Genomic DNA, 109441 nt, shown 5'->3' on the forward strand with positions numbered 1-109441 from the left:
TGAAGAGAATTAAGTGAAGTCTAGAAAACCTACACAAGAAATAAAACGCAGAAAAAGATTAAGCAGATATAAACAATAAACATTTAACAAGCATAAAGAAATTATTTATAAATTTTATCTTGAGACAAATGTAAGAAATTTATGAGGGTTAAGGAAAGGTGGGATACTAGGGCGCTTCTTTTCCACAGCGTATTGGCATATGAATAGAAAGGACAAGACAAGCTAAAATAATTGCACAATCACACGCACATAAACAATAACATTAAATAAAATTCTGTCAAGTACTCTGCAAATCAGGCTGCGAACCTGGAGAAAGTTAACCTTGTTTCGAAGGAGGGAATGCTGACGGGAGTGGAGGTAGCGTTACCCACGTCTACGCAGTGAGGGACTGTTGAAGGTAGGCTACGCCGGGAGGACGGGCGGTGCAGCTCCTCCTCCGTCCGAGAGGCACCGCGGCTGGATCGCTCCGGAGTCTGTGATTCCTGGTATGGCGTTTCGGGAGCGCGGCCCGGAGTCCATCACCACAGCTCTCGAAGCAGCGGCCGCAGCTAAGCCAGACGCCCGCCCTGAGGAGGCCTTACGGCCGGATGGAAACCTGCGGCTAAACGCTTCCCGCCTCTGTTTGGTTACCGGGCGGCATGGAGGCATTAAGCGGCACGAAGGAGATGAGGTGGAGCAGCGAGGCGCGACCCCTTGACCTGTTGGTCAGCTCGTACCGTTTACCACAGCTGGTCAAGCTGGAGGACGGTAAGGAGGGCGCCGTCCGAGGGACGCGGGTCGCAGCGGTAGGGACGGGGAGGGGTCTCAGCCTTAGGGCCTTAGCCTCCCGGCAACAGAGCCCGCACTGGGAGTGGGGGCTGCGGCGCACGTCGTAAGGTGTTGGGCTGCCGGAGCGAACTTTGAACCGACATCGACTCCGGCTTAGTGCTGGTTCTCCAGCCTACGCGCAGGAGGGAGGTTCTTTCTGGTGCATTTTAGGCGTGTATGTATAATTTATGATCTATGTAGTAAAATTATCGTGAACTTAGACTGATTTTGTTTACCTGTGGGATTTCAGAGATCAGTCGTGTTTATTGCTCAAAATGAGAAAGTTTTGCTGTGTGTATTGTTAACCTGTAGAAGTATATTCAATCTGCACTATATTAAACTGGATCGTCTGAGTAAGCTGTAAGCCTTATGCTGTCTGGTAACCGAATCAACCACCGGTTAACTAATGAATCACTGTTTTGCAGTCCAAAGGTGTAGTCTGTTCGGTGCAGGAAATGTGCGGTTTTCAATTGGCCTGTGTTATAGTATAGTATGTAATAAGTCTCATTTCTCTCTGGAATTCGAATAACTTCTCTCTGTGTTTCTGCTGTGCAGCCAAACTGACAGCCTTTTCTCCAGCCGATGCCTCTTGAAAGTACTCAGGTCTATCTTAATATTGCCTTTTTAAATTTAGTAATGCCAGTACAAATATAAATTATTTTGTATAGATATTGCTTTATTGTATAGTACTTAATATAATTATGACTTGTTCTCTGGGTTCTGAAATGGCTGAAGCCAATTTGGGGTGTACAGGCTGACAGGCAACAACCTGACATTGTCATATTCAGGATTTAATACCTTACAATCAAAATCTCAGGAACAACAGTCAAAATGCTGGAGGAACTCTGTAGGTCAGACAGTATCTATGGAAATGAACTAACAGTCAAAGTTTAAGGGCTTTCTTCGGGACTGGAAAAGAAAGGTGAAGACACCAGAATAAATAGGTAGGGGGAGGGGAAGAAGGATAGTTAGTAGGTGATAGGTGAAGCCCAGTGGGTAGGAAAGCTAAAGAGCTGGAGAAGAAATCTGATAGGAGAGGAAAATGGACCATAGGAGAAAGGGGAGAAAGAGGGGGCCCAAGAATAGGTGATAGGCAGGTGAAAAAATGCAAGGGGCCAGAGTGGGGAATAAAGAGGGAAGGGGAGGGGAAAATGGCCTTTACCAGAAGAACAGATCGATATTCATGCCATCAGGTTGGAGTTGGAGGTTATCCAGACGGAATATAAGGTGTTGGCTCCTCCACCTTGAGGGTGGGCTTTATCATGCACAAGAAGAGGCCATGGACTGACATGCCAGAACGAGAATGGGAATCAAAATGGTTGGCCACCGGGAAGTTCCCCTTTTGGCAAATGGTACGGAGGTGCTGGATGAAGTGTGGACCCCCAACTTACGGTGGCTCTCACCAATGCATAGGAGGCTGCATTGGGAGTACCAGGCACAATTGACAACTCCAGCAGATTCGTAGGTGAAATGTTGCCTCATCTGGAAGGACTGAATGGAGGTGACGGAGGAGGTGAATGGGCAGCTGTAGCACTTTGCCACTTGCAGGGATAAATGCCGGAGGGAGATTAGTGGGCAGAGACAAATAGACAAGGGAACCAAGGCTGGAGCAATCCCTGCAGAAAGTGGAAAGGGGGAAGAGGTAAAGATCTGTTTAGTAATAGGACACTTTGGGAAATGGCGGAAGTTGTGGAGAATGATGTGTTGTAGTCTTTCCATCCTTGAGTCTGTCCTTCCCATCAGCAGGACAGACCCAGCAGAAATACCACAGTGGTATAAAGCAGAGTATGAACTGCCCTGGCAAACTAATGTTGATCCCATGAAATCTCATCAAATCAAGTTAAATTTGGGCAAGGAGTCCTTCTGTTAATTATTACTTACTGAATGCTCTAACGAATCTATACCACTCCAGGTGGACTACCGTGTCAGGAAAATACTGAGAATGGCAAAGGTGCAGAATGTACTCTGGGTGGGGGACTTCAACTTCAGTTACTGAGAGTGGCTTGGAAACTTCACTATGGTTAAAGGATATTGCTGTTAGATTGGGTTTGTGTAGTGATTAGGGAACCAACAAGAGGGAAAACCTTTTTGATCTCATCCTATGTGTCATAGATGCATCTGTCTATGACAGTGTCATTGAGAGTAACCACCATGCAGTCCTTCTGGGATAAAATTGTGTCTTAACAGTGAGAATAACTTCATATTTTGTGGCAATAATGCTGTTGGGTACCACTACTGTGCTAAATAGGCAGACTGCAAGCAGATCTAGCAACATCCATGAAGCACTGCAAGCCACCAGTGACAGCAGAATTGTACTCAACCACAATCTTACACCTCATGGGGCAGCATAACGCCCCCCCCCCCGCTTCCCGTTGGTATCAAACTAGGGAATCGATCCACCTTCTATGCAGAACGGAGAAGGGCATGCCAGGAACTACATCAGACATGCCTCAGAACGAGGAATCAACCTGGATAAGCTACTGGACAAGACTACTTGCATGCCATACCTCAAACAGCATAAAGCAGTCTCACAAACTAACAGATCAGATCTGCAGTCCTGCCACATCCAGTTGTGAATCTTGAAGGATAAACAGCTCCTTGGAGGTGAAGGCTCTACAAGTACACCCATTCTTGATGAAAAGTAAGCTTAGCGCATCATATTTTTTGTTTGCAATTATTAAAATTCAGCTAGAATGCTGAGTGGATACATTTTGGCCTCCTTCCCTTAAGACTGATGCCAGCCTTCAGCCAATTCGCGACACTCCGTGTGCTGTTAGGAACAGATAAAGGCATTGGGCACAGCAAAGTTTGAGCCCAGGTAACATTTAGGCAATAGTATCGACGAATTGTGCTTGAGAATTTGCCACACCCTTAGCCGGGCAGTTCCAGTTCAGCTACCACCTGATAGTGTGCAAAATTGCGGGGTAGGTGCTGTCTACCATAAAAGGACAAATCCAAGCCAGCCAGTTACCTCCCCATTAGTCTTCTCTTGATTATCAGAAAAGTGATGGAAGTGCTGTTGGACAGTACTATCAAGCTGCACTTGCTTAATAACGACCTGCTTACAGAAACTCAGTTTGTGTTCACCAAAGTCACTTGATCCCTGACCTCATTATAGCCTTGGTCTGAAAATGAGCAAAAAAGCTGAACTCTGGAATTGGATAACTGCTCATGGCATTGAGGCATCATTTGATTGAACATAATGTCAAATAGTCCAAGCTAAACTGCACCCGATGCACCCGATGGAAACTGGGGGGCAAAACCTTTGTTGGTTGAAATCATTAATACTTAGCATGAAGGAAGATAGATGTAGGCTTTTTTTTTTTGCAGGAGTTCCTCGGGGTAATGCCCTGTGCTCAGTCATCTTCAGCTGCTTCAATCAGCGACCTTCCTTCAGCTAGGATGTTTGCTGATGATTGCACAATATTCAGTATCATTAATGACTCCTCAGAAAATGAGGCAGTCCAGAACCAAATGAAACAAGACCTGAGCAGTATTAAGGCCTGGGTTGATACGTGGTACAAATATTACTTGCTGCCTAACTGCCAAGCAATGATGATAACCAACAGGAGAAAATCCAGTTAACATCCGCTGACATTCAGTGGCATTACCATTACTGAGTTTCCCACTATCAATATTCTGGCGGTTACTGTTGAGCAGAAAGTGAATCAGAGTAGTCGTGTACAGAATATAGCTACAAGGTAATGTCGAAGTCTAGAAAACCTGTGACAAATAATTTACCTCCTGTCCATTCTCTACAAGGCTTAATTCTGCAATATGCCCATCAAAACTGACTGAGTGTAATTAGTACCTTTAGTACTGGGATATTGAGAGAGAACAGTAATATTGGTTCACTTAAACCTACCAGTGGATTTGGAAGGTTTTTAAGAGGTACTGGTGTTTTGAGGTGCCTGTTGCAGGTGGTAGCTATTTTGGAGCCATACACGAGGTGTTTCATTGTTGCCCAGTGAACATAAATTTCATCAGAATTGAGGACTAAGTCTTCAATCAGACAATTTTTCTGTTTGCCTGTGCTTGGAAAGCAGTGGTGAATTTTGTCATTGTCTATTAGGGGTTGCCAACCCATCGATCGCGATCGACCAGTCGATCTTTGAGACTTTCCCAGTAGATCCTGAAAAAAAATCAAAAATAAATACTCAAATGTTGTTGTAATGTGAGCATTATAAAAGTAAGCAATAATAATTAGGCTAATGGTAATATAGCAATACTTTTGCTGCTGAACACTTTATAAAGAGCGATTGTTTCCAGGTTGCGGGGGTTTAGTTCTGTTCTTTCTGCCCAGTGCGCATGTGTATAGTTCCCCCGCCATGCACCGTGTTTTCAGCGTAGCTTGTGCTGCATCAAAGTGACCAGTTAGATTAGATAAGAGTGCAAACTGTCGCAAACATGAATACACGGCAGTGGTCCCTAACCTCCGGGCTGCGAAGCATGCAGTGGTGCAGCGGTAGTCAGAACGTACCCAGCAAATCTTAAAGAAAAAAACAGCTGAAATAAACCAGCTAATTAATTAGGTGCCACCTGGCACGTAAATGTTGGCCCAGATCAGAGGCGACGCAATCGGCAATCACTCGTGATATCCTGAAAGCATAGCAGAGGCTCCACGAAAGAAGGCGAAAACATACAAATTCCATCCAGAATGGGAAGAGGAATTTCTATTTACCTTGGTGAAAGACAAGTGTGTATGTATGTTGTGCCACCAAACACAAGCACTGACTAAAAGAAGGAATCTGGAGCGGCACCGCAACACCAACCACCAGAAATTTAAAGACACCTACCCCCCAAAGTGCGCAATTCATGCCAGGAAAGTTGAGGAGCTGAAATCAAGTTTGAAGGCCCTGCATTCGTTTTTCACAAAATATGCTGCTCAAAATAAGGCTGCTATTGAAGCATTATTTTGTGTATAGCCAAAAGTCACCTTTTGGCTATACACAAGAAGCCTTTACAGATAGCGATTTATTCAAGGAAGCAATGGCCATTACTGCAGAGACTGTTTTTAATGACTTTGAAAACAAAAATGACATCACAACTGCAATACATAATATACCACTTGGTCCTGCAACAGTAACAAGGAAGGTAGAGTCACTGTCAGAGGACGTGAATATTTTTCACTACAGTTCGATGAATCCCTGGATGTAATGTAAACAGCTCAGCTTGTATTTGTCAGAATAGCTTTCCAGGATTTTACGACAAAGGAGGACTTCGTCACTGTTTTGCAATTAAAGGAGAGAATGAGAGGTGATATTTACAATGAGTCTAAAAAATGTCAGTGAAAATGACATCCCCATTCATAAACTGGTGGCAATTACTAGTGATGGGGCCCCAGCAATGCGCGGTGTGCGCGTTGGTTTTATAGCACTAAAAGTCAGTGCCTACTTTGGGTCAACTTACCTATGTGAAATTGCATTTTCACAGATGAAAATTATTATATCTAAGTACAGGAGCTGACTAACTGACAGACACCTCACTAGGGTTGCCAACTACCTCACTCCCAAATAAGGGACAAAAGTAGCAGTCAAATCCCGGGGCACTTGTGTTTACCCCACAAAAGACTACAGTGACCTTGAAGCCTTGCGCGGGCACCTGTTTGTGCATGCGCGTACGTGCCGACTCTCTCCCCCCCCCCCCCCCACGAATTGGCTTAATCTTCATTATTTCTACTTTATATAGGCTATGTATTTATTGTATCATTCCTGCTTATACTATATGTTAGTGTTATTTTAGGTTTTATGTGTTATTTGGTATGATTTAGTGTGGGTACGTAGCCAAGTGGTTAAGGCATTGGTCTAGCGACCTGAAGGTCGTGAGTTCAAGCCCCAGCCGAGGGAACGTGTTGTGTCCTTGAGCAAGGTACTTAATCACACATTGGCTCTGCGACGATACTGGTGCCAAGCTGTATGGGTCCTAAGGCCCTGCCCTTGGACAACATTGGTGTCGTGGAGAGGGGAGACTTTTAGCATGGGCAACTGCTGGTCAGCCTTGCCCAGGCCTACGCCCTGGAGAGTGAAGACTTTCCAGGCGCAGATCCATGGTCTCGCAAGACACGGTATGATTTAGTAGGTTTTTTTTTGGGTCTGGGAATGCTCAAAAATTTTTCCCATATAAATTAATAGTAATTGCTTCTTCGCTTCACACCATTTCGGCACGAAAGGTTTCATAGGAACGCTCTACCTTAGCAGGGGAAGTACGGGGACAAGGGCGGTCCCGTATGGGACAAACCAATTTATCCCAATATACGGGATGTCCTGGCAAATATGGGACAGTTGGCAACCCTATACCTCACAGACTGCCTCAGACTGGCTGTCTGTAGTTATGAGCCGGATTTCAGGAACTAGCAGAAAGTATTCAGCCCCAATCATCACACTGTGTGCAACAGTTAATTTTTATTCATTTATTTTTCGTGTTGAAATAAAATTAAATAATGAAACTTAGAGGTAAAGGTGTGAAGTATTGTAATATTCTTAAAGACAGCTATGGCCTGTTTGATTTGATAGTTACAGTGTTTTCTTGTTTGAATTAATTTGAAAGTTTGACAAAAGTATTTTGTGTAATTCAAATACAATTAGCCCAAATAAAAGGCCTCAATTTGGAAGTACAATCTGAGCTGTTTTCCCTCTAAACGATTTAGTAGGTAGATCTTGCCTTTCACTGAGGCTGAGATATGGGATCTTGGGCTTAAAAAGGCTAGTGACCATGAGCCTACATCAAGAGATTGTTCCTAAGGTGCAGTGTTGTACAACAGGGGTAAATTTGTTGAAACCTTTAGTTTGCAGAAGTTGCTTATAAGTGCTATTCTCTAATATATTGCAGTGAATAAAACAAAACAGATGGAAGAACTCAGCTGGTCAATCCACACCTGTTGAAAGAGAAACCAGACAGTTGGTGAAGTTCCATCAGTTCAAAGTACATTTATGATCAAAATGTGCACACTTTATACATCCTTGATTTTGGTCTTCTTGCAGACAGACACAAAACAAAGACATTACAGAACTCATTTTTGAAAATGCCACACAATAAAGTTTGTCAGACCCCCAATGTGTATTTTTTTTAAAAAAAAAGATAAATAGTGTGAACAATTTTAAAAAAGTGAACAACCACACAGAACATTAACTGCAGAGTGAAATCATGAGTCAGAGTGAAATCAGAGTGCAGCCATGAAATCAGTTCAGCACTAGGGTTGCAGGCCACAGGTGCAGAGCCAGGTCAGTACTGAAATGAGTAAACCTTGTGGAGTAGTGAGCTTGAACACCAGTTCATCCTTCACCCTTGGCCTTGAAGCCATGATAAAATCATGCAAATAAGTAAACCAGTAAAACAGGACAAGACAAGCTAATAAGTAAACAAAAACAATGGAACATGAACTAGAGTCCCTGAACCTGAGTCCACAGTTGCGGAACACTTTCAACACTGAGGCAAGTGAAGCCCGTCCAGGAAACCGATGGCTGCAGAGCAACAACTGCTCCTGAACCTGCTGGTGTGGGCCCAGGACTCCTGCACCTTCCGCCCAATGGTTGTAGCAAGAACCATTGTAGGGAGACTGGTCAAACACAGGCAGACCGTGCTGAACACCTGTTTGTTTTCTGCTCTTGTCCTCAACAGCTTTAATCTTGTTTGATGCTTTAGCCCTTGTGAAGTAACGTGGAGCCGGCCACATCCTGATGCAGCATTCACCCCAAGCAATGACTGCCCATCCATACTTGCATTCTTAAGCATCTAGTTTACTGAATCCCCCAGGCCGTCGCAAAACTGCCAGATCATTTAGTGGGTTCAAAAGAATCTACTTAAAAGGGAAAATGCAGACTGCATCAATCACAGTTCAGAAGAAGTATAACTACTGGGGTACCTAGTAGTTTTGTGAGCTATCTGCAAAATGCCGTTGGTCATTGGAGCCATCTTGCAATACAGTTCTGTACTGTTTGGCAATGATTCTAACGCTTGAAACTCGACACTTGGGCGATACCTTGGGCTATTGCTCAGACCAGGATCTGCAGACCCTTATACATGTTACAGCACTTAGGGGAGGAGGCTCTGCAAGTGGGTTCAGAAAGTGTACTAGAATTTGTGATAGGTTAAAAGACTAACTCCTGCAGGCCAGCTCACCTGTCAGTGCTGCCCTCCAGTTCCACTCCCTGGAAAACAAACTGGATTATTTTTGGTTGCATCTGACCCGCATGAGATGAGAAACTGCTGCATACAATTCTTACAGAAATATGGCTCCAGGACATCAATCTTCAGGCCATGCCACTCAGAAATATGTACAATATTACTTTGTGACTGTATTGTGATTTGTCATAATGGTGTGACTGTGTAACATGTTTTGCACTGTGGCTCCAGAGAAACGATGTCTTGTTTAGCTGTATACACGTGTATGGCTGAATGACACTAAACTTGAATTAATGTATCTAATACTTCAAATGATATTTCATTTGATGTATCAATATGTTTGCCTAGGCATTCCTGGTGGCCAGAATGTACACTCTCACTTCTGTGAGATAAATGCAGCTTCATCAGAAGGTATAAATGAATAGCCCTTTACTGTTCTATGCTCTATACAGCTCCTTAGACCATAAGATGTAGGAGCAGAATTAGGCCATTTGGCTCATTGAGTCTGCTCTGTCATTTCATCATTTCGTGAACCACCTTTGAATCATCTTCAGTTTCAATACCTCCTCTCTAAGATAAGGGGCCCAAAAGTGCTCACAGTATTCCAAATGAGGCTTTATAAGGTTTCAACACTACATCTTTGTTTTTATACTCTAGTCCCCTTGAAATGAATGTTAATATCAAATTTGCCTTCCTCACCACAGATTCACTGCAAATTAACCTTTGGGTAATCCTGCACAAGGACTCCCAAGTCCCTTTATGCCTCAGTTTTTGTATTTTCTCTCTATTTAGAAAATAGTCAACCCTTTCATTTCTTCTACTGAAGTGCATGACCATACAGTTCCCAACACTGTATTCCATCTGCTATTTCTTTGTCCATTCTCCTAATCTAAGTCCTTCTGTAGCCTCTGTACTTCTTCAAAACTACTGGCCCCACATATCTTAATATCATCTGCAAACTTCGCAATAAAGCCATCAATTGCATCATTCAAATCATTGACCTATAACGTAAAAAAGAATTGGTCCCAACACAGATCTGTGTGGAACACCATTAGTCAATGGCAGCCAGTCAAGGTTGCCTTTATTCCCACTCTTTGCCTCCTGCCAATCGGCCACTGCTTTATCCATGCCAGAAACTTTCCTGTAATACCATGGTCTTGTAGCTTGTTAAGCAGTCTCATGTGTGACACCTTGTCAAAGCCTTTCTGAAGATCTAAGTACACAATATCAACTGATTTCTCCTTTGTCCTGCTTGTTACTACTTCAAAGAATTCCAACAGATTTGTCAGATTTTCCCTTGAAGAAACCATGCTGACTACGTCCTATCTTATGTGCCTCCAATACCCTGTGACCTCGTCCTTGATAATCGACTCCAACATCTTCCCAACCACTGAAGTCAGACTAACTGGCCTATAATTTCCTTTCTACTGCCTCTGTCCCTTCTTTAAGAATGGAGTGGCATTAGTGATTTTCCAGTCTTCTGGAACCGTTGCAGAATCTAGTGATTCTTGAGAGATCATTACTAATGCCTCCACAATCTCTTCAGCCACCTCCTTCAGAACTCTGGGGTGTAGACCATCTGGTCCAGGTGACTTATCTACCTTCAGACCTTTTAGTTTCTCAAGAACCTTCTCCCTAATTATGGGAACTTCACACTTCATACTCCCTGACACCTGGAATGTCCACCATCTTGCTAATGTCTTCCATATTGACAACTGATGCAAAATATTTATTTAGTTTGTCAGCTATTTTGTAGTCCCCCATTACTGCCTCTCCAGCATTGTTTTCCAGTGGTCTGATATCCCCTCTTTTACGCATTATGTATCTGAGGAAACTTTGGTATCATCTTTAATATTATTCACTAGCTTACTTTCGTATTCCATCCTAGCCTCCTTAAAAACTCTCTTTTTAGTTGCTTAGCCCACGATGTTTGCATCTACTGTGGTGGCAGACTAAACTCATCACATCTGCATGCACAAGATCCATATACTTGTATTCTCTGTAAATATCACTTGCCTCATAAATCTCTTTTAAGCTTTCCCACTCTCATCTTAAAGCTGTGGAGTCTATTTGACATTTTTATCTTGGGAAATAGACTCTGGCCGTCTGCCCTGACTGTGCCTGTCGTAGTTTTACATATTTCTATGAGGCTGCCCCTCACCCTCTGACATTTCAACTTTGGCCATTTCTTTCCTTATTGTTAATACTCTCCACTCTAGGCAACATTCTGATGGATGACTTCTGCACCCTTTCCAAAACATAGTGTAGTGTCCACAACTGCACACAGTACTCCGTATGTGAGCGTATCAAAGCTTTATGCTGATGCATCATGACCTCTGAACTTTTATACTCGATGCCCTGACCAATGAAGGCAAGTGTAATGTGTGTTCTTTGACACCCTGTCAGCCTGTGTTGCCACTTTCAAGCAACTGTGGATTTGCACCCCAAGCTCCTTCAGTTCATCAGTGCTTCTGAGGGTCCTATCATTTACTATATTCTTTCCCCCTTTAACTTACCAGAATCTTTGTGTTGTGCTTTACAAGGAAATTGACTGTCCATGGTTTTACGATGCAATTAATGTATTAAATGTACTGCAGAGATTAGTATGTGATACTGTGCAGCATTTCCCACAATCATAAAGCTTATATTTCCAAACTTAAATGCATTAGAAGTTGAAAGATGCACTATTGTTCTTGTAAAGTCAACAATTGTTTACTTGTTCATTTGCATTTGACAATACAGTGAACTGGGAGAGCAGAGTATTGCTTATTGTCAAATCTGTTGAGCGGTGGAGCCTATCATTTAGATTGGAAACACAGGTTTTTGTACATTAGCTGGATGCTGGCCTTCTGTCAGAAGGTTGAGCCTGCTACCATGCTGGGAGAAATCGGTCATAGGCAGTTAGCTGATGTAGGCTGATTAGGGTAATAGATTAATTTTATAGCATTACGATTTGAATCACATGCTTCCAGTATGAATCCTGATTTCAGTTCTATAATGTGAAGCAAAGTTCTATTCTTTCTCAACTTGAGCAAATCCAGAGTAATTTATAGTATTACAGGTTTACAGTAGAAACTTGGTTCCTTTAGAGTACCTTTTTCCAACATCATAACCTAGGATAGGATCTTGGTTGTCTGTGTAAGACCATAACTCTTATAAAATCATTTGTAACGGAATGATAAGCAAGAAAATCTGCAGATGCTGGAAGTCCAAGCAACACACACAAAGTGCTGGAGGAACTCAGCAGGCCAGGCAGCATCTATGGAAAAGAGTATAATCAATGTTTTGGGCCAACCTTTCTTCAGGTCCTGATGATGGGTGTCGGCCTGAAACGTCACTACTACTACTACTACTACGTCGACTCAGGCCTAGGGGGCCGGCGTCAGGCACGATGATGGACTCTCCACTTCTCCCTCTCCCTCATCAGTGTGTTCAGTTCATCTACATTAGCCACGCCGCTGTCTTCTAGGAGCATGTTGACCATAGCCTTGGGCGGGCGCCCAGGGTTCATCCTCCCATGCTTGGGCTCCCATATGGTGACTAGGCTGGCAGTTAGCTCGGGGTGACGTAGACAGTGCCCCACTAGTTGCAGTCTTCTCACCTCGATTTTAGTGGAGAGCATCGGTAGGTTGTTAAAAGAGCTCAACGTTCGTCATGTGCTGTTGCCAACTCACATCAAGAGCCATCCGGAGCATTCATGTATAGCAACCATCTAGGGACTTTCGTATTGTCTTGGTGAGTGTCCACGTCTCGCATCCGTACGTGAGAATGGACTCTATGACTGCTATGAAAATCCTCTTTTTAAGCCCTCTGGTCAGGTTCGATTTCCAGTTTTCCTTCATGTCGTTCATAGCGCTCCACGCCAGCGCCTTCCGTATCTTTATGTCCTTCTCCGAACTCATCATTCTTGACCCGAGGTGCTTGTAGTCAAAGACTTTCTTAATGGTATCATTCTCTATGGTCTTGAGAGTACCTTGGTCACAGTTAAACGCCATGTACTCTGTCTTTTTAGCGCTTAGGTGAAGTCTAACTTTATTGCATCCTATTTCCACTTTTCTTAGTAGCTGCTGTGCTTCCTCCATCTGGTCAGAGAGCAGGACTGTGTCATCTGCAAAATTGAGATCTGTGAGTGTAACTGGTCTGACCCTTTTGGTTCGCCAGGTTTTATGGTAAAACCAAGCTTGTCATGATCTTTGGTAGCTTGGCGCAGAACGTACTCAAGGACGATTATAAAGATGTAGGGTGCCACCTTGCAGCACACCAGCTCGGAGCTCGAACACTGCTGTTTCTCCGTCTGGCGATACAACTTTCGCCATGGTTTAGGTATAGCTGGACTCTATTGTTCTCAGTAGATGGTCTGGCACTCCGTAAACTTTCAGGATCTTCAGCATTTTAACTCAGTGAATGGAGTCAAAAGCTTTGCGAAAATTGATGTAAGTAAGCACGGCTGGTAGGTTGTTCTTCTTGACTTCCTCGATGATCCTACGGAGAGCAAGTATTCGCATTACTGTTGTGCGCTTCTGCCGAAAACCATTCTGATTGATTCTTAGCTTAGGGTCAATAGCGGTGCGAATCCTGTTCAAGATCATCTGATTGTATAACTTTGCTAAGATGCAGGTCAAGCTGATTCCGCGGTAGTTAACTGTCTTTGTGAGGGATCCAGACTTGGGGACTGGGATAATGTTTGAGAGTGACCACTGTTCTGGTTTGTCGCCTTTCATCAGTGCCGTATTACATCTGTCCAGCAAGATGTCGTCCAGGTCACAGTTCTTCAGGACATCTGGTCCAGCATCAACTATACTCTTTTCCGTTGATGCTGCCTGGCCTGTTGAGTTCCTCCAGCATTTTGTGTGTTAAAATGGAATAATATAAAGGCTTGTAGGAAATCCATATGAAACTAGGATTAGAATGGCGTGCATTTGGCATGAACATACTGAGGGCTACGGAATTCCTGCATAGCACACATTTTCTTTAAACCTGGAGTAATATTTCATAAGATAAATGATCAAGGATTCATTGCCAATTTAGCACAAAGTTGGAATAGTTTGAATAGTTCTATAATTGTATTTATTTTTTTAAATTGCATGCTCAGCCATGTATGGCGGTCCATACAGTTTTCTTGCCTGATTTATCATTTCTCTCACTCATACCGTTGTCTCTCTATATACATATTACAGTCAGAACTCAACAACTTTCAAGATAAATATAGCATTGGTTGCTTTTGATGCCAAATGGAATTTTTGGACCAGTAGGAGATGTAGAGGTTTTGTCATGGGTAGTTCGATTGGCTGGTAACTAACAACATGGATAATACTTGGGGTATTGGTCACTATGATGCAGAAATAATAATAATGTGGCAAGAGCTTAGATGGCAACTGTATTTATCAATTTCAAAATTAATTGAAATCTGTGTGTTATTCTACAATGTTGTTCAATGCTATTAGAAGTTAATTTTTGTTTAAGCTGCTTGTAATACTGCAAATTTGGACAAGTGTTCTTTTTTGAGTCTCCTTAAATTTAGATACCAGCATTTATTTCAATTTTATTCTATGTTCAAAGGGACAAATTTGTAATGTTGCCTTACAGTTGATGTGATCAGGAAGGCGAGTAATCCTGTAATAATCCTCTAAGCATTTTGAATTCTAACCAGGTTGCTTGTGGAGCGTATTTGCTATGAAATCTGTTTTTAGTATATGGAGATGCTTTGTAATTTCTGTGCAATGGTTGCTCTAAGATTCTGCCTGAGGCATAAAAAGGTGCAGCAATCTCATCGATCAGTTTTGAGTCTATAGCTGAAAGTATTTAGTTTTGCAGATCTTACTCTTCTATTTAAAAACTAGTTAATACAAAGATCTTCATTTGAGGTTTTCAAACTTGCTTTTTAATTTTTAAACCTTTAACTGCTTGGTTTGCCTACTCCTGGAGTAGATTTAATGTGTAGTTCTCAATTTAGCTTTTATTTGTCATCTCATGGTAATGCTGCTTGTTACAGAAAATCAGAAATAGCTATTTCTCTCCAGAATCTGTTTTCTAGTAAATGGCTGAATATGACTCAATCAGGTTTATTATTACTGGCATGTGCCATGAATTTCGTTCTGCAACAGCAGTACAGTACAATACATAATTAAAAATACTGTTACATGAGGAAATATAAAAATAAATAGTGAAAAAGGGCAAAATAGTGATTTAGTGTTCATGGGTTTATGGACTGTTCAGAAATCTGATGGAGGGAAACAAACTGTTCTTAAACATTGAGTGTGTGCCTTCAAGCTCCTGTATATCCTCCCTATTGCCAGTAATAAAAAGAGGGCATGCACTGAGTATTAAGGTCCTTAATCATGGATCTCACCTTTTTTTTGAGGCATCATGTTTTGACTGTGCCCTCAATGCTTTCTGCAGCTCTTTCCGATCCTATGCAGTGGCTTCTCCATGCCTGATGGTAATTCAACCAGTTAGAAAGTTTTCTACAGTACTTCTGTAGAAATTTGCTACAATCTTTGGTTACATGACAAATCTCACCAAGCATAATTCCTTCAATATGTTGAGTTCAGGATAGATCTTCAGAGATGTTGACATCAGGAACTTGAAACTGCTTCTCTTTCCACTGCTAATCCCTTGATGAGGACTGGTGGACAAATTGAACAGTTAAAGTTTATTCTGTAATTAAAAGATCAATGTGGCTAATTTGAGGTAGCTGAATCAAATCTCCACTATGGAAATTATTATTTCATTTTTGGTTTTCCTAGCTTGAGGTAGATCTGGTGAAGACTTATTGTAATACAAACATACTGTATATAGAATTAATATGGTTACTGTTAGAGTTTTTTTCCTAGCTGCCAATTAATCTGCATTAATGAGTCCAGTGTTTTTTTTAAAGTAAATTTACTGCATGTGTTATCTTTTTGGGGGAAAACCCAAAGCAAAATGAAGAAAATACTCAGCAAGTCAGGCAGCATCAGTGGAGAAAGGAATGGTTAGTGTTTCCGTTTCTTTTCATCTGAACTGACCAAAATTTGGAAATCAGAGTCAAAGTTGCAGAGAAGTGGAAGGGTTGGAAAGAACAGTGGGTGTATCGGTGAAAGGGTGAAAACCAAGAGAGGGACTGGCTGATACAAATGATAATTCAGCGACTGAAAGAAACTGAAGTTTGGGGGTGGGGTGGGGAAGAGGAGGAGGAAAAGGTGCTAGAATGCAAAATATGAATTAGCAAAGCAATTGTGGGAATGTTCAAAATGATGCCTGTTTCCATATTTATGCAGACATATACCATTCCTATCTGACTACACAAACATCTCTCTTCATAGTTACTGAATTGTCACGCTGTCTGATCTCCATTATGTGATGTCAGGATAATTCCTCTAACATTGAGGACAATAAATGTCATCTTTTCAATTTTCTCCTATACACCAATTGCATATTTACTACTAGTCTACTGTCCTTACTGGCCCCCACTCGCCCCGGCTGTCTCTTTTCCACACATGTACTCTGGCTCACCTGTTTCCCTCCTTTTCCTGTAGTTCAACACTCAACTCCTCACTTATTCACTAGTGTTAACTTGTAAAGTGTCTTGAGTGCGTGCCAGCTGATCTAGTCATGCTTGCCTGCTAGAACTTGTCACAAGGAAACTTAAATTTCCAGAGATTTTACTATAATATATTCCTGTGACTTCTGGAAGGTTTGATATTGCTTAAAAGGGAAATTTTGTGCTTAAGCATAAGCTAATGTTTTGGTATAAGTTGATACATCACTTATTTTGAAGTTGAATTATTTTGATTAGAATTGAGCTTATATGATGTATTTTGTTACTTCGGAAAACTCGTAGTTTTGTTAAAGGATTTGTAAGAAGAATTTTTAAGAAGATGCTTCAAAAAAGGTTAATGACCACTGAACTACAATGTATATAACCTGGTCAGTGTGACTGTATAAGGCATTAGATTGTAGTGCTGTAACTATTATGCAACTGAACCTATCTTTGATAGTGTCAGTAAAGTTTCAAAATACAGTTTCATTTATAATCACCTTATCTTTATTTAAATAGTTCAGTCAAAATAAAATTTGTGTAGGCAATGTTATAATGAATTAAACCTGTTAACTTTCCCTTCTTTATGAAGGCATGGATCACTAATATAAACCATTGGTTATGTGAGCTTGTGATTATCTTGCAACATTATGCTCGTTCTCACGTTTGAAATGGTGGAGAATTCAGTAGTCCTCCATGAGCCTGAGTATTTCTATATTATCAGCAGTGGAAATAATTAGCTTAATTTTATGAAGTAGCCACTCAATTTACAAGCACGCATTCCCAGAAAGTGCTTCTGAAAATCGAAACTGCTGGGTGAAATTGTTTATGGGCACTTCATACTTGAAACTCAAATAAGATTTTCGTTAATGAAAGACATTTTCCTAAAGAGTCAGTTGAAATGCAGGTATAATTTATGTAAATATAAACTGATTTTTATTGAGAAGTATAACAAATGAGAGTAAACCACTAGCTATCTGAGCATTCATTATTACCAGTATGTACCTCAGCTGCTTTTACTACTAGCTTTGATCCATATGCCCTGAAAAATCTGCAAATCATAGAACTAGAAATCTCAGTTGAGCCTGTATCCACAACAATTTGAAAATGTGCTGTAGATTTCTTCCAGCTTGTAGTGAGCAACTCCTTCCGGACTTCAGTACTGAATGATAGAGTTCCATCTGTGTATGACAAAACATTTTCAGTCTGTTCTGTTAATTGGGTCACTCAATCTTCTAAACTCAAGGAAAGGCACTAGCAATTGTGCACATTTCCATGTAGTATATTTTTTTTTAAATGTTGCTTGTATCTTTTAAGTAGATATTTATAGGTGCTTAAACTGGTAAGCTATCAAATAGTTGCCCTCGAATCCTGCAGGTTGGAAATTCCAACTCCAGAATTTATTGAATATGTCAACATGTTAATTATTGAGCTAATTAAGGCTATTTTTTAAAATATAGAATTGAGGGACTATAGTAACAAGTATTGGTATCCTTTAAGAATGTTAGTGGGGGGGTGGATAGACTCTTAAAAAAGGCACAATTCAAAAAGTTTCGAGTTTGTAAACTGAATTGTATATTTGTGAGGTTGTACAGTGTTTCTCTTGAGAATGATAGGAATGTGTAGCTAATTACCATGAGAGCTATTTAGAAGACAGAGGAATACATTTCGAGAGAAGCTTGTGAAGCAGAACTTGGAAAAAGGAATAGAAGATGTAATGAGGAAAAGTAATAAATGGGAGGAAGGTTTAGTTATGTATAAACTCATTCATAAACTAGTTCAACTAAGTGACCAATTTTGTGCTATATTCTTAGTGTTGTTTTATTTGTATTACCAGATAGTTCATTTTACTTAAACATGCATAGACTACCCATGCATGATAATCTTTTAAACTGGAGTAGCAAACAACCTGCTGGAGGAAACCAGTCCTATACTGTTGCAGAGTTTTGGCCCAAAATATCAGCAATTCTTCCCACCCCACACAGATGCTGCTTGCCCCACTGAGTTCCTCTAGCAGTTTGGAATCTGGAGCAACAAACAACATCTATCATTTAAAATGCCTTGCTAAATTTAACCAATGACTCTATTTGATGCCTTTACTAATCAGAAGATTTCTTTTGTAGGGGAAACAGTGGAAGGGATTCGTGAAAATGATTTAGTTTTGCTTCACTCCTGTCGACAATGGACTACAATTACTGCCCATAGCTTGGAAGAAGGTCATTATGTGATTGGGCCAAAAATAGAGATTCCTGTTCACTATGGAGGTAAGACTTGAATAAACAGCGTTCTTCCACTAGTTCAGTCTAACAGGTTAGAGGCAATTGTTAACTGTTGTTATCCCCATAAACACATCAGGAATATTTCTTTTACAAAGAGATCTGGAATAGAGATTATTACTTTATTGTGTGGGCTGTCAGGGGGCAACTCAGATGGTGTCTAATGTTTTTTTAAAGGAATAGAATTAAGTTCAAAGTACATTTATTATCAACATATGCCTACCATGTGCAACCTTGAGATTCATCTTGTAAGCACCCACAAAACAAAGAAACCCAATAGAATCCATGGGAAAAAAACCCCACACCACAACAACTGTCAAACATTCAGTGCACATAAAAATAACATTGTGCTAAAATTAAAAAAAAGTTATCAATAATATACACAATATGAACAACAGAGCCCATGAAAGTGAGTACACAGTATGGAGCCAGTTTTGTGCTGTAGCCAGTCCAGGAGCCTGATTGCTACAGGCTGCAGCCATGGAGTCTGTTCAGTGCTGAGGCATGTAAAGACTCACAGAGTAGTGAGCTGAACACCGATTCAACCATCACCCTCAGCCTTGACGCCTTAATCTAGTGTTTCCCAACCTTCTTTTTAAGCCCAACTCATCCCTAAAGAACTCTAATACTTGCCAACTTCTTTAATACTTAAAGCACCTTCATGTTTGCCAACGCCCCTATTAGGCACAATATACTTTCTTACACCCCAGAGTGTAAAAGCATGTCTGCAATATGCTAACATGAGAAAAATGATTCTGCTTTAAATTTTTATTTGTCTCTAAACCTAGCTTGCACAGTAGCTGTGCGCTGTGCAGCAGCTTTCATATAAATGTGATCCTTGAGCATGATGGCTTTTAGCAAGAGTTGGAAAATCTGGTTCAAGTTGTGACAGTAAAAGCCTTAAGTCCCCATGCGTAACAATGTCCAATCAGTTTCTATTTTTGAGTATGTGGTTCACTGCACTGAAGCCTCTTTCAACAAGGTAGGAGGATGGAAATACAATGAAGAGCAGTTTGGCTCTTCTCCAAAGACAAGGAAACTACTTATGACAGTGTAGCCACATACCACAAAAGCCGACATTTTTTGAAAAGCATTTTTCTGCTTCATCTTTCTGAATTTTGATAATTTCTTCTTGCAAGCTCTCTTCCTGTTCTTTCTCCTTGCTAGGAAATGGGTTGATTACCCAGTCCGTAATTTCCAGATCGTTCAAATCCTTGAATCGATTCTGAAAATCCTTCAGTGCCTGCAAGTGCAAGCAGTACTCTTGCAAATCACTGCCTGTGAAAGAGAGTGCCATACTTTCCATGCAGTGAAACAATGAGAACATTTTTCTCCCAATGTTTTGCTTATATATTTCCAATCTCCTCATAAAAGTGGACACTGCACTTTTTACCTGGATTAAGTTCAAATCCTCACCCTGCAGTTTCATATTCGGAGTGTTTATTTTGTCATGCAGATTAACTAGGCATGCCACATAGAAGTTCAATCTTGTTTCCCAAGCTCTTGTTGACTTTGATGAAAAATTCAACCAGTGTCAAAAAAGATCAAAGAAACATTTTAAACAGCAGCCTTTGCACTTCAGTGTGAAGAAGTAAGTGTTTAAACCCTTCAATGTTATCTTGGCATAACTGGCGAAATATTCTATTACATGGATGAGCTTTAATTTTGTTGATATCAGATATTTCAAGGGTCATGCTTGAAAAAAGTCATTGGCTGAGGTTTTAGGCTGCGAGATGTTGACGATAAATTACACAATGGATTGCAAACAGATTTGGAATTTCTTTTTTTCATAAATGCCACTAAACCAGCATGGCGGTCTGTCATACATGTTGCCCAAGAAATCACGTTCCTAATCAGAATACTTTCGTCAGTGTACATTTTGAGCTTCTCGTAGATTGATTCTCAGTTGATAGGTTTTTCTCTTTTTACCAAATAGAATCTCCTGATACACTTTTCCATTTTTCATAAACTGTACATGTGCCATTAGCAATGCCTCATTGTCTCGCACAGTTGACTCATCCGGTTGTATCTCAAATTCTGCTTTTTGTAGCTCTGTCCATAGTTGAAACTCAATGTCTTCACTCATTTTGTCAATACGGTGAGCTACAGTGTTATTATTCAGTGGAATCGATTTTAAAATACCTGTATAATTTTGAGCACGTCTGATACAGCAGGCATTGTTAATCTTTCACCAATTGTATGAGATTTTACACACTTTATTATCATCTTGGAAATGTTATAAGAAGCAATGAGACCACTATCCAGGTAATTTCAAAGGTCTCAAAAGTACATTTAATGTCAGAGAATACAGTATACATCCTGAAATGCTTTTTCTTTGTGACCATCCACGAAGACAGAGGAGTGCCCCGAAGACTGAATGACAGTCATTCTAATGACAGTTAGGACCCCAAAGCACACCCCCCCCCCCCCCAGCTCCCCCATCCCGCGCATAAGTGGCAGCAAGCAACAATTCCCCCTCCCCGGCCAAAAATGCAACGGCACCCGCCATGAAGCACTCATGTGAGCAAAGCAACAGTAAAGACACAGACTTAAAGTTACCCCAAAGGTTACATTGTTCACCAGGCATTCGACATATCACAGGTTCTCTCTCTCTCTCTCCCTAATAATGGAGAGAGAGGTTTCTCTGTTTTCACAGACAGCAGGGAGACATAACAAAGAACTCACTGGATTACGATGTTAAAAGTCTGCCACGTTGCTTTTTATTGAGCATTGTGCCCAAAGATCACGAGTCTCTGGGCACACAGCCGCAGATAGTCCGACCCACCCCCCCCCCCGCCCCAATGACACATGGGTCTCTTGACGTGACACCGACCTTTGATCCACCTGTCTCCAGAGGCCTGAGATCCAAGACTTCCAAAGCCAAGCTGAATACTCAGGCTGAGCCCTTGACATGCCAAACAGCAGGCAGTCCTGAAACCCCAAGAGCGGGTCCCATTCCCGCAAGGAACAGTAATCAGCGTGTAACACCAGGTCAGAGTCTTCAAAAAAAAACCTGAAAGGGAAAAAAAGATACTAAAGATGGAATTTTTAGCTTTCTTGGTGAATGACTCGTGTGCAACGCTTTTCATATGCTTTTTATCTGGAGCTGAGGAACACCATAAGTAACCTTTTTAGGGTGCCTTCTATGGAAGTAAGTAGCCTTTTCAGGGTATCTTTTCCTGCAGTCTTGACGGCTTCATTACAGTACGGTATTACAAATAAGACACATGGAGTGTCGCTGATCTGACAGGAATGGAATTAAACCGTACTCTAGGTATGTGACATTGTATTGTCGCGATTTCTATAGTTCCTGTTTCTCAGCAGGATTAGAGGTCAAGGCTTCACCATGTTCAGAGTCGTATTTATCTATCGTTAACGAGGCTAAATTAAAATCACTAGCAGTTTGTTTTTCGCTGTCGGGTCCAAGCCAGAAGCTACATTCTTGAAAGTCCAGTCCACCGAATCCTTCGGGATAGTGCAAAAACGTCAGATAATTCAGAATGTTCAAAGGCATAACTCCAAAGGGAAATTACAGGCTGCATATTGCTGTGATTGTAGTTCAGAAAATGTATATTTAATAGAACAGTTAGTAGAATAGCAAGTAGTTTAGTTCACTGCCTGCAAAGCATTGCCATGTCCTGCCAGCCCCATCTTAGCAAAGATTTGATTCAGTGATTTTCATTTACATTCCATTCTGCAGTGTTCACTTTTGAGGTTTGTCACAGGAAGAGATTGCTCAGCAGTCAAAGGTAAATGTTAGGAAATTGTTTGATGCCTTTACAAAAAAAGACTGCAGTATAGCAGTGGACTCTTGTGAATCTCTGTGGCCCTTGACAGTTCAAAATGGAGAACTACCTGGAGGCTACACCTCAGAAGCGTACAGAAGAAATCCTGTGTAAATGGCAACCTGCCTGCCTAGACAGGCACCTCCTGCCCAATTTAATGAGTCATACAACATGGAAATAGGCTCTTTAGCCAAGCTTGTTCACACAGGCCATCAAGTAGCTATTTATACAATAACACGCACTTGGCCCATAGCCCTTTATGCCATGGTATTTCAGGCGCTCATCTAAATATTGAAATACTGTGAAAGTAGACTCAGTTATACAGCACTGACACATACCAAATTTGTCCATGCTGACCAAAGTGCCTAACCACTGGATGAAAAAAAATTCTTCCTCAAATTCCCTCTATATATCTTACCTCAGACAAACTTGCCCTTCTGGTTGTAGACACCTCCTTTAGGGAGAAAGGACTTTCGTTATCTACCCTATGTATGCTCCGTGTAATTTTGTATACCATGCTGGGATCACATCTGCTCTGCTTCAGCGTAAGCAATTCCAGCCAAGTCTGTCTCCCCTTGTTGAAATACTCCATCCCAGGCAAAGTCTTAGTAGGCGTCCTCTGCACTGTAATTTCTTTGCCCACTTTTCTAACCGATCAATATTCTTGATAGCCGAAAAGAATACTGTTCATTATCCACAGCACTGTCATTCTTTGCACCATCTGTGAATTCACTAATCATCCCCACCCCCATATTTGCAACAGCTTGTTAATGTTTATACTGAAAAAGGAGTTCCAGTACTGATTTCTGCATTATGCTGCTGATTACAGGCTTCCAATTGCAAAAGTAATCACTGACCTCAGCAACCTCCCCCCCGCCCCCCCCATGAACAATTGCCCTGGGTTTCACGGACAATTGGTCATTTTGAAGTATGTGGGACTTCATAAAAAGCCTTACAGATTTCTGATTGATGTGAGAATGTTGTTCTTGGTCTACAGTTCAGCATTCAACAGTTCAGAATTCCCTCCAGGCTTGACAAGAAGCTCAGAGACTTCAACCTTCACCCTGCCTTATGCTGCTGGGTTCTGGACTTCCTGTCAGATTGCTGGCAGGTGGTAAGAGTGGGCTCCCTCACCTCTGCCCCTTTGTCCCTCAACACAGGAACCCTTCAAGGCTGTGTCCTAAGCCACTTCCTTTACTCTCTGTATACCCATGACTATGTGGCCACACACAGCTCCATTCTGCTAATTAAATTTGCTGCCGATACTACATTGATTGGCCTAATCTCAAATAATAATGAGGCAGCCTATAGAGAGGAAGTCATCGCCTTGACACAGTGGTGTCAAGAGAATTACCTCTCCCTCAGTCACAAGAACAAAGGAGCTGGTTGTGGACCACAGGAAGAATGGGGATAGGCTAACCCCTATTGACATCATTGAGAGGGTGAACAGTTTTAAGTTCCTTGGCATACACATCAGCGAGGATCTCACATGGTCTGTATGTACTGGCTGTATGGTGAGAAAAGCACAACAGCGACTCTTTCACGTCAGACGGTTGCATAAGTTTGGCATGAGTCCCCAAGTCCTAAGGACCTTCTTTTTGTGTGCCATACTCTCCCAGAGCCTCGATGACTGCTTTTCAAGTGGTTGTCTTGCAAAGGTTCTGTGAGTGGCCCCCATGTCCTTTTCACAGCGCAGTCTTTTTTTTTACGAGGCCGAGTTGCAAGCTCGACACTCAACCCAACATGGATGGAAAGCGTGCCCGGGAGCGGCCCGACTGGGTTTGAACTCGGGAACCTTCGCTCCGGAGTCCAGCGCTGATGTCACTGTGTCACCAGCCAGCCTACAGGGGCTCGTGGCGCAGTGGTGGACCTTCTACAGAGGCACAATTGAGAGCATCCTGACTGGCTGCATCACTGCCTGGTATGGGAACTGTAATTCCCTCTATTGCAAGACTGCAGAGAATGGTGCAGGCAGCCCAGCGCATCTGTAGATGTGAACTTCCCACTATTCAGGACGTTTACAAAGACAGGTGCATAAAAAGGGAACAAAGGATCATTGGGGACACAAGTCACCCCAGCCACAAACTGTGCCAGCTGCCACCATCTGGGAAATGGTGCTGCAGCATTAAAGCCAGGACCAGCAAGCTCTGGGACAGGTTGCCTCCAAGGTGCTAGTGTCTATGATGTATTAGAGTGGCTGCAGAAGATTCTGAAGACAGAGGGTGAGCAGCCCGAGCTCATGGTGCACATTAGCTCTAGTGACATGGGTAGAAAAGGGGAAGAGGTCCTGTGTAGTGAGTATAGGGAATTATGGAAAAGGCTGAAGAGCAGGACAACCAAGGTAGTAATCTTTCTATTACACCCAGTATCACGTAAGCTGCAAAGTTCCAATAAAAACCACTTGGAGTATTGTGCTTAGTTCTGGTCACCTCACTACAGGAAGGATGTGGAATCTATAGAAAGGGTGTAGAGGAGATTTACAAGAACGTTGTCTGGATTGGGGAACATGCCTTAATAGAATAGGTTGAGTGAATTTAGCCTTTTCTCCTTGGAGAACGATGGAGGATGAGAGGTGACCTGATAGAGGTGTATAAGATGATGAGAGGTATTGATCGTGTGGATAGTCAGAGGATTCTTCTCAGGGCTGAAATGGCTAACATGAGAGCACACAGCTTTGAGGTGCTTGGAAGTGGGTACAGAGGAGATGTCAGGGGTAAGTTTTTTCTTATGCAGAGAATGATGAGTGCATGGAATGGGTTGCGAGCGACAATGGTGGAGGCGGATACAATAGGGTCTTTTAAGAGACTCTTGGATAGGTACACAGACCTTAGAAAAATAGAGGGCTATGGGTAACCCTAGGTAATTTCTAAAGTAAGAACATGTTTGGCACAGCATTGTGGGCTGAAGAGCCTGTATTGTGCTGTAGGTTTTCTGTGTTTCTATGTCTGAAGATCATAAATCAACTAGACCAGATGGTCTGCAGCCCAGGGTTCTATAACAAGTTGCTGAAGTGATTGTTGAGACATAAGTAATCATCTCACAAGAATCTAAAAATGCAAACACAAGGAAATCTGCAGATGCTGGAATTTCAAGCAACACACTTAAAAGTTGGTGAATGCAGCAGGCCAGGCGGCATCTCTAGGAAGAGGTACAGTTGATGTTTCGGGCAGAGACCCTGACTGTACCTCTTCCTAGAGATGTTGCCTGGCCTGCTGCGTTCACCAGCAACTTTTAGGTATCTCACAAGAATCAGTGGACTTGGGCATGGCTCTGGAGGACAGGAAAATTGCAAATGTCACTTTACTCTTTAAGAAGGGAGAGAAACAGAAGAAAGGAATAACAAGTTAATCTGACCTCAGTGGTTGGGAAGAAGTTGGAGCTGATTGTTAAGGATGTGGTTTTGGGGTACATGGAGGCACATCATAAACTAATCTGAAGTCAGCATGGTTTCCTCAAGGGAAAATTTTGCCTGACAAATCTGTTGGAATTCTTTAGACCTTAAGACATAGGAGCAGAATTAGGCCATTCAGCCTATCGAGTCTGCTCCGCCATTCCATTATAGCTGGTCCCATATCCCACTCAACCCATACACCTGCCTTCTCACCATATTTTTCAATGCCCTGACTGATCAGGAAATGATTAATTTCCACCTTAAATATATGCATAGACTTGGCCTCTACTGCAGTCTGTGGCAGAGCGTTCCACAGATTTACTACTCTCTGGCTAAAACAAATCCACCTTACCTCTGTTATAAAGGGGCACTCCTCAATTTTGAGACTGTGCCCTCTCGTTCTGGATACTCCATCATAGGCTGGATGTGGAGAGGATGTTTCCTATCTAGTCCCTTCGACATTCAGTAGGTAATAAATAATACTGAGAATATGATTTGTGGATTCCTTGAAAGCAAATCTGTATGTTGTTGTAGCTCAGTGGTGAGTGAAATTGTCCACGGTGGTTCAGGAGACTGATTTCAGAATTTTGCTTATAAATGTCATATCTTGTATTTTAAAATTGGTGTATTTAATTGACACCTTCACCATGGTGTGTTCCAACCCTGGCTGTGAAAGGAGGAGGGTGGGACACGGGGCCAGCAACCCTATCCTGTAAAAACTCAGAGCAACAGAAACTCCAAAGACTTCATCCCTGGGAAAGAAAGGATCTTTGATGAGTTATACCTGGGACAACCTGAAAAACTAGCCCAGCATAGAGGACTCTGGCAAGATGCTGTCAGCAGCCAATGCCACAGTAGGGGTGATGGCTATAAGAACAAACCAAAACCAAGGAGAACTTGTGCTGTTAGCTAATCAGTGATCAGATCAGAATACAACCAGCTCCACAGATGACGTTGTACTTACTGAAAAGCATATGAAGAAGGCTGCGAGTGAATGGCTGATTTTTGGAGCCAAGGCAGTTTTACCACTCGGGGTATAAGAGAGGCAAGACTGCGCAGGCATGTGATGTCAGCCAGTAGTGTGCGAACAGTTTTAGAAGGCAAGGAATCTTCAATGCTTTTTGATTCAGAGCAAGAAGGCTGCGAGTGAACGACTGATTTTCGGAGCAGGCGTGTGACGTCAGCCAGTAGAGCGCGAAAGGTTTAATAAAGAGACCGCCATATGCAGCGGGCAGCTTTTGGAGTGGCAGCAGAGTGATAGGGCTTTGGCTCAACGGGCTTAGGTGGTAACGGGACGAGGCGAGGTAGGTTTACCGGTGTTAGTTGTGGAAAGGAGGAAGCATGTGTTAGGCCAGTTTTCTGTGCTCAGTGTCAGATGTGGGAGGCCCTGGAGTCTCCCAGCCTCCTGGATGGCCATATCTGCACTAAGTGTGTCGAGCTGCAGCTCCTAAGGGACCGAGTTAGGGAACTGGAGATGCAGCTCGATGACCTTCACCTGGTCAGGGAGAGCGACGAGGTGATAAAAAGGAGTTATAGGCAGGTGGTCACATGGGGGCCACGGGAGACAGACAAGTAGGTCACAGTCAGGAGGGGGAAGGGGAAGAGTCAGGTACTAGAGAGTACCCCTGTGGCTGTATCCCTTGACAATAAGGACTCCTGTTTGAGTACTGTTGGGTGGGGGGAACAGCCTTCCTGGGGGAAGCGACAGTGGCCATACCTCTGGCACAGAGTCTGACCTTGTGGCTGAAAAGGGTAGGGAAAGGAAGAGGAAGGCAGTAGTGATAGGGGACTCTATAGTTAGGGGATCAGACAGGTGATTCTGTGGACGCAGGAAAGAAACTCGAATGGTAGTTTGCCTCCCAGATGCCAGAGTCTGGGATGTTTCAGATCGCATCCAAAATATCTTGAAGTGGGAGAGAGAACAGCCAGAGGACATGGTACATATTGGTACCAATGACATAGGTAGGAAAAGGGAAGAGGCCCTGAAAAAAGAGTACAAGGAGTTAGGGAGGAAGTTGAGAAACAGGACACAAAGGTAGTAATCTCTGGATTACTGCCTGTGCCACGTGACAGTGAGAATAGGAATAGAATGAGGTGGAGGATAAATGCGTGGCTGAGGGATTGGAGCAGGGGGCAGGGATTCAGATTTCTGGATCATTGAGACTTCTTTTGGGGCAAGTGTGACCTGTAAAAAAAGGACGGGTTGCACTTGAATCCCAGGGGGATCAATATCCTGGCGGGGAGGTTTGCTAAGGCTACAGGGGAGAGTTTAAACTAGAATTGTTGGGGGGTGGGAACCGAACTGAAGAGACTGGGGAAGAGGAGGCTGGCTCACAAATAGAGAAAGCTTGTAGATAGTGCGTAAGGGAGAATAGGCAAGTGATAGAGAAGGGACTCGCTCAGACCGAAGGATTGAGATTCGTCTATTTTAATGCAAGGAGTGTTGTGAACAAAGCAGATGAGCTTAGACCGTGGATCAGTACTTGGAGATATGATGTGGTGGCCATTACAGAGACTTGGATGGCTCAGGGACAGGATTGGTTACTTCAAATGCCGCGTTTTAGATGTTTCAGAAAGGACAGAGAGGGAGGCAAAAGAGGTGGGGGCGTGGCACTGTTGATCATAGGTAGTGTCACGGCTGCAGAAAAGGTGGACGCCATGGAGAATTGTCTATGGAGTCTCTATGGGTGGAGGTTAGGAACAGGAAGGGGTCAATAACTTTACTGGGTATTTTTTATAGGCCGCCCAATAGTAACAGGGATATCGAGGAGCAGATAGGGAAACAGATCCTGGAAAGGTGTAATAATAACAGAGTTGTTGTGATGGGAGATTTTAATTTCCCAAGTATCGATTGGCATCTCCCTAGAGCAAGGGGTTTAAATGGGGTGGAGTTTGTTAGGTGTGTTCAGGAAGGTTTCTTGACACAATATGTAGATAAGCCTACAAGAGGAGAGGCTGTACTTGATTTGGTATTGGGAAATGAACGTGGTCAGGTGTCAGAACTCTCAGTGGGAGAGCATTTTGGAGATAGAATTATGATCACTATCTCCTTTACAATAGCATTGGAGAGAGATAGGAACAGACAAGTTAGAAAAGCGTTCAGTTGGAGTAAGGGGAATTATGAGGCTATCAGGCAGGAAATTGGAAGCTTAAATTGGGAACAGATGTTCTCAGGGAAAAGTACTGAAGAAATGTGGCAAATGTTCAGGGGATATTTGTGTGGAGTTCTGCATAGGTACTTTCCAATGAGACAGGGAAGTTATGGTAGGGTACAGGAACTGTGGTGTATAGGAAGGCTAATAGGAAGGAGCTTGAGAAGGAAATTAGGAGAGCCAGAAGAGGCCATGAGAAGGCCTTGGCGGGCAGAATTAAGGAAAACCCCAAGGCATTCTACAAGTATGTGAAGAGCAAGAGGATAAGACATGAAAGAATAGGACCTATCAAGTGTGACAGTGGGAAAGTATGTGTGGAACCGGAGGAAATACCAGAGGTACTTAATGAATACTTTACTTCAGTTTTCACTGTGGAAAAGGATCTTGGTGATTGTAGTGATGACTTGCAGCAGACTGAAAAGCTTGAGCATGTAGATATTAAGAAAGAGGATGTGCTGGAGCTTTTGGAAAGCATCAAGTTGGATAAGTCGCCGGGACCGGATGAGATGTACCCAAGGATACTGTGGGAGGCGACGGAGGAAATTGCTGAGCCTCTGGCGATGATCTTTGCGTCATCAATGGGAACGGGAGAGGTTCCGGAGGATTGGAGGATTGCGGATGTTGTTCCTTTATTCAAGAAAGGGAGTAGAGATAGCCTAGGAAATTATAGACCAGTGGTTGTTAAGTTGATGGAGAAGATCCTGTGAGGCAGGATTTATGAACATTTGGAGAGGTATAATATGATTAGTAATAGTCAGCATGGCTTTGTCAAGGGCAGGTCGTGCCTTACGAGCCTGATTGAATTTTTTGAGGATGTGACTAAACATATTGATGAAGGAAGAGCAGTAGATGTAGTGTATATGGATTTCAGCAAGGCATTTCATAAGGTACCTCATGCAAGGCTTATTGAGAAATTAAGGAGGCATAGGATCCAAGGGGACATTGCTTTGTGTATCTAGAACTGACTTGCCCACAGAAGGCAAAGAGTGGTTGTAGACAGGTCATATTCTGCATGGAGGTCGGTGACCAGTGTTGTGCCTCAGGGATCTGTTCTGGGATCCTTATTCGTCGTGGTTTTTATAAATGACCTGGATGAGGAAGTGGAGGGATGGTTTAGTAAGTTTGCTGATGACACAAAGGTTGAAGGTATTGTGGATACTGTGGAGGGCTCTCAGAGGTTACAGCGGGACATTGATTGGATACAAAACTGGGCTGAGAAGTGGCTGTGATCAGTTCTGGTTGCCTCACTATAGGAAGGATATGGAAGCCATAGAAAGGGTGCAGAGGAGACTTACAAGGATGTTGCGTGTATTGGGGAGCATGCTTTATGAGAATAGGTTGAGGGAACTTGGCCTTTTCTCCTTGGAGTGATGGAGGATGAGAGGTGACCTGACAGAGGTGTATAAGATGATGAGAGGCATTGATCATGTGGATAGTCAGAGGCTTTTTCCCAGGGCTGAAATGGTTGCCACAAGAGGACACTTGTTTAAGGTGCTGGGGAGTAGGTACAGAGGAGATGTCAGGGTAACTTTTTTACTCAGAGAGTAGTGAGTGCGTGGAATGGGCTGCTGGCAACGGTGGTGGAGGTGGATACGATAGGGTCTTAAGAGACTTTTGGATAGGTGCAAGGAGCTTAGAAAAATAGAGGGCTATAGGTAAGGCTAAGGTAGGGACATGTTCGGCACAACTTTGTGGGCCGAAGGGCCTGTATTGTGCTGTAGGTTTTTTATGTTTCTATGAAGCATAAGTTCATTTAAAAACTGATTTACCTTCAACAGTTCTATAGTAATAGGTTGGTGGGGAGGGTTATTTCTATAGACATCTTCAATTAGTTGCCCCAAATCTGTATCCTTATTAGCCCATTGTTCTCTGGCACACAACTTTTTGCACCTGAGCCAACTCCACATTTGAAGAATTAACAAGTGGGATAGACAATGGAGAATTGGTGGATGGTGTGTTTTTGGATTTTCAGAAAGCCCTTAACAAGGTGTCACACATGAGGCTGCTTAACAAGCTTCAAGCCCAAGGTAGTACAGGAAAGATTCTAGCATGGATAAAGCAGTAGCTGATTGGCAGGAGGCAGAGGGAGGGAATATAGAGGGGCCTTTTCTGGCTGGCTACTGGTGACTAATGGTGTTCCTCAGGGGTCTGTGTAGGGACTGATTCTTTTTACGTTGTATGCCAGTGATTTGGATGATGGAATTGATGGTTTTGTGGCCAAGTTTGCAGACAATGCAAACTTAGGTGGAGAGGCAGGTAGTGTTGAGGAAGCAGAGGGGATACAGAAGGACTCAGACAGGTTAGGAGAGTGGGTAAAGAAGTGGCAGATGGAATACAGTATCGGGAAGTATATGCACTTTGGTAGAAGAAATGAAAGCATAAACTATTTTCTAAATGGTGAGAAAATTCAAAAACCTGGGTGCAAAGGGTCATGGAAGACTCGTGTTGGATTCCCTGTCGGTTAATTTTCAGGTTGAATAGGTGTTGAGGAAGGCAAATACATGTTAGCATTCATTTTGTGAGGACTAGAATATAAAAGCAAGGATGTAATATTGAGGCTTCTTGAGTTTCCCAAGAATAATTCCGGGAATGAAAGCCTTATCGTAGGAGAAGTGTTTGGTGGCTTTGTGCCCGTAATAATGGGTGATGTACTGGAAACCTGTTGAAAGGCTTTGATAGAGTGGATGTGGAGAGGATGTTTCCTATGGTGGGGGAGTCTAACACCAGAAGACACAGCCTCAGAATAGAGGGATATCAACTTAGAGCGGAGATGAGGAATTTCTTTAGCCAAAGAGTGGTGAATCTGTTGAATTTGATGCTACAGGTGGTTGGGGAGGCCCATTTATTGGATATATTTTAAGGCAGAGGTTGATAGGTTCTTGATTAGTCAAGACATGAAGGGATATGGGAGATGGCTGGAGACTGGGGCTGAGAGTGGAGTGGATCAGCAATGATGAAATGGCTGCACAGTCTCGATGGGCCAAATGGCCTAATTCGGCTGCTATGTCTAATGATTTTATGAGACTGGAGCTGGCCGAGGTTGATTGGAAGGGGACACTAATGGGGATGACAGCAAAACAAATAGCTGGAGTTTCTGGGGGTAATCTAGAAGGTTCAGGGTAGATATATTGCAAAAGTGAAGTATTCTAAAGGGAGGATGTGGCAGTCGTGGGTGGCAAGAGGAGTCAAAGACAAAAGACGTAAAAGCAAAAGTGAGGACATGTAATATAGCAGAGGATTAGAAAGTTTTAAAAACCAATAGAAGGTACACTAAAAATGCCATAAGGAGAGGAAAGATGAAGTATAAAGGTAATTATAGCCAATGATAGTTAAAGAGGATACCAACATTTGAGCTGAGCATTTTAAATTTAATCTGCAATTTGTATTCAAATCTGAAAGCTAGTTACTTGCTACAAGTGCTAACCCCAAAAATCGCTCTAACATGATAAGAAAGGCCAAAGTCAGCATGGCTTTCTAAGGGGTAAATCTTGTCGTACAAATCTGTTGGATTTCTTTGTGGAAATAACGAGCAGGATAGACAAAAGAGAATCAGTGGATTTTCAGAAGGCTTTTGACAACATGCTGCACGTGAGGCTGCTTATCAAAATGAGAGAACATGGTATTACAGAAAAGATACTAGAATGGATAGAAAATTTGCTGACTGGTAGAGGGCAAAGAATGGGAATAAAAAGGGCCTAATCTGGTTGGCTGCTGGTGGCTAGTGGTGTTTCTTAGGGTTCAGTTTTGGGACTGCTTTCCACATTACATGTCAATGATTTTGATGATGGAATTGATGACTTTGTGGAAGACACGAAGATAGGTGGAGGGGCAGCTAGTGTAGAGGAATTGGAGAGCCTGTAAAAGGACTTGGAGAGATTGGGGGAATGGGCAAAGAAGTGGCAGATAGAATTGATGGAATATAGTGTAGGGAAGTGCATGGTTATGCACTTTGATAAAGGGAATAAAGGCATAGACTATTTTCTAAATAGGAAGAAAATTCAGACATCTTGAGTACTGAGGGAATTGGAATCCTTGTGCAGGATTTCCTGAAGGTTAACTTGCAGGTGGAGTCAGAGGTAATGAAGGCAAATGCAATGTTAATATTCATTTTGAGAGGACTACAATATAAGAGTAACGGTTTAATGCTGATGCTTTGTAAGGCATTGATCAGACAGCACTTAGAGTATTGTGATAGTTTTGTGCCTCTTGTCTAAGAAAAGATATGTTGGTCTTGGAGAGTGTTTAGAGGAGGTTCACAAGAATGATTCAGAAAATGAAAGGGTTGATGTATGAGGAGCATTTGCTGGCTCTGTGCCTGTACTTGCTGAAGTTCAGATGGAAGAGGGAATTCTTATTGAAACCTATTAAATATTGAAATGCGTGGATAGTGGATGTGTAGAGGAAGTTTCCTATAATGGGTGAATCTAGGACCAGAGGGTACAGCCTTAGAATAGCGGAATGCCTGTTTAGAGCAGAGATGAGAAGGAATCTCTTTAGCCACTGGGTGGTGAATCTTTGGAATTGTGACAACAGACAGCAGTGGAAGCAGTCATTGGACACATTTAAAGCAGAAGTTGATAAGTTCTTGATCAGGGTGTCAAAGTTTACGGGGAGAAGGCAGGAGATTGGGTTTGGGAGGGATAATAAATCACCCATGATGGAATAGTGGAGTAGACTCAATGGGCTGAATGGCCTAATTCTGCTCCTTTGTCTTATGGGATAACGCTGGGAATTATAGACCAGTGAGTCTTACTTCAGTAGTGAGCAAATTATTGGAGAGGATTCTTAGTGATAAGATTTACGAGTATTTGGATAGTCTGATTAGCATTAGTATGTCTTTGTGAGGGGCAGGTCATACCTCATGAATTTGAATGATTTCTGTGGGGATGTGACAAAGCACGCTGATGAAGGTAGAGCAGTGAATGTGTATATAAACTTTAGTAAGGTGTTTGATGAAGTTCCCCATGGTTCGTTCAGAAAGTCAGGAGGCTTGGATCCAGGGAATTTGGCTATGTGGATACAGAATGGGCTTGCCCATAGAAGGCAGAGTGTAGCTGTATACGGAGAGTTTTCTGCCTGGAGTTTAACGACCAGTGGTGTTCCATAGGGATCTGTTCTGGGACCCCTGCTCTTTATGATTTTTATAAATGACATAGATGAGGAAGTGCAAGGGTGGGTTTGTAAGTTTGTAGATGACATGAAAGAGTTGTGGATAGTGTGGATGGTTGTTGTAGGTTACAAAGGAACATTGATAGGATTCAGGGCTGGGGTGAAAAGTAACAAATGGAGTTCAACCAAGAAAAAATGTGAAATAATTCCTGTGCATGATATGTCCAACACTCTAGAGTTACATTTTAACCAAGGTCTCAAATCTGGCTCAATTAGTTGATGAGAGGATACTGGTAGAGGAGAGCAGGATCAAGTGTACCTAAAAATGAGGTGTTAACCATATGAAGTTGAAACGCAAGATTGAATTTGATAAAACGTATAGACAAAATATGCCTGTCAACCATGCAATGCCACAACTAATAAATCAGATCAAAATTCCAGGGCCCTGCTGCATCCTTTCATGAATGGTAGAGGCCAATAAAACAGACCACAGAAGGAATAGGCGCCACCCCATTTTCAGTAATGGGTTTACCAGCATGTGTGCAAAAGACAAGGCCTAAAGATTTTGTAGCTCTGTTCAGTCAGAGATGTTGGATCCATCCCTGCCGTTACCTCTTTTCTGTGAGATACCCACTATGCACAAACCAGTTTTCAGCTAATTGAATTCACTTGGTATTAGATAATATCAGAAAATTTGCCTCTATCCAAATTGCACAGTTTGGGTGCAAGGATGAAATCCATCTAATAATTTTGAAAGCAGAATATGTCATGTTCACAAGAAAAAAATAGTTTTGGGTTGTTAAGTGGCCAGAAACATTCATACTTCAATCTCATCTGTAGCCACTAACTCTCGCTGTTCAGTGGCATTCTGTCATTGCTCAGTCACCTGGGTGACCTCCATTGTTCAAAAACTTAACTGAAGCAGTTACAGTTGTAAGAAAATGTTTTGAACCCTTTGAAATTTCTGTATTAATTACTCATAAAATGTGGTCTGATATTCATCTAAGTCACAATGATGGACAAACACAATCTGCCTAAGCTAATAACACACAAACAGTTGTACTTCTCATCAATCCTGAGCACAGCATTTTAAAAATCGGAGTCTAGGTTCAAACAAGTGTGTGAAACTCTGGGGTAATGCCTTCTGCAAAAGCTGTTTGGCGTCAGAGTTCCAATCAATGGGATGCGATTGGAGATGTGGATTTGTAGAGGTGCCCTACCTTATTTTTTAAAAAAAAGACAAATCAGGTTACTGACAGAACCTGCTCTTCTCAAGAAAGACTTGTTTACGTGCACCATGCTGCGATCTAAACAACTTTCGGAGGACATTAGAAAAATTGTATAGATGCATGAAGCTGGAAAACGCCACAACAACATTTCTAAAGACTGTGTTCATCAAGTCCACAATAAGGGAAGTTCTCTACAAATGAAGGAAATTCAATACTGCTGCGACTCTCCCGAGGAGTAGGTGTCCTGCAAAGATCACACCAAGAGCACGTGTGCAATGCAGAAGGAGATGAAAAAGAACTCGAGGGTGACAGCAAAAATACTGCCAAAATCTCTAGAACTTGTGTCTAAAAATACTGCCAAAATCTCTAGAACTGTTCATGTGTCTACTATAAGAAAAATACTGAATAAGAGTGGGAGGGATGCCACAAAGGAAACCACAACTCTTCAAAAGAAACATTGCTGCGTGTTTCCAGTTTGCAAAAGACCACCTGGATATTCCACAATGCTTCTTGAGCAAAGTTCTGTGGACAGATGAGACAGTTGCATTTTTTGGCAGGAATTCACACTGCTAGGTTTGGAGGAAAAAAGGTACTGCACACCAACACCTCATCCCAACATGAAGTATGGTGGAAGGAACATCATGGTTTGGGGCTGCTTTGCTACCTCAGGGACTGGGCAGCTTGCAATTGTTGAGGGAACAATGAATTTAAAATTGTATCAAGACATTTTACAGGAGAATGTCAGGGTAGCGATCCATCACCTAAAGCTTAGAAGTTGGATGATGCAACAAGACAATGATCTAAAACACGAGTAAATGAACAACAAACTGGTTTAAAAAAGAAGAAAATAGTTGTTTTGGAATGGCCAAGTCAGAGTCTAGACCTTAACCCAATTGAGATGTTGTGACATTATCTGAAGAGGGCTGTTCATACAAGGTATCCCAGAAATATTGATGAGCTGCAACAAATTTGTATGGAGGAATGGTCTACAATTCCTCACTGTTGTGCGTGTGTGATGAGCAGCTGCAAGACACTTTTGGTGGAGGTTCTTGCTGCTAAAGGAGGTTCTACCAATTATTAAATACAATGGTTCATACACTTTTACCAGTTTGGACTGTGAATAATTGAACAATGTGTTCAATAAAGACATGAAAAGTACAATTGTTTTTATTTAAATTTAAGCAGATTGTGTTTGTCTATTAGTGTGACTTGGATGAAGGTCAGACTACATTTTATGAGTAATTTGCAGAAATCCAGGTAATTGCAAAGGGTTCACAAACTTTTTCTTGCAACTTTATGTAAATACTGGTGTTGCAATGCAAGTTATGCAACTTGTACATGGTTCTGCTTACTTGGACTGAAGGAACTATCATCTGCATCTTGGAGATTTCTTGCATGTGGAGATGCATTACCAACAGCATTAATTTTTATAGGATAAATGAGAACTTTGAGGATACACATATGGTGTTACAGTTTTATTTATTATAGATTATGTTCAACAGTTTTGTATTACCCTAGTTTGGGAGACCAAATCTGTACTTTTTTTCTCCTCCAGACTGTATCCCAGCAAGTTAACAAAGAACACTAAGCAGGGAATTTGAACAAAAGTCTTTAGTGAATATAATTAGGTCAAATCTATCATGGATATTTAATATGAGTTGTTCAAGGTGTCTCTGAACTCTGTGCTAATTTTCAGAAAGAGATTTTAATTCTTCCACCCCATCTTGATCATTTTATGCTAGCACCATGCCATCAATGAGCAATTTACTGAGAGGAAGAGAGCTCTTGGGTTTCAAAAGTATATTTCAGTGTCATGAATGAAATAACAACTAAACATAAGATTAGTTCCACAAGCCTATTATATTCATGGTAGTTAGTGTTAAAGCAACCATAACGGAGAGAAGAATGGACGATGTGTGGAGCTTTAACAGACATCTGGAGGACTACACATTGGTGGTTGGTGATCTGCTGAGTTATCTACGAATGTTAAGGAAGTGTAACTTGGAGTGGCTCTTCAGGATTGACTGATCAATCAAGTCAAGTCAAGTCAAATTTATTTATAAAGCATATTTAAAAACAACCCATATTGACCAAAGTGCTGTATGAACCATAACATGTAGCTAAAATCACAAATACAAGAAATACAGATATAAACAACAAGGTACACAGCTTATAGGCACAAAATAAACAACACATGAGCCTAGGCACAAGCCAAAAATCAGCCACATCAGGAAGATTCAAACGTTAGTGAATAAAGTTAAGATTTGAGCCTGGACTTCAAAGAGTCAATGGAGGGGGCAGGTCTGATAAGGAGGGAAATGCTGTTCCACAGTCGAGGGGCTACAACAGCAAAGGCGTGGTCACCCCTGAACTTAAATTTAGATCGCGGGACACCCAGGAGCCCCAAGTCAGCCCCAGTCAGCCAAACTGTGGGACCCGGAAGTAGAATAAGGGGTTAGGAGGTCTGCGATATAGGAGGGGGCCAGCCCATTTAGGTCTTTATAAGCAAACAGGAGAACCTTAAAATCAATTCTAAACCGTACTAGTAGCCAGTGGAGAGAGGCCAGGATAGAGGTAATATGGTCCCTCTTACAGGCATCTGTCAGGAGCCTGGCTGCGGCGTTCTGGACCAGTTGCAGGCGGGACAGGGATGACTGACTAATCCCAGTATACAGGGAGTTGGAGTAGTCCAAGTGGGAGGATATAAGGGGGAGGATGACTTTCTCGAGATCTTTGAAAGAGAGAACCAACTTGATTTTGGCAATAGTACGAAGCTGGAAAAAATTGGGTTTTACTACTGCTTAGGATTTTAGATTTGAGAGTGTTTTTTAGAAGCCATATATAGCAATTAACTATCATATATGCCTTCACCAGATTGGAATGGGAGAAGAGACAAAACTGCTCAGTGAAATCTTGGCTTCACTAAGCAGCAACTTTAAGTCTCGAAACTAGCTCAGTAAATTAAGACTATAGATTTCAGACCTAGTAAATTGGAAGTAACTAGACTAACTGCTTATAGTAGTGCATTAAGAAATGATCGATCCCTTCTCAGACACCTCCAACAACGTCTAGCACTTCATTGTCAGGTAGAAGAGCTGTCCATTGCTATGGTAATAAATATAACTAAAGACCCAGGTTAATACACCTGTAAAATGCAGGAGAACTTGGCAAGTCGGGCAGCATCTATTGAGGGGAGTAAACAAATGTGTTATGCCAAAATTGCACTAATATTAAGAATACACAATTTTCAGCCAATACCCTTCATCAGGACTCATGAGAAACATTGACTCCTTATTTCTCTCCATAGATGCTGACAGACTTGCTGAGTTTCTCGAGCATTTTGTGTTTATTGCTCAAGATTCCAGCATCAACAGTATCTCTTGTGTTTGTAAGACCCTGACATATCCAAGTAATGAAATTGTTTTGGAAGCAAGGTCTTTGTATGAACTGTCACGGGCATTCCGTTCCATAATACTCTGTGCCTGATTGATGAATGCACATAACTAAAATGACGCATGTTGAGGGAGTGATAAATGGAAGAGGATGGTATGGCAACCTTTAATCCAGCTGGAATGGAGAAGAAATGGCTGAGATGAGAGAGACTTATTCTGGACTAACAAGGTGGTACCATTTAATTGGACAAAATCTAAAGGGGAAGGAAGATATGAGAGTCCTGGAAATAGCATTTCCTACTGAATTCTATATCAGCACAAAAACTTGAACTATTTGAAAACAGATTTAAGAATCTAGGGTACACATGTCGGAGATGAATCACCTCATTTCTTGATTTGTAGAGCACTGGGCAGGTTGAGAATTATTTGCATTTTGTCATTGCAATTAAATGTTTGAATAAAGCTCAATACAGGTTTCCCCCGCTGTCTGAAGGTAGAGCATTCCTATGAAACGGTTCGTAAGCTGGAATGTCGTAAAGTGAATACACAATTACCATTTATTAATATGGGAAAAATTTTTGAGCGTTCCCAGACCCAAAAAATAACCTACAAAATCATGCCAAATAACACACAAAACCTAAAATAACAGTAACATATAGTAAAAGCAGGAATGATATGATATGATAATACACAGCCTATATACTTTTCTGCACTGTCTAGCGCGGCGAAAATCTCACGGCAGCACTCTTGGAAGCGCTGTCGGCAGAAACACTCTCTCCAGTAACCTTTAAGCAATGAAGCTGCCAAATCATATCAAATAACACATAAAAATACACAGCCTATATAAAGTAGAAATAATGTACGTACAGTAGCCAAACTCACTATTGCCGTATTTATTGTTGATGGTTCGAAGCCTTTAAAGTCGTTCAGTGCTTCGGGACACAGTTTCCTCTAAATGTCATTTCTCATCGAGACGGTTAGCCTATCGAGAGCATCTCCAATGTTGGCGATTGCCAATTTTATATTGTATTCTTTCCAGATCTCTCTCAAAGACGCTTTGGAGTTGCCCTCTCTGTCAATGGTACTTACAATAAAACGCATCACATTTTGTGTATAGTAAGCCTTAATTGTGGTTATTAGGCCTTGGTCGCACGGCTGCAGCAACGATGTTGTATTTGGCGGTAAGGACGCAACGCGAATGTTACTGCCATACTCGGTAATGCCAGGTGGATGAGCAGCACAATTATCGGTAATCACAAGACACCTATTATCGAGGTTATTTTCTCTACAGTATTTTTCAACAAAAGGACTAACATATCCACTCCTGTACTCAAGAGAAAAGCACTTGGATATTCCAACCACTTGGATGTGAACAGAACACAACGGGAAGTGTTTTCTTATCAATACCTTTAAGTGCCCTCAGATTTTCTGAATGGTACACTAGTAGAGGCTTAAGGACAGCATCATCAGTGGTGTTAATAATAGGCATTAGGGTAAACCTGTCCTTCAATGCCTTGTGTCCCTTAGCCTGCTTTCCTTCTATCGAAATAAATGTCTTGCTCGGCAATTTTTTCCAATAAATTGCAGTTTCGTCACAGTTAAACACATACGAATAACCACCTTCTGTAATTATTTTCTTCAGTTCTGCTGGGAATTTTTCAGCAGCTCAGTATCAGCCAAAGCACTCTCTCTCTGGTAAACGTTAAACTATGCAGCTGCCCTCGCCTTAGAAACCGATCAAACCACCCATGACTACCTTTAAATTCTACTTTCGCAACACCTTCATCACTATCGTCCAGTACTTTCTGTTTCAGATTAAAAAGGCTGACTGATATAAGAAAACTTAACGGAACATCATGCTTTGTACACCCATCAATCCACTCAAGCAATAGACTTTCCATTTTATCCATTATTGGATGCCGACTAAGAGACACCACTTTGCTACGAGCAGAACCAACAGTAATATCGGCAGCTTTCAAAATTCTTTCTGTCTGCGTATAAGTAGTGTGAATGGTGGACGCAGGCAAGTTCAATGCGCGGACAGTGTCCTTACTTTGTTCACCATGATTGAAACGCTTAATTATGTCTAGTTTTACGCTAAGTGTAACACCCTTACCAGCTCTTTTAGGCTTTTCCGATACCTTAGAACTCATCTTGCTAATGGATGCACAATAAATCGAGATAAAGCACGTGTTTAAGCAATGCCGGCTAGAATACAGTTCCGGGGGAGGAGCTTGGCTGTTTGGGCGCGTGCTGCCTTTTTTTGTAACAGTGAAAACACCTTCTGTTAGCGAAAACAGATAACTAATGTAGGTCTTTGGTAACAGCGAGGTGTTGTAAAGCGAACGTTCGGAAAACGGGGGCCATCTGTATATCTTTCATCAGTTGTCTATTTTATGTTCTTAATATTAGTGCAAATTTAGCATAACATATTTGCCTGTACCTGGTCCTTTTGATTTTTATTAATATCCATACTCAATATATGTCAGTTGATGTTGACTTAATTTTTAATTGACCTGCTTTCCAAAGCCTTCAGGTCAGTGGGAAAAGACATTTCTTGTATGGCCAAACTTCAACTTCAGACTTAAGATCCATGAGGATAATAGCTTGTCTACCCTCTAAGATCTCTTAATCATTTCATAATGAGAGAATACAAGCCATGTTCATGTAATCAGTACTAATCGGTTAGTGCTTTTAGCCCTCTGGAGAATCTTTGTAGCTTTTCCAAAAGTAGTACTGCTTTGCAAATATTTAGAGATCAATAATAAAGACATTATTCTACATGTGGATTTAGCTAAAATTCTGTACAATTGAAGCACAATTTGTGAGTTCAAGCCTTTGAAAGGTCAACATTCCATGATTCTTTGTATCTTTGCACTAGCTTTTAATAACTTGTCTACATTGATTTATCAGTCTTTGCTTCTTCCCTATCTAGTTTAAGAGAATGTTTCATTTTGTCATTTTTAATGACAGTGAATAGCTTTATACTTCCCAACCTGACACTCCATAAGTCACACACACAAAAATTGCTGGTGAACGCAGCAGGCCAGGTGGCATCTATAGGAAGAGGTACAGTTGACGTTTCGGACCAAGACCCTTCGTCAGGAGCTCTGCCCACCTATTTATTCCGTCTGTAGATTTCTTACATAATATTCCCATCTATATAACCTGTTTCCATATTCTGTGTCATTTACAAGTGAGGATGTACAGTCCCTTTTATCCAAGTTGGTATATGTGGTGGAATACATAGACATTATGAACCTCTGAATCCATTTAAACCTATGCTAACTTTGAGTGGCTTTTCCTTGTTCTCAGTAGTTAATTCCTCTCAATTAATAATAAGCTGTTAGGTTTTGAATGGCATGATATTTACTCTCCCTCATGTTACAAAGTGAAATTTACTCTGTGTGCTTGTGAATTGCAACTCATTCTTATATTTTGTATTTTCTTATGGGTTATATATTGTTAAAATTTGACACCCTGCTTTTATTTTTGCATCATGTCAGCATAATTAGTAGATATTAATACTTTCTCTCTGATTAGATGTAGTTCTGGACACCTTAACAGTACTGATGAGCAAAATATTTCTTTTGTCAGTGTATTTATTGCTTAAGTTGTCCTGCATCTAATAGTGTACAAGTATAAAATAAGATGCAAATTAAGCGTAGATCTACTTTGCTTTATTCATTCACGAGATGTGGACATAAGTAGAAATTCTTCCATTTCCTGTCCCTTTCTAATTATCCCTGAGGAAGCAGTTAAGAATCAATCACATACTGTAATGCTTTATGATTCTATGGTGGAGTCTGGAAATTAAAATAAACTTGAGAATGCTGAAAATCTAAAATAAAAATGCTGGAAAAACTCAGCTGATTAGGTCCCATCTGTATGAAGAGAAGCAGTGTTAACATGTCAAGTCAAATACCTTTCATGCTGGCCTCTTGAGTACTTCCAACATTTCCTGTTTATATTGTTCAGTCTATAGGCCAGACTAGGTGAGGCTGACCATTTTTCTTGCATTCTTAAAATTCCAGGTATATTTATTTGAATTAATTATGTTAGCTACTCTAGTGAATTCAGACTTATTAGGATCAATGCTCCTGGAATTCTGATTGCTAGCAACTGTAACTGAAGCATGCTTTCGTGGAATCTGTTTGTTAAATAACTTATAACTATGATTTATTTGATGTAACCATTATTATTGTATCACTTCCTGTTTCTCAACTCTCTCCACAGAGGTTGCAATGTCTTGTTTCTTGTTATAGTCTCATCATTGAAAAGTGTTCCTTTTCAATATTGCACCTTACAAATGCTTCACATTTCCTGCTGTTTGTGAAGATCCTATTTAGTTCCTCCATGTTTGCTAGTTGACTACACAATTTTCATGCGGTCGCCTTTATGTTGGAAGAACAAACACTTCCATCCAAAATCATGCCCCTGAGCTTCCAGTTCCCAGTTCCCAGTTCCCATTGCTGTCAGTTTCTAACCCACTTCAATTCTACTTAATGTAACCTTTTCCAGGTAGATGCATCACAGGCTTGTGGATTCAACATTGAGTTTATGGTTTTCACTTAATGAACGGTTCCATCATTTTGTGCTTTTACTTACAATTTTCAGCCTCTGCAGTTTTTTTTGATAATTTCAGAATTTTGATTTATTTCACCTGTTCTCATTTACACCTCCTCCAGACCAGTACTCATTTTATTGCCATCCTCTTTTTGCATAGAAGTACCGTTTATTTTTCATTTAAACTTACCTCATTTCTTCTGTCCCATAGATTTCTGCTCACTCCTCTCCACCAGATGGGAGTTAGTGATAGACGTCTGGAAGCTCAGGGTTATGTTTGTGGATGAAAGGCATTGTCCTGAAATGCTGATGTTGTTTCTTTTGCAGTAGTGTTGCTTGTCCCTTTTGAGCATCATTGCCAGCAATTTCTGTTATTTTGAACCAATTAAGTCAGTGCCATCACTGTAGGCCTAATAGAGGTTATTGTCTAAACAAAATGTACCAGGTCCACTTGAGTAAAGCCACAGAAGAGGAAAGATCAGATCAGCTTTGCCTGATCAAGGATGTGTTGTTTGGACTGTCTTTTGTATTTAATTCATTGGGATAATGATGGACAGAGATCTTTTGACCAATTTCTTGAAATAAGTTAATGCACTGAAAGTTACGTGCATCAGCCAACTGAGAACTCCTTGAGGTAGATGTAGTCATGATTGGTCTTGACTGATTGCCTTGAGCAGTGTAAGAAAAAATTATGCCAGGGTAATTTGCTATTTACTGTTTGACCAGTTTAAGTGAGGGCATCCTCACATCAGTTACATCTGTTTTACATTATTATATTTGTAATGGTTTTAGTAATTGTTATTAAGCAGCAATAAAATTACTTAACACAAGATTTTGCAGATGCTGGAAATCTAAAGAAACCCACAAAATGCTGATGGAATGCAGTAGCATGGGCAGCATCAATGGAAGTGAATCAACAGTCGACACTTAGCCAGAATAAGGTGGGGGCAGAACGGGAGGGGAAGGAGGACAAACTAGAAGGTGAAAGGTGATGCTAACTTGTTTGGGTAAGTTAAAACTATTGGTCTTGTTCACTGGAATATATACTGTGGGTAATCGGTAAATATACTCAGGAGAGTGGGGAATTGCTTCCAGGTGGGCAAATGAGCTTTGTGCTATAATTGAGGTCTTCATCTTTGAATACATTTCACCTGAAATGGCCACAAGAGCTGCTTGCATTTTATCATCATTGTCTAAATTTCATTATTATTGTTTGCCTTTCTAGCAAGTGGCTTTCTAAGGAAAAAAGATTATGCTAAGAAGTGTTTTTCTCTCTACACAGAAACTGCAATAGCTGATTATTTACATTTTTCAGATCTCTAGCATTCACATGTTTTACTCTGTTGTATTGTTGTAATCAATTACCTATTGATAACAGCTGCATAAGGCAGGGCATTTGGTGCAAATTTATTCAAAGCACTGGTCATCATCTTTGTTGAACTTCCTATCATCATCTGTATTGTCCTATTAATAGCCGCAAATAAATCTCTGAATAAAAGGAAAAATCCGTAGTTCAAATCCAGATTTCCATGGATTATTAGTAAAGGTTATCTGGAACTTGCAAAATTATTAATAAATACAAAGCTGTCATATAGAAGAGAATCTCAATGTGCTTGCACTTTTTAGAAATAAAATTTTTTACTAGGATTTAGGAATGGTTCTCAAAGCCTGTTCAAATGCATTTTTAAAAGTAGAGGGTGATTATGCTGGGGAATAGAGTAAGAAGATGGTTTAGTGAATGAATTGACATGAAACAAAGGAAAGAATGAAAAATGAGATTAGTTTTTTTTTTTGAGGAAGAGAAAGCTAACAGTTTTTAAAAACAGAAATACCTGATTTTGGTGGGGGGCTTGGAGGCAATGAGCAGAATAAACATGCAAGTTAATTTCAGTGACAAGGGAATCAGATGGTCAGGAATTAAGTGAGAAAACAGGATGTGATTGTCATAAACACAAGAAGGTTTGAAGATGCTGGAAGTCCGAGGCAACACACACAAAATGCTGGAGGAACTCAGCAGGTCAGGCAGCGTCCATGGAAATGAATAAACATCAACGGTTTACTCCTTTCCATAGATGCTGCCCAGCCTGCTGAGCTCCCCGGCATTTAGGATGTGATTGTTATGAATGAAGTGGTAGAGAAACTGGAATTGTTTCAGAGTTGGGGTGGAGAAAAGAGGTGTATTTACCTAATGAAAATCAGGTAGTACAAGGATTTTTTAAATTATGAAATCTGTGATTTGCTTGCATTTGTATGACAGAGAGCCAGTCAAGTAGTGGGGGTGGGAGGAGAGGAAAATGGTTAAAAAGGTAGTTGATATTGGAGGGGAAAGGATTTGTATTTCTTTTTGTCCTTTCCAGAATGATCCTTCTGATTGATTTCAACTAGAAATGAAAGTTTGAAAATTTTCCCTACAAGAAAAAAATCAGAAATTTGTACATTTTTAAATTTTGGTTGGTTGTCATTGCCAACAATAACACAAAACCTGTGCGGGAGAGTTTCTAAAGTGGAAAAGTTGTTGCACTGGGGCATTTCTACTCCTGTGACCTCTGAATACCAACAGGGTCCTGTGGTCCAAGTAGTCGGAAACTGGGGTTTTCCTTGGTTGCAGTAGATGACCAGGATTTCTTCCGTGCCTTGTCTCAACGATGCATTGCAGAGCCATTAGATCTCACTATTGATCTCGTCAACCAGGGCTAACTTAACATGCTAGATCAGGCATATCCCTATCTCACTAGGATGAGGCCTAGTATTGGGGTGTGGCCCCTGTCATATGTAAACAGCTACTTTAGAGCCGCAGTTGAGAGCTGACTGAACATAGTCATAGTCATACTTTATTGATCCCAAGGAAAATTGGTTTTCATTACAGTTGCACCATAAATAATTAAATAGTAATATGTCAATTATGCCAGGAAATAAGTCCAGGACCAGCCTATTGGCTCGGGGTGTCTGACCCTCCAAGGGAGGAGTTGTAAAGTTTGATGGCCACAGGAAGGAAGTGAGCTGCCCCAGAATGCTCATGACAAGCCTCTTCACCAGAGGTACTACCCCTCCTTTGACACCCCATTCACCCCAGTTTTAAAGGTTAACGATGAATAAAGTGTGAATTTGATAATGAAGTAAAGTACATAAATTAGTTTCAAAGGTTAGATATTTCTTAAAACAGTAAAGTGGGATTGAATTAGCTGATTTTTGTGAATGTGCATACTGTTACAAATCAGATAGTCCATTTAGCCTGCTTTACACAGAATTTGTGTTATCCATTTTTTGACATCCTTAATGTGTGTTCTTAATAAATGTTGTACAAGTGTAGTATGTCTTCTGAATTGTGGCATGATCTGAGAATATCATACATTGTATAAAGCAGAGTTTGGTATGGAATATTGCTTGTTGGTAAGGGTTCATTGTTTTCTTTACACGTTGCTCTTCAGAGCCAATAAATAGAAAACGTGGCCCTTTCCTTTAAAAGGCAGATGCATAATTTCAATGGTTTGCTTTTTGCTAATCCTTTTCTACAAATGCAGAGGCTGCTTCAGCTCTGTTTCTTGTGTCTTCTGTTGATTTGAACAGTGAATGGCTTTATACACCCATACACTGCGTACTGTTTTATGTAATTCTGGATTTCTTCTGTTGTCAATGTCTTGATTGGTAGCTAAAGATTAGTGTTCTCTCCACAGCATTTACTTCAGTTAATTCCTTCTGGTTCAAAGGATCAATTCAAATGAATAAAGTTATTCACTGTACTGCATATAGTGTTGTAGATAGGCTTTTGTTTCAAAAAGGTTAACTGATCCAGGGAAATTTTCTTTCTTTCTTTCGTTCTTCCCATTCATGTCCTTAATTGTATGTATGATTCCTTTGTTTTGTAGGGATGCTGTCATACTTCTGATGAATGCTAAAAAGATTTTAATCAATTTACAACTATTCAATTTTGTCAATATGGAGAACCTTTGGTCCATATTAGCTTTGCAACAGTCAACTTTCTGCAGATGTAAATAAATGTATTGGGCTATCTAATATGGAAATATATTGTAGACATCTATTGTAAGTAAATATTTATAAGTAAGTGTTTTGATGTGTGTGTGTATAAATATATATATATTTATATTTCAGCTTCTGGTCACTTTCACCTTAGTTGGAGAATATACACTTCACATAAATATAAGTTGAAGCCTTTATTTGCTCCATATTTGTATTGATGAGGATCTTGAGGATCACCTGTGCAATATATGTGCCAAAGGGAAAATACAGTTCCCCAACAAGATCAATTAGATTTTTTTATTTGTCATTCTAACAAGCTAATTTGTATAACCTCCCATATGATCATGAATGAAAACACATTTGCAAGAAAAAAGTTTGTGAACCCTTTGCAATTACCTGATTTTTGCATTAATTGCTCATAAAAATGTGGTCTGATCTTCATTCAAGTCACAATAGTAGACAAACACAGTCTGCCTAAACTAATAACACATGAACAATTGTACTACTTCTCATTAATACTGAGAACACCATTTAAACATTCACAGTCTAGGTTCAAAAAAATTATGTGAACCTTTAAGGTAATGCGTTCTACAAAAGCTATTTGGAGTCGGGAGTTCCAGTCAATGAGATGAGATTGCAGGTGTGGGTTTTAAGGCTGTCTTGCCCTATAAAAAAGACACACAAAATCAGGTTACTGACAGAGCCTGCTCTTCTCAAGAAGATCTGTTTATGTGCACCATGCATCAATCAAAACAACTTTAAGAGAACCTTGAGGAAGAAGAATTATGGAGATGCATGAAGCTAGAAAAGGCTGTGAATCTATTTCTGAAGACCCTAATGTTCATCAGTCCACAGTAAGAGAAATTGACCACAAATGAAGGAAATTCAGTACTGTTGCTACTCTCCCTAGGAGTGGGCATCCTGCAATGATCACACCAAAGGCACAACGTGCATTGCTGAAGGAGGTGAAAAAGAACTCAAGGGTAACAGCAAAAATCCTGCAGAAATCTCTAGAACATGCTAAAATCTCTGTTCATGTGTCCATTATAAGAAAAACACTGAACAAGAATGGTGTTCATGGAATGACACCACAGAACTGCTGCTCTCCAAAAAAAAAAACAACATTGCTGCATGTCTCAAGTTCGGAAAAGACCACTTGAATGTTCCACAACACTTCTGGGAAAATGTTCTGTGGACAGATGAGACAAAAGATAAACTTTTTAATAGAAATGCACATTGCTATATTTGGAGGAAAAAGGGCTCTGCACACCAACACCAAAGCCTCATCCCAACTGTGAAGCATGGTGGAAGAAGCATCATGGTTTAGGTCTGCTTTGCTGCCTCAGGGCCTGGACACTTGCAATTGTTGAGGGAACAGTGAATTCAAAATTGTATCAAGACATTTTACAGGAGAATGTTAGGGTAATGGTCAGTCACCTGAAGCTTATTAGAAGTTGGATAATGCAGCAAGATAACGATCTGAAACACAAGTAAATCAACAACAGAATGGTTTTTTTAAAAAAAAGAAAATTGTTGGTTTGGAATGGCCAAGTCAGAGTCCAGACCGTAGCACAATTGAGATGCTGTGACATGACCTGAAGAAGGTTGTTCATGCAAGGTATCTTATAAATATTGATAAGCTGGAACAGTTGTATGGAGGAATGGTTAGAATTCCTCCTCGACGTTGTGCGAATCTGACCATCACCTGCAGGAAATATGTGGTGGGGGTTATTGCTGCTAAAGGACATTCTACCAGTTATTAAATACAAGGGTTTACATACTTTTTCCAACATGGAATGTGAATGATTAAACAATGTGTTCAATGAAGACATGGAAAGTACAATTATTTGTGTTATTAATTTAGGCAGATTGTGTTTGTATATTATTGTGACTTAGATGAAGATCTGACTTCATTTTAAGAGTATTTAATGCAGAAAACCAGGTAATTGCGAAGGGTTCACAAACTTTTTGCAACTGTATATCCCTTTGTGTGTGTATATGTAGATGAGAGCATGGAAAATGAAGAATATGGCAAGGAACTCCAGAGTGAGCCTGCAACCTCATTTCACTAATGATTGGATCTTTAAATAGATCACTTTCATGTACTATTGCCTGCATTTTTTTCAGTGGAAATAGTAGCATTAGGTGGCTGTTCGATGAGGTGATGAGAAATTACTGTTTTGCTAAGAATCATGTGGAGAATTTCTACACTGAAATGGTGAATTTCATTTGTAGGTTGACAAAGGGAGTCCCAGTGGTTTCCTCCATTCTCTATACTTTTGTTGCACCCAAGACCTCAAAGGCAACTGACATTATGTATATCTTTCAAAGTAAATGTGTGAAAACACGTGTACGTGACACAGGTATAGAATGAGATGAGAGAAGAAGCGAAGAATATGATGTATGGTTAGAAAGCTGTGTTTAATGAAATTAATTTTGATTACCTGAAAAGGAGAAAATGTAGCAGAATGAATATAGAATTAGACACCGGAAAAAAAATGTAGATGCTTCTTCTGAAGAGCTTGTGCCAAAGATGGTTTTAAAATGAGATATTTTTGAAACTACACAAGCAAGAGTGAATTTAAAAATAAAAAAGGCAACATTTTCTGTTCACACTTTCAAGGAAGTTGTGGTGCTGTGCAGTATTCCAGTTATGCATGTTACACAATGCCTAGCTTTTTCTCCCTTTTTGTCCACTTCCACCTGTGGTGGTTGCCCTGAGAACAATAGCATTAGTACCTATCTAGCAGTATTGAAAAGAGCCCAGCTATGTCAAATCACCAAAACCTGAATACTTTAAACCATTCAGATCTTACTTTTACATATCATTGGTCTTTAACAATATTGAAATATTGTACCAGGTCTGTGAATTTGTCAATAACATTAAAAGTTGTAAATGATATGGTGGATTTTACCTTTAGCTCTCTAAGCTTTTTCAATATCATAATGAATTCAAGGAGTGTTTAACGAAAAATCTTTCAGCAAATGGTGATGTGCTTAAGAATAAGGTAGATTGGTCATCCTTCAGAAGCCAATGTCACAGATCTTGATGACATTGTAAGAACTACATAGAAAAACATTCTTCGCCTACTCATACAAAATGCTGGAGGAACTCGGTAGGCCAAGCAGCATCTATGGAAAAGATTACAGTCAACGTTGACCCACTCTACATTTAGCTACCTTGTCAAGGTAACCTAATGAAGATCAATTCTCATGAAAAAGGAATTTTTCAGTAGCCTTCACAAGAATCTGAACAAATTCTTGGCTGGGGTTGGCATAATGGTTCAAAGTATATTTATTATCAAAGTATGTTTAAATTGTACAATGTTGAGATTTGTCTGCTTACAGGTAGTCACAAAACAAACCTAAAAAAACTCAAGTCTTTTTTAAACAAAAAAAGACCAGCACACAATGCACATAGAGAGGGGGAAGAAAAAAACATATTACACAAATACTAAAAGCAAACAACAGCATTCAGAATGAAATTGAGTCCATAGACTTGAAGCCTGGGGCTTTCCCATTGCCTCAGCCTCAGTTCATCACAAAGCGGGGGAAAACGTCACGAAGCCTGCAGCAGCTTCAGTGCCGAGGGAACTGGAGTAAACATAAACATCACAAAGCAGAATCGGCCCTGGGCCTTCGCCTCCGGTCCCAACACCCTGCTTTTTCAGTCCGTCTGGTCCAGTGTTTAAATTGTCCAAATACCGGGTCATCCCCTTGCACTCGGACCTGAGCCTCACCGTAGCGATACACTCTAGGCTGGTTCTGGCCCATAATTAACCTTTCCAAATCGGTCTGTTGCTCCTGCAACCTTGCTCTTGATTTTGGTGGATGGTCTCTGAATCTTCTCCCCCTTCACTCTTGACACTTCTTCGCTTCACTCGCCTCCAACTCTGACTTCGTCTTGAACATACAGGTTTCCCCCGCCATCCGAAGGTAGAGCGTTCCTATGAAACGGTTCGTAAGCTGGAATGTGGTAAAGCGAAGAAGCAATTACCATTTATGTGTACGGGAAAAATCTGTGAGCGTTCGCAGACCCAAAAATAACCTACTAAATCATGCCAAATAATACATAAAACCTAAAATAATAGTAACATTTAGTAAAAGCAGGAATGATATGATAAATACACAGCCTATATAAAGTAGAAATACTTCTCTACAATCATTGCTGAACTGTTCTCCGTAGCGAAAATCTCATGCAAGCGCTGTCGGCAGAAACACTCTCTCCAGTAACCTTTAAGCTATGAAGCTGCCAAATCATACCAAATAACGCATAAAAATATATAGCCTATATAAAGTAGAAATAATGTATGTACAGTGTCGTATCACTTACTGGAATCTGGAAGACAGCGCCAAAGATGTGCTGGGTTCATCCCGGCTACCGCTGCATTCTCTGTGGCAATGTATCAGTCCGCGGCCCGGAGGTTGGGGTGGTGGGACACTGGGGTGTCATCTCATCAATCAGGGCAGGCAGGTCATCTTCTTCCACGTCTGCCTACCTCGATGTCGAAGGTCGAGGTTCGTCGTCTGCTGTGGCTAATGTGGAAGGCTTGAAAAATGACAGTATGCTTGACTGCTTAGCCTTGTGCGTTTTTCTATCATACAGTTCTTTGTAAGCACTCAAACCATCTTGCAAATATGCCCTAAACTGACGTACCCTTTCAAAATTAAAGGCATACTTTTCTGCAAACATTGCAGCGAAAATCTCACACAGTTGCTTCACGTTCAGTTCCTGGACGACTTCACTTTCGGTCCGTTCGCTACTGCATTCGGTTTCGATTGTTATCCTTTCCTCTTCCAATTGCATCAGCTCTTCATCTGTCAGTTCTTGGTCATGGGATGCCAAAACCTCTTCAACATCATCTTCGTCAACTTCCACAAGCCAAACTCACCTTGTTCTTACTTCGTTCACCACGATCGAAACGCTTAATTATGTCTAGTTTTATGCTAAGTGTAACACCCTTACGAGCTCTTTTAGGCTTTTCGGATACCTTAGAACTCATCTTGCTAACGGCTGCTCACAGGCATGTGTTTAAGCAATGCCGGCCAGAATGCAGTTCCAAATCCGGGGGAGGAGTGGCTGCTCAGGGCGCGCACTGCTTTTTTCTCGCGCACTGTCTTTTCGTAACACCTTCTGTTAGTGAAAACAGGTAACTAATGTAGGTCTTCCGTAACAGCGAGGTTTCGTAAAGCGAACATTCGAAAAGCGGGGGGCACCTGTACCTCTATCTTGCTCCGGCCACTCGAACATGCCTTGACCTCGCTGCAGCTGTGTCTTGCACCCGCATGCCTTGACCCTCGGATCAGCCTCACCTTTGCTCACCTCTTCATTGTTTGCTGTGATCATTTACCACAATTTTCCACAGGAAAAATGTTATTAATAGAGTATTTAGTTGTATTTCTTGTTTGAAAACCACCAGTAAGCTGTCACCCATCTTCAGGAGTGCCCTTAAACCAGAACACATGGTAGTTATGTAAATTAATGTCAGTCATCAAAATTTGGACCCTCATCTCTCATAAGCCTTATTGCCAAATTTCTTAACCAATTGCATTTCAGTACAAGTGGAAAACCTGAATTTGAATTTATTTAAATCTTGCATCTGTCTCACAACACGAGGGAATAGAAATTTTTGCGTTATGATTCCATTGCTTGTAGAAAGAGCCTGTTAGCCTTGGCTTTAATGCTACGTTACTGTTTGCCAGATGGAAGCAGCTTAAACAGTTGGGGTGACTGGTGTCCCTGATGATCTTCCAGGCCTTCATTACTTGCCTGCTGCTGTAAATATCCTCAGTGGAGGGAATTTCACATCCACAGATGTGCTGGGTTGTCCGTACCACTCTCTGCAGTGTCCAGCGATCAAGGTTGGTGCAGTTTCCGTACCAGGTGATGATACAGCCAGTCAGGGTGCTCTGTAATGCCTAGTTGAAGGTCTTGAGGATTTGGGAGCTTATGCTGAACAACTTCAGTTGCCTGAGGTGGAAGAGACGCTGTTGTGCTTTTTTTTTTGCCACACAGCTGGTGTGTACAGTCCAGGTGAGATCTTTGGTGATGTGTATACCGAGGAACTTGAAACTACTCACTCTCTCAACTGCAGACCCATTGATGTTGATCAGGGCAAGCCTGTCTGTGTTCCTCCTGTAATCCATGATGAGCTCTTGTTTTTTTGGACTTTTGGGGAGAGATTGTTATCTTGGCACCACTGTGTCAGGGTGTTGACCTCTCCTCTATAGGCTTCCTCAGTCACCACAAGAAATAAAGCCAACCAGTGTTGTGTCATCTGCAAATTTGATCAGCAGATTGGAGCTTCAGCAGCTGTATTCACAGCATGGAAATAAGAGTAGAACGGAACTGGATTACATCCTCTAGATCCCTTAAAGCACCAGCTAGAAAAACGTAGAGCAGAGGTCCGTACAGCACAGTACAGGCCCATTCATTCCACAGCGCACACATTGCATTCACCTCTTTCTAAGATCAATCTAACCCTTCCCTCCCACATAGTCCTCCATCTTTCTTTCATCCATGTGCCTATCTAAGAATCCGTTAAGTGTCTTAGTGTATCTGCCTCTACCGCTACCCCGGCAGCATGGTTCATGCACCTACTACCTTCTCTGTGTTTTTAAAAAAAACAACTACATCTGATGTTCCTCCTATCTTTTCCTCCAATCACCTTAAAATTATGTCCCTTTGCATTAGCCATTTCTGCCCTGGGAAGACCCTCAAATGGATCTAAGGGATTGTTCTGTTCACCTGTGTCTCTATGTAGATTGATAGCTATTTGAGTAGCCTGGGCATCAAAGGTTATGGTGAGAAGGCAGGGAAGTGGGTCTAAATGGGAGAATGGATCAGCTCATGATAAAATGGCGGAGCAGACTCGAAAGGCCGAATGGCTGACTTCTGCTCCTTTGTCTTATGGTCTTATGGTCTATGTAGTCAATAAGTGTTCATCTTGGAACAGGATATGTGGATTATGAGTGTAGTTTTGTCATCGTCTGCTCCCGTAAGAAAATCTTAAAGTTGGATAAGTGTCTTATTTTTTGATTCTTACTGCCCGTTACGTTGCTGGTGTTTAGGGCAGCAGTGAAGGTTGTCCACCTCTGTTGATGTTCTGGGCTTCCTTTATCATGCCAGGCACTTCCTCTGTTTTCACTACTGTCAGCCATGCAAGTGCTGGGTGGAGACTCGGCAATACTGTCACACTCAGATGCAGAAGAAATCTTCATTGCTCTTTTCATAACAGTTTTATCTTACCCATCAAGCCCTGAGCTGAACCGCTGAACCTGGAGGACTGGTGGGCCACTCTTAGCTTGGCTTCTACTTTTTAACTTGTTTGGCATGTGTGACCCCATGTAAAGCTTTGACTCCAGCCAACATAACGCTCCGGGTCCTTGAGACGCTCAAGCCTCCAAACTACAGCAAGTTATGCTCCTCTTGGAGGCTTTTATTTTTATTTTGATGCACACAGTAAAATACCACTCTACTGCAACCAAAATTAATGTTTTGTGAGGCTGTTAGAAGAAGAATTTTAATTGCTATGATCATTTGTACAAATGGCTTTATTAATAATGTTGTAACTGGTTAGCTTGTGTGGAAGGAAAGTTTAATATTTAGTGCAATCCTGAATTGATTTGAGTGGTCATTTTTTCAGTTACTTAAGTTGCATTTCAAATTAAGGCTCTGTGAAGTTTTTATTGTGTTAAATTTGCTAGATAAAACTGATTCAATTGTCTTCGATATTATTTGTTTTTTTTAGTTCTAGTGATATGGAGTAATGCTCATGTCCAGTGTTCATACAGTGACAAGTCCATTGTACTTTACTATAATCGTGTTTTATTAAATTATGAATACAAGAACAGAATGTAAGTTGTTCCTGGTACCACATCACAAAGTACATCTATGAAACTGCGCAATGAAAGGGTTCTCAGCAACGTCTAATAGATTTTTTTCCCCCTCTAGTCATGGGGTCATTTCCTGCCAGAGTCCTTTAATCTGTGCTAACTATGCTGCTTTGTATGAGAGTAGATCTGGAAGGTTCTGCTGTGTTCGCTGATCTCACCCGTATTACCAGCCTTGATACAATTAGTCTCTGTTTAAGTGACATAAAGAAGAAAAATTACTTTCCATTGGCCATACACAATCTGCTGCAACTGCACACACAGAAATATCCAGCGAACACAGTTTACTGCTGTGATGCACTCTGGTTGCCAGCCCTGCCTTTCACACATGACATGAAGTTAGAGTGAATTATGTGGGTGCAGTTTCTGAAAATATTTAATGTTTGATATGCTGTAGGCAACGTTATAGGCCATTGATTATAGGAGCATAATTATGCCATTTGGCCCATTGAGTCTGCTGTGCCGTTTAATTATGGTAGATTTATTTTTTTAACCCCATTCTCCTACCCACTCCCTGTAACTTTTAACCCTTTTATCAATGAAGAACCTATCAATCTCTGTTCTAAATAGACCTATCTGAGTTTCTACAGCACTGTGGCAAAGAATTCTACAAATTCACCAACCTCTGGCTGGGACAGCCCTCCTTATCTCAGTAAAGGGAACACCCCTTGATTTCTGAGGCTGTTGCCTTCAATCCTGTACTATTGTAAAGCATCCAGTAAGAAACTCAGTATTACTAATATGTATTTTTACAGAATCACTTGTCAGAAACAGTGCTCACCTGGTAAGCATTTTCATGAAATCGTAAGTGTTTTGCTGGACTTTTAATTTGATTTACATTCTTTCTTCAAACTTTTCAATTTACTCTTTTTGACATTCTTGCTTTCAAATCAGTTTCAAATGCAACAATTTTGATTTCTTTATAATTAAGGGAATTTCCATTTTCTCTCTTTCCTGTAAATGCTAATGGCAATTATTTCTACATCTCTTTGCAGTGTAGGCGGTCATTCAGCCCATTATATCTTTTCCAGCTCTCAGAGCACTCCAATTGCCACATTCTCATCCATTCTGCAAACCATTTACACGAGGGTAATTTGCAACTTGCACATCTTCATATGGGAGGATACCAATATACCTGCAGGTAACTTCAGGCAGACATGAGGAGGGCATGCAAACTCCACATGCGCATCACCTAACCTTGCTTATTACTGCATTAGGTGCTCCTGATGTGGCCTCCTTGACCAACCACAGACTGTGATCATTTTGCAGAGCAACACACACACAGTGCTTGCAAAACTCAGCAGGTCAGTTAGCATCTATGCAAATGAATAAACAGTCAATGTTTCAGGCTGAGATCTTTCATCAGGTCTGGAAAGGAAGGGGGAAGATGTTAGAATAAGAAGGTGTGAGGCTGGTTGCACCTTATAACATTCCTATCTTTCCTACAGGTGGAGCTAATAAATTAACACCGGTGAAATGTAGGACATCCCTGACATGTGCTAGTATACGATATCATTTGTTAATTAAGTTTGGTGAAGAGGGAGTTCTGCGTTTTCTATCTTGTACTTGGATCATAATTTAAATGCTTGAAAACATATATAACTAGATAGTGTACATTCTTTTTTGATCTAATAATGTATTAGTTAATCTAAGCAGAGTTCAGGTCACTGTGTGCTTGTATGGGGCTTAGTAACAAAAAATACTCGATCTAAAATATTTTACTAGATTTAAAAAGTTAATTTTCTTTCTTAAATTAAGCGCTATAATAGTTCAGAGTGCATTCTGTAAAACAAAATAGTTGTGAAATACTTAATATAGACTGAAACAAACACTTCAGAACAGATTGGATTTTTAAGGTACCCAAGGATGTAAAGCAACAAAATGTGAGAAGAGCAAAGCCGATTTTGGAAAAATGCTGAAGCTATTTTTGCTGAACAGTAGGTGGCTTAAGACTGACTAAAATATTTTTAATCATTTGTTTTGGTTAATCTGAACACAGGGCAGTACTTAGCATAAGCAGACCAAAGAAAAGATAGGTTCTTGAGGTTTGGCTGGGCAAGTTGATGCACCGGGAACCTGCCTTTGCCCCTTCTCCTTCCAGTAAAAATGGTTTCGCCAGGTTTCGTAGCTAAGCCACATGTGAAGGCCAGGAGCTAGGCTTTGTAGTTAGAGGCTGCTTAAGACAGAGGCCATTGGGAGCATTTAAAAGGAGCTTATCCCCACTACCACTCCTGGCTATAACAACTTTAGGGAACTGTGGATTCATTGAGCTGAGATTAAAGGATTTGTATATTGTATTTGCTATCATTGACTCTCAGCTTTCCTATTCTTGCATACAGTTATTATCTCTTATTAGGACAGCATTTGCATTTTTATGCTCAACCAAGCTATTTAAAACATGTGGAAGCCAGAAAGATTGGTAGGACCTGGTTGATGTGCCATTTTTTGAAATGTTTATTGTCTTTTGCAGGACAATTTAAGTTACTGGAACAGGACAGAGATATCAAGGAACCCGTGCAATACTTCAACAGTGTGGAGGAGGTGGCAAAAGCCTTCCCAGAACGAGTGTATGTCATGGAGGAAATAACGTTTAATGTTAAGGTCAGAGCTTGAATAAATGTTAATGAATGTTTGTGTGTTTAAGGAAAGTAAACTTCCACAGAAATTATTGGGATAGCCAATGGCTAAGGATCTAAAGGAGTAATATTCTCATGCTATTTTATAAAATGCGAGAAGAATCTTAATCCTTTATCATGACTAGTAAAATACTGGTTAACACTTTGATACACTGAAGCTTGTGAACAGAACATGAGGATTAAATAAAATTTTGGTTTTAAATATAGTAATTTCGGTATTTAGTGTAATAAAGCAATAGTAGAAATTCATAATGGAGGTTCTGATCTTTAGTAACATTTATATAAAATCGATTTGTGAAGGATTACTTTTTTTCTATAGAATGATCACTGGATAGGAGAGTGTGCCTGGATATTTTAATCAGAAAATAATCTGCCCTTTTTCTGTTATCAAATGTGAGAGCATACAGTATTTGAGTTAATTAGACCTTGGAACTAGGAGTGAGAAAAAAATGGGGCAAAAAGGAATGTTCTGGTGGACTGCAGCAAGGAATGTTTTGCCAAAATTTTTGTTAAGCTCAGATGTTCGCTAATTATTAATGAGGTAACAGAGTTGGATTGAGGAGACCCAACTTTAAATGGATTTGAGCATTATATTTTTTAAATGAAGCAAACTGAGTGGACAAAAACAAGGCAAGTTTACAATTCAATTTGTGGCAATCTTAAGAAAAGCACAAGGCATTTTTGTTTTTTGGAAATATGAATTAGAGGAACAAACAGATACTTCTGTTTTTATGCAAAACTAAGAGACCATTTACAGATTGAAAAATAATCAAATTGACTATGAAATATTGGCCTTGATAGTTTTTCAATTCAAAGGTGAGGAATTGGACTCTTGTTGCATAGAGATTACTCTTGGAATATAATATCCAAATAATATTTGAACCACAGGGACATCAAAAACTGAGAACAAAGTACTGGTACAGTGGTGCTAGAAAGTTTGTGAACCCGGTAGAATTTGCTCTATTTCTGCAAAAATATGACCCAAGACCATAATACACAGCAGCAGAATTAGGCTATTTAGGCCATCGAGTCTGCTCCACCATTCCATCATGACCGATCTCGGATCCCACTCAACCCCATAAACCTGCCTTCTTGCCATATCCTTTGATGCCCTGACCGATAAGGAAATGATCAACTTCTGCCTTAAATATACGCATGAACTTGGCCTTCACCACAGTCTGTGGCAGAGCATTCCACAGATTTTCTATTCACTGGCCAAAAGGAATTCCTCCTTACCACTGTTCTAAAGGGTCACCCCTCAATTTTGAGGCTGTGTCCTGGATACCCCCACCATAGGAAACATCCTCTTCCTATCCACCCTATCTATTCCTTTCAATATTTGGTAGGTTTCAATGAGATCCCCCCTGCATTCTTCTAAATTCCAGTGAGTACAGGCCAAAAGCTGCCAAACAGTCTTCATACGTTAACTCCTTCATTCCCAGAATCATCCTTGTGAACCTCCTCTGAACTCTCCAATGACAATACATCCTTTCTGAGATATGTGGCTCAAAACTGTTGGCAATACTCCAAGTGTGTCCCGACTAGTGTCTTATAAAGGCCCAGCATTATCTCCTTGCTTTTATGTCCTATCCCCCTTGAAAGAAGTGCCAACATTGCATTTGACTTCTTTACCACTGACTCAACCTGTAAATTAATCTTCTGGGAGTCTTGCATGAGGACGCCTAAAGGCTGATTTATACTTGCGCGTACTAGCTTACACCGCAGCCTATACAAGTGGGCTACGCCGTTGTGAGCATTTATACTTGTGCGTTAGTGTGGCTGCATCGCTCTGCAATTCACCTCCAAAACGCTAGTTGGCAGTGGGGTTTCTATGCCACTGTATTGAGTTTCTTCATGTTGAAGCTCAACATGAAGAAACTCAAACTTCAAACAATGGTGACTGAAACTGAAGGAGGGTGAATTTTCTGTGCTTCTCCGGCCACTGAGAGACATGGATGAGGAAATGCATTTCAAATATTTTTGGATGTCGGCAGGTAGATTTGATGATTTGCTTCATCGTCTCCAACCATTTATTTCGCATCAGTGTATGCACAGTATACTCAGAGACTGGCAATCACCATTTGAGTTTTAGCTTCAGGTGGATGTCGAAACAGGCTGTAGCAGCTAGCTACAAACTGGCGTCAGGCACAGTATCCTCCATAATTTCGGAGGTCTGTAAAGCTTTATGAAAAGCATTGCAGCTAGAGTTCCTTCCCTGCCCTCCAGTCGCCCAATGGCAAGCTATTACAGCGTAGGAGGAAATGCGATGCTACCAAGCGGACCAATCAGAGTTGTTGCGGTCTGTGACACCGCGACGCGTAGTTACATTTTGGGGGAGGTGCGTGTTAGGCTATGGTGTAGGGTTCAGCATAGATACTGCGTAGGGTTTGTGGCTACGGCATACATTTAACGCACAAGTATAAATCAACCTTAAGTCCCTGTGCACCTCTAATCTTTGAACCTTATCCCCATTTAGATACTAGTTCTCACTATTGTTCCCTTTTCAAAATTGCATTATCATACATTTCCCAACACTGTATTCTGTCTGCCGTTTTTTATTCCCATTCTTCCAGTTTGTCTAAGGCCTGCTTCCTCAACACTATCTACCCTTCCACCTATCTTTGTATCATCTGCAAACTTTATCACAAAGCCATCAATTCCATTATCTGAATCATTGACAAACAATGTGAAAAGTAGCAGTCCCAATACTGACTCCTTAGGAACACCACTAGTCACCGGCAGCCAACCAGATAAGGCCCCTGTTATTCCCACTCGCCTCCTGCCTTTCAGCCATTCTGCAATCCATGCCAGTATCTTGCCTGTAACACCGTAGGAGTTTATCTTGTTAATCAGTCTCATGTGCGGCACCTTATCAAACACCTTCTGAAAATCCACGTGAATGAAATCCACTGCTTTCCGTTGTCCACCCTGCTTGTTACTTCCTCAAAGAACTCTTAACAGATTTGTCAGGCAAGATTTTACAGCAACCATGCTGACTGTGACTCGTTTTGACATTAGTCTCCAAGTACCTCGAAACCTCATCCTTAAAAATAGACTCCAACACTTTCCCAACCACTGAGGTTAAGCTACCTGGCCTAAAACTATCTTTCTTTTGCCTTCCTCCCTTCTTAAAGAGTGGAGTGACATTTGCAATCTTCTGGGACCATGCCAAAATCAAGTGATTCTTGAACAGTTGTAACCAATGCTTCCATTATCTCTTCAGCAACCTCTCTCAGGACCTGGGCTGTAGTCCATCTGGTCCAGGTGATTTATCCACCTCAAGACCTTTCAGTTTGCCTAGCACCTTTCCTTTGTAGTAGCAATGGCTCCCTGACACCTGGGGACCTCTGGCACACTGCTAGTGTCTTCCATAGTGAAGACAGATGCAAAGTACCCATTAAGTTCTGCTATTTCTTTGTCCCCCATTACTACCTCACTAACATCATTCTCTGAGCAACATACATCAAAGTTGCTGGTGAACACAGCAGGCCAGGCAGCATCTCTAGGAAGAGGTGCAGTCGACGTTTCAGGCCAAGACCTTTTGTCAGGACTAACTGAAGGAAGAGTGAGTAAGGGATTTGAAAGTTGGAGGGGGAGGGGAGATCCAAAATGATAGGAGAAGACAGGAGGGGGAGGGATAGAGCCAAGAGCTGGACAGGTGATAGGCAAAAGGGGATACGAGAGGATCATGGGACAGGAGGTCCGGGAAGAAAGACAAGGAGGGGGGAGGGACCCAGAGGATGGGCAAGAGGTATATTCAGGGGGACAGAGGGAGAAAAAGGAGAGTGAGAGAAACATCATTCTCTAGTGGTTCAATATCAAATCTCACCTCCCTTTTTTACTCTATATAACTAAGAAAGAAAGATGGCGCCAGTAACTGGTGACTCTGCGCGTGCTCTCCCAAGCAAACTGCCCTCTCCACTATCCTAGACCCGAGAAACCCTTCTAAACCTTAAATCTGCTACATCTAGCAAGATCAACAACACCCTGGCGAAGCTACTGACTCAGCTGGAGACCACCGCACCAGAATTGCTTCTTAAACTCCAGACCGCACCTGGACCCGACCAGCGAGGCCCACCACGTTCCCGGAGACCTGCGGTCTGCTACTGTGCAGGAGCGCTTGCAGACACGGCCCATTCCGACCAGCACCTCTCCGGAGCAGACAACCACACAGAAGTGATGGCGGAGACCTCAAGATGCTCCAGACTCTTCCTCTGAGCGACCACCATAAAGCCCTGTGGGTGGCCTTCTACAGCTGCCGGAAGTGAGGCCTCTGCCGCCGACCTTGGAAATCGAGCCCAAGGCTCCGCTGGAGCGGAGGCCTCCGCAACTGTGACTCAGTTTACAGACTTGTTTCAGCCAGGAGCCTGGCCATCCGGGATTAAGTGTTGGCTTCGGGGCCCGACCCAGTCATCAGCCCGGGCCCCCGGCAGCTGGAAGTGGCAGTGGAGCCTCCCCCGTCACTCGGCCTGACCCAGAGCGCCCAACAACGCGACCGGCTGATCGATCCCCATGGGATGCGTCAACCAACCTCAAAGAGCTGACAACAACACACTGCATCGATGGAAACCTGGAAAGATGCACTATTTACCGAGGAAATGTGGGAAAAGAGCTGGTCTGCTAGTCAGATTGAAGCTGAGGGGCTTCAGGGTCCCTATGCCCACCATCCTACTAGCGAATGTGCAAGCCATAGAGAACAAGGTGGATGATCTTAAAGGGAGATTCACCTACGGCAGGGAGATGCAGAACTGTTGTGTATTCTGTTTCACCGATACCTGGCTCTCCCCTGCCACCCCCGACTGTGCCATCTGACTGGAGGGATTTTCGATCCATCGGATGGACCGCGCAACGTCTTTGGGCAAGACAAGGGGAGGTGGTGTCTGCCTACTGATCAACACTGCGTGGTGCTGGGACACAGTGGCACTGACAAGCTCCTGCAGCCCAGACCTGGAATACCTGTCGGTGAAGTGTTGTCCCTACTATCTGCCATGGGAATTCACCTCGGTCATACTGACAGCGGTCTACATTCCGCCCCCAGGCGGACGTGGAGTGTGCTCTGAACATACTGTGTGCCAACATCAGTGAACTTGAGACCACGTGTCCGGAGGCTTTGCTCATTACAGCCGGGGACTTTAACCAGTCCAACCTCAGAAAGGCGCTGCCAGAGTTATACCAACATGTCTCCTGCCCCACGAGAGGCCTGAATATACTTGACCACTGCTACACAGCAGTCAAGGATGCCTACAGTTCTGTCCCATGACCTCACTTCGGAAAATCGGACCATCAGGCCGTACTCCTCCTCCCGGTTTACAAACAGAAACTGAAGTGGGAGGTCACGGTGTCAAAAGTAGTGTCGCGTTGGACGGAGGAAACGGATGAGGTCCTCCGTGACTGCTTTGAATCGGTGGACTGGTTAGTATTCAAGGACTCGGCAGCTAACCCTGATGAGTATGCCTCAGCTATCAAGTCCCTTTTAAAGGCTAGAGCTGCGTCTTTTAGGTCCGGGGATACCGGTCACTACGCGGAATCCAGGCGTGAACTCCGGAAAGCCATTAAGGGCGCAAAAGAGGCAATATCAAGTTGGAAGCCCAGGCTAACCAGAGAGATGCCAGTAGACTATGGCAGGGTCTAAATGAGATCACTTGGCGCAAAGGAAAGGCTGGGAATATCAATAACTGTGGGGCTTCTCTTTCTGATGAACTTAACGTATTCTACGCAAGATTTGAACAGAAGAGGAGCATCCCACTCCCTCTAGATGAATCGGATCTGGTGGTATCGAGATTCAACCTCACGGAGGAGGACGTTAGAAGGGCCTTCCTGAAGATAAATCCAAGGAAGGCGATGGGCCCAGATGGCGTCCAGGGACGGGTTCTCCGGGTCTGTGCAAGTGAGCTAGCTGGAGTGTTTGCTGACATCTTCAACTGCTCCTTGCTTCAGTCTAAGATCCCAACAGGTTTTACGAAGGCAACGATAATTCCAGTGCCGAAGAAGAGCAAGGTGGCATGCCTGAATGTCTATCGACCTGTGGCTGTGACATCAATTGCTATGAAGTGCTTTGAGAGATTGGTTATGGCACACATCAACCACAGCCTACCGGTCAACCTGGACGCTTTGCAATTCGCCTACTGGAGCAACAGGTCAACGGCAGATGCCATCTCTCTAGCCCTACATTCCTCCTTAGGACACCTGGAGAATAAAGACGCATATGTAAGGCTCCTTTTCATTGACTACAGCTCTGCCTTTAATACCATAATTCCAAATAAACTGATTCCTAAGCTCCGGAACCTGTGCCTTAGCACCCAGATCTGCGGCTGGATCTTCAACTTCCTCACAGACAGGACCCAGGCTGTAAAAATAGGGGACAAGCTCTCCTCTACAATCACTCTGAGCACCGGTGCCCCACAAGCCTGTGTACTCAGCCCCCTGCTGTACTCAATGTACACCCATGCTTGTGTAGACAAGTTTCCATCAAACTCAATATTTAAGTTTGCTGATGACACAACAATTGTAGGCCATATCTCGGGTAATGATGAGTTTGAGTACAGAGAGGAAATTAAGAACCTGGTGGCATGGTGCGAAGACAATAACCTATCCCTCAAAGTCAGCAAGAGGAAGGAATTGGTTGTTGACTTCAGAAGGAGTAGCAGACCGCACGACCCAATTTACATTGGTGGTGCGCAAGTGGAACTGGTCAAAAGCTTTAAGTTCCTCAGGGTTAGTATCACAAATGACCTGACTTGGTCCAACCAAGCAGAGTTCACTGCCAAGAAGGCCCACCAGCTCCTTTACTTCCTGAGAAAACTTAAGAAATTTGGCCTGTCCCCTAAAACCCTCACTAATTTTTATAGATGCACCGTAGAAAGCATTCTTCTAGGGTGCATCACAACCTGGTATGGAAGTTATCCTGTCTAAGACCAAAAGAAGCTGCAGAAGATCGTGAACACAGCACAGCACATCACACAAACCAATCTTCCGTCCTTGGACTCACTTTACACTGCACGGTGTCGGAGCAGTGCTGCCAGGATAATCAAGGACACAGCCCACCCAGCCAACACACTTTTCGTCCCTCTTCCCTCCAGGAGAACGCTCAGGAGCTTGAAGACTCTTATGGCCAGATTTGGGAACAGCTTCGTTCCAACTGTGATGAGACTGCTGAACGGATCCTGACTCGGATCTGGGCCGTACCCTCCAAATATCCGGATCTGCCTCTCGTTTTTTTTTTTGCACTACTTTACTTTCCATTTTTCTATTTTCTATTTATGAGTTATAATGTGAATTTTTAATATTTACTTTTTTTACTATTTTTCATATTTTTAATATTTAATATTTGTAATCCAGGGAGCGGGAAGCGCAGAATCAAATATCGCTGTGATGATTGTACATTCTAGTATGAATTGTTTGGCGACAATGAAGTATAACTGAAAAATCTTTTGATAATCCTACTTTATATTATTGGCTAGTCTGCCTTTATACGAGGGGTGATTGTAAGTTCATGGCCTAAGGTAAAAGGAGACAATTTTAGAAAACCTAGCACATTTAAAAACGTTTGTATTTTTCAACATAGCCCCCTCCAACATTTACACACTTAGTGCAGCAGTCGTGGAGCATACGGATCTTGGACCTCCAAAAAGTGTCCACAGCAGGGGTGATTGATAAGTCTGTGGCCTTAGGTAGAAGGAGATGAGTTACACAGCTCTCTTTACATGCACATGCAGTTCAACTCCTTGAGTGATTATGCAGAAAGTTTGAAATTAATAACTCATCAGTTAACAGTGCATCAGCGGTGATTCATAAGTTCATGGCCTATGATAGAAGGAGATGAGTTATTAACTTCAAACTTTCTGCATAATCACTCAAAGAGTTGACTTGCATGTGCATGTAACGAGAGCTGTATAACTCATCTCCTTCCACCTTAGGCACGAACTTATCAATCACACATCTGTAGACACTTTCTGGATGTCCAAGATCCGTATGCTCCACGACTGCTGGACTAAGTGTGTAAATGTAGGAGGGGACTACGTTGAAAAATAAATGTGGTAGGCACCTTCTACCTTGGGCCACGAACTTATCAATCACCCTTCATATTTCATCTTTTTCCTTTAGCCTTTTTTAGTTGCCTTTTGTTGTATTTTAAAAGCTTCCCAGTCATCCAACTTCCTACTCACTTTTGCTACCTTATATGCTCTTTCCTTGGTTTTTATACAATCTCTAACTTCCTTTGGCAGCCGTGGTTACGTACCCCTGCCATTTGAGAACTTCTTCCTCTGTGGGACATATCTGTCCCATGCCATGTGAACTATTCCCAGAAACTTCAGTCGTCTGTGCTCTGCCGTCATTCCTGCCAGTATCCTCCTCCAATCCACCTGGGCAAGCTCCTCTCTCGTGCTTCTGTAATTCCCTTTATTCTATTGCAATACTGATACATGGGATTTGTGATTCTCCCTCTCAAATTGCAGTATTAGTTCATTCATGTTGGCATGTAGCCAAGTGGTTAAGGCGTTCGTCTAGTGATTTAAAGGTCGCTAGTTCGAGCCTTGACTGGGGCAACGTGTGTGTCCTTGAGCAGGGCACTTAACCACACATTGCTCTGCGACGACACCAGTGCCAAGCTGTATGGTTCCTAATGTCCTTCCTTGGACAACATCGGTGGCATGGAGAGGGGAGACTTGCAGCATGAGTAATTGCTGGTCTTCCATACAACCTTACCCAGGACTGCATCCTGGAAACCTTGCAAGGTGCAAATCCATGGTCTCATGACACTAATGGATGCCTATTAATTCAATCGTTAATTCAATCATATTATGATCTCTGCCTCCTGATGGTCCCTTTACGTTAAGCTCCCTAATAAGATCTGGGTTATTACACAGCACCCAATCTAAAATGGACTTTCCCCAAGTTGGCTCAAGCACCAGCTGCTCTAAAACACCATCTCATGGGCATTCAACAAATCCCTCTCTTGCAATCTGACTTCAACGTGATTTTTCCCAATCTATTTGCATTATGAAGTCCTCTGTTACAATTGTGTCATTACCCTTAAACATTCCTTTTCCAGCTCCCTTTGCAATCTCACCCCCACATCTTGGTTGTTATTTGGAGGTCTATATATGATACCTGTAATTTTTTTACCCTTGCAATTTCTTAACTCCACCCGAAAAGATTCAAATATTCTCTGCTCCTATGTCACCTCTTCCTAAAGATGTAATTCCAACTCTTACCAACAGAGCCACACCACTGCCTATGCCTTCCTGCCTGTCCTCTCAATACAAAGTATATCTTTCTGATGCTAAGCCAACTATGGCCTTCCCTCAGCCATGACTCAATGATGCCCACAATATCATACTGACCAATCTCCAATTGCCAAGCACCACGAGCTCGTCCATCTTAATCTGAATGCTATGCGCACTTAAATACATTCTTTGCCCTTTTGAATTTTGCCCTGGTACAATTTAACTCTATGCTTTTGTATCCAATCTTTGACTTGTCCTTCCTTACATTCATGTTACATCAACTTGTAGACCTGCTGGCTCACCTTCAGGTCTATCATACTGTTTCCCATCACTCTGCCATATTAGTTTAAACCACTCCCAACAGCTCTAGTAAATCTGCCCACAAGAATATTGGTCCCCCTCGGATTCAAGTAGAACACATCCCTTTTGTACTGGTCCCACATGCCCCAGAAGAGGACCTAAAATGTGATCAGATCTTCATTTAATTCCTAAAACTGGATAAAGAGAACCCATTTAAATGAATAACACAACAATAATACTTACTGATATACATATTTATTGAGAAAAATGATCTAATATTACATGTATTTGTCAGAAAAGGTATGTGAACCTGTGCTTTCAGTAACTGGTGTGACCCCTTGTACAGCAATAAATTCACTTCAACCAAATGCTTCCAGCAATTGTTGAACAGTCCTGCACATCAGCTTGGAGGCATTTTAGGCCATTCCTCCTTACAAAACTGCTTCAACTCTGCGATGATGGTGGGCTTCCTTGCATGAACTGCTTGGATCAGGTATTTCCACAGCATTTCTATAGGATTATGGTTAGGACTTTGACTCAGCCATTCCAAAACACAAATTTTCTTCTTTTTAAATCATTCTGTTGTTGATTTATTCTTGTCTCTGAGACATTGCCTTGTTGAATTATCCAATTTCTATTAAGCTTCAGGGATGGACTGCTACCCTGACATTCTTCTGTAAAATGTCTTGATACAATTTTGAATTCATTGTTCCCTCAATGATTGCAAGCTGTCCAAGACTTGAGGCAGCAAAGCAGCCCCAAACCATGATGCTCCTTCCACCATGCTTCACAGTTGGGATGAGATTTTGGTGTTGGTGTGCTGTGCCCTTTTCCCTCCAAACATAGCCATGTGAATTTCTGCCAAAAAGTTCAACTTTTGTCTCATTTGTCCACAAAACATTGTCCCAGAAGCATTGTAGAATATCCAGGAGGTCTTTTTCAAATTTGAGACATGCAGCAATGTTGTGGTTTTTTTTTTGGAGAGCAATGGTTTCCTCCGTGGTGTCATTCCATGAATACCATTCTTGTTCAGTGATTTTCTTATAATGGACACATGAACAGAGATTTTAGCGTGTTGTAGAGATTGCTGCAGGATTTTTGCTATTACCCTTGAGTTCTTTTTCACCTCCTTCAGCATTGCACATTGTGCTCTTGGTGTGATCTTTGCAGGATGTCCACTCCGAGGGAGATTAGCAACAGTACTGAATTTCCTTCATTTGTAGACAATTTCTCTTACTGTGAACACACCAGGTAGTGGAATTAAAAAACCTGTGCCTAAAAAGTCATGTGTACTAAGTCTGTCAAAGTTTATAGTGGGAATTGGTGACTATAATTTAAGGGAGAGACAAGAATCTGTAGATACTGGGATCTGGAGGAACTCAGTGGGTCAAGCAGCATCTATGGAGGCAAAGGGCTGGTCAACGTCTCAGGTTAAGACCACGCATCAGGACAGAGTGTAGAGGGCTACATTAACCACCTTGGCTTCTCCACTCCCCACATCTACTCCACCCTCTTGTTCTCTAAACACATAGTACTCCATTTGTTCTGTACCATTACTAACTGGGTCATCAAACCCATAGATAAGGATAGTGGAGTTATGGTCTTGGCAGACTTGCCTTTACCTTTCACAGGTCAGTTGGCATTCTTGGACGGACACTACCTGATCAATGTCTCCTGGACTGTTAAATATCGTCACACCAGGAGATCTTTGTTAAAACGGTGGCATGCTTGGTCGTAGCAGCTTCTACAGGATCAACCAGAGATGTTACTGTCTTTATTAAACACATTTTATGTAACCTAATACTTTGCTGGACATTAAGAGCTTAATGTACTGCAAGTCTAGCCCATCAGCGAGTTGCTTGTTGGTGGAGAAACTAAAGGAGTTGGACATGGTGCGGACTGTGATGCTGCCTGTAACAGAGGGTGTCGGTGTGTGTGAAGGAGATGTGCGGTCTAACTGCAAGTGATTGCCTTAGTTGCTTTTGGTTCCTTTTCTTGTGATTGCAAGACCTTTTGGAACGTTGGTGGATTGGAATGCTGAAAGTCCCTAGTCATTGGCTTATTGGCAAATGGCAAGGATGGACAGTGGGGAGGCTGCATGGCCTCAGCCGTAGTGAGGACTAGGCATCAAACTGCGCTGTCGCCTGTTTGCAGCCACCCAGGGGTAGGCGTCAAAGTCGAATGCTCCTTCAGAGTGTTGGAGGCAGAGTGGCACAGTGTCCATGTTGGAGTCCGTGCTGTCTCAAGTGTTCGCACAGCAGAAGACAAGGTGAGTCTATGTACTACTGAAACTCTCATGCTCTGTCTGGCTGTGACTTCCAATCAGCACAAACCCTGCATTACAGCGGCACTTTTTTGGCTAAATCGAATTAAAATGCGCTAACTTACAGAATGCAGGCAAGGTTCAGGGTTATATATTCGTATAAAATTGCTCATTTGCCAAAACTAACAGTCTCGCTTTGATCCGAGAGATGATCCTTCATCATGGAAATCGGGATGCGCACGGCCAGCCTCAGCAGCAACACCAACCGGAGCAAAAGGGCAGGGCAGCTCTATTTTGAGGGGTCACATTCTGCTAATCACCATCAGCATGTGCAGGATTGGGACAGATCTAACTGCCACCCATCAATAAGAGATAATTAAATTTTATTGTAACGACGTACTTCAAGACACCCGTAAAACCCTTTGCTGCAGTCAAAGGACAGCAATGACTATATCACATCCATTTATGAGAGCACCAACCACATCATCAAGAATAATCAGCATCCTTTGCTGTTACTGCTTCGTATCTTCTATCTAGCATTAGGGTAAAAGAAAAAAGGTCAGCCTAATTATGCCGCGTGGAAAGGGAAGGGGGTCATTATGGTCAAGAGATGATGCCAAACGTCGTCGGGAAGTGGCAAGGAGAGAGAGAGAACAAGAATCGGATGAGGCCAGGGCCGCACAACTCCAGGATCAAAGAGTCAGGACAAAAAAGATGAGAGAAGAAGAGACAGAGGAGGAGAGATATGCACGTCTCCAGGATCAGAGACAAACAACAAACAGCAGAAGAGATGAAGAGACAGGGGAATGAAAGGGCTGCACATCTCCAGAATGACAACAAGAGGGACAAGGATAGCAGATAAACCAGAAATGATGCCATCAAAAGTGTCCTTCATTAAACGAGGAGGAGCTATATTTGCTTTGCTACGTGTCGTTCTTCTTTAATAAACTGAGGTTGTCTGCTTCAGTTTCCAAAACAAAGCGATACCAATAGCATTCAGGAAAATTTAATGTTCATTCTGGTCACATCAGACTGCATTACCCTTCTCTTAAAGGGTGCCCCAACAGGTCATCCCGTTGTGTAGTTGTACTGTATTTTTCTTGTGAGACTGTATTTTACTGCTATCTTGTATGTGCTATATATGGCTTGGGCTTTTTAATGACTGTTGATACTGTGTTTTGCACCTTGGCTCCAGAATAATGCTGTTTCATTTGGCTGTATTTGTACATGGTTGAATGGCAATTAAACTTGAACTGGAAGTTGAGATCTCTTCTCATTCTGACCCTACTCTACACAAAGATGAGCAATAGGACTATCCTCGTAGACACATTGTTTTTGTCTGCTCTTGCTCCACTTACCCCTTCCATTTGAAAGGTCTCAATCAAAATTGCCTGACCTGCTGAGTTCCTCCAGCAGCTGGTTTTTATTTCTTCATACCCTGACTCTATTGTTTCCCTTTGACTGGTCGTTTACGACCTATCTTCAAGATGCGTCTCATGCTGTCTACCATTTTGACAATATCCCATTCCGTTGTCCCTATCATCTAATCCTCACCATGGACGTTCAGCATTTGTATACCACTTTCCCTCATCAAGAAGTACTTGGGACCCTCTGCTTCTTTCTGGGATGAAGGTTCATCTAGTTCACCTCCACTAACACTCATCTGCCTGGCAAAACTTGCTCTTGGCCTCAATGACTCTTGATTCTTCATGTGTAGCCATGGGTAGTCTCACAGCCCATTATCCTCCAACAGTCCTTTTTGCACACCTACTTGGGCAGCCAACGTTCCCTCAATTTTTTCACAACGGCATGAACTAACCATTACTCTCAGCAGGAAGTTATTTAACCGGCCTGAAAACTGCGGCACTTTATTATTATTGGAAAGGAAATTCTATCTGCGCAGCAACAAAGGCTATGTGCATGGGAGCATTTCAGTTACTGCGTGATAGCTTGGCAACTCTCTTAACCTTTCTTCTGTAGCATCAATGACTTCATTGGTGTTGCTTCCCGCCCTCAAATTAATTTGGACCATTCCTGATGCTTCTTTCCCTTTTCTACTCTTTTACTGTAGTTGATGGAGTGCTTGTTCCATCATTTGTATTTCCCCCCATCTCCTGGACATCCCTATACCCAGACAGAAGAGGGATAGAGTTTCCTTTGTGATTTGTGGTAGATGCAGCAGGATCCTATCACTGTTCCTGTCTGTCTTTCTCTTTCCCCCCATCCCCACTGCTTGCTTTTCATAGGGACCACTTTCTTTGTGACTTCCTTGTCTGCTTATCCCTCTCCATTCACGTGACCCCATTCTCCTGGCACTTACACCCACAGTGAGTAGGAGGAGCTACACCTCTCCCTACCCATCCTCTTGTCACTATCAGGTGAAGTTAATTATACAATTCTACATTGATCTTGAATTTGAGACAAATACACAGTACTACGCAATGATTTCCAAACTGAAAATTACTGAAGTATTTAATTACCTGTGGAGCTGATTATTGGACTCCCTGCAGGTTTATTGTGTCCCAGGCACACATGATTTTTTATTAAATATAATGTCAAACTGATGGAGGAATGTAGAGGGTTTGCAGCATTTGTGGACCTCTTAACCCACTCTAAAATCAATCTAACCCTTCCCTCCTACATAACCTTGCATTTTCCTATCATCCATGTGCTTACCTAAGCTTCTTAAATGCCCTTAAAGTATCTGCCTCTACCACCAGCCCCCAGTAAGGCATTCCATGCCCCCAACACTTTTTTTTAAAAAAAATAGCTTAACTCTGACATTGCCCTTCGCTTTCCTCCAGTTACTCAATCTATCCTCAAGGCATCCCCTGTAGTCCAGGCAGCATTCACCTCATTTTTAAATTGCATATACAGTATCACGTATAAACAAAGTTGTGGGCTCAGCAGACTGTTTAGAAATCTTAACATTAAAATCTAAGCTGAGCTTCAATAGGAGGTTCTGAGAAAGGGCTATTGACCTAAATTGTTGACTAATTTGTTTCTGCAGATGCTCCATGACCAGCTGAATTCTTCCAGCATTTCTGCTTTTCTTTCAGATTCCAGCAACTGCAGTTTTATTTTATTTTCCATGATTTGGAGATAGCCTTTGACTCTAAGTTGAGGCTTTGCTTGCTCTTCTGGATGATCATGAAGGATTCTACGGCATTATTTCTAGAAAGTTGTTACTTAGCCAAGTGCCCCTTAACCCACATCACTAAAACAATTATTTTGTAACACTCTCATTGATGTCAGTCAGAGTTTGCTGTGTGCAAAGTTGGTGCCGTGTTTTTACATTATGACAATGACCTACTTAGTAACAGTGGAATATGTTTTAGCTCTTGGAGTTTCTGGAGCAAGATATTCCACTTAGTTGAAGAGTGTCACATTCAACATCAACAAGACCAAAGAACTGACTGTGGACTTCTGAAAGGGTAAGATGACAGAGCACAAACCTATCCTCAAAGGGATCAGAAGTGAAGAGAGTGAGCAATTTCAAGTTCCTGGGTGTCAATATCTCTGAGGGTCTAACTTGGGTGCAGCATATTGATGCAGCTGTAAAGAAGACAAGACAAGCTATATTTCATTTGGAGTTTGAGATTTGGTTTATCAACTAAAACACTCAAAAAATTCCTGCAAATGTACCACAGAGAGCATTCTAACTGGCTACATCACTGTCTGATATGGGGGTGGGGGGGGGCTACTGTACAAGATTGAAGGAAGCTGCAAAAAATTGTAAAATTAGTCAGCTCCATCATGGGTACTAACCTCTGTAATATCAAAGACATCTTCTAGGAGCGGTGCCTTAGGAGGGCAGCATCTATTATTAACTACCCCCACCAGCCAGGGAAAGCCCTTTTCTTGTTATTACCATTGAGAAGGAGATATGAAAGCCTGAAGGCACACACACTCAATGATTCAGGAACAGCTCCTTCTCCCCTGCCATCCGATTTTTAAATGGACATTGAACCGATGAACACTACCTCACTATTTATTTCTTCTTCTTGCACTATTTTTAACCTATTTAATAGACAAACTTACTGCAATTCAGTGTTTTTTTCTCTAAATTTATTTATCATGTATTTCATTGTACAAATGTCATAAAGTTAATGAATTTCATGACAGATGTTGGTAGTATTAAATCTGATTCTGTTCATTGAGTTCCTGACAGATGTATTACCTGTGACCTGTTACTAAGAGCCATTCCCCTCGTTAGCAGGTATGACTCTGACTCTTTGGATACTGTTGAGGCATGCATGACCTTTCAGAGAGTAGCAGCAACAGCTAGGTCTGTGACACCATGATTAGCTCTGAGGCTTAGCAGGGAAGATTGGAATCAGGGTGTTGATGGGAAACTTGATAGTTAGGTGAACAGACAGGAGATGTGTGGTCGCAAGGGATTTCTTGACTGGTGGAAGTAGGTTCTCAAGGGGGCTGGTGAACCAGATGTCGTTGTGCACATTGGTACCAGTATCATGGGTAGAAAAGCGGATGAAGTTCTGCAGAGTAAGTATAGGGAGTTAGAGCATAGAACATTACAGGTCTTTTGGTCCATGATGTTGTGCTGACCTTTTAACCTACTCTAAGATCATTCTAAACTTAGGAAAGGGGTTAAAAGGCAAGACCTCAAGGATGGTGATCTCTGGATTACTCCCAGTGCCACATGGGCAGAGGTAGAAGAATGAATGTGGTTGGTGCGGTGGGCAGGGATTTCAGATTCTTGGGTAATTGGGATCTCTTTTGGCGCAGAAATTATTTATACACAAGGGATGGATTGTCCTCACTGGAGGGTGGAACCAGTATCCTGGGAGGAAGATTTGCTTATGCTTCTTGTGAAGATTTAAACTAGATTTGCAGTGGGATTCATCACTGAGCCGAAATGGAGGAGTTGAGAAGTTGGGCAAATATAGAATCAGCAAGGAGCACAGCAAGTAAAGACCACTGGTTTAAATCCCATTTAGTAAAGGTTAACAGTTAAGACGGATGAACTTGTGATATGAATTGGCTCAGGGGACTGGGGCAATAACAGTAATGTGGCTGAGAGTTGGGTAGAACTGCTAGCTCAATATTCCAGGGTGCAGAGGCTGCATGATAGAGCTACAGCTAAGAGAGGATGGTAGGTAGTTGCCTTTTTGGTGTGAGAGGACGTAACAGCAGTATTTAGAGAAGAATGTCTGTGAGGCTAATTGCATAGAGCACAAAAAAAGATGGGAACAGTCACTTTGAGACTGTATTATAGGTTCCCCAGTTGTCAGCAGGAATTAGAAGAACAAATGTGTAGAGAGATCCCAGATAGATTTTAGAATGATAAGGAGGTATCAGGATATTTTAACTTCTCTAATATTCACTTGATCTTCAAAGTGCAGAGAGGTTGGATGGGATAAAATTTGTTAAATGTGTCCTAGAAAGCTTTCTTAATTTATGAGGGTCCAACTAGAACCTCCTCTTGGGGAATGATGTAGCGAAAGTGGCTGAAGTGTCAGTCAGGGAGCATTTTGACCAATGACCACAATTCTTTTAGCTTTAAAATAATTACAAAGTACGGTAGGACTGCACCAGAAGTTAGGGTCTTAAATTGTGCCAGGAAGTTGCTGAGATTGATTGGGTGAGACTGTTGCAACTAAGGGGGACATATGGGTATAAGGGAATTGGAATGGGTTTTTAGAAGTGCAATATCAAGTGTTCATGGGCTTCATGTTTCTTGTAGGGTAAAGGACAAGGCTGCCAAGTTTAGTTCTGGATGATGAGATTTTTAGGCTCAGGTCAGGGAAACGGAGGCATGCATCAGGTATATACATAGTAGTGATCAGGCGAATCCTTTGATGAGTATGAAATGTAGAATTAAGAATGAAATCATGAGGGCATAATTGGATCTGGCAAGCAAGGTTATGGGGAATCCTAAGAGATTCTGAGGACATATTAGGAGTAAAAAGGTAGCTAAGAGAGAGACTAGATGTCCTTAAAGACCAGCATAGCCATTTATGTGTAAGCTTCAGGAGCTGTTTTAATGAATTTTCCTCACCATTTTGGTCACAAAATCTTTTTTTTTTTGAGGAGATATCCAGTATGATTATGGTCTGGGCAGTGGATGTTGTTTATATGGACTTTAGCAAGTCCTTTGACATAGAAGGCTAGTCTGGCAGATTAGAGCACATGGGTTCTAAAGTGCACTGGCAGCTAAGTAGATACATAATTAGCTTGATGATAGGAAGCAGAGAGTGACTGTGGAAGCTAGGTAAGTGGGCCAAAGAATGGCATTCAATTCATGTTAGTGCTGGGGATAATCAGAGCAGGGTAGGACTTTCCACAGTGAATGGTAGGGTGCTAGGGAATTATAGAACAGGGGGACCTGGGAGTACAAGTAGATAGTTCCCTGAAAACAGCGTGATAGCTAGATGGTGGTAAAGGATGTTGCAACTGTTCAAGATATTGGTGAGGCTGCACTTAGGAGTATTGTGTGAAGTTTTTGTTACCCTGTTATAGGAAAGACCTTTTTCAGCTGAAATGTGTGCAAAGACAGAAGAGAATGTTGCCAGGACTTGGGGTGGCTCATTCACACAGAGACTGATGATTATATGGAAAGAGCTATCAGATGAAGTGGTTGAAGCGGGTGCATTAATATTTAAAACACATTTAGACAGGTACATGAATGGGAAAGGTTTTGAACAGGGATTCCCAACCTGCAGTCCACAGACCCCTTGCTTAATGGTATTGGTGCATGGCATAAAAAAAGGTAGAGAGCCCTTAGTTTAGAGGGATATGAGCCAAATGTGGGCAAATACGACTAGCTTGCATGGACATCTTGGTTGCCGTGGTAAGTTGGGTTCAATGGCCTAGTTCCATGTCCCATTGCATGATAAATTTTTGACTTTGTTTAAGTTCTATTCTATGGTATTTCCATCCTGAGGTGTAGTGTCTGGAACTGTTCATAAAATTTCAGAAACTCAGGGTTAAACACCATATGTGAAGGAAACACATTCTAGACATTTAGGATCTAAATCCTCCTTTGGAGATCTTCCTGTGCAGCTTAGCCAGCGCTATAGCATTTCCTCTTCCTTGTGCAGCTTTAGTTAAAAAGGTATCATATCTTTGATTTGGGGGGGGTGGGGGGGGGAATGATTAATGAACCTGATATTTGAAACTTAATTTTTGCCAATTAGGAAGTAGTTTGTTCATTGCCTTTGGCAGATTTTACTATTTTTATGTTGACCTCTTCAATTTTGTTATCTTTTACCTCTTCTGTTATTGAGATATAGAGCACTTCCCTATATTCTATCATTCCTCATTTATTTCATTGTAGGAAATTGTTTTTGAGAAATAGAGGGATGGAAAGAATGATGTATTTGATAGTGGGAAAAAATGGCTGTAGATGGTTTGTTGAATGTACAGATTGGTGGTGCTGAAGTATACTGCATAGGTAATCGTGACTGGAGGAAGGGAAGGTAAAAGGTGAGAGATAAAGTGTGGAAAATGGAACTGATGTTTTTGTGACCCCTGTCAGCAATGGTAGAGGGAAAAATTGGATGTCTGTCTGAAGTATGCATTTGGAATCTGACGTGGCCAAAACAGATTAGGCAGGCTGGTGGCGGGGGTGGGGGGTAGTGACAGATGGGAATCACTGGGTTTGCTTGTGCCTTTCTTGTAACCGCTCCTATTTTTGCTACCTTGACTGTGTTACCTCATTATCTGGGGATAGCAATCACTTTCTCCTGCCATTGATTTGATAGTCTAGGTTCACTCACTCTATTCGGTGGTGGACTTACTACTTACTAAATATTGGTGATGGACGTCGGTGGTGGGAAAGATGCTGGAGTCAATTATAAAAGATGAAATTACAACACATCTGGATGGCAGTAACAGGATTGGTCCGAGTCAGCATGGATTTACGAAGGGGAAATTGTGCTTGACTAATCTTCTGGAATTTCTTGAGGATGTAACTATGAAAATGGACAAGGGAGAGCCAGTGGATGTAGTGTACCTAGACTTTCAAAAAGCCTTTGATAAAGTCCCACATAGGAGATTAGTGGGCAAAATTAGGGCACATGGTATTGGGGGCAGAGTACTGACATGGATTGAAAATTGGCTGGCTGACAGAAAACAAAGAGTAGTGATTAACGGGTCCCTTTTGGAATGGCAGGCGGTGACCAGTGGGGTACCGCAGGGTTCAGTGCTGGGACCACAGCTGTTTACAATATATATTAATGATTTAGATGAGGGAATTAAAAGTAACATTAGCAAATTTGCCGATGACACAAAGCTGGGTGGCAGTGTGAAATGTGAGGAGGATGTTATGAGAATGCAGGGTGACTTGGACAGGCTGGGTGAGTGGGCAGATGCATGGCAGATGCAGTTTAATGTGGATAAATGTGAGGTTATCCACTTTGGTGGTAAGAACAAGAAGGCAGATTATTATCTAAATGGAGTCAAGTTAGGAAAAGGGGAAGCACAACGAGATCTAGGTGTTCTTGTACATCAGTCACTGAAAGCAAGCATGCAAGTACAGCAGGCAGTGAAGAAAGCTAATGGCATGCTGGCCTTCATAACAAGGGGAATTGAGTATAAGAGCAAAGAGGTCCTTCTGCAGCTGTATAGGGCCCTGATGAGACCACACCTGGAGTACTGTGTGCAGTTTTGGTCTCCAAATTTGAGAAAGGACATTCTTGCTATTGAGGGAGTGCAGCATAGGCTCACAAGGTTAATTTCCGGGATGGCGGGACTGTCATATGTCGAAAGATTGGAGTGACTGGGCTTGTATACTCTGGAATTTAGAAGGCTGAGAGGGGATCTTATTGAAACATATAAGATTATTAAGGGATTGGACACGCTGGAGGCAGGAAGCATGTTCCTGCTGATGGGTGAGTCCAGAACCAGAGGCCACGGTTTAAGAATAAGGGATAGGCCATTTAGAACGGAGTTGAAGAAAAACTTTTTCACCCAGAGAATGGTGGATATATGGAATGCTCCGCCCCAGAAGGCAGTGGAGGCCAAGTCTCTGGATGCTTTCAAGAAAGAGATGGATAGAGCTTTTAAAGATAGCAGAATCAAAGGTTATGGGGATAAGGCAGGAACTGGATACTGATTTTGGATGATCAGGCATGATCACAGTGAATGGCGGTGCTGGCTCGAAGGGCCGAATGGCCTACTCCTGCACCTATTGTCTATTATCGGTGCTAATGATCATTCTGCTTCCCATGGCAGTTTCTTTACTTGGGATGTATCATCCAGGTTATGTGATTTTCTAGCTCTCAAGTTTATAAGTGTTTTATTTCATCTCGTACTGAGATATCTGCAGAATAATCTTTGGAGAATACTGATAGAAAGTGTTAGTGCTTAATGTCAATATATCACTATTTTAGCCCTGAACTGACTGTTTCTTTATCATTTTGCAATTATTTGTTAAAGATTTGTGGGTTCTGTGTGATGCTACTTACCAAATATTGGTACTCCTTTTTCCTTTCTCATTTCTATTCTGGTTCATTTTTTTTGTCTTCAGTGAGTTCTAGCTTTTGTTGCTCTTTCCCTTTCATTTTCCTTTACAAAATTCATGTTCTAAGGCTCTCAAATCTGCTTTTTATTGGCGAGATAGATCCACCCACCTGTGACTTTGCCTGCTCTATGTTACTTCACTGACATTTAACATTCTATTGTAGAATATTATTTGTCTCAGTATTTTTGTACTGAAAGTAAACTTTTCATGGTCTATGGAAATGTATGGTGGATGTAGAGACTAGTTGTGGAATTTCAAATTGAATGAAAATAGACCCAATCAGATACTAGGAAGTGGGTACTGATTTTTTTTTTTATTTAGTGTATCAGAAAATGTGAAGTATATTCCTGAATCATTAAACAAAAAGGAAAGTTAATACACGTTTTCAAGTTCTATTAAGGTTTAATTATTTGTTTTTCCTCCTCAGGTAGCTTCAGGGGAGTGCAATGAAGATACAGAAGTATATAATATCACTCTAAGCACTGGGGATGAACTTACTCTAATGGGACAGGCAGAAATCCTTTATGCCAAGACATCAAAAGAGAAGTCACGGCTTAACACAATTTTTAAGAAAATTGGAAAACTAAACTCAATCAGCAAGTTTGGACGTGGAAAGATGCCTTGCCTTATTTGTATGAATCACCGAACCAATGAAAGTATTAGCCTTCCTTTCCAGTGTAAAGGTAAATTCAGTACCCGTAGTCCCTTAGAGATACAGATGCAGGAGGGTGAGCACACTATTCGCAATATTGTTGAAAAGACTAGGCTGCCAGTAAACGTTACAGTTCCATCTGCTCCACCACGAAACCCCTATGATCTGCACCTCATTCGAGAAGGCCATCGCTATAAATTTGTTAATATCCAAACTAAGACTGTAGTAGTGTGCTGTGTACTTCGGAACAACAAAATGATTCCTGTGCACTTTCCACTTCATTTAGATGTGCCAAAGTTTACCTTGGCTGAAGGTCTTCTTAAGGGAGAGACGTGGTACGAGAATATAGTTCAGCACTCATTCAGCATTTGTCAGGAGCAGTTTGACATCGAAGAATATTCACGAGCAGTTCGGGATGTGAAGACTGACTGGAACGGAGATTGTAAAAGCCCAAAGAAGACAAGATGTACTGGCCATAGTCACATGCCTAATTCCCTTAGTTATGCTCGTGAAGAACTGACTCAGTCGTTCCATCGACTTTCAGTGTGTGTTTATGGAAACAATTTGCATGGAAATAGTGAAGTTAATTTGCATGGTTGCAGAGATCCTAGCAATGAGTGGACTCTGTTTTCTCACGAAACCCTACTATCTCAAGATTCTGGAGATAGTGGGAGTGACTATCTGCTGCCTGAAGTGACTGAAGAATCTGGAATCCAGTCACAATCAGAACTTCCCTATGAAGAGCTCTGGTTAGATCAAGGATCAGGGAAACTGTGTGGGCAAGATCCTTCCTCTTTGGGTGAAGGACTGAAATCCAGTAGTCAGAGACATTCCATCCGCTCCAACTGTTCAATTTCTTCAGGCCCTCCTCCACGTCCTTTGTCTACACCTGATATTTCTCTACTTCCACCTCCAGTGCCTCCAAAGTCTGAAGCTGTAAGTCCTTGTTTGATGGCAATCTTAACAGATCCTGCTTATTCATAATAATAGTTTTGAAAAGTTGTAAAGGAGTGTATGCTTCGAAGAATTCAAATAAGAAATGAGCTGTGACTCATTCTTAGAAGAAAAAGTACAGCTTTGCTTGTATTAATTGATGAATAATTTTTGAATATAATTTTGTAATTTTTAACTTGTGTGCTTTTTTTTGTTTATAAATGGAAGCAAAGTAACCAGCCTCTGTAAATATTTAACATTGCACATGTGTACTTTATTTATGGATTTTTTTTTTTGAAAAGCTTTTTTAATAGTTGTACTTAACAACTATGAATCACAGATGATGTTTTGACCATTGTATTTAGATTACATGCCTTCAGGAATAGAGGAATGATGGCATTAGTTTAAAAAGTATCCAAATCTTTAGATTTTGAATAATATTACTTGGAGGTTTTTGATGTATCTTTAAATAATTACGGGGAAATGTCTGTCTTATCTGTTATCTAATATTCTAACTCTTACTCATAGAAAGAGGAATGAATCATTTTGATGGACTGGCAAACCACTTTGTAATTTAGATAAGGAGCCCAGAGCTGCTCCCAATACTCACAAGTGTGATCTGCCCAATGCCTTATAATGCCTCAGCATTATATCCTGGCTTTTATGTTCTATTCCTCTCATAATGAATACTAACATTGCATTTGCCTTTCTTACCACCAACTCAATTTGCAAGTTAACCGTTAGAGAGTACTGCACGAGGACTCCTCTGCATCTCTGATTTCAGGATTTTCTCCGTTTAGGAAATAATCTATACCTTTATTCCTTCTGCCAAAGTGCATGACCATACACATCCCAACATTATATTCCATTTGCCACTTTTGGCCATTCTCCTAATTTAAGTCCTTCTGCAGACTCCTTGCTTCCTCAGCACCACCAGTTCCTCCATCTATCTTTGGGTCATCTGCAAACCTGGCCACAAAGCCATCAATTCGATCATCCAAGTCATTGATATTTAATGTGAAAAGAAGCAGTGCCAACACTAACCCCTGCAGACACCCACCAACCAACCGACCAAAAAAGTCCCCCTTTATTCCCACTCTTTGCTTCCTGCCAGTCAGCCAATTTTCTATGTTAGTATCTTTCCTGAAATACCATGGGCTCTTGTTTAGTAGCCTCATGCATGACATCTTGTCAAATGCCTTCTGAAAATCCAAGTAAACAACATCCACTGACTTTAATTTGTTTATCTTACCTGTTAATTCCTCAAAGCCCGACGTCGGCGTGTAACATCATTTACGCCGTCATAGCCAGATTACAAAGCCAGCACTCGAGTGCCCTCGTTACCATCTCGGGTGACTTCAGCCATGTTACCATGGCTAGAACACTGCCCGACTTCACGCAGTATGTGAGCTGTACAACCAGAGGTGAGAGGACTCTGGATTTGCTGTATACTAACATAGAAACATAGAAAATAGGTGCAGGAGTAGGCCATTCGGCCCTTCGAGCCTGCACCGCCATTTATTATGATCATGGCTGATCATCCAACTCAGAACACCGCCCCAGCCTTCCCTCCATACCCCCTGACCCCCGTAGCCACAAGGGCCATATCTAACTCCCTCTTAAATATAGCCAATGAACTGGCCTCAACTGTTTCCTGTGGCAGAGAATTCCACAGATTCACCACTCTCTGTGTGAAGAAGTTTTTCCTAATCTCGGTCCTAAAAGGCTTCCCCTGTATCCTCAAACTGTGACCCCTCGTTCTGGACTTCCCCAACATCGGGAACAATCTTCCTGCATCTAGCCTGTCCAATCCCTTTAGGATCTTATACGTTTCAATCAGATCCCCCCTCAATCTTCTAAATTCCAACGAGTACAAGCCCAGTTCATCCAGTCTTTCTTCATATGAAAGTCCTGCCATCCCAGGAATCAATCTGATGAACCTTCTCTGTACTCCCTCTATGGCAAGGATGTCTTTCCTCAGATCAGGGGACCAAAACTGCACACAATACTCCAGGTGTGGTCTCACCAAGGCCTTGTACAACTGCAGTAGTACCTCCCTGCTCCTGTACTCGAATCCTCTTGCTATAAATGCCAGCATACCATTCGCCTTTTTCACCGCCTGCTGTACCTGCATGCCCACTTTCAATGACTGGTGTATAATGACACCCAGGTCTCGTTGCACCTCCCCTTTTCCTAATCGGCCACCATTCAGATAATAATCTGTTTTCCTATTTTTGCCACCAAAGTGGATAACTTCACATTTATCCACATTAAATTGCATCTGCCATGAATTTGCCCACTCACCCAACCTATCCAAGTCACCCTGCATCCTCTTAGCATCCTCCTCACAGCTAACACTGCCACCCAGCTTCGTGTCATCCGCAAACTTGGAGATGCTGCATTTAATTCCCTCATCCAAGTCATTAATATGTATTGTAAACAACTGGGGTCCCAGCACTGAGCCTTGCGGTGCCCCACTAGTCACCGCCTGCCATTCTGAAAAGGTCCCGTTTATTCCCACTCTTTGCTTCCTGTCTGCTAACCAACTCTCCACCCACACCAATACCTTACCCCCAATACCGTGTGCTTTAAGTTTGCACACTAATCTCCTGTGTGGGACCTTGTCAAAAACCTTCTGAAAATCCAAATATACCACATCCACTGGTTCTCCCCTATCCACTCCACTAGTTACATCCTCAAAAAATTCTATGAGATTCGTCAGACATGATTTTCCTTTCACAAATCCATGCTGACTTTGTCTGATCATTTCACCGCTTTCCAAATGTGCTGTTATCACATCCTTGATAACTGACTCCAGCAGTTTCCCCACCACCGACGTTAGGCTAACCGGTCTATAATTCCCCGGTTTCTCTCTCCCTCCTTTTTTAAAAAGTGGGGTTACATTAGCCACCCTCCAATCCTCAGGAACTAGTCCAGAATCTAACGAGTTTTGAAAAATTATCACTAATGCATCCACTATTTCTTGGGCTACTTCCTTAAGCACCCTGGGATGCAGACCATCTGGCCCTGGGGATTTATCTGCCTTCAATCCCTTCAATTTACCTAACACCACTTCCCTACTAACATGTATTTCGCTCAGTTCCTCCATCTCACTGGACCCTCTGTCCCCTACTATTTCTGGAAGATTATTTATGTCCTCCTTAGTGAAGACAGAACCAAAGTAATTATTCAATTGGTCTGCCATGTCCTTGCTCCCCATAATCAATTCACCTGTTTCTGTCTGCAGAGGACCTACATTTGTCTTTACCAGTCTTTTCCTTTTTACATATCTATAAAAGCTTTAACAGTCCGTTTTTATGTTGCCTGCCAGTTTTCTCTCATAATCTTTTTTCCCCTTCCTAATTAAGCCCTTTGTCCTCCTCTGCTGAACTCTGAATTTCTCCCAGTCCTCAGGTGAGCCACTTTCTCTGGCTAATTTGTATGCTTCTTCTTTGGAATTGATACTATCCCTAATTTGTCAGCCACGGGTGCACTACCTTCCTTGATTTATTCTTTTGCCAAACTGGGATGAACATTTGTTGCAGTTCATCCATGCAACCTTTAAATGCTTGCCATTGCATATCCACCGTCAATCCTTTAAGTGTCATTTGCCAGTCTATCTTAGCTAATTCACGTCTCATACCTTCAAAGTTACCCCTCTTTAAGTTCAGAACCTTTGTTTCTGAACTAACTATGTCACTCTCCATCTTAATGAAGAATTCCACCATATTATGGTCACTCTTACCCAAGGGGCCTCTCACGACAAGATTGCTAATTAACCCTTCCTCATTGCTCAAAACCCAGTCCAGAATAGCCTGCTCTCTATTTGGTTCCTCGACATGTTGGTTCAAAAAACCATCCCGCATACATTCCAAGAAATCCTCTTCCTCAGCACCTTTACCAATTTGGTTCATCCAATCTACATGTAGATTGAAGTCACCCATTATAACTGCTGTTCCTTTATTGCACACATTTCTAATTTCCTGTTTAATACCATCTGCGACCTCACTACTACTGTTAGGTGGCCTGTACACAACTCCCACCAGCGTCTTCTGCCCCTTAGTGTTACGCAGCTCTACCCATATCGATTCCACATCTTCCCGGCTTATGTCCTTCCTTTCTATAGTGTGAGTCTCTTCTTTAACCAGCAACGCCACCCCACCTCCCCTCCCTTCATGTCTATCCCTGTGTGTCTGACAGAGTGATCAGCAGCACTGGGGCTCCACAGGGGACTGTCTTGTCTCCCTTTCTCTTCAACATTTACACCTTGGACTTCAACTACTGCACAGAGTCTTGTCATCTTCAGAAGTTTTCTGATGACTCTGCCATAGTTGGATACATCAGCAAGGGAGATGAAGCTGAGTACAGGGCTACGGTAGGAAACTTTGTCACATGGTGTGAGCAGAATTATCTGCAGCTTAATGTGAAAAAGACTCAGGAGCTGGTGGTGGACCTGAGGAGGGCTAAGGCACCGGTGACCCCTTTTTCCATCCAGGGGTTCAGTGTGGACATGGTGGAGGATTACAAATACCTGGGGATACGAGTTGACAATAAACTGGACTGGTCAAAGAACACTGAGGCTGTCTACAAGAAGGGTCAGAGCCGTCTCTATTTCCTGAGGAGACTGAGGTCCTTTAACATCTGTCGGATGATGCTGAGGATGTTCTACGAGTCTGTGGTGGCCAGTGCTATCATGTTTGCTGCTGTGTGCTGGGGCAGCAGGCTGAGGGTAGCAGACACTAACAGAATCAACTAACTCATTCGTAAGGCCAGTGATGTTGTGGGGATGGAACTGGACTCTCTGACGGTGGTGTCTGAAAAAAGGATGCTGTCTAACTTGCATGCCATCTTGGACAATGTCTCCCATGCACCACATAATGGACTGGTTGGGCACAGGAGTACATTCAGCCAGAGACTCATACCACCGAGATGCAACACAGAGCGTCATAGGAAGTCATTCCTGCCTGTGGTCATCAAACTTTACAACTCCTCCCTTAGAGGGTCAGACACCCTGAGCCAATAGGCTGGTCCTGGACTTATTTCCTGGCATAATTTACATATTGCTATTTAATTATTTATGGTTTTATCACTATTTAATTATTTAAGATGCAACTGTAATGAAAACCAGTTTCCCTCAGGATCAATAAAGTATGACTATGAATTCCAACAGATTTGTTAGACAAGATTTCTCTTTAAAGAAACAATGCTAACTTCAGCCTATTTTATCATGTGCCTGAGACCTCATCCTTCATAATGGATTCCAACATCTTCCCAACCACTGAAGTCAGGCTAACTGACATGTCATTAACTTTCTTCTGCCTCCCTCCCTTAAAGAGTGGAGTGACATTTGCAATTTTGTCAGTCCTCTGGAACTGTTCCAGAATCTTGTGATTCATGAAAGATCAACACTACTGCTTCCACAATTTCTTCAGCTACATCTTTTAAAACCCTGGGGTGTTGTCTGTCTGGTCCAGGTAATTTATCTACCTTTAGACCTTTCAGCATCTGGAACACTTTTTCCTTAGTAATAGCAGCTACACTCATTTGTGCCCCTGAAGTTCTTGAATTTCTGGCATACTGCTGGTGTCTTCCACAGTAAGAACTGGCACAGATTACTTTATTCCTAATTGTTACCTTTCTGGCGTCATTTTCTAGTGATTCAATATCCACTCTCTACTCTATTTTACTCTTTATATATCTGAAAAACTTTTTGGTATCCTCTTTTATATTATTGGTTAGCTTACCTTGTGACTTTTTAGTTGCCTTGGATTGTTTTTTAAAAGTCTCCCAATCTTCTAAGTTCCCACTATTTTTTCTATATTATATTCCCTCTCTTTTGCTTTTATGCTGTCTTGACTCCTCTTGTCAGCCACAGTTACTTCATCCTCTCTTCAGAATACTACTTTGGGATGTATCTATCCTGCACCATCTTTCAAATTGCTCTCAGAAACTCCAGCCATTTCTATTCTGCTATATCAACTTGGGCCAGCTCCTCTCATGCCTTTGTAATTCCTTTTACTGCACTGTAATACTGATACATCTGATTTTAGCTTCTCCCTCTGAAATTGCAGGGTAAATTCTATCAAATTATGATCACTGCCTCCTGAGGGGTCCTTGTTATGTTCCCTAATCAAATCTGGTTCATTACACAACATCCAATCCAGTGGGCTCAACCACAAGTTGCTTTAAAAAGCCATTTCCCTCTGTTGGGGATCCAGCACTAACTTGATTTTCCCAATCTACCTCCCATATTGAAATCCCTATCGTAACATTGCCCTTTATACATGCCTTTTCTATCTCCCATTGTAATTTGTGCTGTTTCAAAACCTGTACATAACTCTCATCTGGGTCCTTTTACAGTTGGAGTCTCTTAACTCTACCTACAAGGGTTCTATATTTTCTGATCCTATGTCATCTCGTTCTAAGGATTTGATTTCATTTTTCACCAACAGAGGCTCCCCATCTCTTCTACCTACCTGCCTGTCCTTTTGATACAAAGTGTATTTTTGGCTGTTAAGCTCCCAACTATGATCTTTCTTCAGCCATGACTCAGTGATGCCCACAATGTCATTCATACCTGTCAATCTCTAACTGCGCTACAAGATCATCTGCCTTATTCTGTATATGCAGTATACAGAAAATTTGGTTGATCTCTAGATTATGAAAAGTGGATTGAGAGTCAACTGGGCATGCACTAGTCATTTTGCCTAGTAGAAAGGAGGGCTGAATTAGGTTGTGTAACAGAGATAGAAATAAGCGGTCTCAGTGATGCCCCATAAAAGGGCTTGGGTATTATTTTATGACTGTAAATAGACTTGTATGTTCTGAGGGTATCTTGACAGTGAAATGGAATCAATGGCTAGAGAAAGGAGTGCATTGAATTAAAGGGAATGACCACCCAACACTTAAAAGATACCTCTGCTTATCCAATGTTAAAAGCCAGACAAGTAGTCTGGCAGTTTAGTGTGGTAAAATGAGAGGGTAGAAATTTAAGATAATTTGTATAGAGTTGAGGAAAATTTGCTTCATCCAGAAAGAGAGAGAGAGAGAGAGGCTACTGGAGGCACAATCAGAAATGCATAACACATTGACTAGCATAAACATTTTACATAGGATTGTGAATTATGGCATGCAAGTGCTAGTCAGTGGGAATAAATAGAAGTGGCCAGCATGAATATTGCGGACAAATGGACAAATCTGTGTGATAATTTTCTTTATTCCATGAAAGTCATTCTGATTTTTCAATTTTATTGAATGTGATCATTTTTGGTAGCTTCATTAGCATCTATTGATTATAGCATTGATTTTATTGGCAGGTAAAAGAAGAGTGCAGACTTTTAAATGCCCCACCTATCCCTCCACGGAACATCAAGCCATCAACATGTAGTCCCTCTATTCCTCCTCGACAAATCCGCCAACAGACGCGCTCTCCTAGCCCTACGTTATCTTATTATTCTTCTGGATTGCATAACATGTAAGACATTATTATCAAGTGCATTATGTAAGGTGGCATTTTGACAATCTGACTTCAGATTTGACCACAACACATAGAAGGATTAGAAAAAATGTAGTTTAGAAGTATTGTAATTGTGGATCATGATGGTTATGTTGTTTGAAAGTTTTAATCTCTACAAGGCACAAAGAAGTTGATATACTGTGGATACCAGTTAATTGGTTCTTCCATTAATTGGGATAGTTGCTTATTTAGGACAGCTCTTAAAGAACAAAACTAATCAAGAAAATAGCTGGGATTCCCTTTGTTTATTTGGGGCACAATGCCACTGAATGGGGCGGGAGACTGTTGCTGAACAGTTTTTAACTGGCATCAGCCATGTGCACTTGTGTGGCCATTAGACATAACACTGCTTCCAATGAACAGTTTTAAATAGTGTAAGTTTCATGTGTTTGTGTTCAAAAAGCATTTTTTTTTGTAACTGATTGTTGATGAGAAATAAGCATTAACACAATTCAGAACTGTTTTGCTCACTGCAGTTTCAAGCATTCATGCTTGGCGATGTCACAAATGGTTGTGAGTGAAAATTAAATGATTTCACTACTTCAGCAAGTTAGGAGCTACAAAGAATCTGAAAGTATTGACAGTCATCTTGAATGTTACATTGAAAATGAAGATTTGGAGGATGCACTCAAAAGCATTGTATGAATGCAATCCATTATCTATACTAGAGATCTGCATGATTTTGCTCAATTCCAGTCAAAAGAACACAATATGGATGGATTCCTCCATCGATAAGTGTTAATACAGTTTTATCATACTGCAGTAGTATTGGTAGTATTCTAATTTGTTCTGCATTTCATTTAAATACATGTTACTCAATGCCTCTTTTTTTTATGCCTTTTTTTAAACCTATTTACGTGAAACTTCGGCTGATCGGGGTAGCAGCTTAATTGGGCCAAAATGTACTGGTCCTGATTGGTCCCAAGTAACTGGCATCCACTGTATATCATGGTGCCACTTTGTGAACACTTACCATTTTCTAACAGCTATTTAATTAATAAGAACAATCTCCTCCATAAGACTTCTGCAAAATTTTCAAACTTATTTATTAAGATGACAAGAAATCTATTGATTTGCTGTACCATGCTCGATGGCCTTTTCAAAATACAAATGGACTTTTTGAAATTCTGCTTGGAATATTAATGATTGCATACTTCAAATGGATAAAAAAAATCATTTTAGAATTTCCTGTCTGAATAAGAATCAATATCTCTTTTTCAAATGGAGGTGTTAATTTGTTTTCTTTCAAATTTGGGGCATATCTACGTGTTATCTTTTGCTGAGTGAGTGATTTTTTTTTTCAGTTTAAGTATCATCTTGAATCGGGGAAGTTTTCCAAGAACAAATAGGTGGTTGTGTCTGTTTTCCAACCCTTAAGAACACCTGTTGCACATTGTAGTTGAAAAGTAAATGTTTGCAGCATTTATAATTTGCAAGTACAGTGACTATAAAAAGTAATCACCCCCTGTGGAAGTTTTCATGTTTTATTGTTTCACAATATTGAATCACAGTGGATTTAATTAAGACTTTTTTTTTGACACTGATCAACAGAAAAACGCTTTCATGTCTAAGTGAAATCAGATCTCTACAAAGATCTAAATTACAAATATAAAACGCAAAACAATTGATTGCATAAGGGTTCACCCCCCCCCCCCCTTAATGTGACACATCAAGTCATCACTGGTGCAGCCAGTTAGTTTTAGAAGTCACGTAATTAGTTAAATGGAGATCTGTTTTTGGAGACCTGTGTGCAGTCAAGCTGTTTCAATTGATTGTAGTCAAAATACACCTGTATCTGGAAGGTCCAACTGCTGGTGAGTCAGTATCCTGGCAAAAACTACATCATGAAGACAAAGGAGCACTCCAAGCAACTCTGCAAAAAGGTTATTGAAAAGCACAAGTTAGGAGATGGATACAAGAAAATTTCCAAGTCACTGAATATTCTTTGGAGTAGAATTAAGCAATGGAAAGAATATGACATGGCTGTAAGTCTACCTGGAGCAGGCAGTCTTCAAAAGCTAAGTGACTGAGTAAGAAGGGGGTCTAGTGAGGGGAGCTACTAAGAGGCCTATGACTACGCCAGAGGAGTTGCAAGCTTCAGTGGCTGAGATGGGAGAGTCTGTGCTTACAACAACCGTTACTTGGGTGCTTCACCAGTCGCAACTTTATGGGAGAGTGGCAAAGTGAACACCACGGTTAGGGGAAAAGAAACTCACTTGAAATCTCGGCTAACATTTGCCAGAAGGCATTTTAGAAACTCTGAAGTTAGCTGGAAGAAGGTTCTATGGTCGAAACCAAGAGTGAGCTTTTTGGCCATCAAATTAAATGTTATGTTTGGCATAAGCCAAACACTGCACATCATCAAAAACACACCATCCCTGCTGTGAAGCACGGTGGAGGCTGCATCATGCTGTGGGTTGCTTCATTGCAACAAACCCTTGAAGGCTTGTGAAGGCAGAGGGTAAAATGAACGCAGCAAAATACAGGGAAATCCTAGAGGAAAACCTGGTGCTGTCACAAGAGAACTGAAACTTGGGAGAAGATTTGTGTTCCAGCAAGACAATGACCCGAAGCGTAAAGCCAAAGCTACACAGGAATGGCTTAACAAAAACAAAGTTGTTATCCTGGAGTGGCCAAGTCAGAGTCCAGATCTCACTCCAATTGAGAATTTGTGGCTGGACTTAAAATGCAAACTGACAGACTTGAGCAGTTTTGTAAAGAAGAATGGGGAAAAATTGCAGTGTCCAGATGTACAAAGCTGATAGACACTTAAACACACAGACTCAAGGCCGTAATTGCTGCCAAAGGTGCATCTACTAAATATTAGCTTGAAGTGGGTGAATACTTATGCAATCAATTATTCGGGGTTTTATATTAATAAATAATTTAGAACGGTTTGTAGAGATCTGTTTTCACTTTGACACAAAAGAGTTTTTTTTTCTGTTGATCAGTGTCAAAAACTAATTCGGTAAAACAGTAAGACATGAAAACTTCCAGGGTGCGGGGGGTGAATACTTTTTACAGGCACTGTATATACTCTTCGTTTTACAGGGCTGACATACATCAGTGAGGAACACAAAATGCAAATGGCAATTAATATTTGCTTTTCAGTTAATGGATGTGTGGGTATACAAGTAATAGAAGGGCTTAGTTGCAATTCTAGTGCAAATAAAAGGTTTCAATGGAAACCATGTAATTATGCAGCTGTTATGTTTTTGCCATTTTTTCTCAATTTAGATAACCACCTGAGTTTTCCCCAACTCAAACCTCTTCTGAATGCAAATACCACCTCATGTGGTCCCAGAGAGTGCAATCACTTGCCTAGGTATGTCGGCAGATATGTGCCCAGGCAAAAGAAAGTCATAATCATTTTGTTTCAGCTTTCAGGTTCACTTTATTTCCTTCTGTTAACCTCTCAAAGAAAAGAAATCTCAAAAAATATGCTAACAACAGGAATTCTGCAGATGCTGGAAATTCAAGCAACACACATCGAAGTTGCTGGTGAACGCAGCAGGCCGGGCAGCATCTCTAGGAAGAGGTACAGTCGACGTTTCAGGCTGAGACCCTTCGTCAGGACTAACTGACGAATGGCCAGGAGGGAGATCGTTCGTCCCCCCCATCCCTCCCCACTGATCTCCCTCCTGGCACTTACCCGTGTAAGCGGAACAAGTGCTACACATGCCCTTACACTTCCTCCTTTACCACCATTCAGGGCCCCAAACAGTCCTTCCAGGTGAGGCAACATTTCACCTGTGAGTCGGCTGGGGTGATATACTGCGTCCAGTGCTCCCGATGTGGCCTTTTATATATTGGCGAGACCCGACACAGACTGGGAGACCGCTTTGCTGAACACCTACGCTCTGTCCGCCAGAGAAAGCAGGATCTCCCAGTGACCACACATTTTAATTCCACATCCCATTCCCATTCTGACATGTCTATCCACGGCCTCCTCTACTGTAAAGATGAAGCCACACTCAGGTTGGAGGAACAACACCTTATATTCCGTCTGGGTAGCCTCCAACCTGATGGCGTGAACATCGACTTCTCTAACTTCCGCTAATGCCCCACCTCCCCCTCGTACCCCATCTGTTACTTATTTTTATACACACATTCTTTCTCTCACTCTTCTTTTTCTCCCTCTGTCCCTCTGAATATACCCCTTGCCCATCCTCTGGGTCCCTCCCCCCCCCCCCCCACCTCCTTGTCTTTCTTCCTGGACCTCCTGTCCCATGATCCTCTCGTATCCCTTTTGCCTATCACCTGTCCAGCTCTTGGCTCCATCCCTCCCCCTCCTGTCTTCTCCTATCATTTTGGATCTCCCCTTCCCCCTCCAACTTTCAAATCCCTTACTCACTCTTCCTTCAGTTAGTCCTGATGAAGGGTCTCAGCCTGAAACGTCAACTGCACCTCTTCCTAGAGATGCTGCCTGGCCTGCTGCATTCACCAGCAACTTTGATGTGTGTTTCGAGAAATATGCTATGTCACTTTGCTGCTTAAGAAATCTATCTGACAGTTAAAGGTTAAATGAGAAGTTGCAGTTATGCTACATATAATAGATTTTATACATTTTTATCCTCCCTCTTCATGGAATTTACATGGCCCATCTTTGCTGAGATTTTAATATAAACCTTGTAGGCTGATAATTACTTTTAAAGAGAAATCAACAAGGCCAAGGATGGTGACTTGCCAGGGATGGTGGTGGCGGCTAAAACATTAGGGGTATTTAAGAGCCTCTTGGACAGGCACATGAATGAAAGAAAAGTAGAGGGTTACGGGGTAGTGCGGGTTTAGTACTTTTTTTAAAGAAATATGTGGGTCGGCACAACATCAAGGGCCGAAGGGCTTGTGCTATGCTGTTGTATTCTAGTGTCTGGTGCCAAGTAAATACAATGACTTCTCAGTACTTTTACTTTAATTAATCCAGTAGTCTGTGCCTCAATAACTCAGTATCTAGGACGTTCCAATTTTCTGATTTTTCTAATCTTTCCCTTGCCTAATAATGTTAAACTGAAAAGCTGGGTGTCACACTTGTGCATTCTCTGCTAATTTTCTCTGAGCTCATTGAAGTAGTCCTAGGAGCATTATAACTGAAATGTGTATCTCAATTATCTCCTTGGGATATTTTCGCCTCTTTGGCCTTAGTTTCCTTTCTATAATCATACCATTGACAGATTTCTGACTGTGGGTAATATTGTCATTTAGTGGTTTTTTAATCATTACCTGTTCACTTGTAATCATTCGCAAAATGAAAAATGCTATTTTTTTTCGTACTGGACAATGTCTTCAAAGGAATTATACCAATTTCATTGTTCCACTGCACTTGGTCAATGAGTATACACTCAATTCTTGCTTAGTTCACTGACTGCTCATCGACTACTGCACTATACACTTCTCAAAATAAATTTGCTTTCTTTGCCTTTCCTTTGCGCTAATCCATCCACTTTTTTCAGTTTTGTCTGTGTTTAATTTCGTATTACCAGAACTACTTGATATTTTCAACTGCTGTTCAAATATTTCTACAAACCCCATTTCCAGAAAAGTTGGGATATTTTCCAAAATGTAATAAAAACAAAAATCTGTGATATGTTAATTCACGTGAACCTTTATTTAACTGACAAAAGTACAAAGAAAAGATTTTCAATAGTTTTCCTGACCAACTTAATTGTATTTTGTAAATATACACAAATTTAGAATTTGATGGCTGCAACACACTCAGCAAAAGTTGGTGCAGAGTTAAAATAAGATTGAAAAGTGCACAGAATATACAAGTAACACTGGTTTGGAAGATGCCACATTAAGCAGGCTAATTGGTAGCAGGTGAGGTATCATGACTGGGTATAAAAGTAGCATCCATCAAAGGCTCAGTCTTTGCAAGCAAGGATGGGTCGTGGCTCACCCCTTTGTGCCAAAATTCGTGAGAGAATTGTTAGTCAGTTCAAAAGGAACATTTCTCAACGCAAGATTGCAGAGAATTTAGGTCTTTCAACATCTACAGTACATAATATTGTGAAAAAATTCACAGAATTCAGAGACATATCAGTGCGTAAAGGGCAAGGTCGGAAACCACTGTTGAATGCACGTGATCTTTGAGCTTTCAGGCGGCACTGCCTAAGAAACCGTCATGCTACTGTGACAATTATAGCCATCTGGGCTTGGGAGTACTTCGGAAAACCATTGTCACTCAACACAGTCCGTTGCTGCATCCAGAAATGCAACTTGAAACTGTATTACGCAAGGAGGAAGCCATACATCAACTCTATGCAGAAACGCCGGCGAGTTCTCTGGGACCGAGCTCATCTCAGATGGACCGAAAGATGTGGAACCGTGTGCTGTGGTCAGATGAGTCCACATTTCAGCTCGTTTTAGGAAAAAATGGGCGTTGAGTTCTCTGTGCCAAAGATGAAAACGACCATCCAGATTGTTATCAGCGAAAGGTGCAAAAGCCAGCATCTGTGGTGATATAGGGTGCATCAGTGCCCATGGCATGGGTGAGTTGCATGTATGTGAAGGTACCATTGACTCTGAGGTGTATATTAGGATTTTAAAGAGACATATGTTGCCATCAAGGCGACGTCTCTTCCCGGGACGTCCACGCTTATTTCAGCAGGACAATGCTGGACCACATTCTGCACGGGCTACAACAGCGTGGCTTTGGAGACACAGAGTGTGTGTGCTTGACTGGCCTGCTGCCAGTCCAGATCTATCTCCTATTGAAAATGTATGGCGCATCATGAAGAGGAGAATCAGACAACGGAGACCACGGACTGTTGAGCAGCTGGAGTCTTATATCAAGCAAGAATGGACAAAATTTCCAATTGCAAATCTACTACAATTAGTATCCTCAGTTCCAAAATGATTAAAAAGTGTTATTAAAAGGAAAGGTGATGTAACACAATGGTAAACATGCCTCTGTCCCAACTTTTGTTGAGTGTGTTGCAGCCATCAAATTCTAAATTTGTGTATGTTTACAAAATACAGTTAAGTTGGTCAGTAAAACTATTGAAAATCTTTTCTTTGTACTTTTGTCGGTTAAATAAAGGTTCATGTGAATTAACATATCACAGATTATTGTTTTTATTGCATTTTGGAAAATATCCCAACTTTTCTGGAAATGGGGTTTGTATATTTCTTGCTCTTTCTGTCCTTCTTTTCCATACTTGTATGTCTTCCCATGTTTTTCACATCCTCTTTTCCTGCCCTGTCTTGCTCTGCCCCAATCACACCTCCAGTGGTCTACTGGATCCCTAATGTTTGTCAACAATTCAGAATAGGCTAGTGAATTTTAACTTGTGATTTTAAATAAAACAGTCCCATGTCATCTGAATTTTTAGTTATTTGTTTTTCTGACTTGTTTAAAACGTGGCACGTGTGTTTGTGCTAATGTCCTCAAGATTTCTGATTTTAAAATCATGAATTCTCTGTTGCAATGGATTACTGCAAAGAAGCAAAATCAACCGAATTATCTATCTGTCATTTCAACTGGTAAGATTTCCTAATTTTTCTTCTGAATCCTAATACTTAAATTTTGCACCGAATATATTGTATGAATTGATTTGAAATCGATTCTCAGCTGTTCAGCAGATGCAGTTGAAGGGAAACAGGTTCAACTATAATGGGATTATACTGAATTTTAAAGTGTCTAAAATCATTTGTTTTTCATGTTTTACAGTGGTGCCATGGAAAAAGATGCATCTCCATCCAATGAGAAGCATTCCTCAGCTTCCTGTTACCCTTGCAACTGGATCAACTCTAATTCTGTACACAGTGGAACTAAATCCCCGCTTAGAAGTCCTGTATTGGATTCGCGTTCAAATCGTTCATCATGGCCAAACCAATATTATGGAGATATTGATGACCAAGATACTGGTAATTTTGGATGTCAACACAGAAGTTATTACAGCTATCCTCGTCACAAAATGTCGAGTACTCCCAAGAGTACAGAACCCATACAGTTTCAGGATGGTAGTATTGACTGTGCCGGGAGAGGTGAAGGGTTTTCACTAAATGCCTTCTCTGAGCAGCAACAATTGAAGGATGATGGACTCCACATTATTCCTACTGAATGTCCAAGCTCCAATATTTATTTCTCAGATGACAATGGAGAAAGTTCTTCAGCAGATTACAAAGAGCAAAAGCAACCATGCATCTCTTCATCACCTTGTGCACTAAAATTTAGTGATGAGGAATTTGTTGATCTGGAAGCTTTGTTTCTGCCGTCACCTATAGATGGGGCTGAGGATGAACCTCGGGTTTGTTCAACAGATCTACCTGATAATTTTTCTAACAAAAATACCCAGGACATATTTTCTACTCCTCCTTTATTTTCTTCTCCACCACATTTGCAATTAGTAACACGGTCATGTGGTGATGGGTCACCTTGGGAGCCACCAACTGATCTTTATGGACTTTCTATAGAAGAGGTGTCAAAATGTCTACAGTTCATCGGTCTACCTGAGGAGATTGTGTCACTATTTATGGTGGAAAAAATAGATGGAAATTTACTTGTACAGCTTACTGAAGAGATCCTATCTGAAGATTTTAAGTTAAGCAAACTTCAAATTAAGAAACTCTTGCAGTTCATCAGTGGTTGGAGACCGAAGATATAGTGCAATGACTCAAATAACATGGGTGCAAAGTATCTGACCTCAGCAACTATTATTTTGCACTAAATAACCACGATTATGTACTGTGTGAAATTAGAGTGAATGGTATGCTTATTAACATTTGTAACCTGATAGAAATGGCACCCTACAAAGATTATCTTGATGAACATATTATTTGTACGATACATAGCTATACAAACTGCTTGTTTTTTTAGAACAAAAATGGGTTGTTCTTCATAATGCTGTAATTGTAGCAAAGATGCAATGATTTGCAGAACAAAACAATTCTGTGCATTATTGATCAAAAGGTCCACCCAGTTTGTCTCAGACTGTTGCCATACAGATTTGTAGTTTAACTCTGCTGTTGTGGGCCAGTGCTGCTGCTTATCCACTCTGTTCACATTATATTCTCTTGGTGATTAATATATAAAATGATGGTGACACTAGTTTTTACTACTGCACAGAGGTTTCTTTGGGAGATGTACACATTCAGATTAATTGAAATATCTCAGTTTTTGTGTGTTGATGATTGAATGAGTAAACTGAACAAGTTGACATTACATTAGATAGAACCAGTTAATATGTTAAACCCATTTTGATCATCATTAATGTTCTAAAGTTATGAGGTTTGTTGCTTCCATTCAAATTTCTCCATTCTCTGCTCCAGCTTTTTCCTGTTTTATATCTAGTTTGTATAGATGAACAGACTTAAAAAAAAAACTTGGACAAAAGGTTCGTTTTGACCAATTGCCTACCTTGAAGTGTAGCTTGAATATTAACTTATTTTTTATCCAATTTTATTATTTCCTGATTAGATTTGCAGTTTTAAACTGTACCATTGAAGTGGGTTGTGGAGTGCGCAAAACTGATGGATTTTTGCTTTACAAAGTGTAGGTAGTCATGCTAATTTTAATGAAGAAATTCCAACTGCTGCTTTCCCCAGTATCCTACTTGATTGCTCTTCTAGGCTATTTTTAAAATAACACAATATAATAATAACTGACTTAGAAAAGTGCCTTTCAATACCTCAGGGCATAGCAGAACACTTTAGTCAGTTAACCAGTATTGAAGTACATTGTAATGGAGGAAATGTAACAATTATTTATACAAGCAGGATTCTAGAAACTGGAGTGAAATGTCTTTATGATGTTGGTTGATGGGTAGCTGTTGTTAGTGGTTATAACTGAGTGAAAGGTTTTGAGAGATATATCTAATAGTAAATCTCTCATCTGTCACTTATTTTCTGTCAGTTGCTTCAGTTTGTATATAATGACACTGGGTTTAGGTATTCTGATAAAATACATTTAAAAAAAAATCTGGCTAAGGTTTATAACTTTGCAAAACATTTAACCCGGAATGGATTGAATTTGAATTTTCACTTCTAAATCTCAACTGGAATATATGGTCACTGAACAGCATTATATGGGGTGGGACAGACAAACACCACCATCTTTTGAAAGACATTGAGGTCAGTAAATATACTTGATCAGTGATGCAATTGTCCCTCCGGCAAGAAAAAAATACTGAGCAAAATCAATAAATCTTTGAAAATTAATCAATGAAGTGAGTTTGCCAACCACATACCAATAATTAGCTTAAATCCTAGCAATATTGATGAAAATATTGATTCTAGAAGTAATTAAAAATGTAAATGGTTGTTAACACTTCATTATAAATTATAAGCAGATTAACTTAATAAATAACAAGTTCCAAGAGGATGGCATGTGATTTTCCTTTATTTTGGGAATTGCCATTTTATCACTGACTTAATTTTAATGTTACTTGATCCTATCGATAAACAAACTTCATATCTCAAATAATTGCAATTAATGTATGTTAATAATGTGTTAGGAAGTTTACATTAGGAACATAATTTGTATCAGCAATATGCCAAAATGAACTTGTAGCTGGATTGTAGATGATTTTTTTATTTACTTTTTTCTTTACCACTTGCTTAAGATGTGGGAGGAAATCCATGTAGTCACAGGGCAAATGTGCAAACTTGACACGGACAAGATGAAACCTGATCTCTGGCACTGTGGGTCAGCAGCTCTGTTAGCTGCACCTCTGTGCTGAATTGTTTGCTTATATGTATTAAAATCAATAAATTCTATTTGACTTTGTCAACAGCTATTTTTTTCCCATTGATTTTAATGGGCTGCTTGTACATACACCATTTAATCTAAAGGACAAGTATCCCAAAATGTACATACCCAATATTGGGTTCCATGAGGCAGCACAGACACACCACGATCATGCTCTGCTGAGCAGAAGACTGGACCACATTGTCTGCTTTAGAATTATCCATTTGTAGGTGTTTCCAACAGCAGATTTGGCATAACTCTCTGTGGAAAGTCAGTGGCATTATATTAAATCTCTAAGCCTATCATTCCATTCCAAGGAGAAAAGGCCAGTTGCTGCATACTCCACAGAAGTAATCAATCTAGAACATAAAATCATGCCACATTCTGGCAGATCGTCCAATATTTCCCTGTGGCTTGAGTTTGTAGCCTTTGGTATTATCTGAGCAATATAATCCATCCTGACTTCCAAAAATGCATTAATGCTTTTGGAATTAACTGTCTTAAACCCTGGAATCCTGATAACCTGAAACATCCACATTTGCTTTCCCCCTACAGATGCTGCTTAACCTGCTGAGTTCCTCCAGTATATTGTTTGTTTCTCCCATATGTTGAGTGTTTGGCTTATGAAACTTTGCCTTAGCTGCTGTAGTTCATATATTTCAGCTTTGCTGTAGTTTTCCCTGGTGTCTGCTTAAACAAATTTGCGTCAAACTTTAAAGCATTATGGGAGATTCAGGAAGATAAGAGGAGTTGGAGCTAGCAGGAGGAGAAAGAGAAGTTTGGGAAATTCCAGTGGAATTATCTCTACTCCAGACTGCCTGCCCTTGGAAAGATCTTTTTAACTGAAAGCTCTTCAATGATGCTTTAGTTTCTGTTAACATCGTACAATATAGGGAAGCATTTGAATTTACGTCAAACAGGAATGAACTTGTTAAACATCCAGGAATAGAACAGATGTAATAGTTGAAATAAAACCAGAAAATGTGCAGCAGATCAAACAGAATCTGACCAGAATGATTAACGTTTCTGAAGTAGAACAGAGTTAAAAATGGACCATATTGCTTTGATAGAGAGCTGGTGTGCACAAGATGAGCAAAAAGACCTTCTGTGCTGCAATGATTCTATGATTTACTCTTGCAGTAAAAAGAATGTCTACAAAGTAGTGAAGGCTGAGAGATGGAAAGGAAGACTATGACAAACCTGATGGTGGTGCCAGCTGGGAAAGGATGAATAAGGCTTGGTACTCAGAACAGATCCATCTGGTGGTGATGTATATAGTAGAATATAAATGAAAAGACAAGTCAGAAAAAAATGCTAGAACTGATCGATCCAAAACACTACTTTCAGTATAAATTTGGAATTTATATCTTTTTGGACAGCTTTAGGTTGAAACTATATTTTGAGAATACATTTTGGGCAAATTTAAAGAGTATATGTACAAATAACACAAGATATATTAAAGACAATCCCACTATTTTAAAATGAATGAAATGTTTTACTTGCAGCTCACCAGCACTCCCTACTGACTGATGGCCAAAACTTTACCACAATTACATAATTGAAAAGGTCTTATGCAGGGTGGCAGAGACGGTATTGGGAAGCAACTGTTTTGGATGTGGTTCTGATGTTAACTGCCAAAAATCATGGAACATAGTACCATGTATGATTTCAGCAAACATTTCAATGCACTCTTTCACATTTCTGAGTTGAGCTTTCAGACTGCCTTTCCATTTATTTGCAGAAAGTGTATGCACTCTGTTACTTATGAATGGAGAGCAGCGATTCCAGCAGATGGATATCTGACACTTTTTAGATGCTGAAGTGAATACATACTGTGCGACAGTTCTCTAGACTTTTTTAAATGTGCATTGATAATGACTTTCTCCATCAATGAGCCTTTGCTTCCCATGGGGGAGAAATGATTTAATCTACTAATTTGGTAGTGTACTATTAAATGAAGATGAAGAGTACTGGATAGGAAGAAAGCATTTTTATATCTCATCTTTGAATAAGAAATGAATTAGCATAATTTAAAATGACTGAATAGACTGATGTATTGTCCTTGGTTTGTAACAGAGGAGGCTGATGTGTACATAAATAGATTTAAGAAACTTTTCCCCATGGCAAGATCTCCAAGAGGTCATAGACTTAAAATGAGGAGCAAGGGGGGCTAGAGGATGATCTGTAGAAGAATTTTTTTTTCACCCTGAGAGTGGTAGAATCTGGAATGTACTACTTGGGAAGGTGGAGGCGGATACTCTCACAACATGTAAGAAACATCTGAATGGGTACGTAAATTGAAAAGGCATAGCAGGCTACAAAGAAGGTATTGGTAAGTAAAATCATAGGACATAGGAGTAGAATTAAGCCATTTGGCCCATTGAGTCTGCTCTGCCATTTAATCATGGCTGATCCTTCCCCCAGCCCCACTCCCTGGTCTTTTCCCTGTAACCTTTGATGTAGCATCTAATCAAGAACCTGTCAAACTCTGCCTTAAATACACCTAACGACTTGGCCTCCACAGCTGCCTGTGGTAATAAATTCCACAAATTCACCACCCTCTGCTAAAGAAATGTCTCCACATCTCTGTTTTAAGTGGATGCCCCTCTATGCTGAGGCTGTGCCCGCTTGTCCTAGACTCCCCCCACCATTGGAAACATCCTTTCCTCATCTACTCTATCTAGGCCTTTCAACATTCGAAAGGTTTCAATGAGATCCCGCCCCCCCCCCCCCATCCTTCTGAATTCCAGCAAGTTACAGACGCAGAGCTATCGAAAGTTCCTTGTATGATAACCCTTTCATTCCTGGAATCATCCTTGAGTCCTCTCCAACGCCAGCACATCTTTTTAGGATGAGAAGCCCAAAACAGTTCACAATAATCAAGGTGAGGCCTCTCCAGTGCCTTATAAAGCCTCAGCATCACATCCCTGCTCTTGTATTCTAGACCTCTTGAAATGAATGCTAACATTGCATTTGCCATATTAGAATTAGAATTAATAAAGAATGTGGTGGTTGACATGGACATGGTGCTGTTCTTGTGTTGTAGGACCTTATAACTCTATGAATATATTTGACCGAGGAATTGGTAGCATGCAGCCTTAAATTAATGGTTCACCCTTTTTTTTAAAAAAAGGGTTTGGAATGTATAAGGCATCAATAAAGTGGATATAACATGATAAACCTGTTACTACATCTGTAAAATTACCAGCTTTGATGAAAGGCTATAAACCTAAAAGATTATAAACCTAATTGTTTCTCCCATGGCAAAGATGCTGCCTAACATGCTGAGTATCTCAAAATTTATGTTTGTATTTCATCCATAAGAAATAATAAATCTAACTTAATCCAGAGAAACTAAAGTCTGGTAAAATGCATTTGAAATAACTGATATCATTCCTTTTCACAATCTCTCTTATCGTAATGCTGTTACAAACATAGGAATATGGAGCAGAAGTAGGCTACTTTGCCCCCCAAATCTGCTCTGGCGCTGCATCAGATCATGACTTATCTGATTGTAACCTAAACACCACATTCACACCTTACATATTTACCTTCCTCTACTTAAAAAAAATCAGATTTTGCTTCTAATATTGCTTAAGTAAAAAAGTCCTAAATACTTTAATTTGAGGGGGAGGGGGACAAATTTTGCTTCATCTTAGTTTGATTCTATTTTTGTATGTTTAAATTAAGTTGTTGGTAATACCAATAGTGAAAAGTTTCAAGTATAACACTTGTTCTTTGAGAATAATTTTGAAATAAATGGGGAAAAGTTTCTTCACTTGAGATGAAAATCTCCCTTTGTACTGAGATCTGGTAATCTTACAGTTCAAAATAATGAGCTGAGCAAGTCAATTTTTTTGTGGTAGCTGATTAGTTTTTGTTTTCATGTTACCATCTGATTAAAACTCTTAAGATGAAATTTAATGATTAGGCTACTGAATTTGTAAATTGGCCCATATTTGGAAAAATAAATCAGATATACTGAACAACTGAATCAGAGCTTACCCTGAAAAGATCCTACAACTTAGAAAAATAATTTATAAGTTACAATCGAAATATTCTCTGTACACCAAAGAAACCTTGCAACCATAGGAAGACGAGGTAGTTTGTAGACAGCATTATATATTTTTTTAATTTGGGAGCTTGGTTCTTTTAAGAATGGGTAGCTGAGACATAGTTTGTAAAATAAATAAAATTTTAAAATCTGAATATTTATCTATTTATTGTTTTTAAGTTCTCAAGATTTAGCACTTTAATTATCTTGTAAAAATGCTCTAATAAAAGATTAATCAGTGATTGGAAGCATTAGAAGATGTAGCTCACTCTGGTTTGCTAGTTCAGTACATAACGTATCGATTCACAGCAATTTAGTGTTTGAACAGAGGGCAATTGATGTTCAGGATTGATTGGCAAGAAAAAAATAAAAATAAGGGAGGGTCAAGCAGAGCAGCCATTGTTGGAGTGGACGGTGTTAGAGTGGTCATTTGAGGCTTTAGTTCTTGGAAACTTAAGCCTGGAGAGGTTTGAATGAGAGAAGATTTTTAAAAAAATTGTATGTTTATTCATTGTAATAGGGTGTAATAGATAGCAAAGACTGTTGGAGCTTGCAGTGGGATCTGGACCATCTGGAGAAATAGGCTGAAAAATGGCACTTCGATAGGACCAACCAGGGTCAATCTTTCAAGGTGAATGGCAGGGCACTGAAGAGTGCGATAGAACAAAGGGATCTGGGAATACAGGTCTAAAATTCATTGAAAGAGGCAGTACAGGTAGACAGAATCATAAAGAAAGCTTTGGGCACATTGGCCTCTATAAATCAAAGTATTTCATACAGGAGATAGGACGTTATGTTGTAATTGTATAAGATGTTGCTGAGGCCTAATTTGGAGTATTGTGTGCAGTTTTGTTCACCTACCTACAGGAAAGTTGTAAATAAAGTTGAAAGAGAACAGAGAAAATTTACAAGAATGTTGCCATTTTCTGGAGGACCTGAGTTATTTGGAAAGATTGAATAGGAGAGGACTTTATTCCTTGGAACATAAAGGATTGAGAGGAGATTTGACGGTGGTTTACACAATTGAGAGGTATTGCTAGGTTAAATGCAAGCAGGCTTTTTTCACTGAGGTTGGGTGGGACTACAACTGGACTACAATTGTTAAAATTGTAAATATTGTTAGCAGGAATTTCCCCATCCCTCAACATTGGGACAGACTAGTTTTATTAGTGATCTGACCAACAGGCAGGATTCCCTATGGAAGTCACAAGTAAAGCTTGACCTAGATTTCTCTCTCAGCTCTAAATCATTCATGTAAATTGTGTTCAGCAATGCCCCAGCAGTGATCTCATGGAACTCCATTATCCATTATCTTGCAGTGCACATAACTGTCCTTCTATTCCTTCACTCTGCTTTCTGTCTTGAAGCAAGTTAGCAATTTATTCTGCTATTTATCTTCCAACAAAACATTCTTTGATCTGATTATTATGGAGTGTCTTATAGGTCATTTGAAAATCCAGATTAGGTTCATCTACTACATTACCATTGTCTACCCTAAAAATTTTTTTGGCCCATGTATACTATTCAGTAATATGTTTCATGTCTAAATGTTTTTGTTCTCCCTTTTAATAGTGATCCCATTATTGTTTTCTATTATTAGTTTCAATGTAATAATGACCTATAATTCCCAAAGTATGTTCTTTCTCCCTTCTTAAAAATTGCATATTACATTAGTTTGTCAGTTCTCATTGTGCACCTTCTTCCAATGAATTCCTAATTATGATTAACATTAGTTCTGCTATCCTTACCTTAAATTATTTTAAACAGCATGCATGGAAACCATCCAAATTTGGTTTGATTAGATTATTTAATGTAAGTACATTTATTCCATTACTCCATTTACTCTTTCTCCCTAATAAATACGAAAGCAAAATAATAATATTCATTATCTTAATGTTCCTATTTCTATTCTGGTCTTTTTTTTCTTTTACTATTATGTCTGCAAAATATTTCACTATTTTTGTGCTCCATTTCTAAATGCTTTTTTACTGTTGTAATATAATGTACTTTACTGATTCCTTTGTATTCTCTATTTTCAGACACTCTTCTATGGTCAAAGTATCAGAATCACAGTCAGGTTTATTATCACTGACATCTGTTCATAAAATTTGTTTGTTTTGCAGCCGTGGCGCAGTGTAAATCATAATTACTATGTTACATAAATAAAAGTGCAAAAGATGAATAATGAGATGGTGCTCATGGACTGTTCAGAAATATGATGGCAGAGAGGAAAAAGCTGTTCTTAAAACGTTGAGTGTGGATTTTCAGGCTTCGGTACATGCTCTCCAATAGTAGTAATTTGAAGAGGCCACGTCCCAGATGGTTCTTGCCCTCATTTGTTCCTTTCCTCATGAGCATTTATTGTGCTCATTTTTTAAAAATGTAATATATTTTGTTCTGCATTTTTCTTCCTTTGTTCCTTTGTGCTCCCTTTGTTCTACATTAGTGTTTGTCAATATTGTTGCTTGGCGTATCTTCCCAATTCAGTCTTTCAAAATCATATTTTCACAAATTTAATGACCTGGTTGTTATCATTACTTATTTCCTTCCCCATCTTTAAGCATGTCATTTGCTGCCAAAGTATTCTACTTACCTCATTTGTTTTATTCACTATCATTAGATGCATTAGAAAATTCTTCCTCTTTTTTTAACATAATGGGTTAAGTCGGAAATCAATATTCATTGGGGAATTTCTAATCCCTTATTCTATTACCAACTTCTTCAATCTACTTGATATCTAGGTTGTTGAAATCTCATCATTATTATTCTAGATGTTCTACTTTCCATATTTTTGGGTATATTTCTTCATTCAATTCTTCCAAGATTTAGTAGACTGCCCACTATGCATATTAATATGATTTAAATACTTACTTTCAATCTATATGGATTTTATGTTTGCTGTTATCATAAGTACAACCTTTTTTCCTCTACTGCAATTCTATTTTTGTCGATTAGCACTGCTACACCACGTGCCCATTTTCCTTTTCATCTGTCCTAAGTACATTATACCATGCAGTGCTTAATTTCCTAACTTGATTTTTTACAACTATATTTCAGTAATCTTTTCTAGATCCGGTTCCACTCAGTGATTGTCTCCTATTTTCAGCAGATTCTATATACATTGTTACATGAACAGTTCAACTCATTCTGAAGGGATTTCCTCTCACTTTGTCTTTAACCATTTTATTAAGCTGCCATAACATAACCATTTTCTTCCCATGTATCCTTACTTTATTCTTTTCTCAGATCTCTTCCTGCTTTGTTTATACTTAGAACAATGCTTCTTGTAAATCCTTTGAGTTTAAAGCCTCTGACAGCTCATTATTCATCCTTATTGATCTTTTCCACTCAGACACATCCCACCTTGTGTAAAGGAACTCATCCTATCTTCACATCTCCTCCTGTCCTGGAATTGATGCCTATGTACCACAAAAAGAAATTCCTCTTTTCCATACTTATTGAGTGAACTCTTCTGACCTGACTTCTGCACTAATTTGCACGAAGTTTGGGTCATTGTCCAAAATGATCACCTTCTAGGTCTTGCATTTTAATTTAGAGTCAAACTGCAGCTTTCTCCATCCTGAATCTGTCTCAGCATTGATGAGCGGGAGTGCGAATTGCAGATATTCTGATGGTTCATGGGTGAGTCTTTGGAATGTTTTAAATAGATTGGAGTCATGCACCCCAGGAAAGCAATGATTCAGGAAGGGATGGGTGTGACTGAGGGAGCTGGATGGAGGAATTTTATGAGAGATTGAGAAAGGGTGCTATATCCTCACCAACAAGCACAATGTCCCTGCTACTTAAGAGAATAGGGAGACGGACTATGGGGATTAACAGCTGCAACAAAGATCAATACACTGTGTCTCAAAGGCTGACTAAGGGGGGACAAAAGAAAAGTAGAGATGTGGTAATAATCAGGAATTCTATAATTAGGGAGTATATAAATTATTTTGCTTTTTTGTCTCCCATGAGACTCCCTTCTGCAGCTAACAAAGATTCTGAAAGTTGTGTTAGCTACAAGGTGTAATGTCTCGATATATCTCATTGGTACATGGAGATCCATTTGGAAATGGAAGAAGTAAATTCAGTATTAGTGGTACATGGCGGAAGAAAGAACACAGCGAGAACAGGAGGTGGTTCTGGTGAAAGAGTAATAGCAGTTTTTCCTCTGAATTAAAATGTAGGCCCTGGTAGATAATTGTGCTCGTTAATTGCCCAAAATTCATGCAAATTGATACAGAAGCTTGAGGCCAGAAGAGACTCTCTCTTCCACTTTGTTTTCAAATATTTGGAATCATAATGTGCTACTTTTTCCATTCTCCCTGCTTCTTTAATTATAAATCTATAAATATTCATCAGTATTTTGATTTGAATCATTAACACCTCTCAAATCATGGTGTGGGTTTGGGAGAGGATATCAATAAAAAAACAAAGCCATTAAATCCCATTTCAAAAAAGCAAAGTTTGTGCAGTTGCAGCAAAGACTTCAGAAAGTAAACTGGAAGGAGTATTACATGCAGTGCATGAAATGCTCATACCCAAGGATGGGAGAAGCAATAAAAACAATAGATCAACTACATGGATGAATAAAGATATACATAAAAATATTGAAGAAAAGACAGTTCTATAAGGAATACAGTAGGGCATATGAAAAGATGAGAGTTATAATTAAGGTAGAAATTTGGATTGCCAAAAGGCAGGTTGAGAAGGATGTTTCTGATATGCTAAGAATAATACCAAGAATTTTTTTCAATACTTTAGAAAAAGAAAAGTAAAGGAAGAAGTTTATTAGCAATAATAGTGGGATGTTAAATTATGCAGAGAAGAACATAATGGATACTCTTAATTCATATTTAGCTGAAGTATTCACCTGTGAATATGTTAGCAATATGCCAGTAAGTGTAAAGAAAAATCAGATTGTTTTAAGTTACTTAGAGATCTTAGAAAGTGAGGTCCTGCTTCAGCTGAAAAGGCTGAAAGTTAATAAATCTCTCGGGTCAGACAACCTATATCGAAGGGTATTTAAAGAGGTCTGTGATTATATATACAAACCCCTAACACGTATTTTTCCAAAAGTCATTGAAGACTAGTGAAATCCCTGAGGACTGGAAATGGGCTAACGTTGTCCCAGTATATAAGAAAGGTGACTGCACTGCCCTGCTAACTATAGACCAGTAAGCTTAACGTGTATCGCAGGCAGGATAATGGAAACAATAATAAAGAATGAGATGGAAAATCGGATGATAAGAACGGGCATGCTAGCAGAAAGCTAGCATGGGTTCAGAAAGGTGAAATCATGTTTTAGTAATATGCTGGAGTTCTATGAAGAAGCAACCAAAAACTTATGATAACAATAGAGCGGTTGATATTATTTACTTGGACTTTCAGAATGCTTTAAGGTCCCCCACAAGAAGTTAATAATCAAATTACAGGAGTTAAGATTTCAGGGTAAGGGTGCAGGACTGGCTCAAAAACAAAATGAGTTATGGTGAGAGGATCATTTTCACACCTAGAAGTGGGGTTCTGCAGGGATCAGTTTTGCTGTTTTTCACTTGTGTTAATGATTTGGATAAACACAACAAATAAACTAGTAAAGTTTGCCAATGACACAAAATTAGAGGTCAGCCTGATAACATTCAGGCAATACAGCTAGATCTAAACACAATTCAGACGTGGGCAGATAAATGGCAGATGGAAGTTAATGTAAGTAAATGTAAAATACTACATGTAGGAAGTAGAAATATTAGATATGAATATACAATGGGGAGGGGATCTTGCATTAGAAAGTGCTCTGTATGAGAAGAATTTGGGCATCCAGGTAGACTCATCTATTAGGAAGGCCAAAAAATGCACTCAGTTGAGTTCAAGTCAAAGAGGCGTTCTCCTTAAGCTGTATAATGCACTTGTGAGGTCACACCTTGAATATTGTGTACAAGTTTGGTCTCCATATTGTGTGAGGGATGTGAAGGCATAAGAGAGAGTCCAGAGAAGGGTGACTAAACTCATTTCAGCAGCATATGAGCTATGAGGAAAGATTGAAATAATTAAATCTTATTTTAGCCTAAGTAGGCATGGAATGAGAAGAGACATGATAGAAGTGTTCAAAATCATTAAAGGCATAAGTAAAGTGGATGCCAGCTGCTACTTCAGAATTAATTCATCATCAAGGTCACAGGGCCATCGGTGCAGACTGGTTAAGGTGAGATTTCTTTACACTGAGCTGTGGACACATGGAACAAACTACCTAGTTGTGTAGTTGAGAGTAGCATCTTAGAGACTTTAAAACCTAATCTCGATAGTTATTTCAACAAACTATATAAACAGGAATTTGCAAATGCAAACACGAGGAATTCTGCAGATGCTGGAAATTCAACCCTGGTCTCGGCCCGAAATGTCAACTGTACCTCTTCCTAGAAATGCTGCCTGGCCTGCTGCGTTCATCAGCAACTTTGATGTGTGTTGCTT

General features: G+C 40.9%; 1 protein-coding gene across 3 annotated transcripts; it reads left to right on the plus strand.

Annotated features, from left to right (window-relative positions):
• The first annotated feature begins 291 nt into the window (after window positions 1-291).
• garem (GRB2 associated, regulator of MAPK1) lies at window positions 292-102263 on the plus strand. 3 transcript variants are annotated; one of them, XM_072255429.1, is made up of 7 exons: window positions 292-747; window positions 18571-18711; window positions 57689-57819; window positions 79559-79814; window positions 80070-80719; window positions 88033-88190; window positions 95902-102263. In XM_072255429.1, the coding sequence occupies exons 1-7, from the start codon at window positions 639-641 to the stop codon at window positions 96836-96838; spliced, it is 2382 nt and encodes a 793-aa protein (XP_072111530.1). In that variant the 5' UTR covers window positions 292-638; the 3' UTR covers window positions 96839-102263. The 3 variants fall into 3 exon arrangements, with proteins under 3 accessions (XP_072111530.1, XP_072111521.1, XP_072111539.1); XM_072255420.1 differs by having other exon boundaries at window positions 293-747; window positions 79559-80719; window positions 95902-98950; XM_072255438.1 differs by lacking the exons at window positions 292-747; window positions 18571-18711 and adding an exon at window positions 72983-73078 and having other exon boundaries at window positions 57731-57819; window positions 79559-80719; window positions 95902-98950.
• The last annotated feature ends 7178 nt before the right edge of the window (window positions 102264-109441 follow it).

This window comes from Mobula birostris, chromosome 1 (assembly GCF_030028105.1).
Source record: "Mobula birostris isolate sMobBir1 chromosome 1, sMobBir1.hap1, whole genome shotgun sequence".
Classification (NCBI taxonomy): domain Eukaryota; kingdom Metazoa; phylum Chordata; class Chondrichthyes; order Myliobatiformes; family Myliobatidae; genus Mobula; species Mobula birostris.

Excerpts from the sequence above, each read along its gene's own strand:
- garem (XM_072255420.1), top strand. The coding sequence starts at position 639 with ATGGAGGCATTAAGCGGCACGAAGGAGATGAGGTGGAGCAGCGAGGCG. Across the intron at positions 748-18,570 it reads GCTGGTCAAGCTGGAGGACG|GGGAAACAGTGGAAGGGATT; the intron begins GTAAGGAGGGCG and ends TTTCTTTTGTAG. Across the intron at positions 57,820-79,558 it reads AAATAACGTTTAATGTTAAG|GTAGCTTCAGGGGAGTGCAA; the intron begins GTCAGAGCTTGA and ends TTTCCTCCTCAG.